Below are 144179 nucleotides of genomic sequence, written 5' to 3'. Positions count from 1 at the left end.
TCCATACCTTATCTCACCTTGGCTTCACGGACTCCATCCTCTCCTGGTTCTCCTCTTACCTCTCTGGCCGGTCATTCTCGGTCTCCTTCGCTGGAGCCTCCTCCCCCTCCCATCCTTTAACTGTTGGAGTTCCTCAAGGGTCAGTTCTTGGCCCTCTTCTGTTCTCCATTTACACTCACTCCCTCGGCGAACTCATTCGCTCTCACGGCTTTGACTACCATCTCTACGCAGATGACACGCAGATCTACATCTCCACCTCTGTCCTCTCCCCCTCGCTTCAGGCTCGCATCTCCTCCTGCCTCTGGGATGTCTCCACCTGGATGTCGGCCCGTCACCTAAAACTCAACATGAGCAAGACTGAGCTCCTCATCTTCCCTCCCAAACCCGGTCCTCTTCCAGACATCTCTATCACCGTGGATGGCACGACCATCCTTCCCGTCTCTCAGGCCCACAATCTCGGTGTCATCCTTGACTCGTCTCTCTCGTTCACCCCAGACATCCTATCCGTTACCAAGACCTCAAGTTCCTCAAGGGTCAGTTCTTGGCCCTCTTCTGTTCTCCATTTACACTCACTCCCTCGGTGAACTCATTCACTCTCACGGCTTTGACTACCATCTCTACGCAGATGACACGCAGATCTACATCTCCGCCCCTGTCCTCTCCCCCTCCCTTCAGGCTCGCATCTCCTCCTGCCTCCGGGACGTCTCCACCTGGATGTCTGCCCGCCACCTAAAACTCAACATGAGCAAGACTGAGCTCCTCATCTTCCCTCCCAAGCCCGGTCCGCTCCCAGACTTCTCCATCACCGTGGATGGCACGACCATCCTTCCCGTCCCGCAGGCCCGCAATCTCGGTGTCATCCTTGACTCGTCCCTCTCGTTCACCCCACACATCCTATCCGTTACCAAGACCTGCCGGTTTCACCTCTACAATATCGCCAAGATCCGCCCTTTCCTCTCCACCCAAACGGCTACCTTACTATTACGGGCTCTCGTTATATCCCGGCTAGACTACTGTGTCAGCCTTCTCTCTGACCTCCCTTCCTCCTCTCTCGCCCCGCTCCGGTCTATTCTTCACTCCGCTGCCCGGCTCATCTTCCTGCAGAAACGATCTGGGCATGTCACTCCCCTTCTTAAACAACTCCAGTGGTTGCCTATCGACCTCCGCTCCAAACAAAAACTCCTCACTCTAGGCTTCAAGGCTCTCCATCACCTTGCCCCTTCCTACCTCTCCTCCCTTCTCTCTTTCTACCGCCCACCCCGCACGCTCCGCTCCTCTGCCGCCCACCTCCTCGCCGTCCCTCGTTCTCGCCTATCCCGCCGTCGACCCCTGGGTCACGTCCTCCCGCGGTCCTGGAACGCCCTCCCTCCTCACCTCCGCCAAACTGATTCTCTTTCCCTCTTCAAAACCTTACTTAAAAATCACCTCCTCCAAGAGGCCTTCCCAGACTGAGCTCCTCTTCCCCCTCTACTCCCTCTGCCATCCCCCCTTTACCTCTCCGCAGCTAAAGTCTCATTTTCCCCTTTTCCCTCTGCTCCTCCACCTCTCCCTTCCCATCCCCACAGCACTGTACCCGTCCGCTCAACTGTATATATTTTCGTTACCCTATTTATTTTGTTAATGAATTGTACATCGCCTTGATTCTATTTAGTTGCCATTGTTTTTACGAGATGTTCTTCCCCTTGACGCTGTTTAGTGCCATTGTTCTTGTCTGTCCGTCTCCCCCGATTAGACTGTAAGCCCGTCAAACGGCAGGGACTGTCTCTATCTGTTGCCGACTTGTTCATCCCAAGCGCTTAGTACAGTGCTCTGCACATAGTAAGCGCTCAATAAATACTATTGAATGAATGAATGAAAGACCTGCCGGTTTCACCTCTACAATATCGCCAAGATCCGCCCTTTCCTCTCCACCCAAACGGCTACCTTACTGTTACAGGCTCTCGTTATATCCCGGCTAGACTACTGTGTCAGCCTTCTCTCTGACCTCCCTTCCTCCTCTCTCACCCCGCTCCAGTCTATTCTTCACTCCGCTGCCCGGCTCATCTTCCTGCAGAGACGATCTGGGCATGTCACTCCCCTTCTTAAACAACTCCAGTGGTTGCCTATCAACCTCCGCTCCAAACAAAAACTCCTCACTCTAGGCTTCAAGGCTCTCCATCACCTTGCCCCTTCCTACCTCTCCTCCCTTCTCTCTTTCTACCACCCACCCCGCACGCTCCGCTCCTCTGCCGCCCACCTCCTCACCGTCCCTCGGTCTCGCCTATCCCGCCGTCGACCCCTGGGTCACGTCCTCCCGCGGTCCTGGAACGCCCTCCCTCCTCACCTCCGCCAAACTGATTCTCTTCCCCTCTTCAAAACCCTACTTAAAACTCACCTCCTCCAAGAGGCCTTCCAGACTGAGCTCCTCTTCTCCCTCTACTCCCTCTGCCACCCGCCCTTTACCTCTCCGCAGCTAAACCCTCTTTTCCCCCCATTTCCCTCTGCTCCTCCACCTCTCCCTTCCCATCCCCACAGCACTGTACTCGTCCGCTCAACTGTATATATTTTCATTACCCTATTTATTTTGTTAATGAATTGTACATCGCCTTGATTCTATTTAGTTGCCATTGTTTTTACGAGATGTTCTTCCCCTTGACTCTATTTATTGCCATTGTTCTTGTCTGTCCATCTCCCCCGATTAGACTGTAAGCCCGTCAAACGGCAGGGACTGTCTCTATCTGTTGCCGACTTGTTCATCCCAAGTGCTTAGTACAGTGCTCTGCACATAGTAAGCGCTCAATAAATACTATTGAATGAATGAATGAATGAAAGAAGGCCCAGGATCTCAGTGGAGAATGCCAGGGTGCTTGTGAAGTCTTCAAAATTGACTCAGCCAGAATGCAGTCCCCCTCAAGTTAAATAATGATGTTCTCTAAGCCCACCACTCTTGTGGGGAGAATGGAAGAAGGTGCAATCCTGTCTCAAGACCCAGTGAAACCAAAAGAAATGGAATCAGAAGTCTGCAGCTCTGAGGTTTCTGCCAGTGGAGCCCTGGGGTATAGCAAACAAGACTACTACCCCACATTCCAAATTCCCCTCTCCTTCCCTCCCCTATCCAAGACACACACACAAACACACTCATATTTTCAGGCAGAAGCAGTAGATGCAGCAAATCCTTTATATGGTCTGGCAATAGCCCTGCTGGAGTAGCTGTAGAATCCGGAAATGTTCCCTTAGCAGTGATGTACTGCAGTTCTTATTGGCAGTGTTTCTGCCCTTGTTCTTAATTCATGGCTTTTTTTGTTTGGGTTGTGCAAATTCTTGCCTTATGTACCTGTTGCCAATCCTTCCTTCCCCCTTTTAGACTGTGGCCTTCCGTGTGCCGAGGTCCTTGCCTGAAATTTTATCCTTCTTTCTATATAGGTATCCTTCATTCTCAGAGAAGGTACTATTGACAGTGAAATTCTACCACTGGGGGCATAGAGAAGAAGCATGGCTTAGTGGAAAGAACCCGGGCTTGGGAGTCAGAGGTCATGGGTTCTAATCCCAGATCTGCCACTCATCAGCTGTGTGACTTTGGGCAAATTATTTCACTTCTCTGAGGCTCAGTTACTTCATCTGTAAAATAGGGATTAAGACTGTGAGCCCCATGTGGGACAACCTGATTACCTTGTATCTCCCTCAGTGCTTAGAACAGTGTTTGTCACATAGGAAGTGCTTAGCAAATACCATCATTATTATTATTGTTATTATTATATGTGATCATAAAGGCCAATGCAGGTCCATCATTCCTAACCCCACTGGACCCCCTCCACTACACACAGACTGTCCTTTATTGTACTGTTGTGCTTGCTGTTTGTTGCATCTGGATTGTTTTTGCTTTTCTCTCTGTGGCTTCCTGTTCTTGAGGCACTTGTACTCTGAAATCAATCAAGTAATCATATTTATTGAACACTTACTGTGTGCAGAAGAGCACTTCACTAAACACTTGGGAGAGTACAAGACAACAGAGTTTGTAGACATGTTCCCTGCCCAAAGGAGCTTGTAGTCTAGAGGGAGAGACAGACATTAAAATAAAGGACAGATTTGTATGCAGGTTCTGTGGGGCTGAGGGAGGGATGAATATCAAGTGCTTCAAGGGTACAGATTCAAGTGCAGAGACAGTGCAGAAGGGAGAGAGAATAGGGGAGGAGAGGGAGTAGGAGAAAGAGCTACTTCTTTCTGGACTGTTGGGTGCCATGGTGGTATATCTACAGCAATTACCTCCAAATTTCCAACTGGAATGCAGCAGCCTTATCTGAGGCTTTCTTTACTTTACCCTTAAAATGTTTCCTCAGTTGCACATTAAATTATTGATTCTGATTACTCTTATTTTAAATATTTTGATGTCTTTCTTTTCCATTAGAGTCTAAGCTCCTTATGGTCAGGGGTTGTGTGCACTCAATAAGTATGATTAATTGATTGATTGATTAGGATGGGGAGAATCTTCCAGATGTGTAGGGGGAGAGGGGGAAAGGAAGAGATCATTGGTGAAAGAAATATAGTAACCTGGTATAATAAACAGGTTGGTGTTAGAGGAGCTAAGTATAAGGGCTGGGTTGTGGAAGAAGAGTGAAGATAAATAGTGGGGAAAGAACTGATCACGTGCCTTAAAGTTTATGGTCAGGAGTTTTTGCAAGATGGGAGAGGTATGGACAATGGCCACCACTTCCCAGATGAGCACAATGTAGAAAACACCCAAACAGCAGCTTGCTCCAGTCCAAGCACCTTTATTCCCATTCTCTCCCAGGAGGTGCCAGCACAAGTTCACAGGTCCAGGTGCTGAGCATGGGTTGCCTACCAAACTGGTCTTTTACAGCTTTTTTCCATTCAACTCATCCCTCCCAGAGAAAGTCATGCCAACACAAATCCTCCACATCCTTCCTCCACATCCTTCCATTGGCTGCCAATCAGATCCCTCGGACTATCTGTGGTTATCTCCATCAGCACTTGTTCTTCCTTGTGGGCCACTCCATTACCCGCCATCCTGGGTTCCCTGCTACCACGTGGCTGCGGTAGCCTGCGTCTTGAGTGCTGGGCAGAGGTGAGGCATCGGAGTCAGACTCCCCACTACATTCTTGAGGGCAGGGAGGCTGAGCCCTGGTCCACTGTGGGGCTGAGTGCTGGGGAGTGAGAGAGGAAGGAGGCACCTAGGGATCATTAGGCCAAGTTCTGCACACCATTGACTACAGAATGCATGGAGTCAGAGAATAGGGTGTGAAGGGAATCTGGGACCAAGTTTCTGATTTCCGAGGAGAGGGAGAAGGGGACACCAACCCCATGGCAACCCAGGTTCTCTGTGTGATATGTGTTCCTGTCCTTGCTCCTGTCCACACCTCAGAAACAGGGCATCCCTCTCTTACTTCCATTGTGGCAGCAGTTGCTGGAGCTCTTGGTGTGATGCATGCAGCTGTCCTCATTCCCACCTGAACACCAGATCCACTGCTGTCCACTGATGCTGCTCGCCTGCATCCCAGGAATGTTGAAATGCCCTACTTCTCCCCCCAGCTTCACTGGGCACATTCCTGGCTCTGGCCCTGGGCTCTTCTCAGCAGTGCAACCAACACAGCTCATGTGGGTGGCCCCCTCTGCCCTCAATATTGGACAAGGAGGAACCTAGGTGGGTAATGCTACCACACCTTTATGCTAATAAGGACAGTTTAACTTCCTTCTATGGTTCCCCCACACCTCCCTGTGACCCACTGACTCTAGGGCCAGTCTGACACATCACCAGGTGGGGCTCCCCATAGTGGAGCCTGAAAAGCCCCTCTAAGTGGTCCGGACTACCTTACCCACTGTACAAGACAGGACTGGTGGGGTGCCACAGCTGGGAGTCGCCTTGGGTATCGTAGGGTCTCTGCCCTTCATGCATCCACTTTTCCAGTGTAAGGATCTGTTTCTGGAAAGTTCAAGAGCAGGCCACGGCAAGTTTCTCCAGCTTCAGGTCTGGGAAGAGTACAAGTCAGCTTGTCTTTCTGGCCATCTACTATCTAATGGCATATGGAAAGTCTGGACTCCATCTTTCTGGGTACAGGTCCCAGCACTATTTGGCCAGCTGTTCCCCCAGCCAATTCCCTCATTACCTGGCTGATCATATGGTGTGCTGTGATCTTAGTTGCGACCTGTGCCGCACTTGGCCCAAGGCCGCAATGCACTTCCAGCAGGAGACATGAGCCAAAGGCTTCCTGTCTGTGTCCATATAATTACGGATCATCCACCAACCAACTGCCTGCTTGGCAACAAAAAAACATTGTCAGAAGCCCCAACTCAATGGGCCAGGGGCCTGTGGGGCACAGGTTGCATTGGGATAGCTGCTGTGGCCTTCACAGCTTTCTGTGTACAAGTCCAAGGGTCAGCACATGTCCATTCCTGCTCTGAGCCTACAATACCAGCCTCACCTCCATTCTGACTCCATGATCCTTCAGAAAGCCACAGCAGGGCTCCAATTCACCAGGTTTCTGCCTTTTATCAGCAGGGGCTGCTCCACACATCAACCATGTTGGGCTTTCACTGAGGACAGCCATTGTAAAGTGATCACAGTGTGTATAGGTGCATCTGGACAACTATCCTCTTTCTTAATCTGGGAAGCAGCTGCTCCAAGTGTTGCTCCTTCTCTCCATGGTATGGGATCACTAGTTCTCCTTCCTGAACACACTCCAGGGTGGGAGCTTTCTGGAAGGCACCCTTCACTTCCCACCAGGCTATGTAGGCTTTGAGGGGCAGAAGGAATCCTTTATCCCAGAACACCAGGTCACCTGCCTAGGGTGGAAGGCAGTACAGTCTCTGGGGTCTGGGCCATTCTCCTGGATGATGATGGGTGTTTCAGATAGAGGTCCTGCTTCCAGGGTGCCCTCGGCCCAGCTGATGATGTCATCTCAGGCGTTCAAATCATACCAGTCTACCATGCCTAGATAATCACTGACATTCTGCCTTTTCCAGTCAGTGGACTCCTGCAAGGCGAGGTTTGTCCAAAATAGGTTATATGTCAGATTGCCTGGCTAAGGCTCCTTGTAATGAATTTACCAACAGCCTCTAGAGATATTTTAAAATGGGAAGATGTATGCAGAATGATGCTTTTGAAAAAATGATATAGACAGTTGAATGTAGTCTGGACTGGAGAGGCTGGAGGCAGAGAAGTCAGAGTAAAGGCTAATGCATTAGTTGAGATGGAGTATAGTAGTAGTATATGTGGTAGCAGTTTGGTTGGAGAGGAATGGGTGGACTCTGGAAATGCCATGAAACAGAACTGACAGAATTTGGTGACTGAATACATAAATCAAAAGAGAAGTCAAGAATAATACCAAGGCTGTGGACTTATGTGACAAGGAGGATGGTGATGACAACGGTGATGGAAAGTTGGGGAGGACAGAAAGTTGGAAATGAAAATGAAGAGTCCAATTTTGGAGATGTTTACCTTGAGATGTCATTGGGACATTAAAGTCAGAAGGAATGTGAAACTGCAGAGATGGAGAGAATTCGGGGCTTGAGATGTGAATTTGGAGGTTATGGTATTTGTTAAGTGCTTACTATGTGCCAGACACCATATTAAACACTGGGGAGGATGCAACAACTTGGGTTGGACACAGTCCCTTTCTAATGTGGGTCTCACAATCTCAAACCTCATTTTACAGGTGAGGTAACTGAGGCACCGAGAAGTGAAGTGATTTACCCGAAGTCACAAAGCAGCCAAGTGGCAGAGCCTGGATTAGAACCAATGACCTTCTTACACCCAGGTTCATGCTCTATCCACTACACCATGGTTGTCCACAAAGAGATTTTAGTTGATACTGGAAGAGCAAATGAACTCCTCAATTGAGTAGGTGTACATGGAGAATAGACGGGGACAAAGAGTAGAAACTTGAGGGGCTCCTAAAGTTAGCAATGGGAGACAGTGGAAGAGTCAGAGAAAGCCTTAAAGAAGCAACCACAAATATAGAAGAATGAGGAGATCATGTCAGAAAAACCAAGGATAGTGTTTCTAGGAGAAGGGGGTGATGCATTGTGAAAGACTGCTGAGAGGTCAAGGAGGATTAAGACAGTGTAGAATACATTAGATTTGACAACTCCTAACTGTGGGTGCCCCTCAAGGTTCAGTTCTGGGTCCCCTTCTATTCTCTACCTACAACCACTCCCTTGGAGAACTTATTCACTACAGTGGCTTCAACTACCACGTCTATGGAGATGATACCCAAATCTACAACTCCATCCCAGATCTCTCTCCCACTCAGCAGTCTCGCATTTCCTCCTGCCTTCAAGACAATGCTACTTGGAAGTCCTTTTGTCACCTCAAACTTAGTATGTCTAAAACAGAATTTCTTATCTTCCTGCCCAAACCCTGTCCTTTCCCTGACTTTCCATCACTGTAGACAGCACCACCATCCTTCCTGTCTCACAAGCCCCTTACTTTGGCATTATCTTTGACTCTTTCCTCTCATTCAAGCCACATATTCAATCCATCACTTAATCCTGTTGTTTCCACCTTAATAACATCTCTAAAATCTGCCCTTTCCTCTCGAACCAAACTGCTACCATGAAAATCCAATCAGTTCTTTTCCACCTTGATTACTGTATCAATCTACTTGCTAATCTCCCTGACTTCTGCCTCCCTCACTCCAGTCCATATGACACTCTGCTGCCCAGATCATTTTCCTACAAAAACACTCAGACCAAGTTTCCCCACTCCTCAGGAAAGTCCATTGATTGCCCATCCATCCCCTCATCAAACAAAAACTCCTCACCATTGGCTTTAAAGCACCCAATCACTTGCCCCGTCCTTCTCATCTTGCTACTCTCCCACTACAACCCAGCATGTACATTTCACTCCTCTAATATTATCTTCTCACTATACCTCGAACTCTTCTATCTCGACCCCAACCTCTCTCCCACATCCTGCTTCTGGCTTGGAATGCCCTCCCACCTCATATCTGACAGACAATTATTCTCCCTCACTTCAAAGCCTTAATGAAGGCACATGTCCTCCAAGAGGTCTTCCCTGACTAAGCCTTCCTTTCCTCTTCTACCTCTCCCTTCTGCTTCACTCTGACTTGCTCTCTTTTTTCATTCCCTCTCCCACCCCCATAGCACTTATGCACATATCTGTAATTTATTATTTATATTAATGTCTGTCTCCTCCTCTAGAATGTAAGCTCACTGTGGGCAGGGAATGTGTCCATTTATTGTTATATTTCACTCTCCCTACCATTTGTATAGTGCTTTGCACAAGATAAGTGCTCAATAAATATGACTGATTGACTGACTCTCTGGCTGACATGGAGGAAGTCAGGGGTGACCTTGAAGAGAGAAGTTTCAATGGAGTAGAGGGGGCAGAAGTAGCAGGAATTGAAAGAGGGAAAGTGGAGACAGTTGGTGTAAACAACTGAGAAGGAGCTTAGCCTAGTAGAAAGAACAAGGGCCTGGGAGTCAGAAGATCTGGGCTCCACCATTTGTCTGCTGCGGGACCATGGCCTAGTCACTTCAACTTATCTGTGACTTATTTACCTCATTTGTAAAACATGAGTTAAGATTGTGAGCCCCATGTGGGATAGGGACTGTGTCCAGCTTGATGAGCTTGTTTCTACCCCAGGGCTGCTTGGCACATAGAAGGCACTTAGCAAATGTCATTTAGAAAAAAAAAGGTGTTTGGAACAGAATGGTAAGTAGGAGAGAGGGTAAGAGTTTGAAGGTGTGTTGGGGTCAAGGGAGGGACTTAAATGTTTTAAAAAGATTCATGAGCATAGTGCATGTGGAGGCATGAGAAGATGTCCTTGAGCGGAGCAGAAAGTTTAGCAGCAGAGGTAGAAGCTCATTAGCTGTGATCAGTCCTATGACTTGAGTGCTAATTTGTGACAGCAACTATTGGCTAATTGCTGAGTGTTAATTGCTAACAGGAACTGTCACAGCTTCAAGATGTCCAGCTTTCATTTTGGGGTATTTGTCACCTGGGAGTTAAAGTTAATAGTATTACCTATACACTCACTTGTTGCCATGGCCTCAAGAGGAGAGTCTCCTCTTCCAACAGAAGGAAGCAGCATGGCTTCATGGATAAAGCATGGGCCTGGGAGCCAGAAGGACCTGGGTTCTTATCCTGGCTCTGCCACTTGCCTGCTTTGTGACCTTAGCCAAGGCACTTAACTACTCTGGGCCTCAGTTATACCACCTGTAAAATGGGGAGTAAGAGAGTGAGCTCCCTGTGGGACAGGGACTGTGTCCAATCTGATTAACTTGTATCTACCTCAGCGCACATAGAACTTAAGTACTATAATTATTATTATTATTATTATTATTATTACAGAGAAGCATGAGGTTATTACCTCCCCCAGTGCTCAACGTTAGTTGCTGTAGGCATTCACTACCCTCTCGCTTTGTAGTGCACTGGTGAGGTTGTAATCCTGGGTGACAGCAACCAGATCTGGATGAAGAAAATAAGAAAATAAACTGTAATCCGTAGCACTCCATTAAGCAGCGAACTACATCCAACAGAGTTTAAGGTACTTGCTTTGTGACTCTTCTTTCATGTATTTCCTTCTCTAACCCAATAAACCCTGGAATCCTAACTCCTTGGAGCTACTGTGGCCATTACATTGCACCATCTCACTGTTCACTTGCCGCCTGAACTCTTGAACTGTGCAATGTATTGATTAGCACTTTCATTGGATAATTGTATTTACCAACAGGGAACACTATGACATCATTATTCTCAAGCTTGGCTTCAGATCATTTTGCTTAAAAAATATTATCTTAGATATGATTATGGCAAACAAAATGTATTTCTATTGATAAGGGAAATCAACTCACCCTAGCAGAACAAGCTGCTGGGTAGGTTTAATCAGTAGTCTACTGTGTTGAAACCACTCCCACGCTTTCTGTGGAAGATTGCAATTATACTCTATGTGTGCTGCTTAGGTAATTTCAAAACTTTCAGGCAAAGAAAATTGGGAACAAAAGGAAAGCTTCCTTAAATCTCTCTTCCTTTAGTTCTAAATTATTACTGCATTTCCTAAGGCAGTGGACTTGAACGAATGTTTTGGAGCTACCAGCAAACTGTCTCTGGATAAATTATTGTTACATATTTAAAACTTGAATTTTGCCAGCCAATCTGTTTGTTTGTCACCTCAGTTGCCTGAACAAATAAAGAGAATCAGGTCAGGACAGTACCTGTAATGACGATGCATGCCTCAGAGGCTGGGGAAGTTGGACCAAATGAAGCTTAAGGAGCTAAATTAGTCAATCAATGGCATTTATTGAGCACTTACTGAGTGCAGAGTACCATGCTAATAACATGGGACAGTACATTACGATAGAGTTGGTAGACACATTCTCTGCCTGCTACTGAGAGTTGTAAACCCTATGTGGGAGGCTTTGGTTAAAGTGGCAATTAGTGAAAATTATAGACCCTTCTATTGACATTATGAGAAAGATGCATTGTAGCAGACCCTTTGCAGTTTTCCTTAGGCCAGTAGAATGTTGAAGGAAATTCAGAGAATTAGCATAGGTTCAAACAGTTGCAAAAAATATGGGGAAAGTCTGCTTTGCATCCCCAGTAACTAATGTTCTGTTCAATTGAAAGCAAAATTGAGGCTATTCCTTCCTTGATGGTTGGATCTTTCACTGATTAACTGGCTTTTAGCTATGTACATAATTGAGACACACCTCTCAGGGTTACACCTGGAGAGTTTCCAGTACTCTACCAGTCTCGACTATGGGAAGGAGAGTCAAGCAGAGGCATACCCAATCCATTCCTAGCTCAGGCAGTGACTAGAAAGTGGAAGGCAATCTGCTACAAGTCAAAACTCCCCACTGCTGGGAAACAACAGCATGGGAGAGAGTCAAGGGTGAAGACTCCAGTTTACTGTGTGGAAGGAAGACAATGGTAAATCACTTCCATGTTTTTTATCAAGAAAACTCTATGGTTACACTACCAGAATGATTGCAGATGGAGGTGAGGGAGAAATGTGTCCATGGCGTCGATATGGGTGGGAGATGAATAGACAGCATAAGACAAGAAATAATCTAGGGAAGATTTCTTCTTGGGTATTGCTAATTAAGAAAACCAGAGGATAGTGTGTTTGGGGGTGGGGTGATGGGGGAGGTATTTTTAAAATCATTATTTCCTTTCTAGTTCTGATTCTGAACCAAGAGAATGATATTCATGTTTATAATCTGCATTATTATGGCTGATGTTTGTGCAGGGCTCCTCTTCCTGAACATTGGTGAAAGTGAAAAGGAGGGTCATTCAAACAGAGGGCCTGTAATCCACAACACCTCCAGCAATAGGAGCTGTGGCCTTTCCTGCTGTAAGAAGAATTTCCAGAATAGCCTGGCAAGGCAGGGCACCTGGTCATGGTTGCAACCTTCAGAAAGCCACAACCTCATCCTGGGGATTGCAGTAGTAATACAGAGAAGCAGCATGGTCTAGTGGATAGAGCACAGGCCTGAGAGTCAGAAGGTCATGGGTTCTAATCCCGGCTCTGCCTCATGTCTGTGTGACCTTGGGCAAATCACTTCACTTCTCTGGTCCTCAGTTATCTCACCTGTAAAATGGGGATTGAGACTGTAAGCCCCATTTGGGATAAGGACTCTGTCCAACCCGATTTGCTTAATACAGTGCCTAGCATATAGTGAGCATTTAATTAATACCATAATTATTATTATTATTATTACAAAGGGTATTTTTAATAATAATAATAATAATAATGTTGGTATTTGTTAAGTGCTTACTATGTGCCAAGTACTGTTCTAAGTGTTAGGGTAGATCCAAGGTAATCAGGTTGTCCCACGTGGGGCTCACAGTCTTCATCCTCATTTTCCAGATGAGGTAATTGAGACCCAGAGAAGTTAAGTGACTTGCCCAAGGTCACGCAGCTGGCAAGCGGCAGAGCTGGGATTAGAACCCACGACCTCTGATTCCCAAGCCCGGGCTCTTTCCACTAAGCCATGCTGCTTCTCTATGTACTTACTGTATGCAGAGCACTGTATGGAACACTGGGAATGAGTAATGGGAATTTCACACAGTCCCTGTTCCTCAGGGAGCAGCTTATCACCAGAGAACCTCCAGGTTTTTCTCAGCATGTGGAGGATGGGAAATGGAAAGGGGGATGAAGGGAAAGACAGGGTTCTGAACACCAACCCATGGTGGTGCCTGCAGGCAAGAGCTAGTACCTCAAGATCCCCTGAATGTCTGGCAGACCCAGGACAATCAATCAATCAATCTATTAATCAATCCATGGTATTTACTGAGTACTTACTTTATGTAGAAAACTGTACTAAAGGCTTGGGACAGAGCTATACAATTGAGTTGGTAGACTTGATCCCTGCCCACAAGGTGCTTACAGTGTACGGTCAAGAGACCCAACCCTCCTCTCACTATGGGTGGGGGGGTCCCAAGCCACCCCTCCAACCCAAGATGTGTCTAACCAGAGACCAGGACACCAGATACAAACCTGACTCCCTTAGGTCCCCTAGGACTACTCCCCAAATAGAAAATGATGGCAGTCACCCTTTCCTAGTCCTCTCCAAATTGGCCCAAATAAGGGGGTAGGGACATGTCCTGCCCAAAGCCATTATGAAATACACCTACAGAAAGCAGTGTGTGGACCTGAATTCTGTTACTCCAGAAGTCCAAGAGAAAAGTCCCTCTGCGATTATATGGCTCTCAACCGAGAACAGAACTCAACATATTTATTTACAGGCAAGAGTGAGATAAAATGTCAAATACGCCCGTTTTTATGAATGAACTCTGAGTCTTTTCAATTTACGTTAGTTGCAATGGTCCCATTGGAATGTACCATCTTCGGGTTGTTCATTCATTCAATAGTATTTATTGAGCGCTTACTATGTGCAGAGCACTGTACTAAGCGCTTGGAATGAACAAGTCGGCAACAGATAGAGACAGTCCCTGCCATTTGACAGGCTTACAGTCTAATCGGGGGAGACGGACAGACAAGAACAATGGCAATAAATAGAGTCAAGGGGAAGAACATCTCGTAAAAACAATGGCAACTAAATAGAATCAAGGTGATGTACATTTCATTAAGGGTGTCAGTTCTTTAGACAGAAAGTTCATGGAGCCTCTAGAAACTTGAGGCATAACCCTACTTCCTACCCTCTCTGCTTTCCATCCACTTAAACAATCCTGCCCACTTATTACAAGCACTCTCATTTGTGATAATAATAATAATAAAATACTGAGTGCAGAGTATTACTCCATGCCAAAGTTAATAGCTCTCCTCAAACAAAGGCTTCACAAAGATTGGAACACCAAGAGGCAGGCTTAAAAACAGAGATAGGCCCTGTATGGAACAAACCCATTAGTGCAAAAAGGATTGATCCTTCCAAGGCAAACAAGGTGGAAGGAAATGTTAGTCAAGCATTGGTCTTTAAATCCAAACTCACATGCATGAATTGGATGTCACGGTCGATAGCATCATCTTTAGAAACACAGGACCACTAGATAGAGAAACCCAAATAGCCCTAATCCTGTATCCCTGGGCCCCATTTCCAATTTCCCCCGCATACTTACTTGGATAGTTTGAGAGCTGAGACAGGCAAGGTCCCATGTTTGTTGCGGATAAGTGAGGGTGGACGATGTGTACTTCTTTTATTTTACATGGCAGAAGATGGAACTGAGAACAGTTTGGGGCTTCAGTCACATCTGGCATGTCTGTTAGAAAAATGTGCATTCTTTTTGCCTATACAATACAACCCAAAGAGAAGAAAAATCTATACTTTGTAGCTTCATAGTTCTTAAGATAATTCTGCTATTTGTGAAGACTGGTATTTTATTAATCAAGATGATTTCTTATTGTCAAAATGCAGTACCAACAAACCATCTTTTTTATCTGTGTAGCAAAATACTAAGTGAACACCATTTAAATGATGATCTTGTACAACATGTGCCTAATCACTACATGATTACTTAGCTAAAAGTAGATATTAACTTAGTGAAAGATATTTTTTCCGCCGGCAGTCAACCCAAATTAACAGTGTGCGCCAACTGATGGAAATCCTAGATAAAATTAAATTAATTTGACTCTAAGCCAACAAGGCTTACTAATTCAAAGCACTAGCACAAAGAGAAGAAAGAGCACACTTTTTAAAATGCGAGATTATTCTACTTTTTATAAACCAAATACTGATTATTAACTTTAATTAAAAAGCCAATGCTGTTTTCTAATCAAGTGACAGAAAGAATGGAAGATTAGCAGATTTCTACTGTCTCTTTCTAGTTCATGACATACCTGTGTCTCCATTAGGTCTCATATGACCTCTAAAGAAGTCACCTTCTGCCACCAGACAGTTAGATATCGGGACAGGAGGTGACTGACTCCTTAACACTGGGACAACCAGAGGAGCAGAGATTGGGAATGAGTTTGGTTCCAGACCCAAGACCCCCCAACAATCCCAAGCAAAAGCCTGGAGTCAGAGGACCTGGGTTTTAATCCAGACTCCACCATTTATCTGCTGTGTGACCTTAGGCAACTTCTCTGTGCATCAGTTACCTCATCTGTCAAATGGGGATTAAATCCTACTCCCTCCTATTTAGACTGTGAGCCCCATATGGGACAGGGACTATGTCCAATCTGATTAGTTTGCTTCTAATTCCATTGCATAGAACAGTGCTTGGTACAAAGTAAGCACTTAACAAATACCATAATACTTATTATTATTATTCCTCTAACTTAACCCCCATATATTCCTGCTCAACCCTGATTGTCAAGAGTGATAAGCCGGTGATGAACTGGGGGATGGCAGAGTGTGAAGGGTTGAAGTAATGAGGTGCCGCATGGGCTGGATCATTTCTGTTGCATTTCTGAATTCCGCTGATCCATTCCTGCCATGCCTGATCTCATCCATTCCCTTTTCCTCCTGCCTCCAAGACCCAAGACTCTCAGCCAATTGGTATGGGAGCAGAGCCTGGAAAGGGACTGCAGGGGACAGGGCTAGATAGAAATCAGAAAAGATCCCACTCCCAACATGGAACTTGGCCCCATTCTGTCCACCCCACCCCCAACTTCACAGTCTCCACTACCACTCTTCCCAGACCTGGGACAGAGAAGGGAAACAAGGGAGCTGAGACAAGCAGAGGCAAGGGAGGGGAATTAGACCCAGTCTGTCCTGACACCCTTTCATTGGTGACAAACTGAGAATGGGCAAGCAGCATAGCATAGTGGATAGAGCACAGGCCTGGGAGTCAGAAGGTTATGGGTTTTTGATATATCTTTCCTTAAACCTTCTCTTCCTAACATTGCCATTACAGGTAACATCATTATCATTCCCCGATCCTCCAAGTTTGCGATCTTGACGGCATCTTTGAATCCACTCCCATGTTCAGATTACCTTTTAAACAGCGGGGACCTATTTTCAACTGGAAGGCTGCATACATAAAAGTGCGCAGCACAAATAAACAGCAAGTCTAGTGGAAAGAGCATGGGCCTTGGAGTCAGAAGACCTGGGTACTAATTCTGGCTAAGCCACTTGTCTGATGGGTTACCTTGGTCAATCAATCTATCAAGACTATCTATTGAGTCCTTACTATGTGCCATGCACTGCACTAAACACTTGGGAAAATGCATCGCAACAGAGTGGGCAGACTCGTTTCCTGCCCACAATGAGCTAACAGTCTAGAAAGGGAGATATATATTAAAATAAATAAATGTAAAGGTATGTACATAAATGCTATGAGATGGGTGGGGGGGAAATATCAAATACCAAAAAGTAGCAGGTCTAAGTGCTTAGATGACATAAGTCACATTAACTCCTCTGTACTTCACTTCCCTTATCTGCAAAATGGGGATTCAATACCCATTCTACTTCCTACTTAAACTGTGAGCCTCATGACTTGATTATCTTATATCTACCCCAGATCTTAATGTAGTGTTTGGCACATAGTAAACCCTTAACAAACACCACTATTATTATTGTTATTATTAACAATATTAACAATATTATTAACAATAATATTATTATTTAAAGTATTATTATTATTTAAAGTATTTAGTGCTCCTGCTACTTATCGTTAAAATATTTATGGCATTTGTTGCATGAAGAGCTGTTCATGTGCTTCCACACAAATTTGCAACACATAATTATACTAATATATTTGATACCAGTATTCTTATTGTAGCAGTCATTACCATTATTATTTATTGTAAGCACTTCTTTGTGCAAAATACTCCACTAAGTTCCGGCAGATCATACAGGGATAAAAATTCAGGTACAGTTTTGTGTGTATTTATCATATCAGAGGTATTTCTTGAGTGCTTACTCTATGCAGATCATGGTAATAATTGCTTGGGAGAGTATAGTGAAACAGAGTTGGTAGTCACTTTCCCTTACACCAAGGAACTTCCAGTCTAGGGGAAGAGATAGATATGGAGTCAGAGGTCATGGGTTCTAAATCCGGCCCTGCCGCTTGGCAGCTGTATGACCTTGGGCAAGTCACTTAACTTCTCTGTACTTCACTTATCTCATCTATACATGGGGATGAAGACTGTGAGTCCTACGTGGGACAATCTGATTGCCTTGTATCTACCCCAGGGCTTAGAACAGTGATTGGCACATAGTAATCACTTAACAAATACCAACATCATCATCATCATCATCATCATATTAATATTAATAAATAATAGCTATATACATAAATTATGTGGATGGGGTGTATATCAAATGCTCAAAGGATCCAAGTGCATAGGTGATGCAGAAGGGAGAGGAATTATAGAAAATTTTTCTCTAGGTGGACATTGGGATAGGCTGGATAGAATCAACAGTATAGCCAGATGTGGCTCTCAGGCTGTAGTTGGCCCACCTCTGACTTAAAGCTCTGCTAGTCCTTTCTGTATAATACAGTCTATATAACACAGTCTACCCCTCTAGACTGTAAGCTCATTGTGGGCAGGGAATGTGTCTTTTAAGATTGTTATATTGTACTCTTAGTACAGTGCTCTACATACAGTAAGTGCTCAATAAATATGATTGATTGGCTGACTGACATTTCAGGGATCAGCTCCCTTCTCCTCCTTTAAAGCTACAACTCTATATGCATCCTTATCACCTTCTAATTGAACTATTATCACAGCCTGATTATTAGCCTCCATCCTTCCAGTCTCTGCCCTCTTCAGTCTATTTAACATTCAGCTGCATTCACCATCTTCCTGACACAGCAAAATAAAGCACCCCTTCCTCAAAACATCACCAATAAAGCAAAAATTTCTGATCATTGACTCCAAGACTCTCCAAAAGTTCTGTCTCAGTACTGGGGAAAAGCAGGCTCCATCTGGCCTATGCTCAAGAGTGGCTATTGGCTGAGGTGAGGGCTGCAGTGGGTGGTGGAAACTGGGAACCACACTGCATTTATCTGGGGACCCCTTAGCTCCTGGGCTTCAACCCTGAATAGCCATCTATTAATCCAGCCCTACGTACAGGTATCTAAAGAATGAGGCAAGTTGTAGGAACACAATAAAAAGATGTTTGTGGGTTTTTTTTAAAATCTGCTCAAATCACAAAGGGCAATCACATAACATCAAGGAATGAGGAGGAAGGGGAGATAATATTCCATTATTTTTAGCTCTTCTGCCTGATTTCTTTTGGGGCTCTGGGCATATGATTATTTCTATGGCTTTCCTGTGAACTCCTTAAAAAGTCAAAGTAAGAAAGCAGCCCAAAGGCATTCCCCAGTGCTTTGTTTTAAATGCCACTAACAGTATCTAGGATCAGCCAGAATCAGTGAGTTCCACAAAGCAGAACTACAAAAGGTCTCTGCTCCCAGAGGCTCTAGATTATGGCTCAGACAGGCAGAATATAGCCTTCCACTGCTGACCTCAACGAGCAACCGGGGATATATGATGGCTAAAGCACTGTCAGGTAGATTGGGCCAAGCCCATTAATGCTTTATAAGTGAGTAATAAAGCCTTTAAACTGATGAGAAATTTCTCGGGGAGGCCATGTTTTTCTAGTAGAAGTCACACATTTGAACAACTGGGTCCCCAAAAGGGTTCATCTGGTCGCACTCTACATCCAGAGGGCCATGAGTCCAACTATTAGGGGCTTGACAGAGGGCAGGGGTACGCTGGGCTGTTAGTCATACCAAACTCTGTCACAGTTGCATATGAAGACTTAAAAACTAGTCTTGTCTTATGCTGTCAAGTCATTTCCACAGCGACACCATGGACACATCTCTCCCAGAACACCCCACTTTCCATCTGCAATCATTCTGGTGTGTATCCAATAGAGTTTTCTTGGTAAAAATACAGAAGTGGTTTACCACTGCTGCCTTCTGCACAGTTAACTCTAGTCTCTGCCCTCGACCCTCTTCCATGCCACTGCTTCCCAGCATGGGTGAGTTTTGACTTGTAGAAAATTGTCTTTCACTCACTAGCCACTGTCCAAGCTAGGAATGGAATGGATAGGCCTCTGCTTGACTCTCCCTCCCCTAGCTGAGACTGGAAACTCTCCAGGTGCCACCATGAGTGGGCCAAAAGCTATTCTAGAGTCCTGAAAATACAGTCTTTGGCCACCATATTCTACAACACATTTTGAATTTACAGTCGTCCTTGTGTTATGTTGTTTCATCATTATCATTTGAAACTTTCTTCATGTGCCTGTTTCCAGTCTCCCTATCCCCTTTAAGGTTGTTATTCTCCTGAGGCCAAGGACCATACCTAATTTATCCATGGTTGTCTGCTTCCCCAGACCTTAGTACAGTGCTCTACAGACAGGAGTAGCTCAATGTATACCACTGAATGAATGAACGAGCAAGTGAACAAATGAATTCCTCGTGCTATTGTACCCTCTTCCAAGATATGGAATCATTTCAATCTGTCGGTCTAATCTGAGCTATTTTACAATTCCCAAACTCGATTAGGATAGGCTCAGAGGTAGGGAACAGCAATGAGCTCTGCAGAATATTGTCCATGCTTCTACTTCTGCCTTCCTCTGTATTTTTTCCTATTTTATGTCTACATGTTTAGGCACAGAATTTTCTGGGAAGGTTCTGTTCTCAATATCATCATCTCCAAAGCACCTAACAGATTGTGAGTGCTCAATAAATTTGAAGAAAAATTTTTTTTAGAAAGAATACAAATCCTGCACACTTCCACGGCCAGAAGGTTTATAAGAAAAACTAGGAGGTGACTTCAGGGAGAAAAAATAATGCAAGTTTCTTGACATGATAAACTACTTCTCCATATTCCTACCAAACTATTTATATCCTGAAGGTTATAATAAAACTGAAAAATATCTTGGGCATCTTGTAACATCCAGAAAATAACTTAAAACCACAGACAGCTCAATTCCGCTACTATGAGATGGAACTGAATATAAATAAAGCCACCACCACAAACTTATTTTACTACTGAACAATTAGCAATTGAAATGTGTTTCCATTAAATAAACCTAGTAAAAAAAAACCCTCCCTTTCTTCAAACATCAATGAGAGGAGAAACATTCAGTCACGAAAATATATTTTATCAATATGGTTTATGGGAAAAGATATATTTTATTTTTTAATGGCCCTCAATACATTGACATGTCAAAGATGGTGGGGGGGCATTGTTAAAAAATGTGAATCACTTGGCAAATGGTTCTTTTTGGATTTTGACAATGAAGTTGAACAAATGGACAATCTTATGTTTGCCAGAAAAACTCCGGGGTGGGAGGAATAGATCCACAGCACTGCATCAGCATTCTTCTAACTTGGCTATATCTATATCTGTTTCAAATGGCCTAGTGGATAGAGAATGGGCCTGGGAGTCAGGTCATGGGTTCTAATTCCAGCTCTGCCACTTGTCTACTATGTGACCTTGGGCAAGTCACTTTACTTTTCACTTTACTTCTCTGGGCCTCAGTTCCCTCATCTGTAAAATGGGAATTGAGACTGTGAGTTCCATGTGGGACAGGGACTGTGTCCAACCTGATTTGCTTGTATCCACCCCAGCACTTAGTATTCATTCATTCATTCAATAGTATTTATTGAGTGCTTACTATGTGCAGGGCACTGTACTAAGCACTTGGAATGAACAAGTCGGCGCTTGAAATGAACAAGTTGGCAACGGATAGAGACAGTCCCTGCCGTTTGACGGGCTTACAGTCTAATCGGGGGAGACGGACAGACAAGAACAATGGCAATAAATAGAGTCAAGGGGAAGAACAGCTCGTAAAAACAATGGCAACTAAATAGAATCAAGGGAATGTACAATTCATTAACAAAATAAATAGGGTAATGGAAATATATACAGTTGAGCAGACGAGTACAGTGCTGAGGGGATGGGAAGGGAGAGGGGGAGGAGCAGAGGGAAAGGGGGAAAAGAGGGTTTAGCTGCGGAGAGGTGAAGGGGGGGTGGTAGAGGGAGTAGAGGGAGAAGAGGAGCTCAGTCTGGGAAGGCCTCTTGGAGGAGGTGAGTTTTAAGTAGGGTTTTGAAGAGGGGAAGAGAATCAGTTTGGCGGAGGTGAGGAGGGAGGGCGTTCCAGGACCGCGAGAGGACGTGGCCCAGGGATCGACGGCGGGATAGGCGAGACCGAGGGACGGTGAGGAGGTGGGTGGCAGAGGAGCGGAGGGTGTGGGGTGGGTGGTAGAAAGAGAGAAGGGAGGAGAGGTAGGAAGGGGCAAGGTGATGGAGGGCCTTGAAGCCTAGAGTGAGGAGTTTTTGTTTGGAACGGAGGTTGATAGGCAACCACTGGAGTTGTTTAAGAAGGGGAGTGACATGCCCAGATTGTCTCTGCAGGAAGATGAGCCGGGCAGCGGAGTGAAGAATAGACTGGAGCGGGGCGAGAGAGGAGGAAGGGAGGTCAGAGAGAAGGCTGACACAGTAGTCTAGCCGGGATATAACGAGAGCCCATAGCAGTAAGGTAGCCGTTTGGGTGGAGAGGAAAGGGCGGATCTTGGCGATATTATAAAGGTGAGACCGGCAGGTCTTGGTAACGGATAGGATGTGTGGGGTGAACAAGAGAGACGAGTCAAGGATGACACCGAGATCGCGGGCCTGAGAGACGGAAAGGATGGTCGTGCCATCCACGGTGATAGAGAAGTTGGGGAGAGGACCGGGTTTGGGAGGGAAGAGGAGGAGCTCAGTCTTGCTCATGTTGAGTTTTAGATGGCGAGCCGACATCCAGGTGGAGACATCCCAGAGGCAGGAGGAGATGCAAGCCTGAAGGGAGGGGGAGAGGACAGGGGCAGAGATGTAGATCTGCGTGTCATCTGCATAGAGATGGTAGTCAAAGCCGTGAGAGCGAATGAGTTCACTGAGGGAGTGAGTGTAAATGGAGAACAGAAGAGGTCCAAGAACTGACCCTTGAGGAACTCCAACAGTTAAAGGATGGGAGGGGGAGGAGGCGCCAGCGAAGGAGACCGAGAATGACCGGCCAGAGAGGTAAGAGGAGAACCAGGAGAGGACAGAGTCCGTGAAGCCAAGGTGAGATAAGGTATGGAGGAGGAAGGGCTGGTCGACAGTGTCAAAGGCAGCAGAGAGGTCAAGGAGGATCAGAATGGAGTAGGAGCCATTGGATTTGGCATTAAGAAGGTCATGGGTGACCTTAGAGAGAGCAGTCTCGGTAGAGTGGAGGGGACGGAAGCCAGATTGGAGGGGGTCTAGGAGAGAATGGGAGTTAAGGAATTCTAAGCATCGATTGTAGACGACTCGTTCTAGGATTTTGGAAAGGAAGGGTAGTAGGGAGATAGGGCGATAACTGGAGGGGGAAGTGGGGTCAAGAGCGGGTTTTTTTAGGATGGGGGAGACGTGGGCATGTTTGAAGGCAGAGGGGAAGGAGCCCTTGGAGATTGAGTGGTTAAAAATAGAAGTTAAGGAAGGTAGGAGGGCAGGGGCGATGGTTTTAATAAGGTGAGAGAGAATGGGGTCCAAGGCGCAGGTGGAGGGGGTGGCACTTGCGAGGAGGGAGGAGATCTCTTCTGAGGATACTGCAGGGAAGGATGGGAAAGTAGGGGAGGGGGTTGGTGGGGGGGAGGGGAGAGGCGGAGGGGTGACTTTGGGGAGCTCAGACCTGATTGTGTTGATTTTCGTGAGGAAATAGGTGGCCAGATCACTGGGGGTGAGAGATGGGGGAGGGGGAGGAACAGGGGGCCTAAGGAGAGGGTTAAAGGTCCGGAACAATCGGCGGGGGTGAGGGGCATGGGTGTCGATGAGGGAGGAGAAGAAGTTTTGCCTGGCGGAGGAGAGGGCAGAGTTAAGGCAGGAAAGGATAAATTTGAAGTGTGTGAGGTCGGCTTAATAGTGTCTGGCATATAGTAAGTGCTCAACAAATACCATAATTATTATTATTATACCCTTAGCTATAGCTATATCCATATATATATTTCTATATCTGTACATATGCCTTTCATATTCAAAGATGATTCATTTATTTATTCATTCATTCATTCATTCAATTGTATTTATCGAGCACTTATTGTGTGCTTGGGGAATTTGGAGACTACAATATAACAACAAACAGATACATTCTTGCCCACAACAATATCACAGGTTAGAGGGATATGATTGTTGGGGAAGTTTACCCCATGGCGTGGCATGGCTAAAGAGGCCAATGAGACTTGGTACAGAGCCTGGCACATAGTAAGTGCTAAACAAGTAGCATAAAAAAAAAAAAGATTTTGGATAGCCAGACTCGGCATCCTGTTGTCACTTAGTCCTCTCACTTTCCCACCAGTTTTTCCAGCCAGCGTAACTGTGTAAAGAAGAACATGGGTTTGCTGTTAGAAAATTCTGGACTACACTCCAGAATGTCATTATTTGTGATTTTGTCTTGCCATTTGATATTGGGTAGGACCTGTAAATGATGCTGATGGAATCTGCTGCATAGTAGATCCTTGAGCCCACTATTCCCACACTCTTGGCTATAAAGATGGGAACATAGCCACATGGGAGAGTACAGGTCAATCAATCAATACATCCGTCAATTGTATTTATTGAGTACTTACCATATGTAGGACACTTTACTAAGTAGTTGGGAAAGTGCAATAAAATAGAATTGAGAAACTTGCTCCCTGCCCTCACGGAACTCAGTCTAGAGAAGAAAACAGACATGGAAATAAATTACAGATAGGAGATACGGCAGGGTATAAGGATATGTACATAGGTTCTCTGGTGCTATAGTTAGGGTGACTATCAAATGCTTAAAGAGTATAAATCCAAGTACATGTTTGATGCAGAAGGGTGAGCAAGCAGGTCAAGATTCTGCTCTGGAGCAGTAATGCCTTAATAGGTCTGCCCCAGGTTGGGTTATTAAACAGATGAAATCTGTTCCCTAGGAAGATGTGCAGCTAAAAGTATCAGAAGTCTCCAGAGCAGTTCATACAGATCCATAAAAAAGGGATTCAGAATAGATTACTTGAGGGAAAAGTTTTGGATTTAGGAAGAAGTCAAGAAGAACAGCCATTGCCCTTTGTTGCCAACGATTTTGTGATGCCTCTGTCGGAGGCAGACATTGGAATGGATGAGCTAGTTGTCTTGCATAGTAATGATAATAATTGCTTATGTTCTTCATTATCAACAGCAGCAGGAGCAGCAGCAGAGATATTTATTAATCACTTACTGGGCGCCAGTCAACATGCTGGGAACATACTGTGTACATAGCACTACACTATATTAGGTGGTTATGAACTTAGAGTACAAGTAAAAGGCACAATCCTTGCTATCTCATTATCTTCCCCTCCCCTCTCCCAGAAGCATGGTTTAATGGATTTCGCACAGGCCAGGGAGTCAGAAGGACCTGAGTTCTAATCCCAGATCCATCACATGTCTGCTGCGTGACCTTGGGCAGGTCACTTAAGTTCTCTGGGCCTCAGTTGCCTCATCTGTAAAATGGAGGTTAAAGGTGAGAGCCCCATATGGGAAAGGGACTGTGTCCAGCTTGATTAACTCGTATCTACCCCAGTGCTTATAACAGTGCTTGGCATAGAATAAGTGCTTAACAAATAAAATTATTCTCATTACAATCATTATTATTGTTGTTGTTGTTATATTATGAGCCTCTTGGAGCCAGGAACTCTTCCCATACCTCATTCATGTATTTTTCCCAGTGCTTAGCACAGTGCTTTGTTCATAGTAAGTTTAAAAAACACTATTTACTATTACTAGTTAGAAGCACAGATAGTTTGCATATATACCTAGGAACAAAAGTAAAACCATAGATAAAAACAAATGGTAAGCTGTAAATGAATGAATAACAAATTTCTTAATGGACTAAACAAACTATAAAAATAGTTTATGGAATGATATGTCCACTGAAAGAAGAGATAGATTATGTAAGATGGCAAGAGGTAATGGAGAACACTGAAGGCAATGGTCAAATATTTCTCTTGACGCAGAGAGAAATGTATATTCACTGAAGGTTTTTGAGGATTGAAGTGATGCATTTCTCTAGACTGTAAGCTCTGTGTAAGCAGGGATCATGTCTACCAACTCTACGGTATCGTATTTTCCCAAGCACTTTGTACAGTGCTCTGCACACAATAAGCACTCGTTAGATACCACTGATTGATTGAACAGCGTCTTAGGAAAATGATCTAAGCAGAAAAGACTGATTATAGACAGGACTGAAGAGGGAAGAACTGGAAGCCTCCTAAAGAACTTCCATTAGTTGTCCATCCACTTCCACATCAAACAAAAATCCCTTACCATCAGCTCTGAAGCACTCAATCAGCTTGCCCCCTCCTACCTTGCTTACTGCTCTCCTACCTCAACCCAACTTGCACACTTCACTCCTCTAGTGCCAGCTTGTTCACTGTGCACTGATCTCATCTATTTCTCCATTGACCATTTTCCCACACCTTCATCCTGGTCTGAAATGCCCACTCCCTCCAGAAATGCCAGACCACCACTCTCCCCACCTTAAAAGCCTTATTAAAGAAAAATCTCCTCCAAGAGGCCATCCCTGATTCAGCCCTCTATTCCCCTACTCCCTCTCCTTTCTCACTCTCTTGGAGAACTTATTCACTCCACCTACCATCTCTATGCAGATGACAACCAAATCTACATCTCCAGCCCTGATATCACTCCTTCCCTGCAGTCTCACATTTCCTCTTGCCATTAGGACATCTTTATTTGGATGTCCCACTGACACCTCAAATTTAGCATATCCAAAAGGGAAATCCTTACCTTCCCACCCAAATTCTGTCCTCTCTGTGACTTTCATTCATTCATTCATTCATTCAATAGTATTTATTGAGTGCCTACTATGTGCAGAGCACTGTACTAAGCACTTGGAATGTACAAATTGGTAACAGATAGACAGTCCCTGCCCTTTGACGGGCTTACAGTCTAATCGGGGGAGATGGACAGACAAGAACAATAGCAATATATAGAATCAAGTAGATGAACATCTCATTAAAACAATAGCAAATAAATAGAATCAAGGCGACGTACATCTCATTAACAAAATAAATAGGGTAATGAAAACATATACAGTTGAGCGGACGAGTACAGTGCTGAGGGGATGGGAAGGGAGAGGGGGAGGAGCAGAGGGAAATGGGGGGAAAAGAGGGTCTAGCTGCGGAGAGGTGAAGGGGCGGGGGAGGGAGCAGAGGAAAAAAGGGGAGATCAGTCTGGGAAGTCCTCTTGGAGGAGGTGAGCTTTAAGTAGGGTTTTGAAGAGGGGAAGAGAATTAGTTTGGCGGAGGTGAGGAAGGAGGGCATTCCAGGACCGTGGGAGGATAGGCGAGACCAAGAGATGGTGAGGAGGTGGGCGGCAGAGGAGTGGAGCGTTCTGGGTGGGCGGTGGAAAGAGAGAAGGGAGGAGATGTAGGAAGGGGCAAGGTGATGGAGAGCCTTGAAGCCTAGAGTGAGAAGTTTTTGTTTTGTGCGGAGGTTGATAGGCAACCACTGGAGGTTTTTAAGAAGGGGAGTGACATGCCCAGAGCATTTCTGCAGGAAGATGAGCCAGGCAGCGGAGTGAAGAATAGACTGGAGCGGGGCAAGAGAGGAGGAAGGCAGATCAGAGAGAAGGCTGACACAATAATCTAGCCGGGACTACTACTACTAAATGATCCCAAACTGAAAATTGTTGGGCCAATTTAGATGATCTGTTTCATTTTTATAGTGCTCGTTAAGGTCTTTCTCATATGGCAGCTACTGAAATAAGTACTGGGGTAAATACAAGATAATCAGATTGGACACAGTCTATGTCCCACATGGGGCTCCCAGTTTTACTCCCCATTTTACAGATGAGGTAACTGAAGCAAAGAGAAGTGAAGTGTCTTGCCCAAGGTCACACAGCCGACAAGTAGCAGAGCAGGAATTAGAACCCAGGTACTCTGACTCTCAGGCCTGGCTGTGTGCCATCTATTAGGCCACACTGCCATTCGACTTCTCAGTTGGTTACTGCATGTTGGAAGTACTTTATAATGGCATTGTAGGTGTAGATAATCTATATCTGGGGAACTCTGGGCCAACCCTGTTGTAGTGTACTCTCCCAAGCATTTAGTACAGTGTTCTGCACTTAGTAAGTTCTCAGTAAATACCATTGATGATGATAATGGTGATGGTCTTAGTTTCCAGGAAGTTCCATATCGTGCTGGGCCTCAGTTTCATTGTCTGTAAAAATAAAGTTAGACTGTCTTGAATCTGGTGTCATGGTTAACAATAATATACTTTGATAAGTAACATAATTCTTCCCGTCACTGCACATAGCTAGAACCTTCATCCTGAAATTCCAATAGTGATTTGCAATAACTTCCTACAGTTGTAGGAAACCCTTAATCTTGGTATCTTCAGTCTACCTACCAGTCACCTGGAGAAGCAGCGTGGCTCAGTGGAAAGAGCACGGGCTTTGGAGTCAGGGCTCATGAGTTCGAATCCCAGCTCTGCCACTTGTCGGCTGTGTGACTGTGGGCAAGTCACTTAACTTCTCTGTGCCTCAGTTCCCTCATCTGTAAAATGGGGATTAAGACTGTGAGCCCCACGTGAGACAACCTGATTCCCCTATGTCTACCCCAGCGCTTAGAACAGTGCTCGGCACATAGTAAGCGCTTAACAAATACCACCATTATTATTATTATTACCTACCCCACCATGTACATGGTAATTTTTCTTTAAGAGTGATAGTGAGAAGTGAGACTTTCCCATTATATAGACAGCACCACCATCGTCCCTGACCCCCAAGCCTGTAATCTTGGTGATATAGTTGACTCATCTCTCTCATTTGATAATAATAATTATAATAATAATTATGGTATTTGTTAAGTGCTTACTATTTGCCAAGCACAGTACTAAGCACTGGGGTGATTTCAAGCAAATCGGGTTAGGCATAGTCCTTGTTCCATATGGGGCTCACGGTCTCAATCACCATTTTACAGATGATGTAACTGAGGCACAGAGAATTGAAGTGACTTGCCCAAGGTGACACAGCAGACAAGTGGGGAAGCATGGATTAGAACCTCTGCCCTTCTGAATCCCAGGCCCATGCTCTATCCACTATGTCATGCTGCTTCTCCAACTCACATATTCAATCTGTCACCTAATCCTGTTGGTTCAAACTCACGATATTGCTAAAATCTGCTCTTTCCTCTCCATCCAATCTGCTATCATGTAAATCCAAGCACTTATCCTATTCTGCCTTGTTTACTGCATCAGCCTCCTTGCAGATCTTCCTTCCTCCTATCTCTTCTCACACCAATCCATACTTCACTTTGCTGCCTGAATCATTTTTCCACAAAACCATTCAAATCTATGTTTCCCTGCTCCACAAAAACTTCCAGTGGTTGCCCATCCACCTCCACATCAAACAGAAATTCTTTACCATTGGCTTTAAAGAACTCAATCACCCTCATCTCCTCTTACTTTGCCTCAGTACTTTCCTACTACCACCCAGCCTGCACACTTTGTTCCTCTAATGCCAACCTTCTCACGGTACCTTGATCTTATCTATCTCGCTACCAACCTCTCACGCACGTCTGCCTCTGGTCTGGAATGCTCTTTCACTTCATAGATGACAGACCTCACCTTGAAGGCACATGTCCTCCAAGAGACCTTCCCTGACTAAGCCCAAATTTCCTCTTCTCCCACTCACTTCTGTGTCACCCTTCCACTTATAATTACACCCTTCATTTTCTCCTCCCTTAGTCCTTCAACACTTATGTGCATATCTACAATTTATTTATTTATTTATGTATTTATTTATTGACTTATATTAATGTTTGTCTCCCTCTTGATCATAAGCTCAGTGTGGGCAGGGAATGTATCTACCAAGTCTGTTTTAGTGTACTTTCCCAAGTGCTTAGTACAATGCTCTGAACACAGTAAGCACTTAATATATATGATTGACTGAGTGACTGATTAACTTTGCATCATCTATGCACTTAGATCTGTTCCCTATGGGCATTTGGAATTCACCCACCCTCAGCCCCACATCACTGATGTACATATCTGTAATTTTTGTATTTTATTTATATTAATGTCTGTCTCTCCTTCTAGACTGTAAGATCATTTTGGTCAAGGAAAGTTTCTACAAACTGTGTTGCACTGCACTCTCCCAAATGCTTAGTAGAGTGTTCTGCACAGAGAAAGCGCTCAATAAATACCATTGATTGACTGATTGATTGAGGCAGCAAGATCAACAAGGATGCTGTTATAGTAGTTCAGGTTGGAGGGGCTAAGGAGGTGAACCAGGGTAATGTTTGGAAATATGGAGAAGGGATGCATCTGGGAAATAGTATGGAGGAAAAACATGTAAAGATTCAGAGATAGAATGAATGGTCTTATGGACTGCCCTTAGCAACCCAATAGAATCCTAGAATGTATCCTGTTAATCCACTAGATTGTAAACTCCTTGAAAGCAGGGTTTTTGTCTATTTATGCTATTGTACCCTCCCAAGCACTTTGTACAGAGCACTGCACACACAAAGTGCTCAATAAATACCATGGACTGATTGTTGGGCAGAGGATTCCACTACAGTTTCCCAACATATTTGAGCTGCTCAGGAGAGACAACCCAGCAAAGGTCTACATGGACACTGAAGAAGCTATCTTGTATCTGTCCCAGAGCTTATTACAGTGTTCAGCATGTATTAGTGCTTAACAAACACCATTAAAAAAAAAGAGAACTTCATTCAGTCAACATGTTCCAACCCATCCACCACAATTCAGGCCAACCAGCCTACTCCAGAACAACCAGTACTGCTCAGTCCAGCCAGCATGACCAAATCCAGTCAACATAGCCCAGTCGAACCTGATGGTGGAGGGAGGGTGGAGCGGGAGGAGCAGGGGAGTGGGGAGGGGGAAAGGATGTTCTAGGGAAGAAGAGGAATACCTTGGGTCCAAGATGGAGACTGAGAGAGCCCAACAGCCTTGAACGTCCTGGATTGTGGCCCAAGGCTTAGGCAGTGGGGGAACCATTCCTGGTGCAGGTTAGGGAAAGCAGGAACAAAAAGACAATGGCCTCATTCTGGAGGTTATTGACCCCTGCTCAAAAGGAAGAGGTTGTGGAGGATGAGAGATGGCAGGGACCAACCTGTGATGTCACCATCCTTCTGGAGAATGATGTTATTTAGTTTCATCCCTAGTGCTTACGGAATAGGGTATGTAACATATGTATTATAAGCGCATATAAATTTACAAGTTCCTCAGTTGCAACAGAAATGCTGAAGTGGCTATTGTGAGATATAACCTGGGAAGAATAGAAATTAATCAGGAGAGATCTCCTGGAGGAAATGAGACTTCAGGAGGGCCTTATAAACAATCAATAGTCACAACAGGAGAACTAACATGCAATCTAGGAGAAGATCAGGATGCTAGGTGTTTTTAAAGATTCAGTCAGCCTAATCAAAGTGGAACACCTGTTCACAGCCTCCAACTAGGGCCTTTGGGACCAGCATTAACAATAATGATGGTATTTGTTAATCGTTTACCATAATGATGGTGTTTGTTAAACACTTACTTTGTGCCAGGTACTGTACTAAGCATTGGCATGAATACAAGCAAATCGAGTTGGACACAGTCCCTGTCCCATGTGTGTCAGGCACCATACTAAGTGTTGATTAACGAGCAACCTTAACCATTCCCTCCACTCAGGTTTTTCAGTCAACTCACATCCAGAAGTTGACAATGCTGGGTCATTTTTTGGTAGGAAACAAAGCCCTGATTAAAAGTATTTTTTCATCAAATTGATGTATGTACTATGTTGACCTTTAGGAATTTTACTGTGAATGTCTTGAGGCTAAAACTGGAAAAGATGCTGAAATTGCTTTAAGTTCTAAGAAGCTCAAATATCTATTTCTAGTTGAAAAATTCTCATAGTGTGTGTCAGGAAAAATACCTTCACCTCCTCACATATCTGAAGACTTTCTCACTGTTAAAAAAGTATCATGACTTTTAAATTGATGGCTAAGGCACTGGTGCTGAAGGCATGCTCATAACAATAATAATAATTATGGTATTTGTTAAGTGCTTACTATGTGCTAAGCACTGTTCTAACCACTGGGATATTCATTCATTCATTCAGTAGTATTTATTGAGCGCTTACTATGTGCAGAGCACTGTACTAAGCGCTTGGAATGTACAAATCGGTAACAGATAGAGACAGTCCCTGCCCTTTGATGGACTTACAGTCTAATCGGGGGAGACAGACAGACAAGAACAATGGTATTTAGGTTGTCCCATTTGGGGCTCACAATCTTAATCCCCATTTTGCAGATGAGGTAACTGAAGCACAGAGAAGTTAAGTGACTTGCCCAAAGTCACATAGCAGAAAACTGGCAGAGGCAGGATTAGAACCCACATCCTCTGACTCCCAAGCCTGTGCTCTGGTCACTAGGCCATGCCGTCTCTCAAGGACAGACTGGTTTTCTTTCTGACTTTATTATCATTATTATTACTAATAATATTGATAATTTATTTCTATTATAATCAGTAATAATGATAGTCAGAAATAAAATATTTTAATTAATAATAATAATGCTACTTGTAATCACTTACTATGTGCCAGGCACTGTATTAAGTACTGAGGTGGATAGAAGCAAATTGGGTTGGACACAGTCCCTGTCCCATGTGGGGCTCACAGTCTCAATCCCCATTTTACAGATGGGGTTACTGAGACCTAGATAAGTGAAGTGACTTCCCTAGATCACACAGCAGACAAATGGCAGATTTAGGTTTAAAACCCATGACCTTCTGACTCCCAAGCCCAGGCTCTATCCACTATTCCCACTGCTAACTTGCAGCTTTATTAATCAATCAATCAACCAATCATATTGATCGAGCAATTACTGTGTACAAAGCACTGTACTAAGCTCTTGGGATGTATGATGTAACAGAGCTGGCAGACACATTCTCTGCCCACAGAAAATTTACTTTCTAGAGGACTATAATGATATCACCCCCGCACACTGGATCAATATGTTTTGGAAATACAGCAGGAAATGCAGGATAAAGGAGGGTTATAATGAAATATGTTTATCACATGAATGGCTGTATCATGAACATGTTTACCCCCAGACACACTTTTTGTAGATTAATATCTATTCCAGAAACTCTAGAAAAATAATATGAAAAAGTATGAAATTTCTTTGAACATTGTATACTGTTATGTTAAACATTACTAAACTGCTTTTTGATCTTTAAAATAATTCAAAGCACAACATTGTAACAGTAATATTATGAGAAGATGTAATATGATTTTAAATCTGCAGGAGATTGACAGAGTAGACACTCATTCTGGTATTTGCAATAGTGATTTTTTAAACTTCAGTGAAGAATCAGTCAGTGGCATTTACTGAGTGCCTACTTTGTGCCAAGCACTCCACTAAAGCACTTGGGAGAGAACAATATAATAAAGTTTATAGGCAAGTTTCTGGCCCCCAGGGAGCTCACAATATAGAGGGAGAGAATTTAGGCTGAACTGCCTTCTTCATGTCTGCACAAAGATTCTTGTACCGGGATGTAGCAGCATAGCCTGCTAGAAAGAGCATGGGATTGGAAATCAGAGGACCTGTGTTCAATCCTGGCTTGACTGTTGAGTGACCTTTGGCAAATCACTTAAATTCTCTGTGCCTCAGTTTCCTCATCTGTAAAATGGCAATTCAATACCTGTTCTCCCTCTTACTTAGACTGTGAGCCCCATGTGGGACCGGAACTGCATCCAACCTGATTAACTTGTATCTACTCCAAAAACTTAGACGAGTGCTTGACACATAGTCTTTAACAAAAAACATAATTATCATTATAAACTCTTAATAATACTTTTGCACACCTTTGAACTATTCTGTCCTTCAGGATCATCTTCAATAATTTTTATACCATAATGAGATGTAGCCCTTTTATTCACAAGTTGGTCTCACATTACTTACCTTATGTGGGCCTTCACAACAACTCTGTGAGGCAAGGAGAATGGCAGATATTCCCCCCCTTTTGCACGTGAGGAAACTGAGGTTCATAGAGGTTAAATGACTTGCCCAAGGCCACATAGTTGCAGAGCTTGGACTCAAACCCTGAGTTGGGCACTCTTCCACTAGGACATGCTGCTTCATTCAAATGGTCTCATGAAAATGCATGCAAGATGTCTGAATCTCAAAATGCTAGCTGATGGCAGAGAGGCCATAACTACTTCATCCGTTCTGGCATGTTGCAATGAAACACTGGATTGTCAAAGTTCAGTGAGTTCCTTGTTGGACAATAATTCCCCTGAATGAGATGCAATTAACTCATGGACATCTGCATCATCCTTTTCTAAGTGAAGTCATCCCCACCACTCCAAAATATCTTAGCAAGTTCCATGACAGGGTGTTGTGAAACATTAATGAAGTGAAATCCTTCAAGATAATATGATGAACAGGGGTCCTTAATAGCTGTTGATCGGTCTGCCTCATAATTTAAAGTACTAAGTTGCCTGATTTTCCAAACAGGCGGAGGTGTCGGGGAAGACAGAGGTGGGACTTTCCTCTTTGTGGACAGGAAATGTGTCTACTAACTCTGTTATATTCTATTCTTCCAAGAGCTTGGTTCAGTCCTCTGCACACAGTCAGCACTCAATGAATATGATTGACTGATTTCATGAGTTTCTGATGAAAGAAGGGACTCAGGAAGATTGTGTGTTCCTGGGGAGTGGACTGCTCACCGGGGTCATGTGCATGCAGTTTCTGCTGCAGTGGTGGCTGGAACCAGGCAAGCAGAAAAGTTCTGGAAGAGGGAGGAACTTGTTTGCTTGGAGCTGGCTATCCCCTGGCACTAGGTACGTATGTGCGGTTTCCACTGCAGGGACAGCTGGAGTGGGGAAAGTTGGAAAGTGCATTTTTCTCTGCTGTTCCAGCTCATTCACCAGTCCCTCCTCAATAGTCACGCTGAGCCCCAGAAAGGGGAAAGCAGGAAAGCCAGGTTCACCTTTTCTTCATCTTTTCCCAAATGGGCTCGTGACTCATCACCCACCAAATGTCCACACTAGGCCAATGTTGGGGCAGGCATTTGGCTGGCATCAGATATGACTGGCAGGGATAGGCAGTACCTGGATGGATCATAGTTCAACCCCTTTGCCTTGGGATTGGTAGAACTGGTAGGATTTCTAGACCAATCCATTAGTCTACCAAATGCCTCTTATGCAAATCACACCCTTATTGCAGACCCACTAAGGAGTCTCCTTAATGGCTGGAAACTCCAGCCCAAGCTGCCAGAAGGGCTTCCCCCATGATCTATTCTATTAATAATAATCACTATGGTACATGTCAATCACTTATTATATAATGTTGGGATTTGTTAAGCGCTTACTATGTGCAGAGCACTGTTCTAAGCACTGCGGGAGATACAGGATCATCAGGTTTTACCACGTGGGGCTCACAGTCTTCATCCCCATTTTACAGATGAGGCCACTGAGGCACAGAGAAGTGAAGTGACTTGCCCACAGTCACACAGCTGACAAGTGGCAGAGCCAGGATTCGAACCCATGACCTCTGACTCCCAAGCCCTGGCTCTTTCCACTGAGCCACGCTGAGCCACATATATGCCAAGCATTATATGAAAGCACTGGAGCGGATCCAGGATAATCAGGTTGACCACAGGCCCTCTCCCACATGGTGTACACAGTTTAATAATGTTTGTATTTGTTAAGCGCTTATTATGTGCAGAGCACTGTTCTAAGTGCTGGGGGAGATACAGGGTAATCAGGTCGTCCCATGTGAGGCTCACAATTAATCCCCATTTTACATATGAGGTAACTGAGGCACAGAGAAGTTAAGTGACTTGCCCATAGTCACACAGCTGACAAGTGACAGAGTCAGGAGTCGAACCCATGACCTCTGACTCCGAAGCCCAGGCTCTTTCCACGGAGCCATGCTGTTTAGGTAGGAAGAAGTAGGGAATGAGGAAACTGAGACAGACTGCTTAATCTTAACCTAGACAGGAAGGAGGCAGGGAAGGAGTCAATAACCTGTAGAGCTCAAATGAAAAGTCAGGCAGAAATATTTTTGCATAGACTGATGCATCAAACAAGACTGGGCATAACTCCAAGGTGTATGTATCATGAGGCAGTTGTAATCTGGGGTACATCTGTAAGTGGAAATCATAGGCAGGAATGCTACCCTCACCTCCTCCTAAACTTCATCATTGTCATCCAAGGTACTCTGCCCCCCTCTTGAAGATGTGGTTACCTCAACCAAGCCTAGAAGGCCATTCTAAATCCATAATACAAGGTATGTTACAATGACTGCTTCAATCAAGCAATCGTATTTATTGAACACTTAGTGTGTGCAGAGCATTGTATTAAACTAGACTCCAGCTAGTGGAGATAGCTAGTGGAAAACATAATTCTGATTTTTAAAACTGAGATACCCAATCAGTCATTCCTACAGTTTTAGCATTGCCCACCACTTAAACAGAAGCAGAGCTTTGTAGAAGGACAAAAATGATTCAGAGTGTGCTTTCCAATCTCTCCACATATTTACAAAGGAAACAGCACCCTTGAGAGTGCACTCTCTGCCCCCCCACCAATTTAAATTCACCTAGGAGTTGAACCACTCTGTCGGGTATTTGACATCACCATCTGAAATGGATTCTCAAAGTTTCACTTGGCCTCAGAGTGCTGATAGACTCTTTGGAGTTTCTCCATCACGACAAATCCCAACTGTCCCAACTCTGCCATCTAAAGAGAAGACGCATGAAACTGCATATCCACACGTCTTCAGAATTTCTGTTGAACATACCTGTAGACCCGCCCACCCAGAGTAAGTTCAGCTAGAATTGTTTGGCCCTGTTTGTATTTTCAATACAGATGCTTTTATTAGAATTGGAAGGCCACAATATAGCCACCAGTTTAAACATTCCTACCAGTGTGACTCAAGCTTCAAGACTGATGGATTTATGGTTTTGTACTCTGCCTTGGGGAGCATGGGAGCTGAAAAATCTGGTAATCTGGGGTCCATAGCTTTGTATTTTAATTTTACTGAGTGACAGCTTTCAAAAACCAGAGTAAATATCTCTTTCTGCAGTACTTGGAAGAGTCAAAAGTGAAAACCTTTTCAATTTTTATACCCTGGCCTTTGTGGCCAGCTAAGTCATATTCCAGACTGCCCAGGCAATCTGTCTGGGATAAGGCCATTTCCCCAAGCATCTGGAAAAATCAACATTTCTTTATGTTCTTTGGGTTCACCAACGACATTAAGAAAACCACATTTCTAACATCAGATGAGGAGGCTTGCAAAGCTAGTGAAAACCCACAAAGGCAAAATGAATGTACAGTCTTCTTCACTGCCACCCACTCCTATGGAGTTAGATTGCTTTTTTTTTTAATTCTCTCTTTTTTTTTCTTTTTCTAATCATGTTCCTGACAGCTACTTGCTCTGTCATCTTCTCAACTAACCAGGGTTTAAATACAGGAGTTGTGGTTGAAAACGCGAACCTAGGCCCCAAAAACAAAGACAGAGACAGAGAAAAGGGCAAACAGAAGGATGCTCATTTATGTGTTGAAGAATCTGCTGTTAAGCACTTTCCAGTCAGACATCATTCATTGGAAAGCTAAGTCAAATGTCCCAGGTTCTTGGCAATCAGTCTGATACTGACAAAATGACCACTGACCACAGGTTCTTGACAGAAAAACCTCTCTTAATCTGCACCCACAAACAACTTTGAGAACAAACTTAACTTTTCTAAACAAAAATAATTTCATCATTTTGTGTGGCATTAACACCCTGCTACTTCTATATGTTATCTATATTTTTCTTGTTGACATCCAACCAATTCAGAGCTAAAAATCCATCCTACAGTTTTCTGTGGGTCGTAAATCATAAAAAGGTTATATTTTATGAAAGCTGAAGCTGAGAAGTAAACAGCATATTTGTATCAAAAGAGTTTCATCTATTAAGCAGCAATGACAGGACCCTCTGGGCCAAAATCTAGTTTTCTTACTTAAAAAGCTTAGTTCTTTTGTAGACTCCTGCAGGGACCTATAACAGTCGGAATTGGGTTTTTTATGCCTTTGAGGCCTCCAAATGAATGTTACAGTTTTCCATTATTTTCTTTTTTCTTTTGAGAAAACTAGGCTACCTGCTTATTGCCTAAAACCTACACCCCATGATTGTTTTGTTGTTAAATCTGTCTTCCACCCTCTGCTCTCACATTTTCCTGCATCTCCCAAACTTTTCTTGATTTGGCTCAGTGCAGGATTATTTTACCTACAGCAAGACCTGCACGGCTCAATCGTGGGTGCTCATTCTGCTGATTTTTTTTTAAGTTGTTGCATTTTTATGAAAAATGCAACCTGAGGTAGTTTTTCTTCAACTTCATTTTCCTTGCAAAATTCTCTAAATTGAATACCCTGTCTTTCATTTATCTCTTTCTGCTATAACAGCTTAAATTCTACAGAGAATTTTGCAAGAAAATGCCTGGGTGGAATAAAAAAGGTGCAAGACTCTATCTTTCATTTTACATCATCACTGCCTGCTATTAAAATGTTAGTTGTAGTGCACCTTAGCCTATTAAAAGATGATGGACCTGCCCCATTTTGAATGGTCTAATTTAGAGCCATGAATATTGATGTATATGTATGCATGTATATTTCATACTATATTACATCACGTGCACAGGTTCAGAGTCACCAAATTGATCACCTCTAAACTAGCCAAATAATCACTAACAATTAAGAAAATGAAATCTCCGAGTCACAGTAATCTTTTTACCCACTTCGAACATATATTTGTTCTTTTGAAGTCCTGTGTGAATAGGAGTGCTTTATCTGACTGATGATGGGCTAAACAATGGTTCAGAGTTGTAATATAGAACTCAATTTGCTGGAACTATCATCTGAAAGGCCTGGACAATTTATTGAATACTGCAGATGAAAGAAAGAGGAAAAAAAATTTAAAAACTGACCACTTCTAAAATGAAGAAAATAGAGCAGTAAAGGGTATTGTAATATACTTTAATCTTCCTTAATGTAGAAAAATATGAAATGCCATTAAATCTGCCTTTGAAATGGATGTGGTTGCATTGGTTGAGCACCAAAATCTAGTTAATGAATCTATTGTTAGGGCAAGTAAACAGGAAAGCAGTGGAAAGGAGTCATCTAGGTATTATACTGCCTAATTCAGAAGATGAAAGGGGAAAAGAAATTAAAGTTAAATTCATATAAATATTAGAGCCAAGGAGAATAGCTGCAGGTGTAAAAAGTGAAGACTGAATTTCCATTTGGTCCGCGTCAAGAAACCAACAGTCACTTTTGGTCTGAAAGTTAAGTCATGAGAGATGAAAGAATTTCAAGGTGCCAATAATTAACATTTTAAAAGGTTTTCAAAATAAAAAATTCTAACAATTATGGCAATTTCATCAGTTTATTGGAAAAATTAAATTGATTGCAAGCATTCATTTTTGGAAGTGGCACTTACAGAACTTGGATGAAGTTATCAAATCAGGCTTTTGGCTAAATAGCCTCAAATGCATTCAGCATGCATAAAAAAGAAAATTAAGTATCACAATAATTCATGTAAAACATATTGGAAGATATTGGCGGCATTTTGCTAGAAGACTGCTTATTACACCTACAGCTAACAGTAAAAATGTCATAAATAAAGAAAAAGTAATCTTATCAAAAATATGGTTTGTTAGAATCCTTCATTATATTTCAGAATAGAATTAACAATGACTCTTGCAATAACTCTACAGAATGAATGAATTTAATCTGTCTTTATGCCGCACTTTTGACGGAATATGAAATGACCACAGGAAAGAAGTAGTAATTTCTGCTATAACCCACTTGCTGTGTTCTTGAAGAATATCATGTTATGAGGAAATTGGGCTATAGTAACTACTGATTAAATAGGAATTAATCCTATATGGGAAGGATAGTTTAAAGATATCATCAGAACTAACATTTTTGGTACAAATTCCTATCATCGATATGTCTTCCACTATCAAATGTTTTGCATCCTTGCCACTCATTGCTTTTTTATTGTATTACATGTTGTCAGATTGCAAATATAGAAAGAAACCTAAGAATTGTGTGGGAGAATACAACATGGATGAGGCAGAGACTGGGAGGCAAAGCAGCTTCTCGACCTGCCTGATGCCCCCCCTCCACACACACAACCATTTCTTTCTACACCAAATCCTTTTTTTTTTGTAATGGTACTTGTTAAGTGCTTACTATGTACTATGTGTGTATAATTTAAGTGTATCTGTTAATGGTGTTATGCCAGAACAGGCTGATGTGGGAAAAAATTTATATAATTCTTCTATCGCTTTATATCCAAATCATGTAATGAAAACCCAAGCTTTGACAGAACTAACTACTATATTGTTTGCCTAATATAAGCATATAAATTGCTGCTTTTTCTATTCAATTCATTACCATATTTGCTCACATAATTGCCCTACTCCGGTTTTTGAGAAGGAAATTTTAATTTTTTTTTTGTACTACATAATGGTAAACAGTGATAACCAGGAGGAGGAGGAAGAGGAGCAGAAGGGTGAAAATGAAACAAAGCTGGTGGGGATAGTTAATTCATTAACTAGTCTATCACTGGTCTGTCAGATTTTTTTAAATTACCAGGCCAGACAGGAGAAGAAGAAGGAAGAAGACAGGGACAATTTGACAGGTTTGGCATTAACTCTTTAAGACTACCTCTGACCAGAGTGGGGGAAGGTCCAGAAGGGAAAGAGCCCAGATAATAAATCAGGGATGTGGGGATTTCATAATAAATCGGGGATGTGGGGAGCTCATTATAAATCAGGGATGTGGGGAGTTCATTCATTGAGTGCTTATGGCATGCAGTCCTTCAGAGAGTGCAATAAACATAAGACATATTCTCAAGTGCCTTTTTCATCATCATCATCGTCATCAGGGTATTTATTGAGTGCTTGTTATGCACTGAGCATTGTACTAAGTGTTTGAAAGTTCAACACAACAGAGTTGATAGACATGTTCCCTGCCCACAACAAGCTTAGTTTTATCTTCCTCTTCCTTCTCCTCTCCTTTCTTTTCTTGTCCTGTTTTCCTCATGATCCCCTATCACAAGACTTAATTCTCCACATAGTAATCCCTTCTATTGTTTCAGGGTTGCAAAAATTATGCAAAGAAGTAGAGGCACTTACACAAGCAGATTTAGTATATCTTGATATGCCAAAGCAGTTATAGTCTATCAGACTTTTTTTAATTACCAGTTTACAAAAATGGTAAGAATAATAACAATAAATAGAAATGGTAAGCACTGAGCTTGATATAAGGTAATCAGGTCAGATACAGGCCCTATCCCACATGGGGCTCACAGTATAAGGAGAGAAGGAGAATAGGTTTTGAACTCCCATTTTATAGATGAGGCAACTTAGAAATGGAAAAGATGTGACTTTCCCAAGATCACACAACAGGCAAGTAGTGGAACTGGGATTAGAGGGTTGGTCCCCTGACTCCAAGACTCATACTCTTTCCACTAGGCCACACTGCTTTGTCCAGCCCCCTTTCTCTCCTAGAAAGAGCTCAGGCAGCAAAATCATTAGAACCAGCATTCTTTTTTTAATGGCATTTATTAAACACAGGCTATGTGTCAGGCACTGTTCTAAGCATGGGGGTAGATTTATTCATCCATAATTTAAATCACATTTATTGAGCACTTACTAAGCACAAAGCACTACTAAGTGATTGGGAGAGTACAGTATAACAGCAGCCACATTCCTGCCCACAACGAGCTCACAGTCTAGAGGGGGAGACAGAAATTAATATAAACAAATAGTAAAATTAATTAATTAATTATAGATATATACAGATATATACATATGTGCTATGGGGGTGGAGGGAAGATGAATGAAGGAGCAAATAAGAGCAGCACAGAAGGGAGTGGGAGAAAAGGAGAGTAGGGCTTAGTCAGAGAAGGCTTCTTGGAGGAGATGTGCCTTCAAAAAGACTTGGAAGTGGGGGAGAGCAATTATCTGTCCGCTAATGAGGAGGGAGGGTGTTCCAGGCCAGAGGTAGAATGTGAGCGAGACTTTGGCAGTGAGAGAGATGAGCTCGAGATACAGTGAGAAGTTTAACATTAGAGGAACGAAATGTGCTGACTGGGTTGTAGTAGGAGAGTTGCTAGGTGAGGTAGGAGGGGCCAAAGTGATTAAGTGCTTTAAAGCCAAAGATCCAAGATAATCAGGTTGGACACAGTCCATGTCCTACATGGGACTCACAGTCTTAATCTCCATTTTACAGATGAGGTAACTGAGGCACAGAGAAGTTAAGTGACTTGACCAAGGTTACACAGCAGAAAGTGGCAGAGCCAGGATTAGAACTCATGTCCTTCTAACTCCCAGGCCCATCCTCTATCCACTAGACCATGTTGCTTCTCTTTACTACTAGAGCAACATCAACCATTATTTCCCTCACACAACTGGTAGGGTGCTGCTTGCAAGGCTGACTTAGAGGGATGAAAGTTTACCTTAATTCAAGTGAGGTGGGAATTTTACAATTACAGTTAGATGCAGCATTAAAATCACTTTACTAAGATAGTATTTTCAACCCAATCTACGGTTTGCACTAGACATTACTGACAAATCAAGCTCCAAGCTAATGAAGTATGAGAGTAAACTGCTACTCACAACCGTCTGGTTTGGTATTCAAGAAGGGATGCACTTTTGGAGGTAGAAGGGTTTCCATGGGCTTGTTCTTCTCCATGAATTGTAAGTGGAAAATTGGGTCCTTGGAGAATTCCTTAGAGAATCTAAGCTACAACCCTTGGGAATGGGCATTATGGTAGGAGGACCAAGTGACAGATGTGTGACTAGGTTACTGCTTGGGCATGGCCAGAATAGGCTTTCCAGGAACCCACTGCTATTGGGGAGGTGCTAATTAGGTATGCATAATGGGAAATGAAGACATGGATGCTTCTCAACCAGGAGTGAATTTTCCACTATGCTGCCCTTCCAGACTGCCTCTCCCGCACAATTTATACTGAATTCAGAGTGGAATGTTTCATCCATCTCATAAAATAAAATGTTCTTTAATGGCCACAGCTCCATGAGACTGGAGGTTGGATTTAGCTTGGATTGGGGGAAGATTTAGAGAGTTCAGCTAAATGCCTTGTATTTCCCTTTCCCTAACTGACTAGCACATCACTGATTTACAGCATCTCTTAGAATACAACTTTTCTCTTCATCCAAATTGCTACCGTGTGGATCCAAGCACTCATCAATTCCAGTCTTGATTGCTGCATCAACCTTCTTGATAACCTCCCTGCATCCTGCCTCTCCCCACTCCTGTCCATACTTCACTCTGCTGCCTGGATCATCTTCTGAAAAACTGTGCACTTCATAACCCCTCATTCCTCAAAAACCTCCAGTGGTTCACCATCTATCTCCTCATCAAACTCTTTACCATCAGCTTTTTGGCAGTCAGCTCTCTCCTTCCTACCTAAACTTGCTGATGTAGTACAACCCAACCAGGACACTCTGCTCCTCTAACACCAATCTATTCTCTGAATCTTGAACTCATCTATCCTACCACTGATAGGATACCATACCCATAACCTTTCTCAAGCCTGGAACTCGTTCCCTTTTCATATTTGATAGTTCACCATTCTCCCCACCTTCAAAACCCTCCTAAAATCACACCTCCTCCAAGGCTATCTGTCCTTCCCCTCTAATCATCCCAGGGTAAACCCTTTATTTCCCCTATCTGTCCTCCCCTCTGTGTCCACTGTTCACTTGGTTTTGTACCCCTTAAGCATTTTGAAACTCACCCCAGTCCCACAGCACTTTTGTAAATAACCTCATAGTCTACTATTTCCCCCATCCATAATTTATTTTAATGAATGTATCCCCCTGTAGACTGTAAGCCTCCTGTGGGCCAGGATCTCATCTACTAACTCCGTTTCATTGTACTCTCCCAAACGCTTAGTGTAGTGCTCTGCACATGGCAGGCGCTCAATAAATATCACTGATTGGCTGGTTTTTGATATTTCAATTGCTAAGAGCTGACTGATGATGAGGGAAATATGTCTCACCTTGCTATCGAGTAATTCCACTTCACCACACTGAGTATGTCATTAAACAGAACTTCATTGGTGTAAATTTTTCCATTTTTTGGTCACTCTGAAAGACCTAGAAAAAAGGGGGAACCTATATTACTATCCACTGTCAACTGTACCACCTTTCTCCTCTGGCCAGCCTCAGGGGCAGGGATAACGGCCTGTTCTTTACAGAGCACTTCACTGCTGTCTGCCACTTGCCTCATTTTGTACTTGGCTCTTATCTTTCTCTGCATCCTGTTCATTTGCAAACACAATTACCTCTGAAATCCTGAAACAATGTGCACACCTGCAGGAGCACAGGAGGAAAACATCTGTCACCACCAATAGCAAACCTGAGAACTATTTAACTCCCTAGCTCTCTGCTTTTCTTTACAGGTACCCTACCTGCTAATTGCTCTCTCCAAAGTTCCAGGCTGGGAAGTAGCCATGTGTACAATAGCTGTTTACTTACCCGGAAGATGATCTCCCTCTTCCAGTTCCAGCTCCGTGGCAATGCAGAGATCTGAGGGATTCTGCAATTGCATCCTGTTGGTGCAATTGAGGCTCAAAGGTGTGACATGGGGAAACCTTGCACACATAAAACCCTCAGTCAAAAAAGAAGAGAGCTATCCTGCCAGTCATCTAACCCAGCTCTGTAAAGCAGAACTCCGCCATTACCTCACTCCTCTCTTCTGGAGTCAGCCTTTTAAATAAAATTGCAAGACTAGGAGCATAGCATCACCTGAAACAAAAGCCTGGGTGATCTTTGGAAGATGACTCTGGTAAAAGTACAACCCATTTCAGAAAATCAAAGCCAAGAAAAATATTGAATACAATTCTGAGACATAATGCATTATTATGGCTTTTTATGGTTTTATGTCTAATTTCATGTAAAGTTAAGAGGTTGAAGTGATCTCTTATATTCAGCTGTATTATCAGTACAGCACCAAACAATTTTCTACATCTTATTATGTTCATAGTTGACATACTATTAGAGAAATGTGCAGCTGTCTTACTCTGCTATTCATTTCCTCATTACTATTTTATAAATATATGATTAACAGTTATTGCAGCTGCCTAATTCACATTTATTGCAAATGCAACCCCACAAATGAATGCTCAAAGCAAAGAGATGTGGTTTTAGAGTAATTTAAATTTTACAGTTCCATTTACCCTGCTTTTTAATTTACTGTATAATGACCCTATTAGAATAAAACACATCTGGAAGTTCTTTGGGGAACATTTAATTTTCTGTGGCTTCAATACTAACAGAACTTGCACCATAAAGGCCACAGATGCTTTGAACACTGTACAAATTTTCACATTTTATGCCAAGATACTAGTTAATTGTGTGGACGGAGCAATTATAGTCATACACATGATAGAATTTCCAAAGGCTTAAAATTAGGAGAAAGCGAAATGCAGCAATATTTACAAAGTTTTCCCCTAAAAAATGCAATATTCCTTTCACAATTTTTTAACTTCCATCTACTGGGATTCCCTTGTTGACGAGAGGATGTGAATGTCCCGGGGATCTTTGAGACTGTACAGAATAAAGTGGAGAATTGGCAATTATCCAACTAACTGCTCCTTCTGGATAGCCTTGCTGGATCATCTATGGCCCTAGGTAAAGTAGATGTTTGGGGTTGAATGATCTGGTGGGTCTCTCAGTTTGTGAAAAATTGGCCAAAAACCTCTCAGATCTCTATTTTATTTGGAGTAGAGGTGCTTGACTGCTTGACTTCCTCTGTCTCTCACTCTACTCCTGTCCAGTCCACTTCCTGGGTCTAGTTTTCTCCTAGCTCTCTAGAACTGAAAAGGAAAGAGGGATGCTCAAAAACATGATGAGTAGTGCAACATTAATGTACGGACATACTTGTAATCTGTGAAGAAGAAAGAGGTGCTCATATTCCAGCCTGCCATATTAGCAGTACAAAGCTGCAGAAGCAACATAGCACTGTGGAAAGATCAAGGGTCTGGGTGTCAGAAGGCCATGGGTTCTCATTCCAGCTCTGCCACTTGCCTGCTGTGTGACCTTGGACAAGTCACTTCACTTCTCTGTGCCTCAGTGTCCCAAGGTGACCCTAGGGTACCCACCATCTCAGGTCAAATGCTATCTCTTGACCACCTGAGCCAGTAGGCAGAACTCAGAAGTGAGGGTGAGATACCTCCCCCACAACCAAAACTGCTAGATTGACGGCCCAAGCCAGGAATACAGAAGATGTCCCTTGCCCCCTTGCCAATTAAATTAGATATGGAGGAGGGGGGAGGGCAGAGATTCGATAAACTGAGGCCAGAAGCTGGAATGGCCTAGGAGCATAGGTGATAAATACCTGCAGCCGCTGACCTTCTGTGCAGTGGATTGAGACTTGCAGCAGCCAGCTGCAGGTCACCTCTGCGCAGAATGTGAGAAGCCCGCTCTGCCTGCACCAAGAGAGGAGCTGTGGGATGGATGAGTGTCCTGTCCCGCTGAACATTAAAGGGGCTGGCAGCCAGGCACTTTGCCATGACTGTGTAGCACATAAGTGGATTCCTCCCAAGTGGGAAGTACTCATGGGTGGGAACTAGAGGCTTCACCATGGGTGTATAATGCATAAGTGGATTCCTCCCAAATGGGAAGTGCACATGGTTGAGAGGTAGCTGCTCGTCATGTGCCAACAAACCATAAGTGGATTCTGCCTGGGTTGGGACCTGGGTTTTTTGTCATGTATGAGTAGCATATAAGTATATTCCTTCCGTTAAGGAAGCTCTAATATCACTAACTAATCATATTACTCCCAAATCAAATAATTCAATTTGCCTTGCAGAATAAATTTTGTATAAAACTCAGGCTTTCCATCCCTGGTCTCTCTCTCTCTCTCTCTCGCCATGCTGATTCCCGAACGAACCCATCCTCGGGTGACGGGTGACAGGTACCCCATTTGTAAAATGAGGATTGAAACTGTGAACCCCACATGGGACAGGGACTGCGTCCAACTCGATTTGCTTCTATCCACCCAAGTACTTAGTACAGTACCTGACACATAGTAAGCACTTAACAAATACAATCATCATTATTATTATTACTCTGAGAGCTTGAAATTGATTTGAGTGGGTAGGGAATGTGTCTGAAGCAGCATGGCAGAGTGGATAGAGCACACAGGCCTGGGATTCAGAAGGTCATGGGTACTCGTCCCGGCTCCGCCACTTATCTGCTGTGTGATCTCAGGCAAGTCACTTAACTTCTCTGTGCCTCAGTAACCTCATCTGTAAAATGGGCATAAAGACTGTGAGCCCCAAGTTGGACAGGGACTGTGTCCAACCTGATTAGTATGTTTCTACCCCAGCACTTAGCATAGTGCTTGACACAAAGTAAGCACTTAACAAATACCATTATTATTATTATTATTATTATTACTGTTATGCACACAGTGAGTGCTCAATAAATGCAATTCACTGAGTAAATATGAACTACAGATCACTGCAAGCTAAGTCCTAGCTTGGAAAATAATGTAAATCTGTTGCCATTGATTAGTTACTTTATGTTCTGCATCTAATCAAAACACAAATCTCATTAGCCATAGGTTAGTGGATAGTGGAATGAAGAGGCAAATTGTTTTGGTAGTCTAGTCGGCTTTAAAGATACAATTAGAGCCAACCTGCTTGTATTTCCATCAGCCTAAGACAAAAAAAAAGGGACAGAAAGAAAAAGAGTATTGCCGCTATATTTTTTAAGAATAAAGGGATTCTTCGGATTTTATTAGCGAAAGCTGGCTTCAAATACTACAATAAAGTGGATTTCTGGCATATTGGTGGTTTAAAGTTACATAATCAATCAATCATATTTATTAAGTGCTTACCGTGTGCAGAACACTGTACTAAGCACTTGGGAGAGTACAATATACCATAACTGGTAGACACTGGTAGTCATAATCTCAAGAACAATATTGAAATTACCTTTTCCTAAGGGAAGCGATATTAGAAATATTCAATTTTGGAACAGGTTCTCCTTTTTTCAGCATTTCAATAAGATGGGTAATTTTTCAGAACCTGATGAAGTAACCCAGAGAAAACTGTATGGCTCAAATTACCCAGCGGCTGGATGACCAGATTAGAGCTGACTCCTGACCCTTATTTTCTTTGAGGCAATAAGACTGCCTTTCTTGGGGTCTGGAATCTTTTGTAAATTTGAGTTTGCAGAGTTCCTGATTCAAATCTAAGATGGAAGAAAGAGCTATAAAGTATCAGACAGACCATGGCTTCCACTTTGAGACAACCCCTCAAATTCAGTCAATTACAATCTCTTGGGTCTTTGTTCACCCAAACAAAAACTGAATACTGGACCTCATCACCTAAACAAAAATTAAATACTGGACCTCACTGAAAAGTCAAGAACACATTCTAAGCTGAGGTTTTTTAAGTGGACAAACTGGAAAAACAAATCAAAAGAGACAGAATTCAATATAGTTCCCATGACCATATCCTATGATAATCATCACTCTGTGCTCCACCCTTAGAGTGTAAGTTCCGTGTGAACAGGAAAAATGCCAATTCTTTATTCTGTATTTCCCAAGAACCTAACACAGTGCCCTGTCTACAATGGGCTCTTGATAGATAATATTACTACTCTTACTTTTGTGAGGGATCTATAAAAGGCCACTCATGCCATGGGAATATTTGGGATAAGTGAACCCACTTACTACTAAAAGAATGAACATTGTTCACCATGCCTGGAAGAAATTGGACATTGTTCTAAATGAACCAGGTAATCCAGGTGGCTGTACATGATCTAAGGGCATGAAATGTCTATGAGGGAGAAAATTGCTACTAATCAACAGGGCATCTTATGGGACCAGACCGAGAATTATACAAAAGCTGAAAACAGTTCCTCTCTTTGCATCCAAATTAGGAACATCTAATATCATTTGTTTCATAAGTCTTCATTTTACATTACTTAATCTATTTTTGAATTATTGACATTTAAGGTCCCAATGTCATCCATGGAATTTATGAAAATTTTGGTATGTGCATTATGGAGCTTGATTTTTGCTTCTGCAGAAATCTACCATGTCAAAGGCCTCTCCCACTGAACATCTTCCTAATTAGATTTTCCTTAGGGTCAGGCCCAAACACCTAAGCACCAGAGCTGAGCCGGACAAACTTCCAGGACTTTGCTTTCTCCATCACCAATCAGAGTCAAATAAAGACATTCTGCAGCAAGAAAGGGAAAGGGCCATCTTGGAAAGCCCAGCCAGATTCTAGCCTGTGTCTGAACTGTTTATCTGGGATTTGCATCAGTGCTAAGTGCAGAGGTTGGCCTACAGCAAGTATTCAATAAATGTCAACATTAACTAATTTACTATCACAATGTCACACAACCCTAGCCTTATCTAAGGTACATTAATTCTCTCCCCCAGCTATTTCTTGTCTATCACCCATGGTTGGCTTGAAATTGTCAAAATGTAAGATTCAGAGTTTTGTCTGTCTGAGTTTCTTGCACCAAATTATGCTCCCAGAGAGGCATTCCTTCTCAGACAGGATTGGATTTGTTTCTCTAATTGAGAAACATTTTCCGTTTATGCTGGACATAGGAGGAATAGAAGAAATTCCTTGAAATTTCTGTTGTATTCAACCTCTGTCCTATAGCTTTGCCAAGCAACAAGAGAAAATGCCAAATAGAAGATTAGCACCATCCTTTTCAGAATGAAGCAGCTGATAACCCCGGTGCATATAATAAACCTGACAGGCAGCTTTGATTCATCAGTGTTAATTATGTGGCCGGGTATAAACATATTTTATGGACAAAAGTAATGACGGACGGGTTCTTAATACAAAAGATTTGAGCTCATTTAAAGATTAAACCATTTTTTTAATTTCATAAAAAATAAAGCTACAATTGCAAAGGTCAAATCTAATTCCATGGCAGCATTACGAGCTGCCAAACGTAACGGACCAAATCCTGGCCTGGTGGAGGATGGCTCAATTCCCAGGGGCTTTGTCAGCCAGAGTCGAAAGAGGCTGGATTTGAGCAGAAATGGCAGCCACATACAAAGATATACCCTCTCAATTAGGGACATACTAATGTTCCAACCTGTTCTAATAGCACATATCTAACTTATTTTTCTAGTTTTCTAACAGCTCTTTTCTCTCTCTCGTGGATTTCCGCTCCATAGTCCCTCTGCCCTCTGAATTTTATCTCTACAAAAGTGTACGGCATTTACTTTGAGACCTAGTGTCACAATGCAGAAGCCAATCAGGGATAAAGAATCACTTTTCATAGGGTAGTGGACACTTTGTTCTCCACAGTGAGTGAAGCATTTTTTTTGAATACACCACAAAACATTCATCCCACAGTATTACTACAATATGGAGGTGATTTGCCTTCTCCTGGATGCTTCCAAGCAAACAGTATCTCAGAATACCCCATTAGGGTAGAGTTTGGGCTGCAGTCCCTATTGCCAGGTTTCAGAGTCCTATTGATGGCAAAAAAATCACCATGGAGTAGCCATGAGGTTCAGTCTTTGATTTGCATCTTCATCCCTAGTATGCATTAGTGGTTCATTACTAGCCCACCCTCAACCTCACAGCACTTATGTACATGCCTTTAAATTAAATGTTATAAATTATTTATTCATATTAATGTCTTTCTCCCCCTCTAATAATAATAATAATGGTATTTGTTTAAGCGCTTACTATGTGCCCAGCACTGTTCTAAGCACTGGGGTAGATACAGGGTAATCAGGTTGTCTCATGTGGGGCTCACAGTCTTAATCCCCATTTTTACAGATGAAGTAACTGGGGCTCAGAGAAGTTAAGTGACTTGCCCATGGTCACACAGCAGACAAGTGGCAAAGCCAGGATTAGAACGCACGTCCTCTTACTCCCAAGCCCATGCTCTTTCCATTAAGCCACACTGCTTCTCTCTAGATTATAAACTCACTATAGGCAGGGAACATGACTGCTGATTCTGCTGCATTGTACTCTCCAAGTGCCTAGTACAGTGCTTTGCATATAGTCAACACTTGATAAATACTATTGATTAATTGATTAGTTCCCACCAAAAATGCATCTGAGCTGCCTAAGGCCTAAAGCATGCATCAAAACTCTCCATCTCTTTCCTTGTTTGTGGAAGGGTAAAAATACCTCCTGCTTCCCCATGCTGCCAAACCTGCAGTTTTGCTCAGTCAGGGTAGAAATAATAATAATAATAATAATATTAATTGTGGTACATGTTAAGCACTTACTATATGACAAGCAATGAAATAAATGGACAAACTTGCCAGGGACTTCATTCAAGTAAAAAGGTGCAAATAATCTCAACCACAAAAAAGTCACACATCAAATAAAACCAAATAATAATCAATAATAATAATTGTGGCATTTGTTAAGCACTTACTATGTGGCCAGAAACTGTACTGACCACTGGGGTGGATACAAGCAAATTGGGTTGGACCCAGTCCCTGTTCCAAGTGGCACTCAAGTCTTAATCCCCATTTTACAGATGAGGTAACTGAGGCCCAGACAAGTGAAGTGATTTGTCCAAGGTCATATGGCAGACAAGTGGGAGAGCCAGGATAGAACTCAGGTAGTGTGAAAGTGACCTTTTAAAAAATAATAACAATAACTGTGGAATTTGTATGTTCATTCATTCAATAGTGTTTATTGAGCACTTACTATGTGCAGAGCACTATACTAAGCGCTTGGAATGAACAAGTCGGCAACAGATAGAGACAGTCCCTGCTGTTTGATGGGCTTACAGTCTAATCGGGGGAGACGGACAGACAAGAACAATGGCAATAAATAGAGTCAAGGGGAAGAACATCTCGTAAAAACAATGGCAACTAAATAGAATCGAGGCGATGTACATTTCATTAACAAAATAAATAGGGTAATGGAAATATATACAGTTGAGCAGACGAGTACAGTGCTGAGGGGATGGGAAGGTAGAGGGGGAGTCGCAGAGGGAAATGGGGGGAAAAGAGGGTTAAGCTGCGGAGAGGTGAAGGGGGGGGGGCGGTAGAGGGAGTAGAGGGAGAAGGGGAGCTCAGTCTGGGAAGGCCTCTTGGAGGAGGTGAGTTTTAAGTAGGGTTTTGAAGAGGGGAAGAGAATTAGTTTGGCAGAGGTGAGGAGGGAGGGCATTCCAGGACCGTGGGAGGACGTGGCCCAGGGGTCGACGGCAGGATACGCGAGACCGAGGGATGGTGAGGAGGTGGGCGGCAGAGGAGTGAAGCATGCGGGGTGGGCAGTAGAAAGAGAGAAGGGAGGAGAGGTAGGAAGGGGCAAGGTGATGTAGAGCTTTGAAGCCTAGAGTGAGGAGTTTTTGTTTGGAGCGGAGGTTGATAGGCAACCACTGGAGGTGTTTAAGAAGGGGAGTGACATGCCCAGATCGTTTCTGCAGGAAGATGAGCCGTGCAATGGAGTGAAGAATAGACTGGAGCGGGGCGAGAGAGGAGGAAGGGAGATCAGAGAGAAGGCTGACACAGTAGTCTAGCCGGGATATAACAAGAGCCTGTAGCAGTAAGGTAGCCATTTGGGTGGAGATAAAAGGGCGGATCTTGGCAATATTGTAAAAGCATAGTATGTGCTTACTATGTTCTAGGAACTGCACTAAATGGTGGTGTAAGATATAAGATGATCAGGGTGGACACAGTCCTTGTCCGACATGGGGCTCACAGCTTTAATCTCCACTTTACAGATGAGGTAACTGAGGTACAGAGAAGTTAAGTGACTTGCTCAAGGTCACACAGCAGACAAGTGGCAGATCTGGAAGTAGAACCCAGGTCCTTATGACTTCCAGGCCTATGCACTATCCACTGGTGCATGCTGTTTCCAATGTCTTATCAATCGCTATTTTAAAGCCTTACAATGAAGGTGTCACTTGCAGAAATGTTTCTCTACTGCCACCTATAGAAATGTTTCTTTCTGACCCATTTGAAGAAAGCGAAAACCATTTGCATCATAAGGGCTCCACAAAATCTCTGGGAGGCTGCTGGCTGCTGTAGTGGTCACTATGACTGCAGGCATGTCTTGGACTCTGAGTCACAAGAAGCCTGAAATTCTACTCCTTTAGCCACAGAGCCCTTTAATTTTTGCTTCTCTTTTGGGCATTTGTCCTTGTGTTTAATGCTGCTCAGTGTTTTATAGTTTATCATCACTGTTGATGCATCTGTCTCCAGCCCCCTCTTCCCAATTTATATTCTTAGTTTGTGAGCCCCCTGAGGGACAGAGACCATATCTAAATTACCACCTGTATATATCTTCCTGGATACTCATTACAGTGCTCTGCACACAGCAAGAACTTAATAAATAGAATTACTACTACTACATAAGGTGAGGAATTGGGCAGGTATACCTGATAGCAGTCAAACCTTGGTGTAAATGATTCCCTTCCTGGCCTCCACCTTGGCCTCACTCTTCCCACTCTTTGAGGTCCCTTCCCACACCTTTTTGCTCTTCTGATATATGGGGACTGCAAGCTCCAGAAGTGGCTGCCGTTGGGGGTGGTGCAGCAGCACGAAGTAGTCATGAAACTCCCAGCAGCTAGGATCAAAATATGCTGCCAATCCACTGAGAAACTCTCCCAAATCGGCAGCCCCATCCTCTAAAACTTCTAAGGCAGTCACTACTCAGGGGTTGCAAGTCATTAATTGTGCTCAGGAGATACATACATGAAGAGTTGTCGAGATGATTATGAACACCTTGGTAGAATTTGTCCCTTACTGACAATAAGCTTGAAGAAAACTGCAGTTCTCTACCATCCTGGAAATATCTGGGAATTCTTACATTCCATCATCTGTTACCCAAAGCTAAATGTGCCACTGAATTCTGTATTCCAACGAAGTACTGCTAGGCAAAGAAGTAGAAAACTGAAGCAAAATGTCAGTGGGTCCTTGGGAGATGGTAGCAGAGTTTGACATCCAGCATCAAAGCTGACCTTCTCTTTGCTATTTAGATCTAGTCATACCTCTGAAAATACATCTGGCTTCTTTAGAAGTTCTTATCAACAACAACAACAATAAGAATAATAATAGTGGAAAGTAAGTGCTTACTATATGCCATGTCCTGTTCTAAGTGCTGGGGTAGATACAAGATAATCTGGTTGAAGACAATCCCTGTCTCACACATCACAGTCTAAGTAGGAGGGAGAAATAGAATTTAATCCTCATTTCATAAAATGAGGCAACTGAGGCACAGAGAAGTTAAGTGACTTCCCCAAAAGTTCCCCAATCAGCAAGTGGCAGAGCTGGGGTTAGAAACCAGTTCCCGTGATTCCCAGGCCCCTGCTCTTTCCACTAGGCCATACTGCTTCTTCAACTCACAGTCCTCATCATATGGCAAGACTGGATGACAAACAATGAGATCCTCAGTATTGAGGCAGTGCTCATCTCCATTCAGATTGACTGGGCAGGACACATGAGGAGAATGAATGACATGATGAAGCCCAAGCAGCTGACATGGGATGAACTGGAAGGGCGTACGCAAGCAAGCAGGTTAGAATGTTTCAAAGACATCGTGAAGCACTTGCCTCAAACCCTTCAGGAGATGGTTACATTCGATGGATAAACTGACCTCCCTGCCCTCCCTACCTCCTGTCTCTCCCCACTCCAGTTCATCCTTCACTCTGCTGCCCAGATCATTTTTCAACAAAACTGGTTAGTCCACGTTTCCCCACTCCTTAAGAACCTCCACATCAGACACTCCTTACAATCGGCTTTAAAGCACTCAATCACCTTGCCTCGTCATACCTTACCTCCTGGATTTCTTACTACAACCCAGATCGCACACTTCGCTCCTCTAACGTTCCTCTAATGCTCCTCTAACGTTATACCTCGATCACATCTATCTCACCACTGACTTCTCATCCATATCCTGCCTCTGGCTGAAACACTCTCCCTCTTCATATCTGACAGACAATTATTCTGCTCACCTTCAAAGCCTTATTGAAAGCACATCTCCTCCAAGAGGCCTTCCCCAGGTAAGCCCTTGTTTCCTTTTCTCCAACTTCCTTCCACATCACCCTTGTTCTTAGATTTGTACCCTTTGTTCACCCCTCCCACAACCCCACAGCACTTATGTACATACCCATAATTTATTTATGTCTGCCTCCCCCTCTAGACCGTAAGCTCACTGTGGGCAAGGAACATGTCTACCAATTCTATTATGTTAATACAGTGCACTGCACACAGTAAGTGCTCAATAAATATGATTGATGATTGATTGATTGATTGCCTGGTGTGCGACAATTAGGAAAGAGATTATTTTGTGGTTGAGCAGAGACTGGGAAGATCAGGACTTCAAGTAGCATTACTGAGAAGAACGACAAGCTTTATAGGGACAAACTCATCAGAATGACAAAGAGCTATGTAGACAAGAAATATCAGTGAGTGTGTAAGGGTAGTCTGCCACTCCCCTACCCAGGTAGAATCTTGCCCTCATTGGTATCAAAATTAAACAAAAAGAGAAACTCTATCCTGTTGTTGTTGCAAGGTAGCTAATTTTGTTGGTCACCACTACCCTTCCCACCTTCCAGGAAAGGGAAGGAAACTAGGGGAGAGGGAGGGACAATGTCACTGCACAGGCATCCATTCTCCAGGAACACTTCTCTCTTGGCACTCCTGCTTCCCTCCTTTCACTCATGCTGAACTTCTAACTTGGAACTCCCCTCCCCCCACAATCCAAATCCAATAGACCTAATTAATCTATGTCTACTTAAGTGCCTAGAACAATTATTATTATTATTCTCAGCCTTCCCCAATTTCAAAGCCCCTCTGAAACCCACCTCTTCCAAAATATCTTCCCTGATTAATTCCCAAGAATTCGAGCAAAATAAATCCATCACCATCTCTACCACTTATGCATTTATCCTCAGCACTGATGCATTTACCACTGGTAAACTGTACATTATAATATTTATGTTGACTATTTGGTAGATACTTTTATGTCTCTCTACCCCATTAGAGTGTGAGCTCCTTGTGAACAGGAAATGCATCCCTTGCTGGTTTTGTACTTCCCAGGCACTTAGTACAAGGCCTTGCCCCCAGTAAGTACTCATTAAGGTCAGCACTGCTGTTATGACTATCCTGCCCAGTTTATCCCCGTCTCCCTTCTGTTCGAGGATTGGCACTAGATAGAGTACCTGGTACAGGGTTTGGGGAACATGCTGCTGGCAGCAGCGCAGTCAAGTGTGGCTAAAGTGGATCACGGCAGTGGTGTTGTGTACTTGTGATTCTTGGATTTTGTAGTGTTACATGCAGCTTCAGGGGATGGCAGCAGTGGAATCTCACGTCATTAATTGAAAAATGCTAGAGACTGGGAAGGAAGTGGGAAGGAAATCGATTTACCAGCAGTGATTAGATGTAACAGCAGGAGGTTGGCTTATAGATCCTGGCATATATCAGCAGATTCATTCATTCAGTCGTATTTATTAAGCACTTACCATGTGCAGAACACTGTACTAAGCACTTGGAAAAGTACAATTCCACAATAAAGAGTGACAATCCCTGCCCACAATGAGCTCATAGTGCCAGAAGTATCTCAGTCAGTCAATTGTATTTATTGAGCGCTTACTGTGTGTAGAGCACTATATTAAGCACTTGGGAGAGCACAATATGACAATATAACATGACACATTCTCCCTCCCCACAACAAGCTTACAATCCTTAGAAGTAGACAGACATTGGCATAAATAAATAAATTACAGATATAATAATAATAAAGTTGGTATTTGTTAAGCACTTACTATGTGCCGAGCACTGTTCTAAGCGCTGGGGTAGACACAGGGGAATCAGGTTGTCCCATGTGGGGCTCACAGTCTTCATCCCCATTTTACAGATGAGGTAACTGAGGCACCAAGAAGTTAAGTGACTTGCCCAAAGTCACACAGCTGACAAATGTCCGAGCCAGGATTTGAACTCATGACCTCTGACTCCAAAGCCCGTGCTCTTTCCACTGAGCCACGCTGCTTCTCAGTGTATGTATGTAAGTACTGTGAGACTGGGAGAGGGGATAAATGAAGAGAGCAAGCAAGTCAGGGTGTTTCCGAAGGGAGAGGGAGAAGAGGAAAGGAGGGCTTAGGGAAAGCTTCTTGGAGTAGATGTGCTTTCAATAAGGCTTTGAAGAGGGGAAGAGTAATTGTTTGTAGGATTTGAGGAGAGAGGGCTTTCCAGGCCAGAGGCAGGATATGGGCGAGAGGTTGGAGACGAGATAGATGAGATCAAAGTACACTGAGAAGGTTAGCATTACAGGAGCTAAGAAAGAGGTCATTTGTGACCTTTAAGAGGGAAGTTTCTGTCTAGTGAAGATGGTGGAAACCAGATTAGAGGGGATCAAGGAGAGAATTGGAGGAGAGGAACTTGAGGCAGCAGGTGCAGATAACTAACTCAAGGAGTTTGGAGTGGAATGGTAGGAGGATGCTGGGGTAATAGCTGGAGGGAACTGTGGGATTAAGGAGGGGGTTTTTAGGATAGGGGAGACATGGGCATGTTTGAAAGCAGTGGGGAAGAAGCCATCTGGGAGCAAACAGTTGAAGATGACAGGGAGGTAAGGAGGGAGGGAGCAAGTGTTTGTTAAAATGTAAAGGAATGGGGTCGGATGAAAAGGTGGAGGGTGTAGATTTTGAGAGAAGTCAAGAGATCACCTCTAGAGACACTTCTAGAAGGGAAGGTTGAAGAAGGGGCAGAAGTGGGGAGGGGCTGGTGAGGGGCAGGGGAGATTTTAGGAAGATCATGCCCGATGGTGTCAATTTTCTCAATAAAGTAGGTGGCCAGGTCATTAGGGGCAAGGGATGGGGGTGGCTGGGGAACGGGGGGTTGAGAAGGGAGTTAAACTTCTGGAACAATAGGTGAGGGCAATGTGCATGGGTGTCAGTAAGGATGGAGAAATAATTTTGCCGGGCAAAGGACAGGGCAGAGTTAAAGCACGCAAGGATAAACTTGAAGTCGATAAAGTCAGCCTGATATCAAGATTTGCTCCAGCAATGCTCTGCAGCTCAGACACAAGAGCAAAGGGGACAGGCTGTGGAGGTGATCCGGGGTTGTGGGTTGGTGATAAGAGTTCGGCAAATGGTTAGGGGAGTGAGTTGAGTTCAGTAGAAAGGATGGTGATAAGAGGGTCAATTTGGTCATCAAGGGAAGGCAGTTTGTGAATGTAGACTAAATGGGGCAGGATGAGTTGAGAAAATTGGATGGGGTCAAAGGAGCAAAGGTCTCTGAAGGGGAACAGCACAGATTTGCAGGGAGGAGGTGTGTGTGAGAGAAGGCAGGTGAAAAGTTTGTGGTCCAATAGAAGGATTTCAGAATTGGTGAGGGTAGAAATTGTGCAGTAGTTAAAGACGATGAGATCGAGTGAGTAGAAATTGGTGAGTGGGTGAGGTGGGGTGGAGCAGGAGGTCAGTGGAGTTGAGGACTTCTAGAAGGTGGGCACTGGAAGGGTCATCAGAAACATCTATGTGGATATCAAAGTCCCCAAGGACCAATGTAAGAATGGAAAATGAGAGGAAGAATGTGAGAAAGGGATCAAAAAGTTGGAGGTGGGACCTGGGGGCTGGTAGAGGTGGATGATTTGGCCTTTAAAAGAAGGGGAAGAAAGGATAGGGGAGGTGGAATGGTGCAAAAGTCGCAATGAGGTGTGAGAAGGAAGCCCAAACCTCCCCCTTTTCTAGTGAGTCTGGGGGAGTGGATCGAGATCAGGCTCCCTCTGGAGAAAGTAGCAGGGAAGATTGGGTTATCTGGGGACAGTCAGGTTTTAGTGATGGCAAGGAGGAGCGGTGACTAGGTCAGAAACAGGTCAAGGATGAAGGAAAGCTTCCATGATGGAGCCGGGGCTCCACGGGCTGCACTTGGTTGAGGCTGTTGGGGGCGGTGGGAGGAGGGGTGGAGGTGGTTCTGAGGAAGGGGACCGGTGCAAGGAGTGAGGAGGGGTTGGATCTGGGGGTTATTGGTATTATGAGGGGACCATAACAGGGAAATGCACCTCAAGTACATAACCACACCAAAGTTGCTACTTAATAGGGCATGGTATGGCTCAGAATTATTTTAGGACATTATCTTTTGCCAGTATTTTATTTAAGTCAAACATTCAGTTTTCTAAGAATAATTATTATAAAGATACTGAAGGCAAATATTCTGTTTGCTAAGAATTATTCACTTTTCAGCAAAAGTCTGGGTCACTTTACCATCAGCAAATATTACAGAAAACAAGAAAGAGCTATCTGTGCCTTCATATTAACATTGAGAGCACAACCGGGGCCTGCTAGAATCTAAGAATGACCACAAAATGTAATTATGATTGTAATGAGAATGGGTTAAGCTTAAACTATTTCTCATTTTCATTGCAGTCATTGGCACAAGATAGAGTGGAGATTAATGTAGGACCATTTCCTGTGCTTGTTACACTTTGTCATTAGAATCAAACATCATAATTTGAACGTCTCATGTATACTGTGAATTATGATAGTGGAGGGCATGCAACCCTGACTATTCCAAATTCTTGCGTTCCAGCTGGCTGGAATGTGATGGACAATCTCAGAGGAGGAGAGCAAACAAACTGTTAGAGCTCAAAGTCATCTTATTCTCCTATATATTTCAGGGGAAGCAGAAAGCTGGAATATTCGATTGTACATGCATCACCACTAATGTTTGTACATTCATCACTGTGAATAAATAGATCATGCAAACAGATGTGGCCTTCATTGTTCTTATATCATTTAGTTTGTCAGGCCTCTATACACAGAATCTCTCATCCTCATCACATGATATGAGCTGTCTGGGGTCTGATACATTGTGGCCAATCTACCTCTTCTTCCATGTCTGCAGTCTTGTACAGTCCCCCGTCTTCGCCGTCTTCAATCATCTCCAAGTTTCAAAGACCCGAGTTACCAAGAAAGTCATGTTCGGCACATGCTGGCAAGCAGTAATCAACTCAGTTTCCCCACACAGATGATTTCCATGAAAACTAAACAAAAATAAGGAGGTGCTGAAGGACTAGAGATGTAAATTTTAATTTCTTGTGAGTTTGGTGACTATATTTACAAGCTGTGTGGTATGTCAAATACAGCATCCTGTACACAGAGCTGCATAATGGGGCCCTTCATAATGATGACTTTTATGTTGACTTCAACTTCCTGCCCTTCCTGGGCACTGATCACTCTCACCCAACCAGCTCTCAGTCTAGGATCATTCCACAGTCCACCTCCTTGGTCCCAGCTAAGTATTACTGATGGAAATACAGAAACCACTTCTCCCACTTTAAATTTGCATTTCCTTGGTCTAACTCTGCCCTCTCTTCTGCTTGGCAACATCACTTTTACCTCCCTCATGACTTCCAAGGTGATAGCCCTTCCAACCTGTCTAAACAAGTTGGAAGAGGTAGCGGGCCTGGTAGAAAAAGCACAGGCCTGGGAGTCAGAGGACTTGGATTCTGATCCCAGCTCTATCGCTTGCCTGCTGTTACCTTGGATAAGTTACTTAACTTCTCTATGTCTCAGTTCCCTCATCTGCAAAATGAGGATTCAATCCTTCCTACTTAGACTGTGATCCCCATGTGGGACCTGATCAAACTGTATCTTTCCCAGTATTTAGTACAGTGCTTGGCACATGGTAAGTGCTCTCCTCTCCAGTTCTCTCCCTAATTTTCCTGTAATTGTGGATGGCACAGCCATCCTTCCCGTCTCACAAACCTTCAACCTTGGTATCATCCTTGACTCCTCTCTCTCATTCATCCCACATATCCCTTCCGTCACCAAACCTTACCATTCTCACCTTCACAGCATCGCCAAGATCCTCCCTTTCCTCTCCATCCAAACCACTACCACCTTACCACAGTCACTCATCCTATCCCGGCTGGATTACTGCATCAGCCTTCTCTCTGACCTCCCATCCTCCTGTCTCTCCCCACTTCAGTTCATATTTCACTCTGCTGCCCGGATTATCTTTTTACAGAAACATTCTGGGCATGTCACCTCCCTCCTCAAAAATCTCCAGTGGCTGCCTATCAACCTCTGTATCAAACAAAAACTTCTCACTGTAGGCTTCAAAGTTCTCTATCATATTGCCCCCTACTACATCACCTCTCTTGTCTCCTTCTACAGACCAGCCTGTACACTCCGCTCCTCTGCCACAAACCTCCTCACTGTGCCTTGTTCTTGCCTGTCCTGCTGTTGACCCCTATCCCATGTCCTACCTCTGGCCTGGAATGCCCTCCCTCCTCACATCTGCCAAACTAGCACACTTCTCCCCTTCAAAACCCTACTGAAAGCTCAGCTCCTTCAGGAGGCCTTCTCAGACTGAGCCCCCCTTTTCCTCAGCTCCCTTCCCCTCCACGTAGTCCCAACTCACTCCCCTTGCTCTACTTCCCACTACCCACCCCACAGCACTTATGTATATATGTACATATCTATACTTCTATTTATTTATATTGATGACTTTTACTCATTTTGATGTCTGTCTCCCCACTTCTAAACTGTAAGCCTGATGTGGGCAGGGATTGTCTCTCCTTATTTCTGAATTGTACTTTCCAAGCGTTTTAGTGCAGTGCTCTGCACACAGTAAGAGCTCAATCAATATAATTGAATGGATGAATGCTTTACAAATACCATTTTCAATATTATTAGATCTTTACATCCCTCCTGAAACCCCACCACCTCACTACTTGGTTCCTCTCTACCACATACTACTTTTTTAGCATGATACTGACTATGAGATGTGAACTTTCCCAAAAGCCACCTTCACCAACTCAGCACTCTACAGCTCCTTCTTCCACATGCTTCTCTCCATCACCTCTCCTCAAGGAGGAGATCTTCAACGGACTTTAAATGTACCCTCTCTTCCTGTGTCATGCTATCCTGTACTACCCTGTGTTTCCTGGGCTAACCCCTCTTTGCTCTCTAGCCTTCTTCAAAGCCCTCCTTTTTACTCTACCTCACTTATGAATCTCCCATCTAAGATGCCTTGCCCATCCCCTTGCCTGGTACTCACTTCTTCTTCAAATCCATCAGACTTGGTGCATCTAAATTGAATTCCTTCATTCAATCATATTTAGTGAGAGCTTGTTATGTGCAGAGCACTGTGCTAAGTGCTTGAAATGTACAATTCGGCAACAGATAGAGACAATCCCTGCCCAATAACGGTCTTACAGTCTAAATGGGGGAGACAGACAACAAAACAAAACTGAACAAAACAAAACAAGTAGTCTGGGATAAATATCATCAAGATAAATAGATTCATAGATATATACACATCATTAACAAAATAGAGTAATAAATAGTATATACAAATATGCACAGTGCTGTGGGAGGGGAAGGGGGAAGAGCAGAGGGAGGGAGAAGGGGGAATGGGAAGGGGAGTAGGAGCAGAGGGAAAGGGAGGGCTCAGTCTGGGAAGGCCTCCTGGAGGAGATGAGCTCTCAGTAGGGCTTTGAAGAGGAGAAGAAAGTTAGTTTGGCGGATGTGAGGAGGGAGGACATTCCAGGTCAGCGGTAAGACATGGGCCAGGGGTCGACGGCAGGACAGGTGTGAATGAGAGACTGTGAGGAGGTGAGCGGCAGAGGAGTAGAGTGTACAGGGTGGGCTGTAAAAGGAGAGAAGGGAGGTGAGGTAGGAGGGGGCAAGGTGAGTGATGGAGAGTTCTGAAGTCAAGAGTGAGGAGTTTTTGTTTCATGCGAAGATTGATAGGCAACCACTGGAGGTTTTTGAATGTCTTTTCCTTCCTAAATCTTCTTCTCTTCAGTTGAAAAGCCTAATGAAAAGAGTACAGGCTGGAGTCGAAGGATCTAGATTCTACTCTAGAAGCAGCAGCTTCTGAGAAGCTACTGAGCTACTAGCTACTGAGCTACTGAGCTACTAGCAGCTACTGAGAAGCAGCGTGGCTCAGTGGAAAGAGCACGGACTTTGGAGTCAGAGGTCATGGGTTCAAATCCCAGCTCTGCCACTTGTCAGCTGTGTGACTGTGGGCAAGTCACTTAACTTTTCTGTGCCTCAGTTACCTCATCTGTAAAATGGGGATTAAGACTGTGAGCCCCATGTGGGACAACCTGATTCCCCTGTGTCTACCCCAGCGCTTAGAACAGTGCTCTGCACAGAGTAAGCGCTTAACAAATACCAACATTATTATTATTACTCCCAGTTCCACCTACTGCCTGCTGTGTCACCTTGGGCAAGACACTTAGCTTCTCAGGACCTCAGTTTCCTCATCTGTAAAATGGATATTTAAAACCCCAAGGAGGACAGGAACTGTATCTGACATGATTAACTTGCCTCTATCCCCATGCTGGAAAAACAAAATGATTCACCTGAAATCCAGAACTGGGATCACATTCTCTTATTCTGAAGAAAATCATCATTTTCTAATAGGCTTTATTCACACCAGCAGATGTGGTGACTGCCAATATCATAGCCTAATATCAATAGTATTGAAAGCAGGAAAACAATTTGCTGGTATCATTCTAGCTAGAATCCTACTTGCTGTAGCATAGCAGACCTGAATTTTGTGCCACAAGATATATCCGAGACGTGTAATCTAGGCTGTAAACTCAATGAGGTCAGAGAACATGTCTATCAACCTTGTTGTTTTGCACTCTTCCAGGTGCTTCATACAGTGCACTGCACCCCGTGATGCTCAATAAATATGAATGACTAAAGTGCAGGGAACACCAGGATCTCTAGGCTGATTTTGTCAATCTTATAAAAGCATTTAGTACCATCTGCACAGCCAGGCTGTAGCATTACTAAGCAAATTTGGCCACCAAGATCGTTGGCTTCTCTCTGCCACTTGGTTGCCAAGTTAGAGTTTAGCTTGGCTTAGTCAGCTTACCTATCAATATTGGAGCATATGAGGAAGGTTCCAGTATTATTTCAAGTATCATAGGAACCACTTCCAGTATCACCAGAAGCAGCATGGGTCAGTAGTAAGAGCATGGGCTTGGGAGTCAGAGGTCATGGGTTCGAATTCCGACTCTGCTACTTAGCTGTGGGACTGTGGGCAAGTCACTTAACTTCTCTGTGCCTCAGTTACCTCATCTGTAAAATGGGGATCAAGACTGTAAGCCTTGCGTGGGACAACCTGATTACCCTGTGTCTCCCCCAGTGCTTAGAACACTGCTCTGTACATAGTAAGCGCTTAACAAATACCAACATTATTATTATTATTATTATTATTATTTAACTTGTACTGATTGATGCAAGACATTTCAAAGGAGGCTGATAAGAATAAAACATGATGGAGAGAAATCCTGAGGTGGCATTTGTAAGCACATGGGCCTGGGAGTCAGGAGATCATGGGTTCTAATCCCAGATCCACCATCTATCTGCTATATGACCTTGGGCAGGTCATTTCACTACTCTAGGCCTCAGTTTCCTCATCTATAAATGGGGATTGAGATTATGAGCCCGACATGGGACAGGGACTGTGTCCAACCTGAGTTGCTTGTATCCATCTCAGCACTTAGTACAGTGCCTGGCACATAGTAAGCGCTTAAATTCCATCATCATCCATAGTGCTTGACACACAGTAAGGGCTTAACAAATGTGATCGTCAACATTATCATGACCCCTCCATCCTCCCTGTCCAGAAAGCCAGTAACTGCACTGTTAATCTCAACTATTCACCATCTTTCAGTTCTCATCTTATTATTAGAGTGGGGATGGTTTACTACAAGCAAAATTCAGCTGGTTCTACCTCCACATTACCTAAATTCACCCCTTCCTCTCCAACCTGGTTCAAGCTCTGGTGATAAGATAATTTTAGACCTACTCTACCAGCCTCTTCTCTGGTCTCTCTGCCTCCAGCTTCTCCCCTTGTCAGTCCATACATACAGCAACCTCCTGCATACTCTTTTTCAGAGTGTCTTGGCATACCCTTTGAGAAGCATACCCTATGAGAAGCAGTGTGGCTCAGTGGAAAGAGCCCGGGCTTGGGAGTCAGAGGTCGTGGGTTCGAATCCCGGCTCCGCCACTTGTCGGCTGTGTGACTATGGGCAAGTCACTTCACTTCCTGGGCCTCAGTTACCTCATCTGTAAAATGGGGATGGAGACTGTGAGCCCCACGTGGGACAACCTGATCACCCTGTATCTCCCCCAGCGCTTAGAACAGTGCTCGGCACATAGTAAGCGCTTAACAAATACCAACATTATTATTATTATTACCCTTTGCCAGTCCCCAAAAATCCCAGTTTTGATGTTGGCATGGAATGTCAATGTTAATTTGTATTGTACTTTCCCAAGCACTTAGTTCAGAGGTCCCACAAAGTAAGTGCCCAATAAATACAATTGAATGAATGAATGACGGGGTGTCATGCCGCACAAGGGCTTAGAGAGGTTGGTTGGGAGTACACTGAAGATGGCTGGCCTGTGGGAAGGGGAATGAGGAGGGCTACTGGAGGCAGGGGTGGGAAGAATAAGAGGAAGGGGACTGGAGGCAAAAGGCAGGGAGAAGGGGCTAGAACCCAAGAGAAAAAAAGTCCCGACCTGCAACAGATGACCCCCATGGCCTGTGGCAGGTTTCTCTATAGGTGGTGACTCAGTGGCTCCCATTTTGGGGGGAATCCACAAATTCTGAGCTGCGATTAGCGAGTCATTAAAGTGTCTCAGGAGGGAATAGGCGAGAAGCACTAGGAAGTCGTTAGTTGTTGAATTGCCTTCCTGCTTCTTTGTCTGATGTGAGGGGGTGGGACCCTGGTGTAGGGAGGGGTGGAGGATGGGGGTTTGGTGATTTCTTCACGCGGGCAGTCCCAAATCCTTGGTGCAAGTATGGGGGGAAGGAGGAATTAGGGTGGTGGAGCTTTTTTTTAAAAAAAAAGGTATTTGTTAAATCCTTATTGTGTGCTGTATTAAGTGCTGTAATAGACACTAGGTAACTGGGTTGGACACGGTTCCTGTCCCATATGGGGCTCACAGTGTTAATCCCCATTTTACAGATGAGGTAACTGAGGCCCAGAGAAGTGAAGTGGCTTCATTCATTCAATCATATTTATTAAGTGTTTACTGTGTGCAGAGCACTGTACTAAGTGCTTGGGAAAATACAATACAAAAATAAACCGTGACAATCCCTCCCTATAACGAGCTCATAGTCTAGAGTGGGGGAGACAGACATCAATACAAATAAATAAAATTACAGATATATATATAAGTGCTGTGGGGCTGAGAGGTGGGCAAGAGCAAAAGGAGTGAATCAGGGTGATGCAGAAGGGAATGGAAGATGAGGAAAAGGGAAGCTCAGTATGGGAAGGCCTCTTGGAGGAGATGAGCCTTCAATAGGGCTTTGAAGGAGGAAAGTGTGATTAGCAGATTTGAGAGGGAGGGCATTTCAGTCCAGAGGTAGGATGCAGACCAGGGGTAGACGGCAGGACAGGCGAGAACGAGGCACAGTGAGAAGATTAGCACCTGAGGAGAGAAGTATATGGGCTGGGTTATAGATGGAGAGAAGCGAGATGGGGTAGGAGGGGGCAAGGTGTTGGAGTGCTTTAAAGCCAATGGTGAGAAGTTTTTGACAGGGCAAAACAGAAATGTGTGGGGTGGCAGGCTTAATCTCAGAAGCTGTCCTGGAGGAGATGTGATTTTAATTAGGCTTCGAATGTGGGAAAAGTGGTGCTCTGTCATATATAATGGGGGAGGGAATTCCAGGCCAGAAGGAGGACATGAGCAAGGGGTCAGCAGCAAGATGGGCAAGACCAGGGTACAGTGAGGAGGTTAGCACTAAAGGAGCAAAGGCTGGGTTGAAGAAGTAAATCATCGAGATAAGGTAGGAGGGGGCAAGCTGATTGAGTGCTTTAACACAAATGGTAAAACGTTTCTGTAGGATGAGGTGATGGATGGGCAATCACAGGAGATTCTTGAAGAGTGGGCAGATATGGACTGAATTTTTTTTAGAAAAATGATCTGGGCAGCAGAGCGATATAATGACTGGAGTGGGGAGAGATGTGAGGCAGAGAGGTCAGTGAGGAGGGATAGACAGATAGACAGATTGAATTTGTGGATTGAATGAAACAGATGAGTCAAGGAAAATGCCAAGGTTATGGACTTGTTAGCCTGGGAAGGTAATAGTGTTATCTAAAGTGATGGGAAAGATTAGGGAGGACAAGGTTTGGGTGGAAAGATGAAGATGTTCTGGGGATCAATGCCTATTAGTCTAGGAGAATTTGGCTTAAAATAAAGTAGTTGATTTGCAGTTGATTAACCTTGAGGTGTTGGTGGAACATCCTAGTAGCGTTGTCCTGAGGGCAGGAGGAAATGTAAGACTGCATGGAAGAAAAGAGTTCATTAGATAAGAAATCACTGCTTAGAATTCCTAAACTCCCATTCTCTCCTGGACCCTCTCCAATCTGGCTTCCGTCCCCTCCACTCTACCGAGACTGCTCTCTCTAAGGTCACCCATGACCTCCTTCTTGCCAAATCCAATGGCTCCTACTCCATTCTAATCCTCCTTGACCTCTCTGCTGCCTTTGACACTGTCGACCATCCCCTCCTCCTCCATACCTTATCTCACCTTGGCTTCACGGACTCTGTCCTCTCCTGGTTCTCCTCTTATCTCTCTGGCCGGTCATTCTCAGTCTCCTTCGCAGGCGCCTCCTCCCCCTCCCATCCTTTAACTGTTGGAGTTCCTCAAGGGTCAATTCTTGGCCCTCTTCTGTTCTCCATTTACACTCACTCCCTCGGTGAACTCATTCACTCTCACGGCTTCAAGTACCATCTCTATGCAGATGACACACAGATCTACATCTCTGCCCCTGTCCTCTCCCCCTCCCTTCAGGCTCGCATCTCCTCCCGTCTCCAGGATGTCTCCAACTGGATGTCGGCCCGCCACCTAAAACTCAACATGAGCAAGAGTGCGCTCCTCATCTTCCCTCCCAAGCCCGGTCCTCTCCCAGACTTCCCTATCACCATGGATGGCACGACCATCCTTCCCGTCTCTCAGGCCCGCAATCTCGGTGTCATCCTTGACTCGTCTCTCTCGTTCACCCCACACATCCTATCCGTTACCAAGACCTGCCGGTTTCACCTTTACGATATCGCCAAGATCCGCCCTTTCCTCTCCACCCAAATGGCTACCTTACTGCTACAGGCTCTTGTTATATCCCGGCTAGACTACTGTGTCAGCCTTCTCTCTGACCTCCCTTCCTCCTCTCTCGCCCCACTCCGGTCTATTCTTCACTCCGCTGCCCGGCTTATCTTCCTGCAGAAATGATCTGGGCATGTCACTCCCCTACTTAAACACCTCCAGTGGTTGCCTATCAACCTCCGCTCCAAACAAAAACTCCTCACTCTAGGCTTCAAAGCTCTACATCACCTTGCCCCTTCCTCCCTCTCCTCCCTTCTCTCTTTCTACTGCCCACCCCGCATGCTTCACTCCTCTGCCGCCCACCTCCTCACCATCTCTCGGTCTCGCGTATCCCGCCGTCGACCCCTGGGCCACGTCCTCCCGCGGTCCTGGAATGCCCTCCCTCCTCACCTCCGCCAAACTAATTCTCTTCCCCTCTTCAAAACCCTACTTAAAACTCACCTCCTCCAAGAGGCCTTCCCAGACTGAGCTCCCCTTCTCCCTCTACTCCCTCTACCGCCCCCCCTTCACCTCTCCGCAGCTTAACCCTCTTTTCCCCCAATTTCCCTCTGCGACTCCCCCTCTACCTTCCCATCCCCTCAGCACTGTACTCGTCTGCTCAACTGTATATATTTTCGTTACCCTATTTATTTTGTTAATTAAATGCACATCGTCTTGATTCTATTTAGTTACCATTGTTTTTACGAGATGTTCTTCCCCTTGACTCTATTTATTGCCATTGTTCTTGTCTGTCCGTCTCCCCCAATTAGACTGTAAGCCCATCAAATGGCAGGGACTGTCTCTATCTGTTGCCGACTTGTTCATTCCAAGCGCTTAGTACAGTGCTCTGCACATAGTAAGCGTTCAATAAATACTATTGAATGAATGAATGAATGCCATAAGTCTCCCATTTCATCTTAGGGAATGATCTGGCAAAATCAGATACTCCCACGCTTAACAGTATGAATAGCCGGGAGAGTAAAAATCAAGAGAAAACAACCAGGAAGATACTGATAGCATAAATCAGTGTTTGAGGAAATACAAGAAGTCAATTGAAACTGAAAACATTTTCAAAATACAGCCTCATTTCCAAACTAATATTCATATCTGGAAAAAGGACCAAAAATGAATTTTGCATGGCCTCAGTGCATACTGACATTTATCACATGTGAATTATATGCAAAACTCACATAAAAACTAGGTAGAAGTGTAATTCTTCATGATGAAGTCTCTTAGGAACTCATTACCATTACTTCAAGATGTTTGTACAGTATGTACTCCAATATCCATTAAGGTAAATATATGAAAAATGGATGCTTTGAAAATGACATATATATAGTGACAGGTCCAAGAGAAGGAAACACAATTCTACCTTCCTAATGACCTAGGACAGTCATCACAAAGTGATGGTTTTGTGGTGACTTTTCAAAGAGGTACTCTGTTGAATTGAGTTTCCTGAATTTTGCTCCTAGCCACCAGACAGGCCAAAAATATTAACTGAAAGCAGCACTTACCAAAATGATGATTAGAAGAAACTGGATGATTATCTGACCTTATCTATTTACAATTATCAATCAATCATATTTATTGAACACTTACTGTGTGCAAAGCACTGTACTAAGCATTAGGAAGAGTACAATATAACAGAGTTGGTAGACACTTTCCCTGCCCACAGTGAGTTTACAGTCTAGAGGGAGAGACAGACATTAATTTGGATATGTACAAAATTCAAACTAAACATGTCCCCTTCCCTCCTGTCCATCACAAGGCACTCACACAATGACTTGGTAAATCCTTTCTCCTGCTTCGGTCTGTACCCCTAATGGGAATGATTCCATCTCCTACCTCACCACTATGTACACCTAGGAAACCTGGCTGAATGCCTCAGGATTTTTCAGAACCGTTCCTCAATCTCCTTCCCAAGGGAGAGCTCCCACTGTTGGCTGAGCTATAACAGGGTGAGAAGATTCAGCTGTACTTATCCCACCCACACTCCCAACGGTTCTCTGGAGCAGCCAGGTCAGCCATGGTGTCTGGGTTTATACACAGACTGTGGCCCATGGAGAAGGGGTTCACTGTGGTTCCACACTAGAAAGTTGGGGCTACGAGTTTTTCATTCATCTTGTGTGAAGGACTCGATCCACTGCAGTATTTATTGAATACTTACTCTGGGCATAGCATCATTCTACATGCTTGGGAGACAATAGTAGAAATGTTTTGCCTACCTTGTGTTTGACTGGATAATTTTGGACTGGTGTTTGGACCCAAGCAGTATATGGGTCTTGGGAGAATGGGAACCCACTCTCATCGCCAAAAGGACACTTGGGAGACAAATGACAAGGGGGGAAGCATTAGTTTTCATAATAATCTAAGTTATTTTGTGTATTTGGAATTCTTGTAAGGGACACAAACTATGGCAATGACACAAGCAATGACAATCAGAATATACATTTTCTCTTCTTCCAATCCAAATTTCTGATGATAAATAGGGGTTTCCTTCCATCAAATATCCACACCAACTTAAAAAGGAAAGTCACTGATGCCAATCCAAATGATGGAAATCATCATAATCCAATCAAATACCATATTTTACCCTTGGGACTTCTGGACCCCAGATACCTACATCTGTTAATTCCAGGACAGAAACCTTGTTTTCATCTCTGGGGCACTTTTCCCAATACTCCTTAGCTCAAATGCCAATTCAGGAACCTGATTCACCCTGTACCACATAGCCATAATCCTGCACTGTGGTCTAGTGGACTCAGAGTTGGGAGTCACAGTCTGGAACCAAATCATTCAAATGCTGTTCCCTCCCATTCAAAAACTGAAGATGGCAATGCCTCACTGGCCACCTAAACAAGACAGCTGTCTCACAACTCAAAGTCTTTTTCTGTGAAGGAGATACTGTGAACTCATCCTTAGGCAGGGAACATCTCTCCCTATTCTGATATATTGTCATATTGTACTCTCCCAAGCATTTAGTTCAGTGCTCTGTACATAGTTAATGCTCAATAAATATGGTTGATTGGGAATAGATGCTTCAGGAAATGGTAGTGGAAGATTGAAGAAATACTGAAATGGAGTAACATGGTGTGAGAGGTGGTAACCAGCAAAGAGAGGAATAGCAGTACATTATAGGCTGGAACGCACAAATCCTAGAATTTTTCTTCTGGTGAGCCCTATTTGGATTGAGAAAGGAACAGTGGGTACAAAGAGGTATGAAGAATCCAGGAGAGGAAGAAATCATTCTCGAAAAAGGAAACCAAAGGCAGGTGGAACAAGTAGAGGGAAAGGGAAGTGTAAATGGTATCGATAGGCCTATCTAGTGTAGTAGTTGTTAATTCTCTGAAGAACCCAGGAGAAAATGGAAAAGGCCAGTTAGTGGGAATTGGCAGAAATCACTCAGTCTTTTTTGACAAATGTAATTATGACTTCAATTTAGGATTTCTGGAACACTTTCTGTAGTTCAGCCAGAGTCTGTGCAGGCTCCTTTGCTGGACTTGGTTATAAGGTTACAGTGCTAGTGGTAATCAGTGATTATTATTATTTATTTTATGTGCAGTACCCACTTACACCTTCCAAGTAACTGTACACAGAGTCAATGCTGGGCTGCAGCACCCAGATCCAACAGATGATTGCTGGTATGGTTTTTCCACCCACACAAACTAGCTGTATTTCATGATTTGCCCCTTGGAGCCATGTGTTCTGGTTAATAGAACATGAGTCTGGGAGTCAAGGACCTGGCTCTGCCTCTTGCCTGCTGTGTGACCCTCTGGGCCTCAGTTACTTCATATTTAAAATGGGGATTAAGACTACGAGCCCCATGTAGGACAGGGGTATGTCCAACCTGATTACCTTGTATCTAACCCAGGGCTTAAAATAGTGCCTGGCACATAGTAAGTGCTTAACAAAATACCATTTAAAAAATCTCATCTTTTCAGATTTCTGAGTCCCAGTCCTTTTATACTATCTCCATATAGAAGCTGTTCCATCTCCCTGATCATCTTGGCTGTCCTCCTCTGACCCTTCTCCAGCTCTATTACTTTCTTTCTAAGACCAGAACTTCATTGTTGTGTCAAAACTAAGCAGAGTGGCATAGTATAAAGAGCACGGTCCAGGGAGTCCTTTGACCTGGGTTCTAATTCCTGCTCTTCCAATAGCTTGCTGTGTGATCTTGGGCAACTTACTTAACCTCTCTGTGCCTCAGTTTCTTCATCTGTAAAAAATGGGGATTACATACCTGTTCTCCCTTCTATTTAGACTGCGAGCCCCGTGTGGGACAGAGACTATATCTGACCCAATTAAATTGTACCTACGCCAGTGTTTAGAACAGTGTTTGACATGTAGTAAACACTTAACAAATGCCATTTTAAAAAGTCATTTTCCAGATGTTTCCCAGCATTCTGTTCACCTTTTTGGCTGCTGTCACAGCTTGAATCAAGGATTTGAAGCAAATAAACTTTTATTCTTCTTTGTGTTGCAGGTACTGGCTGTAGGAATGCATGGGTCAGAGGTATATGAAATTCCCCCATTCTACTACACCCCACTTCCCCATAACCCCCATCCCTGCCCCATAAGGGGGAATTGCACTCTCTTAATTTTGGGAACAGAAACTGAGAATTGATTGTTGGGGAAGAGCTTCCCTCTTTCCACCTGGTCACCCAAAAAGTGTATCTACACATGTTCATAGGACAGTTCAGAAATCTTATTCATTAACAACCTAAATGATTCAGAGCTTTGGTCAACAGCATCATTAAGCTATTTGGAAAATTCATTTCAAAAAAATGCCTTCATAATCAGCCAACAGTTTTTCTTGTTCTTGATTTAGATGCCCCAAATTTTCCACAGTATTTTAGTCAGGCTGCTATAATACACATTCATTCTGGTTTATCAGGAGAATTTATACCCAGCTGCAGTCACAATGAGACATCAGTTAGGAAATTCAGTCAGGCAGGTTAAACATTAATTTCCTTTCTACTGTACATTTTCTAACCTTCTTCCATGAATCAGGTGAGTAAAATGCTCTTCACTTACAGATACAAAACTAATTGAACAAATGATATTACTTAACCAAGGAAGAACTAGCCACTTCAATGATTTTTGATTTAGCTTCAAATGTTCTGTTTCTCCCTAATTAACACAGCTCTGTAATTTGGGGTATAAACATGCTAAATGCCATGGGTTTCATTAGCCTGGTTTGTGGTGCCCCAAGAGTTGGGGACATTCGAAAGGGAAAAGGTTCAGTGATGGGCTGATAGGGCTGAGTCTGAGTGCCTGCATACAGGTCTGGGACCCAGTTAGGCCTTCACCCCTACCGCACACCCATAGTGTTGGGTATCCTTATCTGCTTCCTAAGGTGAGACAGGAGTACTCCCTCTCAATAGCAGAAGAGCCAGGCTGTGGAGCCTCTATGCACCTGTTGTGCTCCGGTGAAGGGAGCCAGAGCAAGTCAGGCTCTGCCAAAGCTTAGGGGCACCCTGGAAACTGGACCCCTCCAGGACTCAACACAGCCTCGGGATCCTTGGGGATCCATTCTGGTATGGCTGTTCCCTTTTTGGGGTACCTACCCCCTTGGAGAATCTGGACTGGTCCTCGAAGTGTGCTCAGGGGCTGGAGCAGAGGAAAGGAATTGTCACAGTCCCTCCCCAGCCCCCAGGAAATCCAAATCAAGAGAAAGTCACACTAAGGTGCCCAATTCTCCACAGCCTCCCCCAGGATCCTTGATATGCATAGGAAGTTCATATGCATAGGAGTCCATAAGGAGGTTCTGAATTCATGCCCAGGATGCCCTACAGGATTACAGGTTACCAGACCTGGGAGCCCCAGCTTGCAGAACCTAGCCTAATGAAAAAAACACAGGCTTGGGAGTCAGAGGACCTGGATTCTAATCCCAGCTCCAATACTTGACTGCTGTGTGGTCTTGGGCAACTCACTTCACTTCTCTGTGCCTCAGTTGTCTCATCTGCAAAATGAGGATTAAAACTGTGAGCTCCCCATGGGACAGAGACTGTGTCCAACCTGAATATCTTGCATCTACTCCAGAACTGAGTGGAAAGAGCCCAGGTTTGGGAGTCAGAGGTCGTGGGTTCTAATTCCGGCTCTGCAATTTATCAGCTGTGTGATCTTGGGCAAGTCACAACTTCTCTGGGCCTCAGTTACCTCATCTGTAAAATGAGGATGAAGACTGAGAGCCCCACGTGGGACAACCCAATTCCCTTGTATCTACCCCAGTGCTTAGAACAGTGCTTGGCACATAGTAAGCACTTAACAAATAGCAACATTATTATTATTATTATTAATATTAATATTACAGTGCCTGGCACATAGTAAGCCCTTAACAAATAACATTTCAGGGAAGTATCATGACCTAGTGGATAGAGCAAGGGCCTGGGAATCAGAAAGGCCTTGGTCCTAATCCAGAGAAGCAGCGTGGCGCAGTGGAAAGAGCACGGGCTTTGGAGTCAGGGCTCATGAGTTCGAATCCCAGCTCTGCCACTTGTCAGCTGTGTGACTGTGGGCAAGTCACTTAACTTCTCTGTGCCACAGTTCCCTCATCTGTAAAATGGGGATTAAGACTGTGAGCCCCACGTGGGACAACCTGATTCCCCTGTGTTTACCCCAGCGCTTAGAACAGTGCTATGCACATAGTAAGTGCTTAACAAATACCAACATTAACATTAAGCTCTGCCACTTGTCTGCGTGGTGACCTTGGACAGGTGTCACCCGTCACCCGGGGACAGGTTTGTTCGGGAATCGGTGCGGCGAGAGAGAGAGAGAGAGAGAGAGAGAGACCGGGGACAGAAAGACTGAGTTTTATACAAAAGTTATTCTGTGAGGCAAATTGAATTATTTGATTATTTTGGATGCAACAAATTGAATCATTTGATTATTTTGGATGAGGCGAATTGAACCTCCCTTTCAGGAAAAACATGATTATATCATGATATTAGAGCTTCCCTATCAGGAGGAATATACTTATGTGTTACTTGTGTGTGGTAAAACACCCAGGTCCCACCCAGGAGAAATTCACTTACACTTCGTTTGCATGTGGTGAGGCGGCTAGCTCCCTCCCACGAGAGCTTCCCACTTGGGAGGGATCCATTTATGCATTAAACACCATGGCAGAGCCCCACGAGAGCTCAGCGGGACACTCACCCATTCCACAGCTCCTCACTTGGTGCAGGCAGAGCAGGCATCCCATGCTCTGGGCAGAGGTGACCCACAGCCAGCTACTGCAAGTCTTGATCTGCCGCACAGAAGGTCAGAGCCTGCAGGTATTTATTACTCATGCTCCTAGGCCATTCCAGTTTCCAGCCTCAATTTATGCAATCTCTGCCCTCCCCCTCCTCCATATATAATTCGATTGGCACGGGGCGAGGGACACCTTCTGTATTCCCAGTTTGGGCTGTCAATCTAGCGGTTTTGGTTGGGAGGGCAGTATCCCACACACACTTCTAAGTTCCGCCTTGCTGGCTCGGGCAGTCACGTGATAGCATTTGACCTTGAGATGATGGGTACCCCGGGTTTACCTTGGGACAGTAAGTCATTTAATTCCTCTGTTCCTCAGCTTCCTCATCTGCAGAAAGGGGATTAAGACTGTGAGGCCCAAGTGGGACAGGTACTGTGTCCAACCTGATTCGCTTGTATCTACCCCAGCACTTAGATCTGGGCTTGATGCATAGTAAGCGCTTAACAAACATCATCATAATCATCATCATCATTATCATGATTATGCAGTGGGCAGCTACCTACAGGGGCTAGCTGAGCGTAGGTATGAGTCAGAGCTGAGTGGCCCCCACCTGAGTGAAGGGGCCTACCTGACCTTGCCTCCATTGTTAATAAGGAGTAGAACTTGTTGGCCCACAAACAATAGTTCCACCCTAAACTTGGCTTTTGCCTTTCCTTTCTATGGTATTTGTGAAATGCTTATTATGTTTCAGGCACTTTACTAAGCACTGGGGTAGATGTCTCCTCCCTTCTAAACTGCAAGCTCGTTATGGGCAGGGATTGTCTCTCTTTGTTACAGAATTGTACTTTCCAAGCTCTTAGTACAGTGCTCTGCACACAGTAAGCGCTCAATAAATATGAATGAATGAATGAATGAATGAATGAATACAGGCTAATCAAGTGGGACATCATCCCTGTCCCACATGGGGCTCACAATCTTAATCCCCATTTTACAGATGAGGTAATTGAGGCATAGAGAAGTGGAATGACTTGCCCAAGGCCTCACAACAGACAAGTGTGAGGAGCTGAGATAAAAACCCAGGACTTTCTGACTCCCAGACCCGTGCTCTATCTACTAGACCATGATTACCGGGCTATAACCTTTCCACCTCACTTTAGAAATGACAGGGGTCCGCCTTCCCAGTCTCAAGTTGTTCATTCATTCAAGAGTATTTATTGAGTGCTTACTACTGTACTAAGTGCTTGGAATGTACAAACTGGTAACAGATAGAGACAGTCCCTGCCCAGCGATGGGCTCGCAGTCTAAACGGGGGAGACAGACAGCAAAGCAAAACAGAACAAGACAAAAACAAGACAACATCATCAAGATAAACAGAATCAAGGAGATATATACCTTATTAACAAAATAAATAGTGTAATAAATAATATTTACAAATGAGCACAGTGCTGAATGGAGGGGATGGGGAAGTGGGGGGGTGGCGAGAGGGGAGGAAAGGAGGAGCCTTCTGCTTACGTCACACGTAGGAGAGAGTAAGTTCAGGCCGTTCCCAGGTTGTGACTGCCTCATGACATGAGCCACCTGGGAATGCAGACTACACTAATGGCCAATTTACCCCAGTGTGTGTAACAACTAACAACTGTGGTATTTGTTAAACGCTTACTATGTGCCAAGCACTGTTTTAAGCGCTGGGGGAGAAACAAGGTAATCAGGTTGTCCCACTTGGGGCTCACAGTCTAAATCCCCATTTTACAATGGGTGTGTAAACCCCACCAGAATGTTCCATCCAATTACTGCGGGTAAATCCATTCTTTTCCCATTGCTGTTCCATCTCCCTGTTCCTTCCCCCATCCATTCTTCTCTCCCTGTCTGTTCTAATTCCGGGGGGGGGGGGCGGGGGGGAGGCTCTCTTGATCCTCCTGCATTTCAAATTCAACCATTCCATCCCATCTTCACAGCTTCTCTCCCTCACTTCAGCACTTTTAATTTTTTAACTAATTATACTTTGGGTCTCTGCTACAAGCTTAACTCCCATAGGACAGATGTACCCTCACAATATAGCTATTCGTGGAACACATTTTTAATGAACGTGAAATGGGTGTACCTTGGGGTATGCCTCAGATTATAGGCTTCAGCAAAATTCCCAGTGCTAAGGCAAAATCATTTATCAAAATAATAAATAAACCCTTTTAGGATAATAATAGCTACTTGAGAGAGGTCAAAGGATAAAGAAACAGAACACGTATAGTCATCTCACAAACGTTTAGCAATATTTATTTACATTTCAGCTTCTAACCAGTGCAAATCCTGATTTTGTATGGGGAAATCTCTCAGCAGTTTCCAGAGGGACTCATTCTGGCCCTTAGCTGAATGTCCTGTGCTTCTCCAAGCATTTTCTGAACTTTTGTAGCTCTCTACAATAGAAATTATGCACCTTTTGGTTTTACTTACATGGCCTACTTGGAAAGAGCACTCACCTTGGAAAGAGCACAGTCAAAGGACCTGGGTTCTAATCCCAGATCAGCCACTTGTCTATTGGGTGACCTTGGGCAAGTCCCTGAACCTGTAATACTACTACTAATAATAATAATAATTATGGCATTTGTTAAGCACTTACTTTGTGCCGAGCACTGTTCTAAGCTCTGGGGTAGATACAAGTCACTTAACTTCTCGGTGCCTCAGTTACCTCATCTGTAAAATGGGGATTAAGCAGCGTGGCTCAGTGGAAAGAGCATGGGCTTTGGAGTCAGGGCTCATGAGTTCTAATCCCAGCTCTGCCACTTGTCGGCTGTGTGATTGTGGGCAAGTCACTTAACTTCTCTGTGCCTCAGTTCCCTCATCTGTAAAATGGGGATTAAGACTGTGAGCCCCACGTGGGACGACCTGATTCCCCTATGTCTATCCCAGCGCTTAGAACAGTGCTCGGCACATAGTAAGCGCTTAACAAATACCAACATTATTATTATTATTATTAAGACTGTGAGCGCCACGTGGGACAACCTGATTCCCCTGTGTCTTCCTCAGCACTTAGAACAGTGCTTGGCACATAGTAAGTGCTTAACAAATACCAACATTATTATTCCAAGGTAATCAGACCCATGGGGATCTCCCAGTTTTAATCCCCATTTTACAGATGAGGTAACTGAGGCACAGAGAAGTGATGTGCCCAGGTCACATGGCAGACAAGTGGCAGATCTGGGATTAGAACCCATGACCCTCTAACTCCCAGGCCCAGGCTCTCTCCACTACATCATGCTGCTTCTCTGGTGCAGGTACAGGTAGCTGCAGCTCAGTTTTCTCATCTGTTAAACAGGGATTCAATATCTATTCTCCTCTTCCTTAGACGGTGAGCCCCATGTGGGTCAGGCACTGGATCTGATAATAATAATAATACTAATAATTGTGGTATTTGTTAAGCACATACTACATGCCAAGCACTGTTCTAAGCACTGAGTCAGATAATCAGATTGTCCCATGTGGGGCTTGCAGTCTTAATCCTCATTTTACAGGTGAGGTAACTGAGGCACAGAGAAGTTAAGTGGCTTGCCCAAGGTCACACAGCAGACATGTGGTGGAGCCACGATTAGAACACATGTCCTCTGATTCCTGAGCCTGTGCTTCATATACTAAACCATGCTGCTTCCCATAATAATAATAATGTTGGTATTTGTTAAGTGCTTACTATGTGCAGAGCACTGTTCTAAGCGCTGGGGTAGATACAGGGTAATCGGGTTGTCCCACGTGAGGCTCACAGTTAATCCCTATTTTACAGATGAGGGTAACTGAGGCACAGAGAAGGTAAGTGACTTGCCCAAAGTCACACAGCTGACAAGTGGCAGAGCGGGGATTCGAACTCATGACCTCTGACTCCCAAGCCCAGGCTCCTTCTGCTGAGCCATGCTTGCTAAGCATTTACTATGTGCCAAGCACTGTTCTAAGCACTGGAGTAGATACAAGATAATCAGGTTGTCCCATGTGGGGCTTATAGCCTTAATCCCCATTTTGCAGATGAGGTAGCTGAGGCACAGAGAAGTGAAGTGATTTGCCCAAGGTCACACAGCAGACAAGTGGCAGAGCCAGGATTAGAATCCACGTCCTCTGTCTCCCAAGGCCATGGTCTTGCAACTAGACCACGCTGATATCATGCTGATATGATTGTAGTGCATCTATCCCAGAATTTAGCCTAGCATTTTGGCACATAGGAAGTGCTTGACATTAGTATATACTATAATAATGGTAATAATAATATCATTATCATTATTATTATTAAGTCTAGCAATAAGGGAGGAGGAGGAAAGGACAGGAGAAGAGAGAGTAAGGTAAGATGGAACTTAATCCTATATCTCTTCTACTGCACTCTCCAAAGTAGGATAGCTAATGTGTCCAACCTGATGATCGCTTAGTACAATGCTTGGCACATAGGAAATGTTTATCAAATATCACTATTCCCACAACTAATGAAGCACAGAACTTACACATAGTATGGAGAGCTGTGAGCCCTCGATTTAGATTGAGCCCCATGTGGGAGAGGGACTATGTCCAGCTTGGTTATATTGTACCTACCCCAGTGCTTAGTACAGTGCTTGGCACATAGCAAGCACTTAACAAATACCACTGTAACAAATACCGTAATGGAGTACTTTGCCAGAGTATAGAATCTACCTTGTTTGAAATGCTTAACTTTATACTTGGCAGTAAGAGGGTGGATCAATCAATCAATAAAACAATCATATCTATTGAGTGCTTAATGTGTGCTTAATGAGCACTGTACTAAGCATTTGGGAGACTACAATACAACAGAGTTGGTAGACCCATTACCTGCCCTCAGTGAGCTCACAGGTTCAAGAGATCTCTTGCGGATGCCTTTTGAAATGCTAGTGAGAGGGATTTACAATATTATTTGTACATTTTCTGTATTTTACAGCTGAGCTGTACTTTTTCTCCAATGTTTTTCTTCAGTAAGAACCAAAAATCAAGTTGGAATTAACCTTCTCTTGACTCGGAACAACCTTTCTCAACCTGTTAAAAGGAACATTCTTCCAGCAAGGTGCCATCATGCTTTTTGAAGAACATTTTGCCAAAAAAACCCCTATATTTTAGCCTCAGACCTGGAGAAACTAAGTCTAATCTTAATAATTAAGCAGAGAAGAATCATATTTTTGAAAAGATCTACTAGAATTTGCTTTCCAAGCCCACTTACCTCTTCAACAGAATTTTGGGCCTTTCCTCCCATGGGCCCTGCCCTCACACACATTTCTACTGCCTTTTCTGCCTCAGTGTGGTTCTTAGAGCACAGGATAACTGATGGAAAACAGACAGAGGGAATACAATCAATCAGTGAGATTTATTGAGCACTTACTTGTAGGCAGAGCATTGTACTAAGTGCTTGGGAGATTACAATTTAACAGTAGATAGACACATTCCTTGCCACCAGGATCTTACAGTCTAGAGGGGAAGACAGACATTAAAACAAAATATGGACACATCATAAGTGCTATGGAACTGAGGGTAGGATGAATATCAAATGGGAAGAAGTGGCCTAGTGGAAAGAGCACGGGTCCAAGAGTCAGAGGACCTGGGTTCTAATCTTGACTTTGCCAGGTGTCTGCTCTATGACCCTGGGCAAGTCACTTAACTTGTTTGTGTCTCTGGTACCTCATCTGTAAAAATGAGGATTACTACTTGGGAGCCCCACATGGGACATGTCTTATGCTGTTGAGTCATCCGCGACCCATAGCAACTCCATGGATACATCTCTCCCAGAACACCCCACTCTCTTTCTGCAATCGTTCTGGTAGTGTATCCATAGAGTTTTTTTGGTAAAAATACAGAAGTGGTTTACCATTGCCTTCTTCCTGCAGTAAACTTGAATGTCCGCCCTCGACTATATCCCATGACACTGCTGCCCATCACAGGTGAATTTTGTCTTGTAGCAGATTGCCTTCCACTCACTACCCACTGCCCAAGCTAGGAATGGAATGGGTAGACCTCTGCTTGAGTATGCCTCTGCTTGACTCTCCCTCCCATAACCAAGACTGGTAGAGTGCTGGAAACTCTCCAGGTTCTGAGAGGGGACACTGGACACAGATTGTGTCTAACCTTGTATCTGCCTCAGCAATTAGTTTAGTATTTGCTTAACAAATACCATTTTAAAAAAAGTTCTTAAAGAGTACAGATCCAAGTGCCTAGGTGTTGCAGAACTTCAGCATCCCCTGACAATATCTGTCTGTCAAGAGGACTCCAGGGCTAATTAATTTATTCAATTGAATTTATTGAGTGCTTATTATATGCAGAGCACTGTATTAAGCACTTGGAATGTACAATTCGGGAATGAGGATTCACACCCAGGGACCCAACTGTACAGAAAAAATATCCTAGTTAGATAATTTCAGCCTATTTCTATGCATCCTGTGGGTGCTCACTAAATGTTTATTGACCCTCAATTTATGTCCTCATATAGTTATAAAGAGTTGATGAGAAAAGATACTTAGAAGCCAGGCAGGAAACTAGTTATTTATTAGAGGGACCATTCAAAGATACTTCTTACATAATTACAATAGGACAGGAGCCAGGTTTAGTTGTTAAAGGGAATCCTAGTTAGTAGGATTTTTTTCTAAATGTTCAGGACATATTTCCCCACTCCTCAAAAAACTCCAGTCATTGCCCAACCACCTCAGCATCAAACAAAAACTCTTCACTATTAACTTTAAAGCACTCCATCACCTTGTCCCCTCCTACCTCACCTTGCTATTCTCCTACTACAACCCAGCCCGCACAGTTCAATCTTCTAATACTAACCTTCTCACTGTGCCTGGATTTTGTCTTTCTCATCACCAACCACCAGTTTCTCCATGTCCTGCCTCTGGCCTAGAATGCCCTCCCTCCTCAAATCTCATTGACAATTATTGTCTTCAACTTTCAAAGTCTTACTGAAGGCACATCTCCTCCAGGAGGCCTACCCTGATTAAGCCCTCCTCTCCTCTTCTCCAGAGGCATTCTGCATCACCCTGACTTGCTCTCATTGTTCATCCCCTTACCCAGCCCCTCAGTACTTATGTACATACCTGTAATTAATTTTTTATAATAATGTTGATATCCCCTGCTCTAGATTGTAAGCTCATTGCGGGCAGGGAATGTGTCTGTTTATGGTTGTACTTTATTCTCCCAAGCACTTACTACAGTGCTCTGCACACATTAAGTGCTCAATACATATGATTGAACGAATGAATGAATTGGATGAGAAGTTATAGGTGGTTACTAAAAAGTTTATTTCTAAACCAGGTTGATACCAATAAAATGGGAGCAGAAATATAGCTTTTCACCTATATTCTTCTCCCAAGCGATGCCGATGAACACAACAGAGCTTCTCTCAAATTAGAAAGTCAGTTAATGTGATGTGTCTGTCATTATGCCACTTGACCTAGAAATGGAAGAGCCAGTGACAGAAGCAATTCAGAAGAAAGGATTGCAAACAATCCAACAGGAAGAGAAGCTTGGGACCTGGGCAGAAGCCATCTGTTTCAGGGATTTGTGTGGGGAGAGCTCTGATTTCCTCAAAAGTGTCAGCGATGGCAGGTTTGAACTTCTTCAAGGGCTCCTCAGGGAAGGGAGCTGAGAAACTGAAAGTTGGCAGTTAAACTACAAGTGCAGAAGAAATTGTCCTAAAGAATGCTCATCCTGGGCCTGGGGTAAATAGGGGAGGGGGTGATTGCCTGGGAAAGAAGTGTGGTTGTGGATATTTCAGTGAGGCGGAAAAGGGCCTAAGTTTGTTGGAGAGAAATTCTACTGAATACAGAGGGAGGAATCTGATAAATTGTTTCTGAGCTACCAAGAGATTTCTAGAAGCAAGGCCTGGCAGATCGAACCCCAAGCAATCCCCTTGCTGGTCAGATTGCTCATCTGGAAGTCAAGTAGTAGTGACAACAAAAAGTGGGGTGAAGGTTTAGGGGTTCCCCAATGGAAGACTTCCGGAACTTGCCATCTCCCAGGAAGGGAAAACCTCCAAGTCTGGGGACCCTGGGTGAAGCTAAGTGTCAAGAGCTCTTGCCCATTGTTGAGAACAGAGGTGGAGGAACCACTCTCCACCACACCCACCTCCAAACATTCCTTTCCTTTGTTAAAGTAGGTGAAAACAAGTTTAAGGAATGAATGCACAGATTCTGCTTGAGTTTCCAACCAACTCACATCTTTCAATAAAATTAGTAGCAGATTTACCAAGAGTTCAGGTAATACCAAGCAACAGAGTCAAGAAGTCTGTCATTAAGGCAAACTAAATTGAACTTCTCACCACGAGACCTCTGATTTCGGGTCCAGGGCTCTGAATTCCAGGCTAATAATAATGTTGGAATTTGTAAAGTGCTTACTATGTGCAGAGCACTGTTCTAAGTGCTGGGGGAGATACAGGGTAATCAGGTCATCCCACGTGAGGCTCACAGTTAATCCCCATTTTACAGATGAGGTAACTGAGGCACAGAGAAGTTAAGTGACTTGCCCATAGTCACACAGCTGACAAGTGACAGAGCTGGGAGTCGAACTCATGACCTTTGACTCCGAAGCCCAGGCTCTTTCCACTGAGCCATGCTGCTTCCCTACCTTTCCAGCTTAGTGGAACTTGGGAGATCACCAGCTAGGTTTGAATTCTAGGCAAGTTGGCAAAATGAGTGGTGTTCGCCTTTTTCATTTCAGTTGGATGTTGGTTGTCAATCACATAATCATGTGTTGTCAAAGCATAGTTCGTACTAATGGCAAAGGCAGCAAGGAGCCTTGGCCCCCTTCATATTCAGCAGACCACCACTCTCCCCTTCTTCAAAGCCCTATTAAAATGATATCTCCTCCAGGAAGCCTCCCCTAACTAACCTCTTACCTCCCCACCCTACTCTTCTTCACTTCTGCATCACTTGTGTACTTAAATTCATACCCTCAAGAACCTGAAACACACCCTACCCCCACTCCCTCTGTTTTTTCCCCTACTGAAGTGTATTTTAATGTCCATCTCCGCCACTAGATTGTAAAGTCCCCAAGTGTAGTGATCGTGTCCTCTTACACTACTGTACTCTCCTAAATGCTTAGTACAGTAAGTGCTTAATAAATACAATTGACTGATTGACTGAAACAGTTCTCTGGCAATTCTAAGACTCAAGATTCATAATAGCAAATTAAATTTTTTAATGACCATAGATTTGGATCATTGGCTTTTTAAATAAGTGGGTGGGGGCCGATTAAGAAGTATTTTATTTACATTTTATTTTACTTGTACATATTTATGTTTCTAATGTATGAGAACTGGGAAAGTCTGCTCTTTAAAAGAAAAACTGTCTCATCATCAGAGTAGAAGATTTTTTTCCAGGACAGTGAGCTTTTTCCAGTCTTAGATAGCCCAACACTGAGCTCAAGTCTTGGGATCTTGCTATAAGAAGAAAGTTGTGGACCACTTAATTAGATTTTGAATAGAAACTGATTAAGAAAAGCCAGGGTGCTTCAGGGCTGAGGGCTAGGGTCAGGGCTTTGCATCCTAGATCAGGTGCTTCTGCCATTTTGTTGGCCTCTGAAATGTTGGTAGTTAATTCCCTCAGTTTTAAAAGCTGCTGGCCATTGGCTTTCTCACCAGGATTGCTGCATCATTGCTTTCAATTATGAACCCTTCTAGGATGTTCATTTGGAAGGATTAGAAATCCTTATAAAAGACATAGGTGAAACTGCCAACAGGAATTAATGACAATATGATTGAACTTTTAGGAAGAGGAGAACTTCTCGCCGCAGCAGTCTCTTTTCAAAATAAACAGGGATCATTTTTCATGGATCAATTAACTATGTTAATCTCCCTTCAGGAGCCTATATCTACTAGGGTGTTTTTCTAAAAGCTACTAACTTTAAATATGTGAATTTGTTTGCTCATATTTAGCATGACATATCTAGGCCCATTCATAATAATAACCACAGCCCTTCTTGGTAATGAAAAGTGATTAATTATCAGTTACAGTAAGTATCTAATTTCAGCCACTGCAGCCTTGCTTTATGCCACCCTATCTCTAACATCCTAATTATAGGCATTAAAAGTTCTCAGCAATTACTGCAGAAAGATTGGTAATATTAAAAATATTGGTTGCAGCTATTATTACATTTGCTCTAATGCAGCCATGGATTAAATTTCTATCTGTACTGCCTTCCATTTCATGAGTCTATTTCTGTGACTTGTTTAGAACTGATTTTTATTTCACATTCTCAGTTTCTGTTCCAATAGGTCTATTACCAGTTCTGCACTCTACATTTTGTAAAGCTTTAATTAAGTGAAGCAAGCTAAAAATCACTAATATATGCCTTTAGCGGAGTAGTGATGCTATTATCTCATTTAACCAATAACCACTTGCATTCATTTTTCAAAGCACAAAGAGAAAACTAGCTCTAAATGACACTTTTTAGGATCATTAAATTCACTAGAGAAATATCAAATTAGTACTACAAATGTCATCGTAAACTCTAAAAGCAGATACCAGTGGCAGAGTATTTGGGAAAATATCCCTGCACCAAGCAGTAAAAATTTTAACAAAGATGTTTCTACCCCTTTAGTAAACCTTTCCCTCTGAAACACATGCTGTGTCATGCTTGAATTAGCAAGCTCCTCCAGGCCATTCCTGCACTTTTCCAAAACCCGATGGTTTCACTAATATGTTTAGGGAAATTGGGGTGAGGAGGTGTGACTGGAGTCTGACTGGAAAATCAGAGTCAGAGGCCCAGAATTCCAGTGGAGAGAGAGGAGCCTAATTCTCCTGTGCAGGCCAACTCACACTCATCCCCAAATGCCTATTTCATGATACTCACTGGCTTGGCACCATAGACACAAAAATTTAGGTAGGAATCTGGGAGAGAAAGAGAGGGGACTGTCCCTTAGGAATAAGGCAATTAGGCATCCTACACTGGGTGGAAAAATAGGGATTTAAGGTTTTCTTCCATTTTCTACAAAGCCTTTGGCAGGGTTCAACACAGCATGGTTATAGTGGTTAGAGCACAGACCTGGGAATCAGAAGGTGATGGGTTCTAATCCCCTCTCTGCCACTTGTCTATTCTGTTACCTAGTGCAAGTCATTTCACTACTCTATGCCTCAGTTATCTCATCTGTAAAATGGGGAATGAAACTGTGATCGCCACATGGGACAGAGACTGTGTCCAACCTGATTGGCTTGTATTCACCCCACCGTCTGGTACTGCACATGGCACATAGTAAACACTTAAATACTACAATTATTATTATTAGTCCCGCTTTCATTCAGAATCAATCAGTGGTATTTATCGAGCTTTTCCTGGGTGCAGAGTACTGAACTAAGCACTTGGGAGAATACAACAGAATATAATATCAACATTCAGAAAGGCAGGAGGAGAACTGCCACCTGAAGCAGCAGTGCAGCAGCAAAAAAAGAGAAAGATAAAGGAGAGAGAAGCAGAGCTTAGGAAGCCAAAAGTTAACCAGGAGGTCAGCTGGAGAAGGAACTAATAGGAAGGTAGAGGTGAATGAAAGATCCATGGATGAATGGGGGCAAGTGATAGGACCAGAGTGAAAAAGGAAGAGAAGGAAAACCAGAGGCATTAAAGAGGTTCCTGCACAGGGCCATACCACTGACCCTTATCCCTTTTTCCAAAAGTGATCTATGCTCCACTCAATCCTATAGGGAAATTGAGTCTAGAGTTTAAATTGGAAGGCTTGGCCCCAATCATTCGCCTCCCTTCTACCTTTCCTCTAATAATAATAATAATGTTGGTATTTGTTAAGCGCTTACTATGTGCCGAGTACTAAGCGCTGGGGTAGACAAAGGGGAATCAGGTTGTCCCACGTGGGGCTCACAGTCTTAATCCCCATTTTACAGATGAGGGAACTGAGGCACAGAGAAATTAAGTGACTTGCCCACAGTCACACAGCCGACAAGTGGCAGAGCTGGGATTCGAACTCATGAGCCCTGACTCCAAAGCCCATGCTCTTTCCACTGAGCCACGCTGCTTCCTCTCTAGATGTAAGGCCTTGATGGCTTGCCAGGTTCTCTTTCCTGCCCTTTGTTTTCATCCTCTGGGAGCTCTATTTATAGTTAAAAATTGTGTTTCCTGATAGCAGGCCCCAGCAATTGTGGCTGGGGTGGACAGACTGGCAAACACCAGAGGCAGCAGTTCATGAAGAAGCAGTTCTGAGGTTGGGGGTAATAATAATAATAATTATTATGGTATTTGTTCAGCACTTCCTAAGTGCCAGGCACTGTTCTAAGCACTGGGACGGACACAACCAAATCAGGTTGGACACATGAGGCTCACAGTCTCAATCCTCATTTTACAGATGAGGTAACTGAGGCCCAAGGAAGTGAAATGATTTTCCCAAGGTCATACAGCAGACAACTAGCAGAGCTGTTAGCTGGTCAATACTGTGTGTATACTTGGGTGAAGGCATCTATGTATCTATGTCTGTGGCCAGCTACAGGAGTATCTGAATGGGCACATCTGTGTGACAGGTGTGATCATGTATCTGGAAATGTATACACATGGGAGTGTCTGTATGTGTGTTTCCTGTGTGTGATTGTCATTAATCAATCAATAGCATTTACTAAGCACTTACTGTGTTCAAAGTAGTGTACTAAGTGCCTGGAAGACTAAAATACAATAGAGTAGATACATATAATCCCTGCCCACAAAGACTCTACTGACTAGAGTGGGGGAGGGTGAGACAGACATTAAAATGAATTACTGTCATCCTCCAAAAAAACCTGCTACTGAAGGTCCTGCCCCAATTTCATTTTTAGCCTCCCTAAATTGAATTGCTTTTCTTGGAATAGAGCTGTGCAGTCATAACCACCATAATTCCCTTTCTGGTGACTCACAATGACCAACATGATCAAATGACCAACCGGGTCATGGAGTTCATTACTACCAAAGAAGAGAAAGGTAGTGTGGATGTAGCCAAGATCCAATAATAATGGCATTTATTAATTTGTTTCTATGTGTCAAACACTGTCCTAAGCCCTGGGGTAGAAGTTAATCAGTTCACTCTCAGTCTATGTCCAACATGGGGCTCTGAGCCTAAGTAAGAGGGAGAATAGGTATTGAATCGTCATTTTACAGATAGAGAAACTGAGGCACAGAGAAGTTAAATCACCTGCCCAGGATCACAGAGTAGGCTAGTGGCAGAACATGGATTAACACCTTCATTTTCAGACTCTCAGAACTGTGGTCTTTCTTGGGTCTTTCCACTTGCCCCACTACTTCCTAGTAGGATCATATAGATTATAACATCTTTACTCTCCCCTACTGCAAACCCTAATTGAAGGCATGTCTCCTCCAAGAGGCCATTCCTGACTGAGCCCTCCTTTTCCCTTCTTCCACTCCTGTCAGCATAACCCTGACTTTCTCCCTTTACTCATCACCCCCTCCCAGCCCCATGGCACTTAAACACCTATCTGTAATTTATTTATTTGAATATCTGTCTCCCCTTCTGGACTCTGAGTTCATTGTGGACAGAGAATCTGTCTATTTATCATTATATTATACTCTCCCACATGCTTAGTACAATGCTTTGCACACAGAAAGGCTCAATAAATACCACTGGATCAATGAATTTGCTCAGGGAGACTTCAGCCATACAAGAGGCCACATGCTGGATTGAGTGCTTGCCGGTTGTAAACATTTTTTGTATTTTTGCTTTCCCTGTTAGTATCTAAGAGCCACGTGGGCTGTGGGCTATATTGCATTCTCCCAAGCGCTTAGTGTAGCACTCCACACTCAGTAAGTGCTCAATAAATACGATTGACTGATCCATGCCTCAGTTTCCTCATAGGCTGTGAGCCTCACGGGGGGCAGAGACTGCATTCAGCCTGATTATCTCGGATCTACCACAGGGCTTTGCATTCCTACAGAAATCCACAGCCATGGAGGAGATCTAATCCTTAAATGTCTGCAAAAGTGTTTTTTTCTCCACATTTAGACATATATTTTCACTAGGAAAATACTTCAAGTCTTCAGGATACACCCACAATCACCATCTTTCAAGAAGAAAGGAAAAGATGTGATGGTAGCAACAATAGGGAAATCCCTCCAGTTTCTATTATTGGGAAGAGACCAGCCAGAATCTTTCTGAACGGATTATGATCAACTGGGTACTACCTGAATTTCAATGTAGCTTCAGACCAAAGAGCAGCACAGAAGATACGATCTTTGCAGTGCAACATACACAAAGAAAGTGTGAAGAGCAGCACCAAGATCTATACTACAGTAATAAAAATAATAGAATTTGTTAATCACTTACTATATGTCAGACATTGTTCTAAGCCCTGGGGTAGATAGAAGATAATCAGGTTGGACATAGCCCATATGGAGCACACAGTCTTAATCCTCATTTTATAGATGAAGGAACTGAGGCACAGAGAAATCACTGATCTTACACCTGCAGACCAGGATAGCTGAATAAATTTGGCTGTCCTGAGATATTCACCAACATCTTTACTCTCCTTGACCGTGGAGTGGCTCATCCAATCAGACTTGAAGGAACACTTGTCTGGCCTATTGCCCAAAACCATCAGAGAGGAACAGGGCTGTATCTTAGATAGATCTGGTCCTGTTTAACCTATTCTATGCTGCCATGGTTGAAGCAACAATAATAAATTTGTCAGATAGAGTCCAAATATATTTTTGATACACCAAGAAACTCATCCAGCTCAACAATGTTGAGTCGTTTCTCGTATTTTTAAGTGCTTACTTTTTGCCAAGCGCTGTAGTAAGCACTGGGGTGGATACAAGCAAATTGGGTTGGACACAGTCCCTGTCCCACATGGAGCTCTCATCTCAATCTCCATTTTACAGATGAAGTAACTGAGGCCCAGAGATGTGAAGTGACTTGCCCAAGATCACACAGCAGATAAGTGGCAGAGCTAGGATTAGAACCCATGACCTTCTGACTCCCGGGCCCATGCTTTAAAAATTATGCCATGCTGCTTCCCAGTAATAATTATGGTATCTGTTAAATCCTTACTATGTGCTAGACACTGTTCTAAGCGCTGGGTAGATGTAAGCAAATCAGGTTGAACACAGGTTCTGTCCCACATGGGGCTCACAGTCTCAATCCCCATTTCACAGATGAGGTAACTGAGGCACAGAGAAGTAAGGTGACTTGCCCAAGGTCAAACAGAAGACAACTGGTGGACCTGGGATTAGAGCCCATGACCTTCTCACTCCCAGACCCATTCTGCTTCTCTTTTACCAAAGTCTTTGAGGCAGTGGTTCAGGAACTGCTATGTGCAGATGATGGTGCTCAAGCTACAGTACAGGCCCGTTCCACCGCTTGTCTGATGTGTTGCCTTGAGCAAGTCATTTAACCTCTTTGTGCCTCAGTTTCCTCAACTCAAAATGGGAATGAAATTCCTGTTCTCCCTCCTACTTAGACTGTGAACCCCATATGGGACAGAGACAGTATCCAGCCAGATTAACCTGTATCTACCATAGCACTTAGAACAGTGCTCAATGCATAGTAAGTGTTTAACAAATACTAGAATAAAAAAAGGTGGGGATTGTTGATGGAGATCCTTGTTTGATGTGGAGGGATCCAAGGAGTCAATGAAGGGTGGAATTTTGGATTGTGACACTTCAAGAAAATGATCCTTGCAGGAATCTTGCAGGAGTGTTGTAGTTTAGATTGGAGCAGAGAGAGTCTAGTGGCTGGGAGAGCAAGTAGGTTGATAATAATAATAATGATAATAATGATAATATCATCTGTGCACTTGGATCTGTGACCTTTGGGCATTTGGTATTTGCCCCCACCCACAGCACCTATGTATATATATTTAAATTATGTATTATAAATTGTTTATTTATATTAATGTCTGTATCCCCCTGTAGGCTACAAGCTTGCTGTGGGCAGGGAACATGTCTCTCGACTCTGTTTTACTCTCCCAAGTGCTTATTACAGTGCTCTGCACATAGTAAGCACTCGATAAATATCAATGATTGACTGATAACTATGATATTTGTTTAGCACTTACTGTAAGCCAAGTGCTGGAGTAGTTACATTCTAAAAAGCAGTGAGGCCTAGTGGAAAGAACAAAGACTTGGCAATCAGATAATTTGGATTCTAATCCAGGCTCTGCCATCTGTCCAGCACTTAGAATAGTTCCTGGAATATAATAAGTGCTTAACAAATGCCGCCCCCCAAAAAAAACCCAATTTGTCTGCTGTTTGACCTTGGGTAAACCACTTAATTTACCTCATCTGTAAAATGAAAGACCGTTTAGTCCCATGTTGGGGACAGACTACATTCAACCTGATTGTCTTGTATCTTCCCTAGCACTTATTACAGAGTCTGGCACATAGTAAACAATTAAATACCATTAAAAAAATCAGGTCAGACACAGTCCCTGTTCCACATGGGGTTTACTGTCTAAGTAGTAAGGAAAACAGGTATTTAATCCCCATTTTACAGGTAAGGAAATTGAGGCCACAAGAAGTTAAGTGACACACAGCAGGCAAGTGGCAGAGCCAGGAGTAGAAGCTGAGGTCCTCTGACTGCCAGGCCTGTGGTCTTTCCACTAGGCCATGCTGCTCTCTGTGACACAATAATTTAGCCATGATATGCGAAGAGTTTATATTAGGATGGGTAGCAGTTTAAGAGGAGAGGCAGGAAGAGATCCCTTCTAGATTGTAAGCTGGTTGTGGGAAGGGAATGTGTCTGCTACATTGTTAGGTTTAGTCTCCCGAGTGCTTAGTACAGTGCTCTCCACATAGTGCTCAATAAATATGATTGATTGATTGATTGGTTAATGGATCCAATTATAGTATAGGAAGAACCGGCAGGATTTGGCAGTAGTTTGAATGTGAGAGTTGAAAGACTGTGAAGAATCAAGGATGACCCTGAGGTTGCAAGCTTCTGGGACAGGAAGGATGGTGGTATTTTCTGTGGAGATGGGAAAATGAGAAAGAGGACTGGGTTTAGGAAGAAAAATGGGGAGTTCTGTTTTAGACATATGGAGTCGAAGCTACTAAGGGGACATCCAAATGGAGATGCTCTAGAAATAGGAAGAGATGTAGGATTGCAGGCAGATGAGAGGCCAGGACAAATTAGAGATATTGAGGAGCCATTTACCTAGAGAGAATAGCTATTACAATCCAATGATTAATTTTTCTAGGATTTAATTTTAGGCATATGAATTAATTTTTCCACATGGTGTGTACAACAATCCTGCTGTTATGGATTATGCTGTTATTCTTAGGTCTGATGTGCAAATGATTTTGACAGTTGAAGTTCATGAATTGATATGTGTGCTAAAAGTGACACAACGAAGAAGCTACCGTGTTCATTGTAATGATCCAGTTCCTACCTAGAAACTTGGGGTGCAGGTTCTGTGGAAGCCTGCCTCCCTCTTTTGTTCCTGCTTAGCCAAAAGATAAATGTTTGAAGCCAAGGACCCCAGGCATACAATAATGAAAACCTTTTAGTGACTAGAGCCCCGCACTAGTTAAGAGAAACCTGTTCCATTTTTCTGGGGAAACAAATGGGGAAGTAGGTTCCTAGTGGCAGACATCAAATCTTTTTGTTTACATTTACCATGTTTTTCCTAAAAAAGGGAGAGGAACTCTCTGACAAAGACAGACCAAGGGAAATGACTTAAAAAGGAAGGGAAAGAATATGAATTTTGATGCCACATTCTTCCTGAAGTGACTGGTCCTTCCTGAAGAACTTGTCCATTCCTTCTCCCTGAGGGGATGTTACTGTGCCCCAAAGCATTCTTTCTTTCTAAAATGAAGGAGGTCTTCACTTCATTTCTGATGAAAAGATCCTTTGTATAGAAGTGGGACTGTTAAATCTCTTTGGGGGTTTTGATCTGCAGCAAGGGATAGGAAGGGAGCTCCAAGTAGACTCCAAGTCATCATCAGAATGTAGGCCTATGTGAGCCTCAGTTTAAGATTCAGGGAATACCAGGCAAACATGGGGTTGAAACCAAGTAGAAATAGAGGAACATATTAGTCCTAAACATCCATTCATAATTGAATGAACATGTTCCCCCCTCCTTTTTCTGATGAAAGTAATTCTGCTTAAAAAAATAAAAAAGTGAATTGAATTACCCAGGCATAAAAGTCACCCTTTTGAGCAGACGTGACCCTGCGATAGCCCAGCAACTCCTAAACTGCTGGGGAAATTTATGAAATGTTTTAGGTTTGAGAACTGCCAACCTAGAGAAGCAGCATGGCGTAGAAGATAGAGGATGGGCCTGGAAATCAGAAGATCATGGGTTCTAATCCTGACTCTGCCACTTGTCTATTCTATGACCTTGGGTAAGTCACTTTCACTTCTCTATGCCTCAGTTACCTCATATGCAAAATGGGGACTAAGACTGTGAGCCCCACGTGGGACAACCTGATTACCATGTTTCTACCCTAGTGCTTAATACAGTGCTTGGTACATAGTAAGAGTTTAACAAATACCAAATTATTATTATCATTATTATTAACTGCAGTGACCAAAAGTGACCAAAAGATTTCTTCAATGTATTAGAAATTATGAGCATTTGTCAGGTCACCTTGAGGGAATTGGATAAATAGGTATTTTCCATGAAAATTCTTTTAGTTCCCTAGTTTTGAGAGTTGGAATGAGAAGGGCATAAAAAAGAACTGCATCACCTAAAAACCCGGGTTTTAATAATAGGAATAATATTGGTATTGAATGATGATCCTGATGTTGTTTATGATGAGGAAGATGGATTATCCCCTTTTAAATCAGGCAACAAATTGCCCTATATGGCTGTACAATTATATAATACATTCTAGTTTTGCTTAGCATCTCTGGCTACAGACATTGCAAAACGCACTTTTCTGAAGCCAAGACCCTGTGATCTGTTTTCCTTTAGCAACATCAATCCATTGTTCTTCACTCTTCATAATCACAATCTTTGCTAGAGTTTCTGGTCAAGAGCAATTGCTTTTCAGCTAGTTGGAGCAGCAAAAACATGGCTTTTTTTGAGGTAATTTTTAGCCTGACTTTCCCAATCAACATTTCTGGGTTCATATTGGGTTCAGAAGTGAAAAGAGTGGGGGGGTTGTATTGACTACTCCCTCTGCCATCCCCCCTTTACCTCTCCGCAGCTAAACCCTCATTATCCCCTTTTCCCTCTGCTCCTCCACCTCTCCCTTCCCATCCCCTCAGCACTGTACTCGTCCGCTCAACTGTATATATTTTCGTTACCCTATTTATTTTGTTAATGAATTGTACATCGCCTTGATTCTATTTAGTTGCCATTGTTTTTACGAGATGTTCTTCCCCTTGACTCTGTTTATTGCCATTGTTCTTGTCTGTCCGTCTCCCCCGATTAGACTGTAAGCCCGTCAAACGGCAGGGACTGTCTCTATCTGTTGCCGACTTGTTCATCCCAAGCGCTTAGTACAGTGCTCTGCACATAGTAAGTGCTCAATAAATACTATTGAATGAATTAATGAATGACTACTAAGCAGGAAAAGAACTTGGGAGGGGCTTAAGGACTGGCAGCAGTTTGTAGGTTAGAAAGCCTTCCAAACTTGGGTCTCCTTGGATCAGAAACTCAAAAATCTTTTCAGCCCTGCCTGGACCCTATCAGGGATCTGAGATGATCAGGCTTGGGGGCCAATCTAAACCACTGAGAGGAAAATAATGGTTTCACAGTCATGGTTGGAAACACGTGGGAACAAGGGGTCCCACCACTCCTGCGGAGTTGGAGTCTATGTCTGAGGATACCACAAAGAGCCCCCAGAAACCTCATAATGGAGAGCCAGCTCTCCTACTCCATTCCCCAGTTGAAACTAATGCAGCCAGAAACCTGCTATTTGGCTGCACAACACACTGGCCCCCCATCAGAGTTTTGTGGGTTGCCATGAGGTGTTAGAGTGCAGGCTTCCAGCTGAATTTAGTGGCAGGTTTGTGGCCAGGATATGCAGTGGTCCTACTCCTTTCTACTCCCAGGCTCACTGGGAGTGCCATCATATGTCCTTGGAGGTACAGCCACAGTAAACACTTTCAATTTTCCAAGTCTTCCTTTTGGGGAATTATGACAAACTACTTCTCCAAAAATGTGAGACTCACATTCTTGACCAAGCCCCATGGAGGAAAAATTACATTCTATGCACCTTGACTGATTTCAAGTTCCTGCCCACAGCTTGTTCTTCTGAAAGTCTTGCTGAGTCCTATCGGTAATTTCAAACCATATCACAAAACTCAGAACTGCTTCCACCTAATTGATTTAGGAAAAGTCTGCAGCATATAGTTTAAAAAAAAAGGTAATCCTCCCATTGACTTCACTCAATACTCGTCAGACCCCTACTTCATGATGATGATGGTGTCGCCCACCAAGTACGACAAACAGATCTTGGTCCTAAGACTTCAGGACCAAAGACTTGCATGAAGGAATTGATTTAGTATTAGTGGTTTATGCAGCTATACTTACACTATCTATCCCACCCTGAGTGCAAACAGTGAGTGGGTCGGCAGAGTTGCACCACATTGCAAAGTACATGCAAAGATCTTTTATGTGCAGACCCCATTCACAGCCTAATTTCTGCAGCATAGTTCCAGTACCACCACAGAACCATAACCCAACAGGAGCTTACCTTGGTTTGTGTCCATGTTAAACAGCTATTTTCCACGATGTCTTAGGACTAACTTAGAGCTATGTGAAGAGCTTGGAAAGAATCCAGGGGAAACCTTCAGAGAAGCAGTGTGGCTCAGTGGAAAGAGCCCGGGCTTGGGAGTCAGAGTTCATGGGTTTGAATCCTGGCTCTGCCACTTGTTAGCTGTGTGACTGTGGGCAAGTCACTTAACTTCTCTGTGCCTCAGTTCCCTCATCTGTAAAATGGGGATCAACTGTGAGTCTCAAGTGGGACAACCTGATTACCCTGTATCTACCCCAGCGCTTAGAACAGTGCTCTGCACATGGTAAGCACTTAACAAATACCAACATTATTATTATTATTAACTCAAGATCTAAAAAAGTTATGAAATTAAGAAAATGCTAAGAGCTACATTTACCTGTAGAATAGAAGGCTAAGGAGAGACTGGACAGTCTCCACATATAAAAAAGAACACTCCACAGAAAAATAGCTGTATTAGTAATAATAGTAACTATTAAACTCTTTCTGTGTGCAGTCAATTGTCCTAAGTACTGGGATGGTAAGAGACAGAAACCAGATACTCATGATCTGAAAATAAGGGGGAGAACATTTGGAGACAGACACGATAGGGAAAATGAAATAATATAAATTCAAAATAGCACAGAAGTACAGGATCCAAAAAATGCAGTGATAAAGGAAAACTCTATGGGCCTCAAGGTACTGCCACCAGGTCATCATTCACATCCAACTTTCTCAAGGTTCTAACACTTGAAGAGTTTGTGCGCGGCTGCAGCTTAAATCCCCAGAGGCTGTATGTGCGTAGGCTGTGTCCGCAGCAGGGAACCTGGGTTTCATGATGAGATAGAGGTGCATTTGGAGACTACTCCCCAACTCCTTCAAGTCAGAGATCATGTTGAACAACTCCATTGTGTTATAGTTTCCCCAAAAATTAATACAGTGCTCAGCACACAGTAAGCATTCAATAAATTCCATCGATTGATTCATTCATTCATTCATTCATTGGTGACGGAAGGGAGAAAATGAAACTTGAGCTACATCATGAGAGATTCAGGTTGGCATTAGCACAGACACAAGGTTTGAAACTCTGCAGTGTCTTGCCTGGGTGGAATTATTGTGACAGAAGGCAGGGGGTCGAGGTGCCTTTCAAAGTCTATGTGTGCTAAACTTACTGAGGGCCTCATTTATTTCATTACAGTGCAAGACTAAGCAGATATAAAGCAAAGCACTGACCCAAGTGGCAGAGTAGTGAATAGATGGGAGACCCTAGAAGAAGGCTAATCAGCCTGGTGTGCAGCAATCAGATGTGGAGAATGTGTCTTAAGAGCCAAAGCTTGGGGAAGATTGTGACAGAGAAAGGGCTAAATAAAAACAGCACCAGGCACCTGTGTGATAGAAGTACAGCAGCATAGCACAGCACAGGGAGGGGCACTCTTTATGAGCACACGATGCAGGAGAGATTGTCAGTCACCCATTGGCCTCTGATGGAATCTCACTCTCAACATCATCTTCAAACCTGAAGGACAAATATGTGTGTTCAACCATCCCAAGCAATGTTAAAAATGGAATTTCTAATTATCCTTCCTTTCAAGACACAGAATTGTCCTTCATGTAGAGTCAGAGTCGATTAACCCACGAGTCCCCTAAAGGCTAATGAGAGTGAGATATGGCCCACTCTGGTCCATTGGCCCTGAACCATCAGGAATTTCCTGGGATCCCAGTGGACATTTACAGCCCTGAACACATTGTCTGAAACAGCTTTACCATACCAATAAGTAATTTATTCTATTGTCCTGGCTGGCGTGGGGTGCCCTTCAATTCACCATTCAGCAGGTGCTTGGGTATCCTGCTGTCATCCATTCTCCTCGATGGAGTTGTGTGGCTATGAGCATTGGTGAAGGAAGGTCCCTGAGCTCACGATTGGGCTTTCAGGCCCTTGTTTCTTGAAATCCTGTCCTAACATTTGATATTAAGTGGAGTTCACAGACGATACTGGTGACTGATCCTAAATACACTCAGTTTGCCTACAGCACATGTTTTCTTTGAATATTTTGGATGGAATGGTATAAAACATAGCATTATGAAACATTCTTCCTCCAGGGGGAATCAGACTGGGTAAAATGCAAGTTCTATCAGAGTGAGCAAAGGAGAGGAGGTAGTTGCTGGCAATGTCAAGTGAAGCAACTGATATCTGTGTTCTCCCCTCCCTGCTCCTGATGGTTGTGTGCATCAATCCACAGGGATAAAAGCTGATACTGCTGTGTGTTCTTGGACCCTCACTGAGGAATAAAATACACAGGTTCTAAATGTGAGTATTGGGTTGCGGTAACTGGGGTGTTATAAAGTAATCCAGGAAAACTTCCTGAAACAAGTGAAACTTCTATCTGAAGAACCATGGCCCATATACAATTCCGCAATTGAATCACAGAACCACTGGATTAAGCAGTTATTGCTGTTGTCAACCTCACCTATAATCCTTAAACTTCTCTGATCCCACCACTCCTCTTCCCCTCCTCAATCGACTCCCTCCACTCCACTCATCCTGGCCTCCCTTCCCAGATGACTCTCTTGTCTCCTTCCATCCAACCCCTCCCCAACCTTATTGCCGCCCTCATCCTCCTCCCCTACCCCATCCCTGTTATCCTGTCCCAGTGTAGACCTTCATCTCCCTCCCACCACACCATCCCCCTTCAGCTCACATCCATCCTACCCTTCTCCACCTCACGAGGTGTCCCTTCATTCCACACCTCCCAAGTGCAGCCTATGGAACCCCTGCTCCATTACGGAAAAGCTTCCCTTTATCATTGACCTATTCCTAATCCAGTCACTGCTCTTCCTAGCCATCAGTGAAATCTGGTTCTCCCCAGATGAAACTGTCTCCCCTACTGCTCTCTCCAGAGGGGTCCTCATCTTTTCCCACTCCCAAACTCACTGAGAAAGGGGGAGGAGTCAGCTTCCTCCTCACTCCTCAGTGCTGCTTTAGCGTATTTCTGCCTCTCCCTCTTTCCCTACCTTTGAAGTCCAAATCATTCACCTCTACCATCCACTTTAGACACTAGTCACAGTCATCTACCGCCCTCCAACCCACCACCTCCAGGCCCCACCTCCAACTTTTTGAACCATTTCAATCCCTTTTCTCACATTCCTTCTCTCTTTCTTCATCCTTATATTGATTCCTGGGGACTTCAATATCCATGTGAACTTTCTGACGACCCTTCTTCTGTCTGCTTTCCATCACTCCTCAACTCCATTGATCTCCTGCTCTACACCACCTCACCCACTCACCATTCTGGACACACACTCAATCTCATCATCTGTAGTCACTCTACAATCTCTCTTCCCTCACCAACTGAAATCCCTCAATCTGACCACAGCCTCTTCACCTGCCTTCTCTCCCACACACCCCCACAGAGACCTCTGATATTTTAACCCCATTCAATCATCTCAAGTCATCATTCCCCCTTTAGTTTCCATACTCAAACCACTTCCCTTGAAGACCAAACAGTTGCCTTCAACAGCATGGTTTAGTGGAAAGAGCACGGGTTTAGGAGTCAGAGATTGTGGGTTTGAATCCCGGCTCTGACACCTATCAGCTATGTGACTTTGGGGAAGTCACTTAGCTTCTCTGTGTCTCAGCTACCTCATCTGTAAAGTGAGGATTAAGACTGTGAGCCCCATGTGGGATAACCTGATAGCCTAGTAACTACCCCAGCACTTAGAACAGTGCTTGGCACATAGTAAGCGCTTAACAAATATCATCACTATCACCTTCTCTATTGAACTCCACTCACTTGCTGCTCTATCCTTTCACCAATCACAAACCACTAGCCCTCACCCCGGTTCACCTTCACAATCTACTTCTGCTCCCGTGCACAAGCCACAGAATACTGCTGGAGGAAATCCAGATATCAGGTTGAGCTAATCCACTCAATCCACTTCATCCTTGCCTACTTTAGCTCTGCCCTCTCCTCTGCCCAGCAACATTATCTTTCCATCTTTATTGACTTACATAACCAATGCCCTTACCAGTTGTTTCAGACATTTAACTTCCTCTTCAAACCCCCTATCCCCTCCCCACCCCCAACTCATGCCCCTAATGACCTGACCACATGCTTTATTGAGAAAACTTAATAGGCATGATTTCCCTAAAATATCCCCTACTCCTCTTCAGTCTCTCCCTCCCTCCTCTTGCTCCTTCTTCAGCTCTCTTAACTTTCCCAGGAGTAGCGCAAGAGAAGATCTCCTGCCTCCACTCAAAATCTACCCCCTCCATCTGCACATCTGACCCCATCCCATTACACCTATCAAAGTGCTTGCCCCCTTCCTTCTTCCCTCCCTGACCACCATCTCAAACTATTCCCTTTCCAATGGTTTCTTCCCCATTGCTTTCAAACATGGTCATGTCTCCTATACGTGACAGGAAGACATCCAAGTAGAGATGTCTTGAAGGCAGGAGGAGATTCAAGTCTTGGAGAGAGGAAGAGAGAACAGGGTGCAGATGTAGATTTGGGTATCATCTGCATAGAGGTGGTAATTGAAGCCATGGAGTAAATGAGTTCTCCAAGAGAGTGGATGTAGATGGAGAATAGAAGGAATCTAACAGTTAGCGGGTGGGAGGCTGAGGAGGAGCCCACAGAGGAGATTGAGAATGAATGGCCAGAGAGATAAGAGGAGTACCAGGAGAGGACAATGTCAGTGAAGTCAAGGTTAGATCATGTTTCTGGGGGAAGGGAATGGTCCACAGTGTCAAAGGCAGCTGAGAGATCGAAAAGGATTAGGATGGCATAGAGGACTTTAGAGTAGAACCTACAGTCTAGAGTAGGAGACAGACATTAATATAAATAAATTATCAATACATACATAGTGCCATATGTGGAACCTGGGTGTCATGATGAGATAAGGGGGAATAAAGGGAGAAAATCCAAGTGTGAAGACAACATAGAAGGGAGTGGGAGAGGAGGAAATGAGGGCTTAGTAAGAGAAGGTCTCTTGGAAAAGATGGACCTACAATAAAGCTTTGAAATTGGGAAGAGCAATTGTCCGTTGGATATGAAGAGGGAGGACTTTTGAGGCTAGAGGCAGGACATGCGTGAGAGGTTGGTGGCAAGATAGACAACAGTGATGTACACTGAGTAGGTTGGCATTAAAGGAGTGAAGTATGCAGGCTGGGTAGGAGAGCAGTGAGGTAAGATAGGAGGGGGCAAGGTGACTAAGTGCTCAATGGGAAGGAGTTTCTATTTGATGTTGAAGTGGATGGGCAACCATTGACGGTTCCTGAAGAGTGGGGAAACATAGACTGAATGTTTTTTTAGAAAAATGATCTGGGCAGCAGAGTTAAGAACAGAAGTGTGGAGAGACAGGAGGCAGGGATGACAGCATGGAGGATGATACAGTAATCAAGGTGGGATAACATTAATGTGGTAGTAGTTTATCCTTGCATGCTTTAACTCTGCCCTCTCCTTTTAGCCCTGGCCAGTTGTTCCAGACATTTTACTCCCTCCTCAAACCCCCTGTCACCCCTCATCCCCATTTCTTGCCCCCAGTGACCTGGCCACCTACTTTATTAAGAAAATTAATGACACTATCAGGAAGGATCTCCCTAAAATCTCCCCTGCCACTCCCCAGTTCCTCCCCTCTCCTTCCCCTTCTTCAGCTCTGGGAAATCCATCTTTCCCAGCAGTATCTCTAGAGGAGATCACCTGCTTTCTCTCAAAATCCAAACCCTCCACCTGCACATCTGACCGCATTTCTTCACATCTTCTCAAAACACTTGTCCCCTCCCTTCTTCCCTCCCTAACAGCCATTTTCAAGTGTTTGCTCTCCAGTGGTTTTTTCCTCACTGCTATCTTAAAAATCCCCTCCCTTGGCCCTACAGTTCCCTCCAGTTATTGCCCCATTTCCCTCTTACCATTCCTCTCCAAACTCCTTGAACGAGTTGCCTACAACCATTGTCTAAAAATTCCTCTACTCCATTTCTCTCCTTGACCCGCTCCAATCTGGCTTCCATTCCCTTCACTCCACAGAAACTACCCTCTCAAAAGTCACCAGTGATTGCCTTCTTGCCAAATACAATGGTCTCCACTCCATCCTAATCCTCCTCGAACTCTCAGCTGCCTTTGACACTGTAGATCACCCCCTTCTCCTGGAAACATTATCCAACCTCAGCTTTACTGACACTGTCCTCTGCTGGTTCTCCTCCTAGGTCTCTGGCTGATCATTCTCAGTGTCTTTTGTGAGCTCCTCTTCTGCCTTCCACCCCCTAACTGAGGGGGAAGTAGCGGGAGAGTCCTCTTTCAAGGTTCAGTTCTCGGTCCCCTTCTATTCTCCATCGACATCCACTTCCCTGGAGAACTCTTCACTCTAATGGCTTCAACTATCACCTCTATGCAGATGATAGCTAAATCTACATCTCCAGCTCTGATCTCTCTCCCTCTCTGCAGTCTCACATTTCCTCCTGTCTTCAAGACATCTCTACTTGGATGTCATCCTGTCACCTCAAGCTTAACATGTCCAAAACAGAACTCCTTCTCTTCCCTCCCATTTCTTCCCCTTGATTTTCCCATCACTGTAGACAGCACCATGATCCTTCCTGTCTCACAAATCCGGAACCTTGACGTTATCCTTCACTCCTCTTTCATTCAACCCAAATATTCAATCCATCACTATATCCTGTCATTCCACCTTCACAACATCACTAAAATCCGCCCTTTCCTCCCTATCCAAATTGCTACCACGTTAATATAATCACTTATCCTATCGCTCCTTGATTATTCTGTCAGCCTTCTTGATGACCTCCCAGCCTCCTGTCTCTCCCCATTCCAGTATATACTTCAGTCTGCTGCCCAGATCATTTTTCTACAAAAAACGTTCAGAACATGTTTCCCAACTCCTCAAGAAACTCCAGTTTAAAGAAGCAGAAGCTCATCAACATTGGCTTTAAAGCACTCAATCACCTTGCCCTTTCCTACCTTGCCTAGCTACTCTCCTATTATAACCCAGCCTGTGCACTTCACTCCTCTAATGGTAACCTTCTCACTGTACCATCTGTAATACCGCCGACCTCTCGCCCACATCCTGCCTCTGACCTAGAACACTTTCCCTCCTCAAATTCATTCATTCATTCATTCTATCATATTTCCTAAGTGTTCATTCATTCATTCAATAGTATTTATTGAGCGCTTACTATGTGCAGAGCACTGTACTAAGCGCTTGGGATGAACAAGTCAGCAACAGATAGAGACAGTCCCTGCCGTTTGACGGGCTTACAGTCTAATCGGGGGAGACGGACAGACAAGAACAATGGCACTAAACAGCGTCAAGGGGAAGAACATCTCGTAAAAACAATGGCAACTAAATAGAATCAAGGCGATGTACAATTCATTAACAAAATGAATAGGGTAACGAAAATATATACAGTTGAGCGGACGAGTACAGTGCTGTGGGGATGGGAAGGGAGAGGTGGAGGAGCAGAGGGAAAAGGGGAAAGTGAGGCTTTAGCTGCGGAGAGGTAAAGGGGGGATGGCAGAGGGAGTAGAGGGGGAAGAGGAGCTCAGTCTGGGAACGCCTCTTGGAGGAGGTGATTTTTAAGTAAGGTTTTGAAGAGGGAAAGAGAATCAGTTTGGCGGAGGTGAGGAGGGAGGGCGTTCCAGGACCGCGGGAGGACGTGACCCAGGGGTCGACGGCGGGATAGGCAAGACCGAGGGATGGTGAGGAGGTGGGCGGCGGAGGAGCGGAGCGTGCGGGGTGGGCGGTAGAAAGAGAGAAGGGAGGAGAGGTAGGAAGGGGCAAGGTGATGGAGAGCCTTGAAGCCTAGAGTGAGGAGTTTTTGTTTGGAGCGGAGGTCGATAGGCAACCACTGGAGTTGCGAACATTATAGTAAGCACTTGGGAAAGTACATTACAAAAATTAAAAATGACAATCCCTGCCCACAAAGAGCTCACAGTCTGTGAGTCTGGGGTGGGAGGACTGGAGGGGGGAGACAGACATCAATACAAATAAATAAAATTACAGATATAAACATAAGGGCTTTGGCTGGGGTTGTGGGGAGAGCAAAGGGAGCAAATCAGCTTGATGCAGAAGAGAGTGGGAGATGAGGAAAAGTGTGGCTTAGTCTGGAAATGTCTCTTGGAGGATATGTGCCTTCAATAAGGCTTTGAGTCAGGGAGAATAATTGTCTGTCGGATTTGAGAAGGGAGGATGTTCCAGCCATGAGGCAGGATGTGGGCCAGAGGTGGTGGCAAGACAGTGAGAAATGAGAAGGTTAAAGTGAGAAGGTTAGCATTAGAGGAGTGAAGTGTGCAGGCTGGGTTGTAGAAGAAGGGTGAGGTGAAGTAGGAGGGGGAAAGGTGATAGAGGTGATGGAGTCCTTTAAAGCCAATGGTGAAGAGATTTTGTTTGATAAAGAGGAGGATGGGTAACCACTGGAAATTTTTGAGGAGAGGGGTGATATGTCCTGAACGTTTCTGTAGAAAGATGATCTGGAAAGTGGAGTGAAGTATGGACTGGATTGGGGAAAGGCAGGAAGTTGGGAGGTCAGCAAGGAGGCTGATGCAGTAATCTAGGCAGTAGTGATTTTATTAACGTTGTAGCAGTTTGGATGGAGAGGAAAGGGCAGATTTTAGCGATGTTGTGAAGGTGGGACTGACAGGATTTGGTGACGAATTGAGTATGTGGGTTGAATGAGAAAGAGGAGTCAAGGATAACACCAAGGTTACAGGCTTGCAAGGCAATGGTCATGGTGTCAAGAAGGTAAGAGAAATAGATTTGCCAGGATGATGGGAGGGCAGAGTAAAAGCAAGAAAGGATAAACTTGAAGTGGACAAAGTTGGGCTGATGTTTTGATTTTCACCAGCAGAGTTCTGCAGCTCGAGCAGAAAAGTGAAGGAGGTGGACTGTGCAGGTGATTCAGGGATGTGGGTTAGTGGGTTAGTGGGTTAGTTTAGTTCAGTAGAAAGGGTGGTGTTGAGAACATCTATTGGGTCATCAAAGAGGGAGGAGATGGCGTATGGAGGCTAAGTGGGTCATGATGAGTTGAGAAAGTTGGATGGATCCAGAGATCAGAAGTCTCTGTGGGGTTAGAGTAAGGATTTACAGGGAGGAGGAGTGTGGGAGAGGAGGCAAGTGAGAAGATTGTGATCAGATAGAGGGATTTCAGAGTTGGTGAGGGTAGAGAATGTGCAGTGGTTAGAGATGATGAGATCGAATGTGACCAATCTGTGACCAAATCCTGCCGGTCCCACCTTCACAACATCGCCAAGATCCGCCCTTTCCTCTTATCTATACCCCTACCACGTTAGTACAGTCAGTCACTCATGCCAAGTGGATTACTGCATTAGCCTCCTTTCTGACCTCCCAACCTCCTGGCTCTCTCCACTTCAATCCATACTTCACTTTGCTGCCCAGATTATCTTTCTACAGAAACGTTTTGGGGACGTCACTCCTCCCTCCTCAAAAATCCCCAGTGGTTACCCATCAATATCCATATCAAACAAAAACTCCTCACTATTGGCTTCAAAGCTCTCCATCACCTTGCCCCTTTTTACCTCACCTCCCTTCTCTCTTTCTACACCCCAGTCCACACGCTCTGCTCCTCTTGTGCTAGGCTTCTCATTGTGCCTCAATCACACCTGTCCCGCCATAGACTCCTGGCCTAAGTCCTACCTCTGGCCTAGAAGACCCCCCTTCCTCAAATCTAGCAAACAATCACTCTTCCCCCCTTCAAAGCCCTACTGAATGCTCACCTTCTCCAAGAGGCCTTCCCAGATTAAGCTTCCCTTTTCCTCAGATCCGTCTCTCTTCCTTGTAACCTCGACTCACTCATTTTGCTCTACCCCCGGTCCCACAGCACCTGTGTATATATGTACATATCTACAATTCTATTTATTTATAGTGATGCCTGTTAACTTGTTTTGATGTATATATATATATATATATATATAATTCCATTTATTTATATTGATGCCTGTTTATTTGTTTTGATGTCTGTCAAAACTTCTAGACTGTAAGCCTAGTATGGGCAGGGATTGTCTCTTTTTATTGCTGAATTGAACTTTTCAAACACTTAGTACAGTGTAATGCACACAGTAAGCACTCAGTAAATATGATTGAATTGAAATGAATTTAAGTGGGTGAGTGGACGAAGTGGGGTGGAGCAGGAGATCAGCAGATTTGAGAAGTGGTAGAAGGCAGTCAGCAGAGGGGTCATCAGCAAAATCCATGTGGACATTGAATGAATGAATGGAGAGGAAAGGGCAGGTTTTAGCGATGTCGTGATGGGTAAGGCAAATAAAGAGACTAGGACAAATAAAGAGAAAAACCAACTATGTAGGAGTTGGAGGAGAATTATGGAGGAGAATTTCAAACTCCCCGTGGTTCACAGTCCACAGTCATACCAGCAGCCACAGCGATTGTTACAGTAATTGCCACCAGAAACTTCATGAGATTTTTGTGGAGGTGGAGCCAGGTTGCAGCTGCTTTTCTCTGCCTGACTGTGCTCCTGGTTACATCAAGGGCTGGGGCTCATGGGGAAGAGAAGGGTTGTTGGAGAAAGGGTCTCCAAGTCATATGGAGGTGAAGGAAGGGAGGATTTCAGGGGTAATGAGGCCCATCAGGGAGGACCAGGGGAGAGGCTGTGGGAGAGGAAGAACCTGGTATTCATTCATTCATTCAAAGCAGCTGTGTTCTCATGTTTAAGTTGGAATGGGAGAGAAGTCTGGGAGATCGAGAGCACAGATGAATACCAGGAACCTGCGGGGGGGGTTTCAGATGAGGACCCTTTGGCAGTGGGGTGAACCTGCAATAACAGGGAGCTTGGAGAGAGAAGGCAGCAAGGCTTAGGACAGAGTATTGAGGGTGGGAATGGTTATCCAAAAGTGTCAGTCATCACAGAATCAACTCTCCAAGCCATTAAATTGATGGTAACCAGAATGCAGTTTTCCCATAACATGAGGTTCTTAAGGAATACGACTGTAGCATTATAGAAGAACTGGATGTAGAAGGGAAACAATGAGATAGGACATTGACATCACTGGAATTAAATATATAGAAAAATATATTAAATATATAGAAAATGTAATTGTCATTAAATTACATTACATTAAATAGAAAAATGTAATTGTCATTAAATTACACCATGAGCCCCATGTGGGACAGGGACTGTGTCTGAACTGATGATGACTCAATCTATCATGAATAATAATAATAATAATAATGATAACCTCACTTCATTTGCAAATCAGGCTATCTGTTGTCATCACATTTTAAACTATCAATCAGAAAGGATCCAAAGCCTTGCAGAAATATACCACGTGTTGTCTTTCTTAATTGAAATCAGGGGAAATTCTAATAAAGTATAATGAGGACCTTCTTTATCTTTTAAAGATTTGATGACTACAAATAACTGCATTTAATTCCATACCTTTTTCCTCTTTTCAGGACAACATCCTCTCTCACTTATTAGTTATAGCCACTCAACTCAACTTTAACTGGGATTTTACAAATATATCCTTATTCTGGGTCCCCAAGTTCTACTTTCATTGATGAACATACTGTACCATGTTTGAATGTAGAATGAGGTCAGAAGTAGGAATTCAGTAGGAATTAATGGGCTATGGGATAGATTGCAAACTCTTCCATTAAACTGCAAAATCTTCGAAGATCAGGGATCTTGTCTCTCTATAGTACTCTCCTAAATATTTGGTTCAGTGCTCTGCACACAGCCAGGGCTCAGTAAATACCACTGACTGAGCATGGGCTTGGGAGTCAGAGGATGTGGGTTCTAATACTGGCTCTACCACTTGTCTGCTGTGTGACCTTGGGTAATCCACTTAACTTCTCTGTGCCTCAGTTACCTCATCGGTAAACTCCAATTGGGAAAATCGGAATACCTTGTAATAATAATAATAATGTTGGTATTTGTTAAGTGCTTACTATGTGCAGACCACTGTTCTAAGCACTGGAGGAGATACAGGGTAATCAGGTCGTCCCACGTGAGGCTCACAGTTAATCCCCATTTTACAGATGAGGTAACTGAGGCACAGAGAAGTGACGTGACTTGCCCACAGTCACACAGCTGACAAGTGGCAGAGCTGGGAGTCGAACCCATGACCTATGACTCTGAAGCCCAGGCTCTTTCCACTGAGCCACACTGCTTCCTTATATCTACCCTGTATCTAAATCTGTATCTGTATCTATATCCCTGTATCTACCCCAGCACTTAGAACAGTGCTTGGCACGTAGTAAGCACTTAACAAATACAATAATAATTATTATTATTATTGTGTAGTTTAACATACCACCATGACTAACATTTTCCCATACAATTCCTTTATTATTATATATCCACCATTTGTAAAATGCCTTATACCTTCACCAAACATTGTTAATATAGCGCTGTTAATTAAGTAAAATAATGAGACAAAACTGTAAAAACACATATGGCGCCATATAAGAAGAGAGGAGGCAGAGACCCAAAAGTGTAATAACATCTCTCCTTGTTATTATTATCATTATTTTTATTATTAGTATTAATTAATAATAATAATGACATTTGTTAACCGCTTACTATTTGCTGTGCACTGTTCTAAGCATTGGGGTAGATACAAGGTAATCAGGTTGTCCCACGTGAGGCTCACAGTCTTAATCCCCATTAAGCAGATGAGGTAACTGAGGCACAGAGAAGTCAAGTGACTTGCCCAAAGTCACAAAGTCCTTGATAAACACTACACTACATATATACACACAATGGACTCTCCCTTCACTCCCTGCACCTACTTAGAGATCATTTTACTCTCAGTAAATTTGTGCTTGGGAAGATCACTTGCTAATTCTTCCATTATATGTTACCTGAGTCATGTAAAAAGACATATTATTATAGAACTCACTGATCTGGTTTGTTCTCATGAGCACTGTCCCATAGTTTATCTGATCAATGTGCTATTGTTCTAATTAGATGCAAAGCAAAACCTCTTCTTAGTGTAATCTATCAAGCATGGCTTATTGGACAGAGCACAGATCTGGAAGTCCAAAGGACTGTGCCAGATGTCTGCTGAATGACTTTGGGCAAGTAACATAACTTCTCTGGGCCTCAGTTGCCTGATCGGCAAAATGGGGATTAAGAGTGGGAGCCCCATGTGGGCTGGGACTGTGTTCAACCCAGGTCTTCCTACTACTAGTCCATGCTGCCTCTCAAGCAGCCCCAACATGAATGCCTTCTGCGGTGGGGTGGGAGAAAGGGAATGGTTGTCTTCTTAGCCAGATCTATAATTTGTTTATTTGTAATGATGTCTCTTCCCCTACACCCACCCCAGCCTGTAAGCTCACTGTGGCCAGGGAATGTGTCTGTTTATCATTGTATTGTACTTTCTCAAGTGCATAGTATAGTGTTTTGCACACAACAAATGCTCAATAAATGTGATTGAATGAATCTACCCCAGCGCTTAGAACAGTGCCTGGCACATAGTAAATGCTTAACAAATATCATGATTGCTATTATTATTATTCATTCATTCATTCATTCAATAGTATTTATTGAGCACTTACTATGTGCAGAGCACTGTACTAAGCGCTTGGAATGTACAAATTGGCAACAGATAGAGACAGTCCCTGCCATTGATGGGCTTACAGTCTAATCAGGGGAGACAGACAGACAAAAACAATAGCAATAAATAGAATCAAGGGGATGAACATCTCATTAAAACAATAGCAATAAATAGAATCAAGGTGATGTACATCTCATTAACAAAATAAATAGTGTAATGAAAATAAATACAATTGAGCGAACGAGCACAGTGCTGAGGGGAGGGGAAGGGAGAGGGGGAGGAGCAGAGGGAAAGGTGGGAAAAGAGGGCTTAGCTGAGGGGAGGTGAAGTGGAGGTAGAGAGGCAGCAGAGGGAAAAGGGGAAACTCAGTCTGGGAAGGCCTCTTGGAAGAGGTGAGCTCTAAGTAGGGTTTTGAAGAGGGGAAGATAATTAGTTTGGTGGAGGTGAGGAGGGAGGGCATTCCAGGACAGCGGGAGGACATGGCCCAGGGGTCAACGGCGGGATAGGCGAGAACGGCGGATGGTGAGGAGGTGGGAGGCAGAGGAGCGGAGCGTGTGGGGTGGGCAGTAGAAAGAGAGAAGGGAGGAGAGGTAGGAGGGGGTAAGGTGATGGAAGGCCTTGAAGCCTAGAGTGAAAAGTTTTTGTTTCATGCGGAGGTTGATAGGCAACCACTGGAGGTTTTTTAGAAGGGGAGTAACATGCCCAGAGCCTTTCTGCAGGAAGATGAGCCGGGCAGCAAAATAAAGAATAGACTAGGGTGGGGAGAGACAGGAGGAAGGGAGATCAGAGAGAAGGCTGACACAGTAATCCAGCCGGGATATTATGAGAGCCTGTAACAATGAGATAGCCGTTTGGGTGGAGAGGAAAGGGCGGATCTTGGTGATACTATAAAGGTGAGACCGGCAGGTTTTGGTGACGGATTGGATGTGTGGGGTGAATGAGAGAGCTGAGTCAAAGATGACACCGAGGTTGCGGGCTTGAGAGATGGGAAGGATGGTCGTACCATCCACAGTGATAGGGAAGTCAAGAAGAGGACAGGGCTTGGGAGGGAAGATGAGGAGCTCAGTTTTGGCCATGTTGAGTTTGAGGTGGCGGGCAGACATCCAGGTAGAAATGTCTTGGAGGCAGGAGGAGATACGAGCCTGAAGGGATGGGGAGAGGACGGGGCAGAGATGTAGATCTGTGGGTCATCTGCATAGAGATGATAGTTGAAGCCATGAGAGAGAATGAGTTCACTGAGGGAGTGAGTGTAGATGGAGAACAGAAGAGGGCCAAGAACTGACCCTTGAGCAACCCCAACAGTTAGAGGATGGGAGGGGGAGGAGGAGCCTGTGAAGGAGACTGAGAATGACTGGCCAGAGAGATAAGAGGAGAACCAGGAGAGGAAGGAGTCCGTGAAGCCAAGGTGAGATAAGGTGTGGAGGAGAAGGAGATGGTCAACAGTGTCAAAGGCAGCTGAGAGGTCAAGGAGGATTAGAATGGAGTAGGAGCCATTGGATTTGGCAAGAAGGAGGTCATGGGTGACCTTAGAGAGAGCAGTCTCCGTAGAGTGGAAGGGACGGAAGCCAGATTGGAGGGGTTCCTGGAGAGAATGGGAGTTAAGGAATTCTAGGCAGCGAGTGTAGACGACTTGTTCTAGGAGCTTGGAAAGGAAGGGTAGTAGGGAGATAGGGCGATAACTGGAAGGGGAAGAGGGGTCGAGAGAGGGTTTTTTTAGGGTGGGGGAGACATGGGCATGTTTGAAGGCAGAGGGGAAGAAGCCATTGGAGAGTGAGCGGTTAAAGATAGAGGTTAAGGAGGGGAGGAGGGAAGGGGTGATGGTTTTTATAAGATGAGTGGGAATGGGGTCCGAGGCGCAGGTGGAGGGGGTGGCACTTGCGAGGAGAGGGGAGATCTCCTCTGAGGATACTGCAGGGAAAGATGGGAAAGTAGGGGAGAGGGCTGGGGGTGGGGGGAGGCAGTAGGGGGAGGGGGGACTTTGGGGAGCTCAGACCTGATTGTGTTAATTTTCGTGATGAAGTAGGTGGCCAGATCGTTGGGGGTGAGGGATGGGGAGGGGGAGGAACAGGGGGCCTGAGGAGAGAATTAAAGGTCCGGAAAAATTGGCGGGGGTGACAGACATGGGTGTCAATGAGGGAAGAAAAGAAATTTGCCTGGCGGAGGAGAGGGCAAAGTTAAGGCAGGAAAGGATAAATTTCAATGGATAAGGTCGGCTTGGTGCTTGGACTTTCACCAGCAGCGCTCAGCAGCTCGAGCATAGGAGCGTAGGAGGCGGACAGAGGTAGTGACCCAGGGCTGTGGGTTAGTGGAGCGAGAGTAGCGGAGGGAGGGGGGGCGAGAGAGTTGAGATGAGTAGAGAGGGTGGAGTTGAGAGCGGTGACCTGATCATCAAGAGTGGGAAGAGAGGACGGGGGGCAAGGTGGGGAGAGATGCTTTTGGAGAGATGGATGGGATAAAGAGAGCGGAGGTCTCTGTGGGGGAGTAGTACAGATTTGCAGGGGAGAGAGTGTGAGAGAGGAGGCAAGTGAGAAGGTTATGATCTGAGAGAGGGATTTCAGAGTTGGTGAGGGAGGAGATAGTGCAGCGGTAGGAGATGACGAGATCGAGGGTGTGACCGAGTCGGTGAGTGGGCGAGGTGTAGTGGAGCAGGAGGTCGGCAGAGTCGAGGAGCGATAGCAGGCGGGTGGCAGAGGAGTCACCGGGTACATCCATGTGAATGTTGAAGTCTCTGAGGATCAGATTGGGCAGAGAGAAGGAGAGAAGGAAGGTGAGAAAGGGGTCACGGTGGTTGAAGAAGTCGGAGGTGGGACCAGGAGGGCGGTAGATGACAGTTACAAGTATCTGGAGGGGGTGGTAGAGGCGAATGATATGGGCTTCAAAGGAGGGGAAGGAGATGGAAGAGGGAGGAGGGATAGTGAGGAAGCGGCAACGGGGTGAGAGAAGGAAGCCGACGCCTCCTCCTTTTACGGTGAGTCTGGGGGTCTGGGAGAAGGAGAGGCCTCCGCTGGAGCGAGCAGTGGCGGAGACCGTGTCTTCAGGAGTGAACCAGTTTTCCGTAAGGGCGAGGAGGAGGAGAGAGCGGGAAAAGAAATGGTCAAGGATGAAAGGTAGTTTACCTGTAACGGAGCGGGGGTTCCAGAGGCCACACTTGAAAGTAGTTGTGGGTGCAAGGGGTGGGGGGGAGGGGAGGGTTTGGATGGGAACGAGGTGGCGGGGCCCTGGACGGGGAGAGGGGGAGGAGGGGTGGCGGTGGGATAGGAGGACTGGGATGGGACGTGGGTGGGGAAGAGGGAAGGGGGGAGAGTGGGAGGAGGGGGTTTGGTGGGGAGGAGCGTAGGGGGAGGGGGAAGAGGGGTGGCGCTGGTAAGGTGGGGTTCGAGAGCGGGGGAGGGGAGTAGGGGAGGAGGCAGAGGAGAGAGCGGGAAAGAGCTGGGCGAGAGAGGGGAAGGGGAAGGGGAGGATTGGGAGGGGCAGATGGGAGGAGAGGGGGTGGAAGGACATAGTGAGGCCAGGGAGGTAGATGGCAGCACTGAGAACAATTAACATGTGAAAGCAGTAATATAGTAACATGATACAATAAAATATTATTAATAAGTGGGTGATGACCAGGGTCGGGTGTTGACTAAGGGTCGACCTGATCAAAATCAAAGTCAAAAGGCCAGCGGCAAGGAGAGTCCTGGGGCTCATGTCCAAATGTCTCTGAGGCGGCGGGGGGAGCCCTGAGGATGTCCGGAGTGGGTTCCGGTGTAGGTGGCAGCTAAGGTAAGGTAACACATTGAGAACAATTATTATCGAGATGTCTCAATCAAGTCCCTACCCAGATTTAAAAGCCTAACCAATCTCTCCAATCTACACTTGAGCATCCTATGGGCAACTCACTTAAATCAGTTGATACGTTGCAGACAATGGCAAATAGAGTGGAGCCTCTTATTAGCAACCTCCAGAGGCTTAGGTTTTATGAATCACTGCCGTCCAGCAGGAAATACTCTTATTAGCTCCATATCTCCTGTTCTGAAAAAGACCACGTGAGTTTTGCCCTGTATTGACACAGCAGCAGGAGGCCATTATCCTCGGACAACACGCTACCCCATTTACATTACCTCTTTATTATAGCAAATCAAGAACCAGCGTTTATCATGATGGGGGGAAAGCTATAATTCTCAAGACTGATCTTAAGTGAGTCATTTCACCAAAACTTTTCTATGTCCTATGTTCTACTTTTTTAAATATAGGAGCCCGTGAAGTTCCTTACTCAAAAATCTTTATGCACCATGTCCTCTCTACATTACTCCACTACACAGCAGCATGTGGCTTCACATCAAATCTTTTGAAAATGAGGCTTAGTCTTTCTTCCCTCTTTTCAAAGATTTTGAAAATATTGAAGAGAACCTTCAACCTAAACCCATTTAAGTTAGCTGTTGACCTTAAAGAGGATCATTACTCAAATATACATAATGGAAGCTGAAAATATACTAAGGATATGGTTTATTCCGATAATTGCAAATGTATTGTCCCCAAATACTGTCCCCTAGACTGTAAGCTTCTTGATGGCAGGGGTCATTTCTTCCAACTCTCTTGTGATGTGCTCTCCCATGTGCTTAATACAATGATACTCCTCCCCAGCCCCACAGAACCTATGTACAAAATTGTAATTCATCTATTTATATTAATGTTTTTCTCTGCCTCTAGACTGTAAGCTTGTTGGGGGTAGGGAATGTGTCTGTTTATTGTTATATTGTACTCTCCCAAGTGCTTAATACAGTGCTGTGCACACAGTAAGTGCTCAATAAATAAGATTGATTGAGAGGGGAAAGAATGAAATTAAACAATAATCTGTGGCAACTAAGTGGTGATAAAAAGGAAACTAGTGTTTTTATTCTGTCTACCCATATTTCTTTATAGGCTGCACAGTTACCTCCGAGTCACAAAGGCTGATACATAAGGCAGTGCATTTGATGACATCTTGGTAAGTGGTGAACATGATGAGAAGTACATACATTCATTTCTAATCTTCAGGACCTACATACGGTTTTAAAACTCCCAGTAAAACCAGTCTAACCAAAGTGGATAGAAACTCTCTCTTAGGCATTGCCGCAGTGCCCAAAGTCTTGTTTTTCCTTCTCTCTTTCTTTTTATGGTATTTGCTAAGCACTTACTATGTGTCAAGCACTATTCTAAGTGCTGGGGTAGATAAAAGTTAATCAGGTTGGTCACAGTCCCTGTCCCACAAGGGATTCATAGTCTAAGTAGGAGGGAGAACAGGTACTGAATCCCCATTTTACAGTTGAGGAAACTGAGGCACAGAGAAGTTAAGTGACTTACCCAAGGTCACACAGCAAACACGTAGCAGAGCAGGATTAGAACCCAGGTCCTCTAACTCCCAAGCCCATACTTTTCCCCCTAGGTCATGCTGCTGCTTCCCACAAAGGGAGTGTCTGGCCAACTTTGGTCTGGTTCAGTTCACACTGTTCTCTCTTCGAGTCCCACAGGAACCAGAAAGCTGAGGGAAGAATAAAACCATCTCAGTCCAGGCTGAGTCGATTTGAGTTTGATTTTGTGCTAACCAATGTCATCCCAGGATCACCAGTACTAGAGCACTTGAAGGCTACCCAGGCTCACTCACAGAGCTTTGCCAGCAGGCAACCTGTTCCCTGAATGGAACCCCGGGCTAATGATGGGCCCATTTAATTCATGAGGATGAACGTCACTGAAGGATGCCCCCACCCCACTGGACACTCAAAAACAAAGTACCCCTCTCTCTGAGTCAGAGTAAGAAGTTCATTCCTAAATAGGGTTGCTCAGCTTCTCAGAGAGGGTCGTGGAGACATAGCTGTCTCTTCAACAGTCAGTCAGTCAATCATATTTATTGAGCACTTACTGTATGCATAGCACTGTACTAAGTGCTTGGGAGAGGACAATATTATAATATAACTGACACATTCCCTGCTCACAATGAGCTTTCAGTCTAGAGGGGGAAACAAACCTTAATATAAATAATATAAATAAATAAATAAATATAAATAAATTACTATACACACAAGTGCTGTGGGCTGGGAGTGGGGAAGAATAAAGGGAGCAAGTCAAGGTGACACAGAAGGGAATGGGACAATAAGGCACAATGAGAGAGAAACATTTGACTGGATTGCTACCTAGGACTCTGGCATAGGGTCTGATGAGGACCAGGAACTTTAGCATAGGTAGCATGGCCAAGCGGTCTAACTCACTGGATTAAGGCTTCAGGCTCTTCGGGACATGGGTTTGTATCCCACCACTGCCAATAGAGTTTTATCCGAGAAGTCACATGGTCAAGGGCTAGAGCTGGGGCCTGGGAGTCAGAAGGTCCTGAGTTCTAATTCCAGCTCTGCCACTTTCCAGCTGTGTGACCTTGGGCCAGTCACTTGGCTTCTCTGAGCCTCAGTTACCTCATCTGTAAAATGGGGATTAAGATTCTGAGTCCCATTTGAGACAGTCACTGTTTCCAATGTGATTTGCTTGTATTCACCCCAGTGCTTAGTACAGTGCCTGACACATAACAAAAACTTAACAAATACCATAATTATTATTACGGGGAGGGGGGGAAAGGGATTCTTCCAGCAGCTAGATGTACACCTGTTGGGTTGGAGAGCCTAGGAAGGAGTCATAATGTGACAGATAAGCTCCAAAATGAACTGCAGGATCAGCTCTTCCATTGGTCCATCTTGCTCCCTGGGACTTTCAGCCTGTCTGCCTATTCTTGCCAACACTGTGTACTGTGGATGAGGGGTTCTGTTTGATCAGCTATGTAAAATTCAGGATACTTCCATGTTTGAGAGCAGCTCTGACAACGAGTCAGAGAAGCAAGAAGGTGGTAACACCACAGGATGTTGAAAGAAGCAAGCGCAAGGGGTCTATGACCCAATTTGTTCACAACCATCAGTTTTCTAAGGATTTGGGTTTAGACTAGTCCAGCCAAAACTGGTCCTGGAACACAAGAAATCCTCTATTGGATCCACATCTGGATCCATCCCAGCTGGGTTTTTTTTTTACTTCCAACAGTGGCTCAGAAAGCATCCTTTGTGCTCAGAAGGCAACAGAACTCCTTATATTCCCATTTAACACTGCCATCTCCATGATCTTCCCATCACTGTAGACAGCACCACCAGCCTTCCTGCCTCAAAAGCCTGTAACCTTTGTTATCCTCGACTCATCTCTCTCATTCAACCCACATATTCACTGTCACCAAATCCTGTAGGTTCAGTCTTCAAAACATCACTAAAATTTGCCCTTTCCTCTCCATCCAAATCGTCTCCATGTTGATCCAGGAACTTATCCTATCCTGCCTTGATTACTGCATCAGCCTCCTCGCTGACATCCCTCTATCTCCCATCTCTCCCCACTCCAGTCCATACTTCACTCTGCTGCCCAGATCATTTTTCTTCAAAACCATTCAATCCATGCTTTCCCACTTCTCAAATACCTCCAGTAGTTGCCCATCCACGACTAAATCAAACAGAAACTCCTTACTATTGGCTTTAAAGCACTCAATCACCTTGCCTCTTTCTACCTTACCTCCCTGATTTCCTACTACAACTCAGTGTTCATACTTCACTTCTCTAAATCCAACCTACTCTCTGTACCTCTTTTTCATCTCTCTCGTGGCCATCTATTCACCATCCTCCTCTTCTGGCCTGGAACACCCTCTCTCTTCATATCCGACAGATGATCACTCTCTCCACCTTCAAAGCCTTATTAAAAGTGCATCTCCTCCAAGAAGCCATCCACAGCTAAGTCCTCATTTCCTCATCTCCCATTCCCTTCTTTGCCACCCTTGCTCTTGGATTTCACCCATCCCTCAGCCTCATGGCACGTACGTACAGATCTATAATTTATTGATTTATATTAATGTCTGCATCCCCCTCTAGATTGGAAGCTTAGTGTGGGCATGGAACTTGTATTCCAACTCTTTTATACTGTACTCTCTCAAGCACTTAATTCACGCTCTTATATACAGTAAGTACTCAATAAATACAATGGATTGATGTATTGAGATGCTGTGGCAGCCTTATCCTTATATTCCCTAGTGACCTTTGAATTTCCTCTGTCAAGCCCACTATCAATGGCTTAAAAGTTTATTCTGATTGAACACTAGGAAATAAGCATCTACTTAGGGACACTTCCATCTCATTTCCCTGTGAAAGCCCTACTCAAATTCTGAATCCTGATTGTCAGTGGTATCTAAAGCGTGGATAAATTTGTCCACAACATCACCACCCCCTCTTCCTCCTTGTTTCTCAAATCAACATTGTCAATGAAAAATAAATCTCTCCCCCACGCACCCTCCAAAAGGGGAATTTGAAAGCTGCAACAGACCGAGTCCACATATTGAGGGCTCCCCAGTTACTTCCTTTAGCTGAATGCAAGACACAAAATTCTCAAAAAGAAAAAACCCTCCTGCAGCTTAAAATCTACAGTAATATTTGGTCACCAGGGAACAGACTGAAGTGGAGAGTCTCTGCCTCGCTTCATATTTTAGCTTTTGCCAATTTAAAGCCAGCTACTTCTCATTATTTTAATGTAGGGGTTTTATTTTTTTAAATGCATCTGATACATTGTGTGCTCAAGATGCTTTCCTTTTTCTCTCCCAAACGTCCTCTTTTTTCTTTCTTTTTTTTATTTTTTTTGGATATGTAGTAGTGACTCTACAGCATGTAATTGAAACAAGGAAAGGGGCAGCTTGTTTGCTGCCTGATCTAGAATGATTAAAGGTAGAAGTTTTTCAGACATTATGGCCAGAAAGAGTATAGTTAAAGCTGCTTTAAAAAGGAAAGGCTTCATAAAGAGCCAGTACTCAAACCACTATTAAAAGCATCATGCTTGTTAAAACCTGTAAAAAGGCAGGAAATCAGTGAGTGAAATGCAGCTTCTTCGCCAATTACTGAAAGGAGCATACACCTTAAAGCACTCTTTGAATTGTGTCATACCAGCCTGTCTCTCTCTCTCTCTCCCAACCCCTCCTCTCTCCCTCTCCCTCTCTCTTCCTCTCCCTCTCTTTTCCTCCCTCCCTTTCCCTCCCTTTCCCTCTCTCCCTCCCTCTCTTGCCTCCCTCCTTCCCCTTTCCTTTCCTTCTCTCGCTTGTGCCAAGCCATTCATTGAGTACATTAGTGATGAGAAAAAAGGATTTACAATACTACACCAAGTTCACTTCTCGCTTGTTATTTGCGACCCATTTACAGCTGAATGACTATGTTCAGAGACAGCGCTAAATGACTCCCTCCACCTCTTCACTAAGCCACTTGTTTTTGTCACTTTTATCCTGAAGAAATAATTGATAAACTGAACACCCATCCACCTTAAAGGAGCATGCATATCCACCTGTTTAAATTCCTCCTCTTTCTTTTTCCCCCCTCTCTCTGGATCCATTTTGCTCTGCACTGTTTAAGCAATACTTCATCAAATGCTGCCTGAAGCAAATAAAAAAGCACAGCAGAGTAAATAAAAAGTAAAAAAAAAATGTCTCAGGCTGGAGGGTAAGTACTTTTATTCCTGTACTTCCATTGCCTGGGGAATTATTATTCCATTGGCAGTTTCCGGAGGGTGGGGGGAAAGGAGAACCGCGTTATTCACAAAATGGATTGCTCCTCTCACTGCTTTTCACTCCTATGGGTTCTCAAGAGTCCAGTGATTACAACAAAGTGTGGCCATCTATTCCGTCTTATTGACAAAGGTCCTTAATTACTGCTGCAGCAGTAATACCTGCTATTAAATTCTGCTCAACAGAAGCTGCAAATTAGCTGTGGATCTCAGTAACCTTTTGTGTGTAATTACAGGGAGTGGATAGATAGTGAGGCTATATACCTGACCCAAGCCACAGCAGTGGGAAACCTTTGTTTATCACCTCTGGTGGGGGCCAAAATGGGAAATTTAAAACTCTCCATCAGCTGAAGGCCTTCAGAAGGCCTGGCAAAGCAATATGAAAAGCAAACCATGCTCTTCAGTCTGGATAACCACCTCCGTCAATCCATTCAAACTGCAGCTTACCGATCTGAAGAGGTATTGACCTACAGTCGATAACTGCATTAACTGCTAGATAAGTAATGCAAAGTTTCAAATGGCAAAAATTTAGAATGCATTCTGAGCCATCCTATATTTCTTGAAGGCCTTTAACCCACATTTAAGAACCCGTTTAATTCAATTGCAATCCATAAACTACTCTAGGGAAAAATGTATGAATTTTAAAAACGTCTACTTTTTTAAAATTATGAGCAGAAATGATCTAATATATATAAAATATATAAGTGTAGTGGCCACTTTGTGTACCCATAAAAGATAATTATATTTATGGAAATGTCATTCAACTGTATTCCCCTTATCCTTTCATCATGGCTAGATTTTTCACCTACGTCTTTTGTGCAGAAGAAGGTAGAAACAACAGTTTAATGGGGAGGAGATGCTATGGAGTAGAAAGGAAGGGAGACAAATACCAAATCTTTAAGTGACACAAGAGTACTAGAGTTGGGGTTATTGTGTGGGGAGATGAGAGATTAATCAGGAAAGGCCTCCTAGAGGAGATGTGGTTATAGAAGGGCTTTGAAGATGGGAAGAACAGTGGCCTGTCAGAAAGGAAGAGAGTGAGGGTTTCAGGTAGAAGAGAGGATCAATCATTTATTCAGTGGATATCATTTATTGAATTCTTACTTTATGCAGATCACTGTACTAAGTGCTTGGAAAAGTACAACACAATAAAGTTGGCAGACACAACCCTGCCCAAAAGTAGCTTAAAGTCCAAGGTGGGAGGCAGACATTAAAATAAATTACTAGCTTAAAGTGTACAGCAGGAGACAGACATTAAAATAAATTACAGACAGGGGAAATAGCCAATAAGGATATGTGTATAAGTGTTATGGGATTGGGGTGAGTATCAAAGTGCGTAGTTGATGCAAAGGAAAGAACAAATGGGGAAACAAGGGCCTCAGACAGGATCCGAGCAAGAGACCGAGCAAGGTGAGAGGGATGAGAATGAGTCACAGTGAGTTGGTTGACTTGAGACGAGGGAAGTGTATGAGGTAGGGTGTAATGGGAGAGAGGTGAGGTTGATTAGGAAGAGAGAGCTGAACGAGTATCTTAAAGCTGAGAGTCAGAAATTTCTGTTTGACAAGGAGGGGAATGGGTAACCATTGGAGGATATTTGAGGAGTGGACATCTGTATGCAAAATGGTGTTTTAGAAAAACCATCTGGGCATCAGAATGAAGTATAGAGAAGAGAGGGGAGAGACTGGAGGTCTCTACATACAGTATGCACTCAATAAATACAACTGAATGAACTGGGGATATAAAGTTGACAAGGACCATCCTGATGAGAAATAACCCTTCTTAAGGAAAACAGAAATGTAAAAGTAGTTTAAGCATTAATTCGGTCTCCCCAGGACATTTAAACTAATTCTATGGTATTACTTCCATCAAAAAAGTCTTTCAGCCCAAAGTCATAGCCAAGAGAACATAGTTTTAGAATAGCTGGAAGGAGATCAAGGTTTTAGAAGGAAATACCAAGTAAATATTTAGATAGCTAGGCATAGGCTTAGAGAGCTACCTATTATCACCATCATTTTCCAAGAAAGCCCATTTGTGAAATTTCTTAGACTAAAATTGATTTATTGAATAATTAGACTAGAGAAATTGGAAAGGAAATTAAACAGTATTTACTAATGGATTTACCTAATTGTTCATTCATTCAATCGTATTTATTGAGTGCTTTACTGTGTGCAAAACACTGTACTAAGCACCTGGGAGAGTTCAATATAACAACAGACACATTCCTGCCCACAACGACCTCACAGTCTAGAGGTGGAGACAGAAATTAATATAAATAAATAAATAGGTAAATAAATAAATTGCAGATATATACAGAAGCAGCTTGGCTTAGAGGAAAGAGCACAGGCTTGGGAGTCAGAGTTTGTAGGTTCTAATCCCGACTCTGCCACTTATCAGCTGTGTGACTTTGGGCAAGTCACTTAACTTCTCTGTGCCTCAGTTACCTCATCTGTAAAATGGGGACAAAGAGTATGAGCCCCACATGGAACAATCTGATTACTTTGCATCTCCCCCAGCACTTAGACCAGTGCTTGGCACATAGTAAGCACTTAACAAATACCATCATCATCATTATTATTATATACATATGTGCTGTGGGATGGGAGGGATATTGAATAAAGGAGCAAGTAAGAGCTATGCAGAGGGAGTGGGAGAAGAGGAGAGGAGGCCTTAGGGAAGGCTTCTTGGAGAAGATGTGCCTTCAATAAGGTTTTGAAATGGGGGAGAGCAATTATCTGTCTGATATGAGGAGGGAAGGCATTCCAAGCCAGAGGTAGGGTGTGGGTGAGAGATAAGCAGCGAGATAGATGTGACTGAGGTACAGCAAGAAGGTTAGCACTATAGGAAGGAAGTGTGGGGGCTGGTTGTAGTAGGAGAGTAGTGAGACAAGGTAGGAGGGGGCCAGGTGATAAAGTGCTTTCAAATCAGTGATGAGTTTTTATTTGATGATCCATTAGGATTAAAGCCTGTTTCCTCCTACTAGCATGTTAATAATAATTATAGTACTTGCTAAACGCTTGCTTGCTAAACTTGCAAGCAAGTAATTATAATATTACTTATTATATTACTTATTACAATATTACTTATTATATTACTTATTATATTACTTATTACAATAATTATAGTACTTGCTAAACAGTGCCAAGCACTGTTCTAAGCACTGGGGTAGATACAAGTCAGTCAAGTGGGACACAGTTCCTGTCCCATATGGGGCTCACTTTCCTAATCTCCATTTTACAGATGAGATAACTGAGGTCCAGAAAAGTTAAGTGACTTGCTCAAGATCACACAGCAGACACATGATGGAGCCGGGATTAGACCCCCAAGTCTTTCTAATTCCCAGGCCCATGCTCTATCCACTAAGCCACACTGTTTCTCATAGATATAATTCTGCTACTTATAATTCTCTTAGAGATCTAGGAAATACAACCTTCTTTGAATTCAGTTTTGAAATTGATCTGTGATATAAGACAAAAATGCTCCTTGGCATTTACGTTGTATTCCTCTTGACTACAATTACATTCCTGCACTGTCCTTTTCAAATAATCCATCAAAAGTTTCCCCAAATCAAGGCATTAGATGATCCATTATAAGTTCTATCATCTTTGCATGCAATGTTTCAAGTTTAGCAATTGTAGAAAAAAAAACTAAGCAAATATGCAACCTTAATTCAATATATCTACATGGGTCTGAACATGTATGTATGCCTCACTGAGAAAGTGTAATGCCTAGATAGCAGAGTTAGGTGATGGCATTAAGTTCTATGTGGTCAAAATTCTTCGGTGGCACGTTGTGTAGGCTCCTGCCTATGGGCTCATACATAACATGAATTTTCTTCAAAATTATTGTCCGACCCTAGTGCTATTTTTTCATCTCCAAAATGATTCACAATTATATGTATAAAGGCTTAATTAGCCCAGTCACCTGTAAAAATGATTTCTGAAACACTGTCTTCTAAACTGTTGAGCTGGGACAGTGTCCAAGAGAAGCAGACATGCATATTCCAGATCTTTTGAGTTGGATTAATTGAGATAAGACATAGCCTAAGGATCTTGATAAATTTCTCAGAACAGCCTAATTTATTTAGCAATCGCCAGAGTCCCGGTCTGTTGATGAGGTCAAATGCTTTCTCCAGGTCAGTGAACACAGTCTTGGGGATGCCCCCAGCACTTTTCCTGTTTCTGTCATGCTACAAAGATCATATCTGCTCTGCTGGGTTTTGGTCTGAAGCCACATTGTGATCTAGCAGCTAACTATGTAGTGCATGGTTGATTATCAACTTCAGTAGTATGTGCTGAAGGATTCTGGCTAGGATCTTGGGCACAACATTAAGCCATGAGACTCACAGCTCTCTCCTATCTTCTTGAAACTGTGGTAATGATGGTATTTTTGAAACTGTGTGGCATTTTCCCTGTTTCAAGATACTGAGAAAAGTTCATGCAGGCACCTGAGGATTAGATCTGCTGGTTGATTTCCATGGGAATACTGGCTGCTTTAATTTGACTTTGGGTAGCTTTGACTCATCCACTCTGGATTGTGGACCTACTTACCATGTCCCAGACCTTCTCATCCTTGCTTAACTCTCTACCAAACCCTCCCATCCCTTGGTTCTAAAAACTCACCTTAACTCTGCCACCCCCATCAAAATCAACTTTCTTGCCTGCCTGTCCCATTGTCCTTCTCACACATCCAACCCCAAGTCCTGGATTTCAGATCATGAGCCTGGGAGTCGGGGGACCTGGATTCTTATCCTACCTCTGCCACTTGCCAACTGTGTGACCTTGGGCAAATCACTTAACTTCTCTGTGCCTCAGTTACCTCATCTGTAAAATGGGGATAAAATATACCTGTTCTCCTTCCAAGATTGTACCCCTCATATGGGACTGGGACTGTGCCTGATCTGCTTATATTTGATCAACCCTGGGGTTGATACAGTGCTTAGTACAGTGCTTGGCACAGAGCAAGTGCTTAACAAATACCACAATTTATAGTAATAGTAATAGTGGTATTTAAACTATAAGTTATTCAATCATCAGGATTGTACTTTAGTCATCTTCTTTATGTCTCCAACTACTTAGCTGAGGGCTCTGCAAACAGTGGGCAATTACTGTTGATGATGTTGATAGACGGACAAAGTAAAAAATCCAACAAAAAAATCCCACGGGTTGTTTCATAGATTGAAAGTTTAGCAAGCTGAGCCATATGCTTTTAAAATGTCAAGTAGTTCTATCAGCATCAGCCACAAGTCATTTTCAAATTTAAGCAAGTTAGTATCACCTAATATAAGGCCTTGGAATACAGGTATACCTTAGGTTTCAGCTATCAATGATCCATACCACCTGTCAATCCAGCCAGTATTTTTTGATATCTGGCCCTGGGTTATAACTATTCAATGATGAATTCAACCCAGAGTTATTGGATGCCTTACTGCTTGAAAAAGGCCCTCCACCGTAACATTCCAACCTAGTACTACAGGTAAGTAAATTCAGCCATGCCTCAGAGTTCTGCCCTCAGTTTCTGTCTGTTTCAAAAGACGAAGACGAAACCCCTGCAATGATAATCAGAGAAACGTTGAACTGGGGAGGGAACTGTGATGATCAATGTAAAGTTGTCATGAAGTCATGAAGTCTTGTTGGGAGTCTTGAAGCCCCTCATTTACTTTTGGCTGTGCCTTTCACATGGAACACTCATTATTACAAAGAGCCAAAGGCTTAATCAATCAATAGTACTTACTGAATATTTTTTGTGTGTAGAGCACTGTACTAAGTACTTAGGAGAATGCAATACAAGGGTTGCTAGGCACATTTCCTTCCCTCAAGGAGCTTACACTCTAGAGATGGTGATAAACATTAAAATAAATTATGGACATGTATAGAAGTGCTGTGGGGCTGGGAATGGGATGGATATCAAGTGCTTAAAGGATACAGATTCAAGTGTCCAAAGAAGGCTTCAAAGAAGGGAAAGAGAGTAGAGGAAATGAGGGCTTAGTCCGGGAAGGACTTCAAGAGACGATGTGCCTTTAATGAGGCTTTGAAGGTGGGACCTTGGGCAACTCACTTAATTTCTCCGTGCCTCAGTTCCCTCATCTGTAAAATGGGGAATGAGATTTTGAACTTCATGTGAGTCATGGACTGTGTCCAACCTGATTAGCTACCCTAGTGCTTAATACACTGCCTAGCACATTGTAAGCACTTAACAAATACCATTAAAAAATGCATAATGACAGAACAGGGAGTATTTATAAGTCCATCCACCTTCCTGAACATTGATTCTCATTTGGCTAGTGATGGAGAACTTTAACATTTTTTCTTCTTGTGTCCTGGTATCTTGCCATGATGAATTGCATTCCTAAAGTTCAGTAAGGTCCTCATCGGTCACTGATTGCTCTACATGAGATGCACAAATGTCAGCATCATCCTTTTCAAAATGAAGGCCTTGTGAAGGTTTGAGGATTCTTCCAGGATATTTTTCTAGCCAAAATAACCCCTGAAGACATTCCAAAGAAGGCTTGGGTGCCCAGAGGTTTCCCCAGGGTCCTAAAGCCTTAAATATTTCTCATTTTGAGGTAAGAATTGATATTGAAGGAATAACAGAAGAATCTCACCAAATTCATCCCTTAAATTTCTGTCACTCTCCCATGGCTTTCAGATTGACTTCTCAGAGTATGGGAATCAAACGGCAACCACTAAATGAAGTAGCATGACTCAGCAGATAGAGCACAATGTTTGGCGCTCAACAAATACCATTATTCTTTTAGTACCCTAGGCCTTGGGCAGGTCATTTAATTTCTCTGTGCCTCTCCCTCCCCATTAGACTGTGACAAATCTGCTTATTGTGTACCTACCCCAGTTCTTAATGTGGTACTTGACACATAATTGCTTAACTAATGCCACAATTAACCTTCATGCTGTGTAGTCCTTTTAGGTGGGACAAGAATAATTACAGAAAGGGAAGAGTTAGAAGATGGGGCAGGGCCAAAAAAGGGGATGAAGAAGGTGTAAAAAGATGGGGAGAAGAGAAACCAAAGGAAAGGGAGGAAAAAGGGGAAGGGACAAGGAGGAAAATAGGAAAAAAAGGAAAGAAGCAGGGGGAGTGGGATGAAGTGATGAAGGGCAGAACTCGCCTGCCTCTGCCAACTCTCCTTCAGCCACCCCGCTTCCCCTGGAGCTCCAGCAGAGTGGTCCTGGCAGAGACAAGCTCAGGATGGACCAACAGGCTAGGACTGCCCCTCCATTTCTCCTCAGTTCAAAGCCATGGCAGCAGGACTGGCCCCGTGTGACTTGGACCATCCTGTTGGGTTTTTTTTCTCTGCCAAAGCTGCCTAGTAGAAGCAGCAGAGGAAATGGCAGCAGCCACAACATGGTGAGGGATTGGGGTGCCCAGGGATACCACCAGTATTCTCCACAGTCAGTGGTGGTAGTCAAGTCATCTACCCACGATGGCAGCAGCCCTTGAATGAATGGGAATTTCTGGAATGTCTAGAGCCAGGTGGTCTAGATGCATTGGAAACACCTATGCCAACAGGGCCATTAGCATGGTGTGGTGATGGTGGTGAATTATATTTTCACAGGAAAATGGATTTTTCCTCTGTGCAGTGTTCTGATGCTGGTGTAGGCTCTTTGAGGGTAGGAAGAGTGCCTACCAAATTCATTTTTTTATGCATTTGTTAAGCACTTAGTATGTGCCTAGCACTGTATTAAGTGCTAGGATAGGTACAAGTTCATTCATTCATTCATTCGATCGTATTTATCAAGCACTTACTGATAAAGGGCTTGGGACAGTACAATATAACTACAAACAGACACATTAGTGCCCACAACCAGCTCACGGTCTAAAAGGGGAGACAGACGTTAAATAAATAAATAAATTACAAATATATATATATATATATATATATATATATATATATATATATATATATGCTGTGGGGATGGGAGGGAAGATGAATGAAGGAGCAAGTAAGAGCAGTGCAGAAGGGAGTGGGAGAAGAGGAGAGGAGAGAAGAGGAGAGTGGTCTATCCACTAGGTCACTGCTGCTACTTCACTGTACTCTCAATCAATCAAAAGATCAGTAGAATTTATTGAGCACTTGTGTGCAGAGACTTTACTTGCGAGAGTACAAGAACAGTTCTTGGCACATAGTAAGCACTTACATGCCATCATTATCATTATTACTATTACAACACAATAGAGCTCTCTCAAGTGCTTAGTACAGTGCTCTGTACAAAGTACTCAATGAATTCTACTGATTGATTGATCAGTGGCTATGATCAAACTAGTTGTGACCTGAGGTGCGTGACCTGCGTTGTGTCACATTTAGTCCATGAAAAGGTTCCACAGGATTTCTCATCTTGGGTATGGTTTTTCTCTTGGCCTCCAGGCAGCAGGTTTCTCTGTCCATCAGACCCAGTGTTTGGCCTCTAAGGTCTGTCGAGAGAGAGCTTGTCTCGCGAGGCACAAAGATGTTGCAAGGGAAAACATCAATATCCGAGAAAGCAGAGAGATCTCTCTGGCTCAAGGATTCCTTTCAGTGTGTTGGTTCCCCTGACTGGAAAACAAAGAGGTGATTCTCAACTGCAACATAAATGTAAAGAATCTGATAAAGAAGTTCATTCATTCATTCAGTAGTATTTATTGAGCACTTACTATGTGCAGAGCACTGTAATAAGTGCTTGGAATGTGCAATTCGGCAACAGAGACAATCCCTGCCCAATGATGGGCTCACAGTCTAACCGCTGGAGACAGACAGCAAAGGAAAATAGAACAAAACAAAAACAAGACAACATTATCATGATAAATAGAATCAAGGGGATGTACATTTCATTAACAGAATAAATAGGGTAATAAATAATGTATATAAATGAAGACAGTGCTGAAGAGGGGAAGCGGGGGGAAGGAGGAGACAGTGGGGCGGGGAGGGAAGGGGGACCAGAGGGGAAGGGGGCTCAGCTGAGGGGAGGTGAAGGGGGAAGGGGGAGGAGCAAACAGTGGAGGGGGAGCAGAGGGAGAAGGGGGGAGCTCAGTCTGGGAAGGCCTCTTGGAGGAGGTGAGCTCTCAGTAGAGCTTTGAAGAGGGGAAGAGAGTTAGTTTGGCGGATCTGAGGAGGAAGGGCATTCCAGGACAGCGGTAGGACGCAGGCCAGGTGTCGACAGCGGGATAGGCATGAACAGGGGACGGTGAGGAGGTAAGCGGCAGAGGAGCGGAGTGTACGGGGTGGGCAGTAGAAAGAGAGAAGGGAGGTGAGGTAGGAAGGGGCAAGGTGATGGAGAGCTTTGAAGCCAAGAGTGAGGAGTTTTTGTTTCGTGTGGAAGCTGATAGGCAACCACTGGAGATTTTTAAGGAGGGGAGTGACATGCCCAGAGCGTTTCTGTAGGAAGATGATCTGGGCAGCAGAATGAAGAATAGACTGGAGTGGGGAGAGACAGGAGGAAAGGAGATCAGAGAGAAGGCTGACACAATAATCCAGTTGGGATATTATGAGAGCTTGTACCAGCATGATAGCCATTTGAATGGAGAGGAAAGGGCAGATCTTAGCGATATTGTAAAGGTGAGACCGGCAGGCATTGGTGACGGATTGGATGTGTGGGGTGAATGAGAGAGCGGAGTCAAGGATGACACCAAGGTTATAAGCCCGTGAGACAGGAAGGATGGTTGTGCTATTCACAGTGACAGGGAAGTCAGGGAGAGGGCAGGGTTTAGGAGGAAGATAAGGAGCTCAGTTTTTGACATGTTGAGCTTTAGGTGGCGGGCAGACATCCAGGTGGAGAAGTCCTGGAGACAGGAGGATATACGAGCCTGAGGGAGGAGGAGAGAACAGGGGAGGAGATGTAGATTTGAAAAATAAAAGCACTTACTATGTGCAAACACTGTTCTAAGCGCTGGGGTAGATACAAGGTGATCAGGTTGTCCCATGTGGGGCTCACAGTCTTCATCCCCATTTTACAGATGAGGTAACTGAGGCCCAGAGAAGTTAAGTGACTTGCCCAAAGTCACACTGCTGACAAGCAGCGGAGCCAGGATTAGAAACCATGACTTCTGACTCCCAAGCCCATGCTCTTTCCACTCATGATGTCCTGCAATGGGGAGAGAAGCATTTATCTCAGAAATAAATTCCCATCTAGCTTGGAGACTCTAGTGGAGCCACTGCAGTGGTACAGGTCCTGGCTCTCTTTCGCCTCACGTTTCTCCCCATCCTCTCCCCAACCCACTGCCCGGTGAGGAGGAGAGGACCAGTCTTAGATCCAGCAGGAGAACTGAGATTTGGGATGGCAGGAATTGAAAGCTCCTCAGCTGCCACTGAGAACCACCTCTTGTCATGCTAGGTCCACAGAGAGCCCCACTCACTACAGACCAACCATAGAGAAGCAGCATGGCTTAGTGACAAGAGCATGGGCTTGGGAGTCAGATGTTGTGGATTCTAATCCCGGCTCTGCCACTTGTCAGTTGTGTGATTTTGGCCAAGTTATTTAACTTCTCTGGGTCTCAGTTACCTCATCTGTAAAATGGGGATTAAGACTGTGAGCTCCATGTGGGACAACCTGATGATCTTGTATCTACCCCAGTGCTTAAAGCCGTGCTTGGCACATAGTAAGTGCTTAACAAATACCAACATTATTATTATTATCTCAGTCCTGCCCTTCCCCCTCCCTCCAACCCAACTCACTACAGTCCAGCATGGCGTAGTGAAGCAGCATGGCATGCGTAGTGGCTAGACCACAGGTCTGGGAGTCAGAGGTCATGGGTTCTAATCCCGACTCCTCCACTTGTCTGCCATGTGACCTTGGGCAAGTCACTTCACTTCTCTGTGCCTAAGTTACCTCATCTGTAAAATGGAGGTTGAAACTGTGAGCCCCACGTGGGACAGGGACTGTGTCCAACCCAATTTGCTTGTATCTACCTCAGAGCTTGGTACAGTGCCTGGCACTAGTAAGTGCTTAAAAAATACCACAGTTATTATTATTATTATTACCAATCATCTCAGTCTTGCCCTCCATCCTCCCTCCCTCCAGCTGAGGCCTCTCTAGAGCTACAGGCTTCTCACACCATCACCACAATGCCTCTGTCCATCTGTCCTCCGGGGACAGCTCCCCGACCCCTACTCCTACCTAGGTCAGTCCACACCAGGGCCCAGCTCTAGCTGTTGTTTTTTCAATTCCCTCTAGCCTGTGCAGGGTCACAGAGAGTCACTCAGTCCCCATACCCTGCACCTTGTACCTTCTCTCTCTCTCCCTAGACTGGAAGCTCATTATGGGTAGGAAATATGTCTATCAACTTTGTAACACTGTATTTTCTCCAGGAGTTAGTATGGTGTTCTGCACACAGTAAGCACTCAATAAATACGATTGAACGATTGGTTGATTGATTGGAGAATAAGCCCTTGCAAATGCAAAGTCTTGTCCAGTTCACATAAACCAATACATGAATTGTAAAATGTACAGAGATATTCTTGGTTTGCCATTGCTGCAAGCGTTTAAAATGATTCACTTTTCTGAGAGTTTAATGAATTAATTGCAAAGAAATTTGCAGGTGGTAGTTGCTGTGTTTGTTAAGCACTTACTATGTGTCAAGCACTGTCAAGTTGAGGTAAATATAAGAGAGCCAGGTTTCTTTTCCACACCAAGCTCACAGTCAAAGAAGAAAGAAAAGAAGGTGGGGGAGAATAAGGAAGAGAGTGAAGTGGAAGAGGAGGAAAAGGAATGGAGGAGAGGAGGAGGAGAAAAGAGCAGGAGGGGAAAAGTAAGAGGAAGAGGAAGAGAAGGAGGAGAAGAAAGAGGGAGAGGAGGAAGAAAAGGAGGAAGAAGTGTAATCATAGATTAGGTACTTATTGAGCTCCAACTCAGTTCAATGTGCTGTACTAAGCCCTGAGGAAGGAATAACAGAAATACAAGATATGTTCCCTGGCCACAGGGAGCTTACACTCTAAAAGGAGAGAGACATAGAAATATTTATAAATAGTACAAGCAGAATAAATAGACTGTAAAATACCATCTAAACATAAGGGCTTGGAGAGGAGATAAAACATAAATACACAATTGCTAGAAGTGGCTAAGGGGTTAGTTAATATGACTTGGGGAATTAGGAGTTGATCAGGGAAGACTTGTAAGAGTGGGTGGAGTTTTAGAAGGGCTTTAAAGATTGGAAGAGTGATAGTCTTTGGATTGAGGAGACAAGGGACTTTCAGATCAGTGGAATATTCATTATCATAGTAACGATATCTGTTAGAACTTTGTGTCAAACACTGGAATAGGTACAAAATAATCAGGGCAGACACAGTTCCTGTCCCTCATCAGTTTCACAGGCTCTAAGTAGGAGGGAGAGCCGGTATTGAATCCCCATTTTACAGATGTGGAAACTGAGGGATAGAGACATTAAGTGACTCATTCAAGGTCACATAGCAGTGAGTGGCAGAGCCGGGACTAAAATCCACGTCCTCTGACTCCCAGGCCTGGACTGTTGCCAGTAGGCCCACTCTGCTTCCATAACACTCCCCACATGTCTGAAAGGGTCCTATCAAGTATGTTGATCACCGGATGGGTGCCTGGTCTGATCTGTCCTAAGTGTACGTTAAAGTCAGTTGTCAAAGCCCTTGATGAGTTTACATGGTCCAAGAGGTACAGTTTGACCTGGAGAGTTAATACACAGCAGACCATTTAAAACAAAGCCCCGTCCTAAATGTGACCTGATTTAAATGGTCCACTGGCAAACTCTTTTAAAAATTGTAAAGAGACACTGAAGGACTTTTTCAATGCTCTAAAATTTAGATTTCATTTTGCCTTCGCAGTGGATCCAAAGAGCCTATGATCAGATAATTCTGTTATTATAGGATCATTTTAAATGTCAAAACCGAGAGGAGGGGTCTGGATAAATTTGATTTTTGTGTGAATCCTTTTAAAAGAGAAAAATCTGGTTTAACTTGTAAATTTTGCACAGGTGGTGCCGCATAAGAATAGCAGTATAGCAGTAAAACCTGAAAGTGCAATGCACTTTCTGATTATAGCAAGGCTTTCTATTTGTCGGTTTAATCCTCCAGAATTCCGTCATTTTCCATTCGGTCCTTTACATCATCTTTAGCTAATCCATCAAACATTTTAGACAGCCAAACCAATTTTCAAATTGCTCAGGACTTTGCCACAAGCATCATATGCTGTTAATAAGATTTTCATTTGGAAGGATGCCATGCCGTCCATGTTTCTATTGTATATAAATACTAAGATTTAATGGCTTCAGGTTTTGTTTAATGTTAACGTCAACTCTAAAAAAAGAAGGTTCTCAAACGCCAAGCCCCACAGTGAAATGTGCTTCTGACAGCTATTTGCAAGGTTAATGTTGTGGAAAACAACATCCATCTTTGAAACAGTTTCATTAGCCCCATCTAGCTGACCTCTCCACATAATGTTGTCAAATGTGACGTGCATCAGATTATTGGGAATATGGAGATCAATAAATATGCAACGCCAGCGCTCAGAATGCTCCTGGCATCGGAGCCGTACAAATGCCATCTACCATTTCAAAGAGTAGTTGTCATCTGTCAAAACTGCTGGTAAATAGACAAGCTTAAGGGGAAAGCTATCAGTAATAATAAAATATATGAGTAAAGATGAATTAGATAGGGAGTATAAAGTCAAGATTCTGATGCATTAAGGTTCCAAATGAAAAACACCAGACAAACACTTTGGAGCGGTAGCTTGCCTTATTTGTTGAATTAAATGCAAATTCTGCCCTGCCTCTGTGCATTCTCTTTCCGCTGGCCATCCAATTTCATCTCTGGCACAGTTACAGAATTCGGGTGAGTCTGTGGGGCTTCTCTGTCATGGCTCACCATGATGAAGCCCAGCCACTACCCTCTTTGGTAAAAAAAAGCTGGGCTAATGAAATGTGTGACTTTCCCATTTCAAAGTGAAAGATTGCCCTGGGCCAAAAGAGTTTACTGTTTTTGGCAGACTGCTTTACCCTCAAGTGCACCTTCCTGCCGGCACAAACAGCAGCCCAAGTGGAGAGTTTGCCTCGGAAAAGAAACTTCTAGGCTGTACTGTCCACAGTGACAACAGGCGAAGCACATAAGAAATAAAATACCCCGTGTTCCTAGTGGTGATGGTGGTTTTGGAAATCCAGAGAGCTGCCAGATCTTTTGAACGCCCAGTAGACCAGTTAGCCCAAAGGCCCTCTCTCCCCACTCAGCCAGGGTCCAAATCTTCCTTCGCCACCTTACACTTGTCTAGAGGTTACATGAAAAATGAAGCCAGCTCTATTACAAAGTGCTTGTTACCCTACCTACAGCACGGAGAATGGCTCAGGGTTTGCCTGAGATAGTTGCATCTGTCCCCCAGCCCCCTTCCATTTGGGGAAATGGTGGAACAAAGGCAAACTCATTTTCAGAATGAAAGTCCAAAAAACTCAGAGAAAGCAGTCCAGAGGAAAATTTGTACTTTATGACAGGAGTTACTTGAAAATAACTATGCATATATGTAGATGTGCAGATAGATAGGCACAACTATTCACTAAGTTGTAATCAGTACATGCATATTTTTTATCATAATTAAGTTGATGACAAATACATTTCTTTCCTATAAGGCTTATGAAATGTCACTCATGTCTATGGAAAGGAGAACAAACAAGAAGCATAAAGGTATTTTTGAAGTATACTGTTATAAGGTACTTGGCTGGTAATTTGCAGCCTCGGTACACAACATACCTTTTAGCAAGGCTATTTATTTCTCAGGGAGAATGCTACAGTACTTACGATAAAGGCCTCTGTTGGACCTCTTCATCAATAGCAAACCTTTAAGCACAGCACATCTCATAAATAGGAGTTCCACTAACACAGACTTCAAAAGGATAGAACCTGATAATTCAAAAATAGAGCTATATTAAGTGTTCCAGCAGTCCGCCCATAAAAGCAGCCTTATATTCCAAACGCCTCCTCTGTGCAGCATGACAGACTATTAGAATAATAGCAGGGGAAAGCATAATTACAAGTAATCATTGGCTGGGAAGGAGCTAGTTGTTTTTGTAGAGTAAAATGCCGTGCTGAACTCCGCCGCAAATGCAACTAGAGCTGTAGCGGCGAGGGCAGGAAACCACAGGAAATGATCACAGTGTAAACCCTGTACCGTTTGTTCTATTTATTAAAAACTCCTTGTATACCTTAATGTTTTTCCAGGGAAATCAACTAAATCTGCATCCATATTTTCCTTTGGTAAGATTCATATGTGACTGCTACTTACCAACAACCATTTTCTATGCATTTCTTGTATAGAACAGGACAGTATATTAGGTCATGGCCAATAAGAAATACTCCTAGCCATATTGGCATTCCTCATACAAAGTAGGCCAAAAGGGAGATAACTATAAGAAGTATAGACAAGGGTCTCCCCAGGCATTGAGTTTTGCTTTCTCATTAGCAGCTACAAAGTGTGCTAGATTTCAAGATGATAGATAAATATTTGGATTTTGTTACTATATGTGCATATATGTAATAACAGCAAATATACACTACAATTTGCATATATAAATTATAACAAATGTGTTCTCACCCAAAATTACAACTCAACAACTCTGCAAACATTTATTTTTGCCAGTCCCAGCCCGAACTCACACTAAAAAGTTTTCTAAATCATCCTTTTGTAATAGCATGAGTCTCCTACTCTACCCCAGTGAACAGTCCAATTTCCATAACAGTTCTGTCTACTATGACTTCATTCATGCATTCAATCATAGTTAATTGAACGCACACTGTGTGCAGTGTACTGTACTAAGCTCTTGGAAGAGTACAATACAACAATCAACTGACACATTCCCTGCTCACAGCAAGCTTACAGTCTCGAGTGGGGGAGACAGACATCAGTACATACAAATAAATAAATTACAGATAGGTACATAAGTGCTGTGGGACTGGGAGGGGTGAAGAACAAAGGGAGCAAGTCAGGGTGACAAGGAACACAACAGAGTGAGAGGAGAGGAAAGGAGGGCTTAGTCTGGGAAGGCACAACAACCCAGTTCTACATACATCTAGAAACTTCACTAACAACTACAAGAGACTGTCATGAACACAATATGGGCATTCGGTGAGCCAGGATTTTTTTTGCTTTGTGGAGTTTGTTTGTTTCGTTGGGTGAGGGTTAGCCTGTTCAGGTTTGGGTTTTTAGTGTCCTCAATACTGAATCATTTATTACCCTGTTCAAAAGTGTGAAACTCTTTTAGCTTGCTTTGAGGACCATTTTACGTGGGATATTTCACAGGTGCTGTCTACCTTTGGCTGAATTAGTAATAAACCCTTAAAAATTGTGGGTTCTTCAAATGAGGGAAGGTATCATCTCCAAAATATAAAAGCAAGCCAATAGTATTTAAATCAGTGCCATGCACCTCAGGATCACACATAAATGCTAGATGATGACTGATGATGATGATGCTAATGATCATTATGATAAAAAATGATTATAATGGTAATGATGATCACAACAAAATAATGTCTAATATATTAGACTTGAATCCAGAGCACCGTTGAAAAGGTTTGCAATCAGTGTTTGGTATATGGAGCTTTTTAAGCATATTACACTCCGGATAGCTAATCAGTATAGCAAATAGTGGAAGCCAGAGGACTTGGGCTCAGTCTAAACTATAAATTTGATAATTTATGGTGAGATTTAATCCAAGCATTCCTTAAACATAGCATTTATCCAGCAGCAAGAAATATTCTAGAACTAATAAGGGTGTAAACATAAAAATGTCATTCATAGGCAATTTGGTATTTATTGAGCACTTACTGTGTGCAGGGCACTGAGCTAAATGCTTGAGTACAAAACTATAGAGTTGAAAATCACATTCCTACATGGTTAGATATATAGATGTGTATATGTACATACATATGTTTGGGTATACATATATATGCATATATATGTGTGTGTGTTTGTGTATATATATGCATATTATATATTTTATACATATGCATATTATATAATATATGTATACATATAACCAGATATTATTGTAAGTAGTACCCATTGTACATTATGCAATTTAAAATCCTATGAATTTCACCTTATGGTAATTATGTAAAGCCGCTTGTATTTCTTTTCTATCACCATAATATTTTTAAGGTGATTTCTAAAATCAGCACATTGAAGAATGCCACATTTCTGGGGAAAATTTTATTCACAATCAATGGCTTGCAGAAAAGTTTCAGTGTCCATTACATTTGCTAGTCTTAAAATTGAATACAGATCAATTTTAATCAATAGGTAGTAATAAATAGATATTAAGGAACTGTGCCGCTAATGTACAGGTAGACTAATTAAAGCGCGAGTGTTTGCAGCACTCACACACCTCAATTTTCTCTACAAAATCCTTATTGAACCACTACTTTAAAAAAAATAATTGCATTTGCAATTAGAAACACTGAAGTTACATTATCGATTTTCTGCTAAAAACCTTTTTAGTAAACAAGCACAAACTACATTCATTAAATGTAAGTGCTTGGAGCTATGGTGTGAAATTCAATTCAGCCATTATCATGAATTACACTGATTATTGCTGTAATTATTTTCTCTTGGATACAACTGCATTTCTGTCCCTTGCTAGTTGTGTTGGACTTATAACCATGTTCATTTTATAGCTAATAATACTCAACTGTAGTTCCGGCAATTACTATCACTTATACAAATCATTAAGTTAAGCTACGGGTACCTAGTAAGATAAAAAAATTAAGTAAAACATCCTTTTTTACCCTCGAAATAACTAATGGCACAAGAGAACAAGGAAAATTACAGATGTTAACTGATTTGCATCAGAAACCGTAATCACCTGTACTTGACTTCACCAGAAAATTCTGCTGTCCTGCGTATATGATTACATATTTAAAAAATAAACCTGTCAAATAGACTACATTTTCCCTGCATCAGCTAGGTGAATACTAATCTGGGTTGCTCTAGCCATATTCAAAGCCTACCTTCTCAAGAAATAAACCAGTCTTTGGAACTGGTTGTTCCCCTACAGCACATTCAGAGGGGGAAAGTCATAGTAATCATTAGATAATGTCGCTGAAGGAGTCTGCATTTTCAGCTTCTTAGCAAAGCAAAACATGTTCAAATCGATCTTGAAATCTTGGCACTGAAGAATGCTTGAAAGAAAAATGTCAGCAACATTTATTCTTCCTTTATTAGTTTGCATATTCCTATTCTTCTGTGACAAAACATATTTTAAAATAATGCCGGCCTTCATGGCCGTCAGGCTGAGGTAGGGTTTTAAACTCCACGTTATTCACTGGTGCTGAATATGTTCTCCAGGGGATAGAGTAAAGCCCTAAGTGTAAAGATTAGCTCTAAGGTTAAAATATATTAATATCAAGATGGACATTCACCAAATTCAAAAACCAAAACCTGAAAGTGAAAAAGACGCCTGAGCCGTGGGCTCTGAAAACTGGTTTTAAAGCCTAATACAACTGTATTCAGGCATGAAAGAGCAATTTTTTTTAATCTCGATAAGAATGTACCCAGAATCTCTTGTGGGACATGAGAAGATCTTATTCACAAATGGTAGAAGTACCGTTCCATTCCATTATGCTTAAGAGCACTTTTGAAAGTGAGCTTCAACAAGGCTTAGAGCGTGATCCAGGCATAACTACTGTGTCCTCTCTGAGCAGCACTGGATTCTTCCATTGTCCATTCATCTTTTCCCTCATAATAGTCTTGTACTTCTGGAGCAGAGAGGCTAGGACGATACAATGAAAAATTACCTAAATGAAATCAACATTTGATCATGGGATGCAGCAAATTCTTCAGAATTGTGTTTAGTTCTCTGAGATGGCACGAAACGGAGGTAGAAAAGTGTCAAGAAAATACCATCCAGAGTTATGGTGGGTCTTTTTACCAATTCTTTGCTTATATGATTTTAAGAAATAATCTCTATGAATTAAGTGCATCCCTTTTAACTTCCAAACTTCCAACTTCCTGAGCAACTGAAAACATAAACCCCTTAGGAAATGTCAGTCCGAAATGAAAATTTTCACTTTCATCTGTCTGCTGCAATAACATTTTCTTATGAAGAGGAAAAAAAAACCTCTTGAGTTTATTAGAATGTATTTAAAGAACCTCTAAAGCATCTATAGAAATAGGATTTTCTCTATGCAAAATGGTTTTCAAATAATTCTGAATGAACAGGTTTGCACCACAGTTTGTTTTTTTTCACTTGAATTTTTTAAGAGGCTTCCAAACCACACCTTTTTTATATTTGAGGAGAGCGATTCATTGCTGACATATGAAGATGCTTCCCTTCCAAAAATAACAAGAATTTGATCCCTCAGCTACACTGGAAATCACCTGCTCCTATTTTTACTCTGGGGAATGACTTTCCCAGGATTGCATCTTGATCTCTGAATTATTTTTCTTTCTAGTATTTGTTAAGCACTTATGATGTGCCAGCCCCTGAACTAAGCCCTGGGGTAGATACAAGCTAATCAGGTTGGACACAGTCGATGTCCCTCATGAGGCTCCCAATTTTCATCTCCATTTTACAAGTGAGGTAACTGAGGCACAGAGAAGTTAAGTGACTTGGCCAAGGTCACACAGCAGACAAATGTAAGCCTGGTATAGGCAGGAATTGTCTCTTTTTATTGCTGAATTGTAGTTTTCAAGTGCTTCGTACAGTGCTCTGCACACAGTAAGTGCTCAGTAAATATGATTGAATGAGTGAATGAAAGTGGCAGAGCTGGAATTGCCAGGACCCAGATGCTCCTTACTCTCAGGCCAATTCTCTTTCCATTAGACCACCCTGCATTTCAAAAATTATTTTTATGTCTGCAGATCTTTATTCAGAAGACATTTATTGGATACCAAAGATACTATCAGGAGAATATAATTCAGGTAGTCACTCTGAGGTAAGTGTTTACATATACCATGCATCCCCAAAAGCTAACTACCTCCAGTTCTTGGTAAAAAGACCACTTGAAAATAGAAAATCAGATTAATTAAAACTTAAAGAAAGCAATAGATATTCCAGAATATCTCTTTCATAAGGAAACATTTCAATATGGGACTCTGAAAACATGTAACATAACCTTCAAAGTAAAAAAAAAATGATTCATTACATTAGTTCTGCTTAGCTAACCATGGATACTAATTGCAGGAAGAATTAACTGTCTCCAATACCCTGGGGCAGGAGCTTACAAAAGTTGAAATAGGGAGAACAATGAAGTATGGTAAAAATGAGAGGAACACATCCCCATTCAAACTCAACATGATCTTTCCCAGAGCCCTAAATTAAAACAAAGTGTGTAGCAGCCTCCTGGTCTTGCAAACCAGGAGGGAAGAAACAGTGCTTGGGAAAGCTGTCCTTCTCCTATGACTTCTCCACATATTTGCTGTCATTTCTCTTAACACAAAACTAACTCTTGATTTTATCAACTGTTTCAGAGCTGTCCACAGACCTCCACTCCTGCTTTGCATTATTGACTGAGCTCCTCCAAGTTCCCTATTTTTGAGGGTGACTCCCAACCCTAACCTTTCCTGGTGAACTGGGGTTGGGCAGACCCATTTGGACTTTGGGTTCACCTTCTTGTGAATCCAAGTGAAGCCATCCAACTCTCAGTACATGGAGGGAGAAACATTTCTGGTTCTGGTTATAAAGTTCAACAGGCCCTACTTTAAATGGGTCTCTTGCAGAAAGCAGGAACCTTGCTGGGAGGGTTTGAATAAAACTCTGTAAATTGTGCCCCACTCTTCACTAATCCCAATCCTCACGGAATGCCTGCTGAGGAAAACTCTAAACCGTCTGTTGCCATTTTCATTTGTGGGTTTAACTCCTCACCACGCTAACAGCCAAAGTCAGATTCAGGGACATCATCAGAAAGATGAGCAGATTTAACTGTAGTACACATTGATTGTTTCAATTTTCTCTATGTATCTGGCAGACATGCTGCATTTATTGCAATCCACCACAACATATCAAGAACCTGGCCTTTCTCTCGGAAATGCCATGCTAAATAGAGAGGCTGATATTTTCTCAGCCAGGAAAAAATTACCTCCACCCATGTATTCTAAAGCAGAAGTGAGTCTTCTACTTTTTAATTCAATAATTCTTCTTCTAAGCAGTAAGCTCCTTGTGGTCAGGGATCATGTCAACCAATTCTGTTATACTGTACTTTCTTGAGTGCTTAGTACAGGGCTTTGCATATAGTAGTGCTCAATAAATATGATTGATTGATTGACTTATTAATTGATTCACAATTGCCCCTCCAAGAAGAGCCTGGTCTTAGGACAGCTGTGAAAGTACAAGAAAAGACATTAGCTGTCCTACTAAAGTTATGCAGCTGTCTTCTGTTTAATGCTTATCTATCTGCCAGCTCCATTCACACCGCTCAGGGAGCAGAAATTTTATATCTTGATCCAGTTGTGCAGAAGAGAAGGTGGGGAATCTTTCCAGGCAGACAAGGCTCATGCCTTGTCCCTGAATATTTCAATCAATCAAACAACTGTATTTATTGAGTGCTTTCTGTGTGCAGACCATTGTACTAAGTGCCTGGAAGAGTTCAATATAATAGAGATGATAGTCATGTTCTCTGCCCAAAACACATTATTATTATCATCAACATTATTTATTGTTTTTATTTTAACAATAATAATATAATAATAAAAGCATCTGTTAATCAATCCTATTTATTGACCACTTACTGTGTGCAGAGCACTGTACTAAGCACTTGGGAGAGTACAACATGACCGAGTTGGTAAACATATTCCCTGTCTGCAGTAAACTCACAACCTAAAGGGAGCTCTCAGGACTAACTAGGTGCCAAGCACTGTGTAGATACAAGACAAGCAGATCAGACACAATTCCTGTTCCACATGGTGCTTATAGTCTAAAGAGGAAGAAGAACATAAACCCCATTGTACAGATGAGGAAACTGAAGCATAGAGAAGTTAAATAACTTGGCCAAGGTCAAATAGCAGGCAATTGGGAGAGGCAGTTTTCTAACCCAGATCTCCCGGACTCTTTCCACCAGGATATGCTACTTCTCCTTCACAGCAGCATGTCTTCTTCAGATGACTTGTTGAGCTTTCATGCCTTGGGTTTCTCTACCCAGATGGTCTTGCTCCAGCATAACCCTCAGAACTCAAACAGGTTGGCCGCAACTGGAAAGAGAGCAAAGGGAGGAGAATAGCTATGTCAGCTCTCTTGGAAGCTGGGGTTGGTGTCTACCTCCTGTATTGTGCTCTCCCAAACAGAATAGCCTTCCGCACATGGTTAATGGTCAGTAAATACCGTTGATTGATAGATTAATGGTATCAAATGGGATGGTGGTCCTAGCGGGCACCATGTTTGGGGAAACAGGATAGGAAAAGGAGTACCTGCCCCAGCAAATCCATTTTCATTCCATTGTAAGCTCTTTGAGGGTAGGAATCATGTATGCCAGTTATACTCTCCCAAGTGCTTAGTATAATACTCTGAACACAGTAAGTGCTCAATAAATACCATTTTCTGTTGGATTGATCACACCCTGGAATTGATATTACTCATGTAAAGTCATTTAATTCAGCCCATGACAGTATCCGAGGTCTGACATCTGCCCCTCATGACCAGAACCATCTCTCTCTAGCTCTGGGCTGCACCAACCCTGCCTTCTTCACCTCTCAGGGACGCCCCACAATCTGGCCACAGCAAACCTGTTGCCCCCTTCAAGCCATTGCCAGCCCAGGCTTCAGTGCAGAAGCAGCAACAGCAGCAACAGGAGCCTGTCGTCACCCCTTGGACTGCCAGCCTGGGAAGATTGGCCTCCAGGTCTCCCACAGACACTGGGCTCCTGGCCCACAGTGTAATATGTGTACTGAGAAGCAGAATGGCCTAGTGGAAAGAGCACAGGCCTGGGAATCACAGGACCTGGGCTCTAAATTGGGAGAAGCAGCATGGCTCAGTGGAAAGAGTACGGTCTTGGGAGTCACAGGTCGTGGGTTCTGATCCCGATTCTGCCACTTTTCAGCTGTGTTACTTTGGGCAAGTCACTTAACTTCCCTATGCCTCGGTTGCCTCATCCATAAAATGGGGATTAAGACTGTGAGCCCCACATGGGAACCTAATTACGTTGTATCTATCCCAGCACTTAGAACAGTGCTTGGCTCATAGTAAGCACTTAACAAACATCATCATCATCATCTGGTCCCTTTTCTGCTGTGTGACCTTGGGCAAGTCACTTAACTTCTCTGTACCTCAGTTTCCTCACTGTAAAATGGGGATTTACACTTTGAGCCCCACATGGGACAGGAACTATGTCCAACCTGATTAACTTGTATCTACCCCAGTGCTTAGTACAGTACACACAGTAAGAATTTAGCAAATACCACAGTTATTATTATTACTGGGCCAACTCCCCACAGTCCCAAAAACCTGGCACCAGGTGACTGTCCTAATAATAATAATTATTATTATTATTATAGTACATGTTAAGTGCTTACTATGTGCCAAGCACTGTACTAAGTGCTGGGGTAGATCCAAGGTAATCAGGTCAGGCATAATCCAACCCTCATGGGACTTACAGTCTAAGTAGTGGGGGAACAGTCATTGAATCCTCATAGATGAGGAAACTAAGGCCCACAGAAGTTAAATGACTTCTCCTAGGACACACAGTAGGCAAGTGGCAGAAGCAGGATTCAAATCCAGATCTTCAACTCCCAGGACAGTGCCCTTTCCACTAGACCATGCTGCTTCCCAGTGTCCCTGCCACAATGTTCCAGCTCTTGCATGCTTCATAGTAGGACTGAAACATGTACACCAGCACCGGGGGGGGCTGGACTTGTTCACATGAGAGATTTGATTTTATGTTTATTTCCCCTGAGACACTGCCAGGCTGCTAGCACAGTGTGGTCATCCACCCAGTAATCAAGGCGGTTAAGCCCAGGCTTTGGTCCAGGCTGGCCAATATCACAGCGAAAGACATATGGAGAAGTAGTGTGGCATTTTGGATAGATCACGGGCCTGGGAGTCAGAAGGTAATGAGTTCTAAACCCAGCTCTGCCACTTGTCGGCTTTGTGACCTTGAGCAAATCACTTCACTTCTCTGTGCCTCAGTTACCTCATCTGTAAAATGGGGACTGAGACTGTGAGCCTCCCATGGGACAGGGACTACACCCAATCTGATTTGCTTTTATTCACCCTAGTGCTTAGTACAGTTCCTGGCATATAGTAAGCATTTAACAAATACCATAATAATTATTATTATACATAAAAACATCTACAACTAGAGGGATACAAAATAAATAAATAAAGCACAAATGTATATGTGAGTGTATAAGGAGAGTGTAAGTATGTTCATAAGTGATATTGTTGTATTCAAGGTGCTCAGAAATCAACTGGGGACACTTTGTTGGCAAAGATGGAAGTTAAGGAGAGATTTGAGTGTGAGGGAAAGCTATGTTTCGTCTGATGTGGGGAAGGTGGAGAGAGACCTTCAATCTGGAGAAACAGCATAAGCAAGAGGATGAAGGCAGGAGATTCGAGCTAGCTCTCCCTGTATCTCTGTCTCTCTTTCTGGTATTTTGTCCTTGACCGCAGACCCTGGCTCAGTGGCTCAGCCACTGGGTATCCCAATAGGAATCTCCAGCAGGTATCTTTCCTCTATGGTACTTGTTAAGCACTTACTATGTGCCGGGCAATGTTCTAAGCACTGGGCTAGATACAAGTTAATCAGGTTGAACAGAGTCCATGACCTACATGGGACTCACAGTCTTTCATCCCCCTTTTCAGATGTAGTAACTGAGGCCCAGAGAAGTGAAGTGATCTGCCTAAGGCCTAACAGCAGACAGGTGGTGGAGTCAGGATTAGAACCCAAGTCCTTCTGACTGATAACCTCATGATCTATCCACTAGGCCATGCTGTTTCTCACTAGGCCATGTTGTATATCTGGGGTTGTCCTATTTGTTCTGACTCTCCTCCAGCTGACATCTACATAGTAGAAGGAAGATGAACAGATGTCGAATTATTAGGATTGGAAGTAGTGATACTGGAAGTAGTAATCGTAGTAATTGAGAAGCAGCGTGACTTAGTGGCAAGAACGTGGGCTTGGGAGTCAGAGATTGTGGGTTCTAATTCATTCATTCAACAGCATTTATTGAGCTCTTTCTATGTGCAGAGCACTGTACTAAGCGCTTGGAATGTACAATTCAGCAACAGAGACAATCCCTTCTAATCCCGGCTCCACCACCTGTCTGCTGTGTGACCTTGGGAAAATCACTCAATTTCTCTGGGCCTCAGTTTCCTCATCTGGAAAATGGGGATTAAGACTGTGAGTCCCTCGTGGGACAACCTGATTACCTTGTATCTACCCCGGCACTTAGAACATGGCTTGGCACATAGTAAGTGCTTAACAAATTCCATCATCATTATTAACATTAGTTAGAGAAGCAGCATGGCTTAGTGGAAGGAGCCTGGACTTGGGAGTCAGAGTTTGTGGGTTCTAATCCCAGCTTGGCCACCTGTCTGCTGTGTGACCTTGGGCAAGTCACTTAACTTCTCTGGGCCTCAGTTACCTCATCTGCAAAAATGGGGATTAAAAAATGTAAGCCCCACATGGGACAATCTGATTATCCTGTATCTACCCCAGCACTTAGAACAGTGCTCTGCACATAGTAAGTGCTTAACAAATACTATAATTATTAGTAGTAGTAATGGTAGCTGTCAGTGCACAGTGAGTGCCATGTACTCGGTACTGAGCATTTAAGAAAATGAAACAGAAGCACAAGACGCATTCCTGGCCAACAGGAATCGGGATAAAGAAATGGAATCTTGAGGTGCTAAAAAAAAAGGGTAGAAATCAATAGATTAATAATAGATGTGGCTGTTGGATCAATGTAACTTGGGATGTCATATTGAAGTAGC

This window comes from Ornithorhynchus anatinus, chromosome 16 (genome assembly GCF_004115215.2).
Source record: "Ornithorhynchus anatinus isolate Pmale09 chromosome 16, mOrnAna1.pri.v4, whole genome shotgun sequence".
NCBI lineage: Eukaryota > Metazoa > Chordata > Mammalia > Monotremata > Ornithorhynchidae > Ornithorhynchus > Ornithorhynchus anatinus.
Note: the sequence above shows the minus strand (reverse complement) of the source record.